At 41.7% G+C, this 144,179-nt stretch overlaps 1 protein-coding gene across 6 annotated transcripts; it reads left to right on the top strand.

The window, feature by feature from the left end:
• Positions 1–55,374: 55,374 nt before the first annotated feature.
• Positions 55,375–138,256, top strand: LOC307219492 (uncharacterized protein). 6 transcript variants are annotated; one of them, XR_013840423.1, is made up of 6 exons: positions 55,375–55,594; positions 70,631–70,724; positions 103,080–103,177; positions 104,224–104,329; positions 124,290–124,327; positions 125,316–125,705. XR_013840423.1 is itself a non-coding variant. In XM_079982778.1 (4 exons), exons 1-4 carry the CDS (start codon positions 55,583–55,585, stop codon positions 104,476–104,478), a joined length of 243 nt encoding a protein of 80 aa, XP_079838904.1. In that variant the 5' UTR covers positions 55,375–55,582; the 3' UTR covers positions 104,479–105,912. The 6 variants fall into 6 exon arrangements, 2 of the variants coding, with proteins under 2 accessions (XP_079838904.1, XP_079838903.1); XR_013840424.1 differs by having other exon boundaries at positions 124,290–124,343; XR_013840422.1 differs by lacking the exons at positions 104,224–104,329; positions 124,290–124,327; positions 125,316–125,705 and adding an exon at positions 138,003–138,256.
• Positions 138,257–144,179: the final 5,923 nt, after the last annotated feature.

Below are 144,179 nucleotides of genomic sequence, written 5' to 3'. Positions count from 1 at the left end.
TGCCTGCCCTTAAACAATGTCGGCCAGCCAGTTAGACTTGAGAAAATAGTGCTGATAGCCCTGATCTTCTAGTGATGTATTTCCCTGGGACTATGTGATTGTCAGAAGAAATTACTCATCCAGGTTGCCACACCCTCTAGTCAGAGGGTAGACAAGGTGTCTCTGAGTGTAAGAAAACAGACTGCATTTTCAGACAGAAAATGAGGCAAACAGAATGGGCTTTGGGTTCTGTAAGCATTTTGAGGAGCAGGGTATCTCCCTAGAACTCAGAGGTAGCATCACTGGATTTAGGCTGTCTATTGGAGTGCACCTTGACCTATGCTTAACCTGTATTTTTGTAAATAAATGCTTGAATTTGAATGCTACAAAGCACCAATGAGGAAGGAAACCAAACCTGGGTAATAAGCTTTGTACCTCTGGAATGCCTTACCTTGCAGAGCAGTGAGGTAAATGAAAGAGAATCATTAGAAAGGGTTGTAGGCAACCTACAGGCTCAGCTAAACCAGGTCTTGGAAAGATTTGATGAAAGCTTAAACTTAAATCTTTTTCCAGAATGGGGAATAACAGGATCCAACCTACAGTAGGAACAGGTTCAAGCAAGTTAGATTTGGTTCAGCATGGTGGTAATGGGATCTAAGAAGTGAGAAAAAGCATTATCAACTTTGTAGAATGCAAAATTGGTAGGCAGCCAGAGCATGTGGTCCCAGGGCCAGCAGAAAACTAGTTGTGGCTGTGCCTCGTAGTTCCAACAGAACAGACAGGAAAACAACAAGGGAAGATTAGGATAAGTGTTGAGCTGCGGGGGAAAGCTTCCTCCATGCGAGGCTCAGTTAGGGTAGAATCAGATGGTGGTTAACTATTTTTTTAAAAATTGCTATGTAACCTCAGAGTAAGGAAGACAACTTTTCAGCTGGCTATTACAGCAGTGCCTTTAACAACATCTCAGTGTGTAGGCATTACAAGGCGATCAACTTTACATCCATACTGTGAAATTCTTTAGCTACTAATTTTGCATTGTTGCTAACCATCTGTTTATAACCTTGTTTGCGCTTGCCTGTCAGAAGCTTCTAATTGTTTCATAGGAAGCTGCCTTATACTGAATAAAGCAGTGAGTCCTCCTAGCTCAGTATGGCCTACATGGAGTGATAGTGGCTCTCTAGGATTTCAGACTTTCCAACTGTTAGCCAGAAATGCCAGGGATTAAACCTGGGGTCTTTTGCAAGGGATGCTGGGAAATCAGTCCAAGCAGGGCATAGTTTGGACTGTGTTGGCTACCTTTCTCATTGTCAGCCGCCCTGAGATCTTTTGATAAAGGGTGGTATATAAATCAAATAAATACAACAAATTACCAGTGCAATTTGGTACCTTGTGGCACCAGAGCTTCTTCTCCATTGGGGAATGTTACCAATTATTTACTCACCATGGAAAGTCTTCTATGAGAGAAAAGCAATCATGCTAGATTCTTCTAATTTATTTTCCCCTTGTTATAATAATTCTAAGATCTCAAATATAGAATAGTTAAAGGTAAAGGGACCCCTGACCATTAGGTCCAGTCATGACTGACTCTGGGGTTGCGGCGCTCATCTCGCTTTATTGGCCAAGGGAGCCAGTGTACAGCTTCCGGGTCATGTGGCCAGCATGACTAAGTCACTTCTGGCAAACAAGAGCAGCGCACAGAAACACCATTTACTTTCCCGCCGGAGCGGTACTGTCAGGGAACTGCCATCAGAGCAGGTGGTGGAAGGGCTCAAGGAGGTTAGGAGAGACTTAACAGCAGAGGAAGGAACCAGCAGGGGGAGAGAAGGAGCTCCGAGGGAAAGGGAGTCGGAAGAAGGGCTCTGGGACACTTCCAGCGAAAACAGTGAGGAGGTTTCAGGACCTCCTATAGGGACACCCACACCTCGCCGGAAACTCACGCCGAGAGTCCAGAAGACGCGTTTCCGTTAAGGAGCTTTTATGTTGGAAGAGATTCCGCAAACGCCCACTGTCGGATTCTGCCAGCGACTAAGGGAGCCATGCTGAAGGGCTCCGCTAAAGACAGAGTTTTGCTAAGCTGAGCAAACCCTGAGGGACTAAGCTTTTACGCACAAGCAGCTCATCATCCCATCACAGGTACCTATTTATCTACTTGCACTTTGATGCTAGGTTGGCAGGAGCAGGGACCGAGCAATGGGAGCACACCCCATCGCAGGGATTCGAACTGCCAACCTTCTGATCAGCAAGTCCTAGGCTCTGTGGTTTAACCCACAGCGCCACCCACGTCCCGTCAAATATAGAATAAATGTCCATAAATGTACAAGGCAAACACATAGGTAAGTATATAAACCATGTGTTTGAAATAGTACAGGAGAGCAATCCAGAAGCTGAAATAGTACAGGTGAGCAATCCAGAAGCCATCCCAAATTGACCTCAAATATTTCTCTGCAAGGAGGAAGGAAATGGGAAAAGCTTGGACTGTAGGGGATTACACCTTCCTGCAAATACAGTCTGGCAAGTATCTGTTAAGCTGAGCAAACTATCAATATGTGTAAGAGATTCAGGAACTAAAGTATTTACCATCTCAAAGGAATGGCCAGGCTACCCAGAAAATGCAATCAAGTAAGGCATTATCAGGTATCCTGGAAGACAGGAGAGAAGCAACACTCTCAATATTCTGCTGGAGACCACCTCCTTCTGTGATGTATGTATGATGTTTTGGGGGCTGGTCTTGGGTTACAGGGTGGGCAATATCAAAAGTCTTTATAGGGGATTGCGCACCATTGTTCTGGGTCTCTACTACCTCCTTGCAAAGTGGGGAGGGAACTCTATTGCAACAGAAAAATAAAGATCTGTCTTGTTTTCTATGGATCTTGCCTCCATCCATTCACCTCTGACCGATCATGGACTTAGGGGACTCAGTCTCTTGGAGAGTTGGGCAGCAAAAACCAAACCCCCTTACACTTTCTGGTCTTTAGAAGTGCTAAAGGGTTCCCTTCATTTCTATAACTTCATGCTCTTTTTGTTTTATTTGCTTACATTTATATATTGTCTTTCTTTCATCATGGAAGCCAAGGTGGTGTAGAAGTGGTTCCCAGGCACTGCTTAACTTCAGCTAGGTGTTAGCCTCAGGTGCCTTCAGACCATGCCCTGGGACCCACAGTCTTGCTCACGATCCTCAGAGAAATAATGTTTAACATGCATGTGAAGCTGGAATCACTAAACCTAAATTATAATCTATGCACTCAGCATTCAATTGACAGCAATTCTTTGGTATGACACCATAGTCATGGTATGGTAAAACAGGGAAAATGCAGTGTTTTCACAGGAAGCAATTCCACTGTCTCACTGAAAAGCCCCTCAAAAGTATGGATCTGGGAGAATGATTCCTCTCTCTCTTTGGTTATTTAGAGTCCCTTATCTGTCTCACAGCTTGCAGATTCCAATTAACTCTTCAGCACACCTTTGATTAAAATAGTAAGCAGCAAGGTGGATTCTCCAGGAAAATGTACATTTAAGGGCCTGAAAGGTAAAGAGAGATAAAGAAAAATGGAAGGAGGGAAAAAATGCATACAAATCTAAATTTTGCCATCCCCAGAAGTGCTGCAAAATATTCCTCCTTAGAGAAAGTGGCATTAAGCTCAGTATTTTTAGTCCTCCCCTGAAAGATTAGTTTCCTGTATAGAAACATATTGCTTCCCTGATTTCATTGTGGTTCCTGCAGCTCGTCAGACATGAGGATGGAACTGACACTGACCTGTGTAGCAGTGTGGATGTGCTTCAGAACATGACACAACACTGGTTACAGGCAGCTGTTCTGGGTGAGATAATATGCAGGAACAAGCTGCTAATTCTAATTGAGAAATTAACATGGATTTCCACACACCCTCGCCCCCTGTAATAATTAACAACATTTCATCCAAAAGTAGAACTTGGGCAGCAGCAACCAAAATCAGTATGCTCCATTAGAAGCACACACCATCACTCGCTGTTCCGTTCCCTGAACTCCCAAGTACAGCAAATACTCTAATTCAAAGTCATTTTGAAGCCTGCATGTTTTCTGTTTAGAATAATCTTAGGTAAGCCAATGGGGCTTTGAAGTGAACTTTGGTTCAATGCTAATGCAGCCGTTTACATGCAGTTTTTGAGTTCTGTTAGTACAACATTTGCTTTATCATTATCTCTACAATTAGTGATGTGCTCCTTGGAGATGACTGTGATATGTATATGAATGAAAATGAGTTTTAAGGCATTAGGAAAGCATAAATAAAATTATCCAAGACACTAAAGCCAAATGCGGTGGGGAGCTGAAGGCCACTTTGTTCTACTGTGAACTTAACTTACTATAATATTGGCATCCTTATCTGAATAGTAATATATTAATACGAATATGCATCATTATTATGATTGCCTGAGATGTCAGCATGCAGTCTCCAGTCTCACACAGTTGTCTCTTTATTAAGTGGTTGCAGATGTCAGGACTTTGCACTAGGGCGCTGGGATACCAACCCTGGAGATTCACGGACCATTTCACCTGGCTTGAAACTAGCACTGCATGTGTTTTGCTTCCTGCTAAACTTTATGTGAATCTTACAGCTACTTTCTGGAAAATACTACAGATGTGGAAATTGACTTGCATGGAAGTTAATAGGCCATGATGATGTCTCATCCAAACCAAACATGCCACATAATAAAACTTTGCCACTTATAATTAAATGTAGGCATAGCAAGTTTTGGAAAACATAAATGTGGCTAAGAGAGGAAGTTTGTGGTGTTATTCTAGACTTGCACAACTTCTCACCCCATCTTCCCAAACACAGCCCAGCAGGAGCAACCCACACTGCAGACCGCTTCATTTCAGCATTGATTTGATTTGCACCGGTCAAATCTGAAGAGTTTGCTGGAAATCGCAAACCCTATGAACTTTGACAGCATAAGCATTTCTTCACTACAGGAAAGATCACTAGCACACTGCCTTGATATGATGTTCCACTGTCTGGATATATGAATAAAATCTACAATAATCTTAACTAATTTAATTTATCTACATCAAGCGGGAATGGGGTCATTTTTCAAGTATTAATGTCCTGTGTGAAGAGCTTAACATTTAACAACTGGGATGTCAAAATATATATTAGTGCTTTATGTCTCCCATCAAATGGACAATTTAAGAAGTTTAACAGCTATTCTTTTGTAAGAACAACTCTGCCCAGTGAATAACCTTCCAGAATTCAAAATGGACCATCCCTTCTAATCAGCACCTTATGTGATCACTGAGATGTCATTCGCAAGGGACAATTTGCAGAGGGCTTCTCCTTAGGAATGCATGGAAGATGTCTTTGAGGTCTTTTTAAAGGAGTAGCATTCACCAGCTATCAAAGCAGAAAGCATTATCAAATGAGGCTGTACTGTACAGACGGGAAGCTTTCAAAAACTTAGAGATGGCACTGTAGAGCTGCCTCTGGGGATGGGGAGATTTGGTTCAGTTGGCATTTAAATGAGAACTTATCTAATTCACTCTTTCCAAAGCAATATGCAAACTGAAGCACAGCCAACTTCTGAAATTGACACTTCTCAGAATTTTGGATATTTAATTTTTATACTGCTTATTTAATTTTTATAGCACTTAATATATTAAAAATATACCTAAGCAGAGTACAAAAAAGTGGAGCAACAACAGGCAACTTAAAATATTACAAAAATACACCATTACATATAAAAATGTTGCATTAATACAAAGTTACCAATATATATACATCAATATCAACTCATTTTCCTTCTGATACACCCTCCCTCTCAGGCTCTGGGTTCTTGCCCAGGGTCCAAACAAACTCTCAGCTCACCCACAAAAGTCTCACAACAAGAAGCATTCCTGGAAACTGCAGGCATCACCCTAGTCTCTCACTCTAGATTTGCTTTTAATGGGCAGGTCCAAGGTGGGCGGTACTTCTTCAGGGTGCCCCCAGCTGTGTCTCATTCAGCTGCACTCTCCACACCCAGTTCAGGTACAGCAGGTTTGTTTAGTTTCCTACGGGGTCCAGAGGATGGGGAAAGGGCCCCCCTCCACTCACACCTCTTTCTTCACCCTCTATCCTCCCCTCTGCCTCCAGTTGCTTTGCAGTGCAGTTCCTCAACTAAATGTGTATAAGAATGCATATTGCAGGGTAAAGTATGCATAAAAATACATATATTACTAAGGATAACATACAAAAATGCACTGGTATCAGAGGAAATTCATTTGCAAACATGTGCACGTTGGGCAAAATTGCATTCAAAAATCTGTATATTAGGATAAATTTGTGCTAAAGTTGTGTGGTGAATTTTTATAAGCATTTTATGACAAAAAAACCTACCACCTAGTGACAAAGAGATTTTTTTAATGAAAAGTTTTTCTTTTTCTTTTTCAAAAGTGGAGAACTGAACTTAAGACTTGAAAAATGAGAAACTGAGAGACCAAATCTAGCAGATTTGGCCATCCTTAGCTGCCTTAACCCAGTGTTACCTGGGAGGGTTTCAGACTGTCTGACACCCTAATGGGGGATGCCAGGGATTTAACCTGGTGCTTCGGTCGTGCAAAACATGTGTTCTACAACCAAGATACAGTCTCTCCTTCCAATCACCTTCCTCCTCTCCCAAAGGTCTCTCAATGAACTGGAATACAGTGCAATTCTCTGCATGTTTACTTAAAGGTGAATCCCACTTTGATCAATAGTATTTACTCTTGGGGGGGGGGGCATTTATGTAGCATCACAGTGTGCTGGTCCCGGGGGGAAGGTACCGTGATCGTAGTCAGAGTTCACAAGATGAGAGGCGAGGTCCGAAACTGGGAGCCGGGCGGGAACATGAACGCTGGAAGGTCAGAAGCAGGAGGCCGGGCAGGGAACAGGAACGCTGGAAGGTCAGGAGCAGGAGGCCGGGCAGGGAACAGGAACGCTGGAAGGTCAGGAACAGGAGGCCGAGCAGGGAACAGGAACACTGGAAGGTCTGAAGCCAACAACGACGTTGCTCCCGCAACCTGGGACCGGGCTGACTGACCTTTATCTTATTCTAAGGCCAGGGGCGGTCCCGGCCCCCAGGAGCCCTGCCTCCTCTGGCCTTAAGGCGAGCACTCCTCCTGGGAGCAACCAGTTCCCTTCGCCTCTCTGCCCTAAGCCTCTGTAGTTCAGGAGAGGCCGAAGGGTTACTGGGCCCCGGAGGAGGCTCACCTGTAGCCACTGAGTCCTCAAGCACCTCTGGGGCCAGAAGGGTTTCACCTGGTGCCTGCTCTTGAGGATCTGACACAGGTGCAGGCTCCTCAGAATCTAGGCCTTGCCCCAGTTCAGCCGGCCCTGGAGGCGGGGACTCCTGTGCAGGCTGGGATTCCTCTGGTTCAGCCTCTGAATCAGAATCCCAGGCCATCACACACAGCCTGAGAATTTTGGGGGCACTCCACACATTCCCAGGGAAAAGAGGAAACTAATCCAGCAGCCTTTATTGTGGTATATATACTTCAGTGACATGGACCAATTAAACTGTGCCTTTGACAGTAATTATGACGGGTAACGAATTTGTCTGCCCTTCTCTCTTCCCTTCACCCTCCTACCATGCTCAGGGTAGTTTAAAAGATAATGAAAAGTATGATAGATGGATAAATAGCCGTTTATTCATGTGAACATTCATTAAGTCCTTTAAAAGAAAAAGAAAACGGTACAAGGCTCCTCACTCCCCCACAATCAATTCTCCCATTTCAAGAGCAGTTTATTACTTTTAAAAGAAATTGCTCCCCTCCCACAACACAATCAGAAACATTTTCTCTCCCCTCCCCATTTTTTTCAAGTTTCCACTCTGAATAAAATGGAATTACACCAGAAGCTGCTGACAATCTGCTGGTGATTGAATTGCATGGGATTAATAGGAGTCATGGCAATTAGAACTTCCTCTATGCAGAGGGGGGCCAAACGCAGCCCCCAAGTCTCTGTTTGGTTCTGGGTTAGTTGCTGAGTTTGATTGACTTGCCTAAGATCCCGGACAAAGCGCCACCTTTCAGAAATTCTCCCCAGATGTCAATTCCGCCTTTGAAATTTGGACGTATGGCAACCCTGTTCTAGGCACTCTTTCCAGGCCACCCCCCTTTCCCAGCCACAACCCTCATGGGCCCTGTTTATTACCCTTCTTGTGAGTTTTTGCCTGGCTGAAATGTATCCCTGCCTGGATGAAGGGCAGGGAGGTGTGTGTATAGAAGCTAACCTTTTTTTACTCTTGCCTCTTGCCCCACCCAGCCCTGGCATGTCGTCCCCGAAAGGTGGCCTAGATGGGAATACAGCTTTGAAAAGTGTTCTCCATCTCTGATCTAGATCTCTGTGCATGTAAGCTTTCCTGTGAGTTAATGCTATCCTGATTGTGCAGGATCTGAGTTCCTGGAATCTACCTCTGCATACAGGTTTTTACCCTGCAGATGTCAGCACCTAACAAACGGATGTTGTGGGTGGGGCTGGCAGAAACCATGTGAATTCAGGAGTGGGGCCAGCACCAGAGGCCTTCTCCCTGGTGATCACATGCAAACCCCTTTATTCATTGGTCATAGGGTTGCCATGTTTAAGAATTGTGATTTTAAGTTTCTGGAGCTTTTTCCACTGCTTTTTCCATAAGGAGCCATACAGCCGGGTTTCCCCTGACATTTGCACCTGAAAACCAGGGGCATGTCAGGAATTTCCCTGATCTATGGCAATCTTACTGAACATATGAAGGGGGCTAGAGAGTGTAGGTCGTCTTTCATTGCCACCACCCGGTCCCCTCTCCTCATCACTGCTTCTCTTATTCTGCAGAAACTATTGTGCGTCAAGGTGGCAGGTTGTGTATCTACACCACTGACTTCAGCTGGCTTAAGAGAGACCAGGGTTCTCCAACAGTGAATTCTCAGCACCCTCATCAAGTTGAAATTCCTTAACCCTCTGCTTGGCTTAAAATTGATTTAATTTCACGGCGTAGTGGAGAAATATACCCTAGTGCAACTTCAATGGCAGCATTTGGACTTTCATAAAGGAAAGGCAGAGAGAGAGAAATGTTCCTACCTCCCTACTGCTAAAGAAACAGAAACTGAAGAGCAGTCAGTTAAATGGATGGCATCAAAATTGGGCTTGGAAGTTTCTGTGATTCGGTTTTATTTTGTTTTTGAAAAATAGCTCAGTTTCCTGAGCCTGATTCAGAATCCAATGGGGTGGGAGGAATTGATCCATCCCTAGATAACATAGTTCTCCTCAAACTATTTGATTCTGAAATTAATTTCCTAAGGGGAGGTGATTTGCTAGGAGGTTTGTACCTGTCATGTTTTGGAAGGAACCATGTTGAACCATTTCAAATAACCTCCTCTTCCATTCTGGTGCTGATGAACATGGATGGATTTTATGTCCCATGAAAAGTTTTTTTTTTAAAAAAAAAAAAAAAACCCAAACCAGTGGACTATACAAGGCTCTGGCCTTCAAGTTAACATTAGTCAGCAACACAAAGTATATGATTAAAGAGCAACAGAGTCAAAAGGGGTATGGTGGCATCTCATGTGTATTTTAAACCTGGACCTGACCAAAACACATATAAAGCAGGGGGTGGGGGGCAGGGTTCCAATTTAAGACACAAACAAGTTCATGGGTGAACAGTTCGAATCCTTTCACCCCATCTTCAAATCACCTCTTTACAGCCTTTTACAACACCGCCCCCCAGCCAGGATCTCTTCCATTCACAGAACCTGGTGGATGGGAAGATTGAATTTGGAGGTAAGTTGTGGGTATTTGGGGTGGGAATTCTACACTCTTCACTCTTCCTTTTGCTCTTAAAAGAAGATTCCCCTGCCCTGTACTTTTTGCAGAAAGTACGTTTTGCAGAGCAGAACCAGTTAAAATCTACAAGTCTGTTACCATCATATCTAGCCTGGACTACAAAAAAGAGTTTATGAGGATCATTACAGTCATAAACAGCCCAAGGGGTGTGTGTGGGTGTGTGAGGAAAGAGAGATTGTTCTATATCTAGATCTATGTTCTATCTATCTATCATCTATCTATCTAAGGATTAGAATATTAAAATGATTATATAAATCCTATTTTAAGAATTAGTTGATGTTTTCCATTGTTGATTCATTTTTGGAGCAAAAGAAAATTTAGCACACCCCCCCCCCCCCTGTAATTTCACTGTCATCTTTAATGGCATAAAAATCAATAAAGAAATCACATATAATAACAAATGGAATTGCCTCTTGCAAACCTGTCATGGATGAGGAATGCAGAAATACTCGATCATAAATCCATAGAACATAAATACAATTTTCTTCCATCAAAACTTGCAGGGTGATTAGATTATACCATATCATGAGCTAATTATTAGCCCAGTCCTCCATGATTAAAATAAGACTTAAAATATATTTTTACTGTTAAAGAAAACAAAAACAGAATAAAATCATCTTTTCCTCTTGAAACACACCGCCACACTGGAATGCAATGAAATATAATATAATAAGCTGCTTGCAGACGTTATGACTGCTTGAACATTATACATGTTCAGTTGGAGGAAACAGGACAGGAGTGATGGGACCATTGGTTAAGTTCAGTGAAAGGCAGCTTTTATTTGCCCATTTAAGCTTGCCTAAATCAAAGGAGACCAAACAAGTGGCTTCCCGCTTCCATTCTTAGTGTTTGTTGAACAGTACGGAGTTAATTTATACAGTAGTTCACTATTTGTATTAACTAAGCCAAATATTGTGAAATAGACTATGACACCTGTCTAACTGAATGAAGATAAGGCTAGATAGGTTTTTAATTAATCCAGTTAGGAAAATTATGTGTAAAGTCTTTGAAAAGGGCTCTGTGATCAACATGGATTAAGAGTCTTGCCGCTGTCTCAGAAGTAAAAGTCATTGTTCAGCACTAAGATATGCTGCAAGGCCAATGGCCGCTTAGGCTTGGGTGTATTTACCTCTGTGTTAATGCAGTGTTGAAAACTAAGACTGGCAACAAAAAAAATATATCTCAACAAGTGTCTAGAGGGACACTTGTTGAGATATATTTCAGAGGGACGACCTGTGGCCCATAATCACTTGTGGATGGTGAGATGCTTCAGAGATGATGCATTGGTTTTCTTTGGAACAAGGTCACTGAAGGCTTATTGGTGCTTTTTAATATTTGTTTTCATTTACAAATATGCAGGTTGAGCACTGGTGAGACCCTCAAAATCCCCTGCTCCCACATCCAGTGAGCCAGCTAAACCATAACTCAGATCTCTATGTTTCTTCATCATCTCCTTCATACTGCAGCCAGTGCTTTACATTAGAGATCACTAACCTCTTTGGCTCGGGGGGGGGGGCTACTTAAATAAAATATTGGTAGGGAAGCCCTGTCCCACATAACTGATCACATGACACAGCACACACACACACACACACACACACACACCCCATTTGAATGGCAATGCCCATTTGGGGGCATTAATATTTGGCGCAATAATATTTTATTTTGGGGGGGTGCAAGGGGACCTCACCCCCTAGGAGTTGGCACCTATGCATGGGGACATTTGTGTTTTTGAGCAGGTGCTGTGAGCCCCACCTCTTCTGGCTCTCTCCTGAATTGTCCTTATATGTTAGCTTTCGTCCCAGTCATGCTTTGTTATTTCTTAAGTTGGCTATTTAACCATTTTCAAATAGCCTTAAAAGAGACTGAGAAAAAGAAAATAACCTTCTTTAACTTTTGAATTGACCATCCTCTACTCAACATACATGAAGTGGGGTGAAAAACACTGTAACACCCAAATTTGAAAGGGCTTTAATTGCATCCTGGTTTTCTGTTTAATGCTCTCAACTTTACACTCTCTCTCTCTCTCTCTCTCTCTCTCTCTCTGTGTGTGTGTGTGTGTGTGTGTTTAGAATAGCAAATATAAAGGCAACTATAGAATATGTCTTACTCTCTTCAAGAGATACAAGATAAAACTCTTCTTCAAAGTTTTTGAAATTGGGTATTACCTTCCTTCTTACTTTTGCACAATAGCAGGGGTTTTATACTGACAGATAAGCAGAGAAAACCTGAGGAGCGCTTTATCTGGGAGCGGGGAAATAAAAGTCTCTGAGAATAGCGGGTACATTCATGTGAAATGGGGAGGGGTGTGTAATTACACTTCCACTAATGTTAAAAAAGCTTTCTGCAAATCTTTTACACACAAAAAGTAGTTAGATAAACATAGCTTCTGTCACCACCCCCGCCACCCCCTGTTTAATCGGAGATGCTTTCTAATGCACCAACGATTAGCTTCCAAGAAAGAAGATGCTTTCTTTTACATTTAATGTTAATGACAAACCCACAGTTGTGAACATTTGGAGCTGATATCCTGCTGTGTCAGTGACAGCCCAGAGTGATAAGTGTGCAAATGAGAAAGGGGAAATGTTGGTGACCAAGCAAGAAGTATGTTTGATCCTGACAATTACAAAATAAACTAATGCCAGATTATTCTAATTTGCATTGCATAGTCATGATCAGGATTAGGGAACCATGTTCAACAATCCTGGGGCCCACATGCTATTGGTGGGCAGCATCAAAGGAAAAATGGGTGAAGCAACAAGCATACATTTTATCTTTGTACAATAGAATAGGTCAGTTTCTACCCACGCTCACCCACCTCTCTCTATCCTCCATCCAGGAAACCAAGAGACAATATTACATTTCAAGGACACATTCCTTCCAGCAAAAAAAAATAAGATTAAGGAGGGTGTGAAGTAGTGCTAGAGGAAGGATATGATCTAGGGAGAGTTCTAAGTAGAGATGGACTAATTGGTCAATTTTGGTTTCTCTCACTCTTTCATTTTTCCCACTCATAAGTTCCTAAGTTCATTTCCACATTAGTTTGTGACTTTTTAAATAAATAAATAAATAAATAAATAAAGTCAGGTTTTCGTGAAAATCCACCAGCATTTTAGTGCAATTTCCCTCTAAAATATACATTTCTGCATGCAGTTTTTGCTTAATATACACATTTTTGCAAAGGAATTTTTCCTTTCAGAACACATTTTTGTATGCTGCTTTCACTAATATATACATTTTACCCACTTTAACATAATATATGCATTTTTGTATACATTACTTGGCTTATGAGCTACACTGAAAAATCCAGTGTGAATTTCAATGGGTTTGGTTTGCATATTGTTTTGAAAAGAATAGATTGGGTAAGTTCACCTATAAATGCAAAGGGAATTTCTCTTCCATCCCAAGTTCTGAGGACCTCTGAACCTAAGGTTTCCCACCCTTGGTCAGGACCAACCACTGCCAACAACCCAATTACCTTGAATCAAGATGAAGAGCTCTCATCCCCAGTGAATTCAAAACTAACCTGCCCTGCCCAATGCTGGAATGGAAACAGCTATGGAAGCAGTACAGATGAACACATTCTCACAATAGAAGAAGGTGTTATTTCTGCTGTGCCAAAACTCAACTTGCCATTAAATGGGGGTGAGGTTTAAAGGTTAAGATGCTGGTGGATTAGAACAATGATAAAACCAGTACAAGCATGTTTACTTTTATAATCCTGCTTCATCAATAGAATTTCTGTAGAGCAGAACTAATAACAGTCATAGGATGGTAAATGCTGTGCAGTCTTTACAGTGCCAAACCACATCCAGGTCCAAATTTGTAATAAGCCCTCACTAGGTGATCATCGCTCTGTCTAATTTGCCTCACATCATGGTTGTGAGGGAGGAGGGAGAACCATGTACACTGCTCTGACCTCCTTGGAAGATGAGAAGGATAGAATAGTAAGCATGGAAACATTAGCCTGGCCTGAACATACCTCAGGGATTGCTTCTTGTTATGCAAGTCCGTCCTCTCTCAAAATGTACACTAATATCAGCTCAGAAGACCCTGCTCAGAGTTCCCTGTGCTCAGGGTTATAGATAGGTCACCAACTGAGGCTGCTGTACCTTTTCTCCAAAAACTTCCCCAGCCACAACCTAATTAACCAAAGCTACAGTTCATCCATTAGTCTCTTGACTTGGTATTACTGGCAACATGAGGAAACATTTCCAAATTTATTTTGGGTTTTGTTTATGTTCAGAGTTTAATGTTCTGAGCACACACCATACTTCACAATGTGTTGACCCTTTGGAGGACAACAGGACAGTAGAGGTGGTCCAATGATGGTCCAATGCAAGCACCCCAGCATGGTGGGGCTAATGCCAGGGTCCATTAGTCCAAGAAGTCCTATCACTGATGATACCTGCCTCTTTTTCTTTTAATTTACTTTTTTTCAAAAATGGTCTGGCACCTTGAAGAGACATGTCAGGAGAGGCGACTCCAGTCACCATTGAAATTTTGCCAGAATGCCTCCTGGTTCCAAAATAGGGCTCAGAGGCACACTGGGAAAATTAAGGTTGGGGTGGTTCTCTTTTCAGCACCAAGCTGCCTACTGCCACCGCTTCCCTCTTCTGTCCACAGTTGCTCAGCCTGCGGCACCTTGGTATGCTCATGGAGGAGCTAAGAGGGCATTAATGAGGGGGTGCACGCAGCTCCAACCCATAGCCCAAGATAAACACTTATTTGCAGAAGTATGAAGTCACAATGAGAGACATATGAGGAATTAGTAGTCATTAACTACAAGTTGAAGTCTTGTGTTCATAGATCACTATTGTCTATGGGGAAAAATGTCTTTCTGGTTCCAAAGTTCTCAAAAGCTCACTTCACAGTAACTCAGAGCAGGGCCTTTAGTGTGGCTGCCCTGTTCAGTGGAACAGACGTCCTGTCAAGACACAACAGCTGACCATGATCTATACGTTCTGGAAACAACTGATAGTGTTTTTGTTCCAACAAGCTTTCATAGCTGGTCTCTGCCATGGGTGTCTGCCTGGTATTGTTTTCTTTGCTGTTTTCATTTTTGTTTTGTTTTTTTACATGTTTTATTGCATTTTGCACATCATCTTGAGATATATATGTGGAAGGCAATAAATAGATAGATAGATGATAGATAATGTTTTATTTATCCTCACTGATCTTTTTTTGGAATGATTTTAAATGCATGTGTGTGTTTTTGTTTTAAATAACCCTTCTTAATATTTAATTTGACTTGCTTACTGAGTTGAGCCTTTCAAAAGGTGCAGCCTCCTGTTTAGGGCTTTCCCTGACCGGGGCCCCCCATTGCATACATAACAAAGAACAGTACACACCTGAACATCATACAATTTCCAGATAATTGTGTAGGTTTCTCAAAATCAGCAGGAGGCAGCCCAGTCAATCATGTTTAATCTCTGGGCTTTCTCAGCAGTTCTTTGCATCTGGCATCTCTGGCTCTGTTCCCAGGCAGGTGTAATTTCAAACACTGGGACCAGTGACAGCTTTTCTATGGATACAAATGTCACCGCTTACAGTTCAATACCTCATGCAAGCCTACAAATAGGAATTTATTCCATTAGGAAGGGGACGCTCCCTCTATCCCAGTGAGGGCCAACAGCTACATATGCCTTCCCGAGGTAGATATGAACTAAGATAGGACTTGCATTCTGATCAGGAACAACAAATACTTTTGGGAGTTTTGATGGCTTCCTTAGCTTGTCTTTCATGGCTGAGCTGATAGGTATGTGTGCAAGATTTGTAGGAACACTAGGCTTTCCTACATTTTCAACCTAGCAGTTCCCAGATAACCCAACAAATGCTGAGGCCCACCCCAAGACATTTTGCTGATGGAGCTGAAGGACAAGGTGGCTCCTTTTTCAGTCTATGCAGAGAACTCAAGCATATTGGCTGTTGAGTTTTACTTTAACACAGGTGATGGAACAGTGTTCTCCACTAAACCTGAGGGAAGTCAACCAATATAGGGGGTTCAAGGCAGATGGTGGCACACACAATTTTGTCCACCAACAGAAGGAAATGGCCAGGGGACAGCCACCAATACTCTCCCACTTCCCACAGTAGCTGCTAGTGCCACCTGAAGCAGCTTTCTCACTCTGCCTAATGGCAGCACCGACCCTGGACTTGTGCTTAGCACTAGAGGCTGCCACAGGAAGAAAACTTCCCAAGAAATTCCTGTTTCCCCTTTGCATGCTCTCTCTTGTATGTGCTTTTGTGGCTCCTATCTAGAGAAGAGTGGATTTCCTTCCCTCCATTCTTGTATTGTCCCCTGAGTTCATTTTGTTCTCCTTTCCACCTCTCCCAAATTCACTTTTAACCAGGAAACTTTCTAAGATTGATGCCAGATTTGGAAGAAGCACCATCTTGGATGGAAACGTCCATCCAAGTAGGACTGGAACCATTGCAAAGTGGTGCCACCCACCGTTAACTCAGACAGCCGTTCCAGTAGAATACCATGGTCAGTGGTATTGAAAGCCACTGAGAGGCTGAGGACATTTAACAAGGACACATTTCTCATGTCTCTCTTCTGACAGAGATCACCATACAGAGCAACCAAAGCACAAATCCCAATTGAAATGGATCCAGAATATCAGTTTTCTCCAAAAGCGCCTTGATCTAGAACAGATATGTCTAACTGGTTGACTGTGATCTACAGGTAGATTCCTGGATGTTAGCAGTCAATCGCAGGAGACTTATCTATAGCTGGATTAACTGAAGTGGGCAATGACTTTGGGGAAATGCTCCTCCTCCCTTCAATGAGAATGGGTAGATCACTGCCAGTTTTTATATACTGGGAGTAGATTTCAGTCTCTTGGGAGTTGGATGTGCCTGATCTAAAAGGGGTCTGACGAAGTACACAGCAGTTTCCTATTTCCCTATCAGGACTACAGTGATTAAGGCAGCAAGAATACAACCTTTAAAACTGTTTAAATCTCTCAAGCATTCCTAAACATCATTCTCGTGTTATATGAAGTACAGGGACAAAAAATGGTTACATAGCTCTACAAAGATGTCAAATATTCAAGTTTCTTATAGAATGCATAGCTGTCAACTTACAGATTTGAAAATAAGGGACCAGCAGCCTCAAAAATAAGGGATCAGCAGCCAAAATAAGGGATTTTCCAAACACAGATATGTTCAACTTCTGAGCCCCTCTGAGCCAAAGGCAGAAAAACCAGCCAGCAGCCAAACGAAGCCTCAAGCGGTAGTTCCCACAGCGCAGCAACCCGGCAAAGGGAATGCAGCAAGGAAAACCACCATCACCTCTCCGCTGGGAAGCGCTGAGCAAAGGTGAGTCCCCAGGCAATGCGGCCGATTTCATCGGCACAAGGCATGCAGGCTCCACCCCCCAGTCGTTCTTAGACTCCTTATTGGGTGAGCAACGCAGCCAAGCAACACAGTTGGAGCCTCTCTCCTCCCTGGCCGGCAGGGAGGGAGGGAGAGGAGCTGCTTCCTTTGAAACCCAGGAAATTTAAGGGATATCATCAATAAGGGACAGCAGCGGGACACAGCACTGGGATAAGGGACTTTCCCACCAAATAAGGGACAATTGAAAGCTATCAGAATGATCTCCGAGCGATCCACTCTGAGGATCTAAAAAAAGACCCACCTGATATCCAAGATGCTGTAAGCCATTTGACCACTTTGTCACAAACCTATTGTAAGTAAACAGCTGGAGAAACCGAACAGCATGCTGTAATTGACAACGACCATTTCCCACCTTGGCTTAACTTCCCTGCTCATTTTAGTCATCTGTTAAATGTTAATGTTTGTAAAGCACTTCAGAGGTTAAAAGTGGTGCATAATTGCTGTGTATTATTATTCTCATGCTCCCTTTGATCTTTATAAGGTTATCCAAACTCAGAGCAATTAAGCTTTCGATAAAAATGGCAGGAGCTTTTTCTTTGTAGAAAATGTCAAATCCGTAGTTTTCAATTTCCCATAATCTCTACTGGAAGAGTGAATGCAAAACGAAAAGCAATTGATCCAAAAGCCTTGACACAAAGAACACCTCGTCAATGTAAATGAAACCCAGCTTGTTAAAATATATATATCGAAAGGAGAAGATTTGTATACATTTTTCCCGTGAAAAAAGACTCTCCTGTCTCTGATTTGAGAAGGGAATTGGAAGATGTATTTTTATGGTGTCGGGTAATTGCTGTTTTGAAAACAGCAGTGTTTTTCACGGAGAACTAAGGGGAGGTTGGTAGACCTTTGTTCTTTATTTGGAAGATTTATGTTGCTAACCTTCAGCCAAAGCATGATCTATGAGCATAGAACTTCACTGGAAGAAGAGGGAAAATATGCCTTCCTGAATTCTAAAAGATGGAATGCTGGTATAATAGTATATGCAGGTTATTTAAATGATTCCTAAGAATGAGGCCAAGCTGAATAAAAGAAAAGGATATCAAATGATGGACCGTCATGACCTCTGTAGTTAGCTTAGGTTCTACTTCAAGGTGGGAAATGAGTGCAACAAGGCATGATGATTACTTGGAAGTAGGAATGGAGAAGAAATTCAATTATTATTTTTTTTGCCTTTCAAAAGAAACTACCTAATTTGCACTGAAGTTATCGCTCACATCAATTTTGTATTGGCAAAATCCTAGATATTTACAGATGTCCATGTGCATTTGAACTATATCTTAGCAGCATAAGTATTAACAGATGAACACAGATGGTGGCATAGAGATTCAAACTTTGACACTGGAAGGCATCTATTACCTAATGGTCTGAGGACCTCACTGCCTTGCCTACTTTCATACCTATTTCATATAAGCAACAATTTCATGTGGATGCCTAGTTGGACATCTGGAGATCTTACATTAACTTTTATGTTTAAGATTCATGTACTGATAGTCACTGTATCCTCAGCGTGAACTCATGGTGGTCTACTGTTATTATTCTTTCTTTCTTTCTTTCTTTCTTTCTTTCTTTCTTTCTTTCTTCTCTTCTCCCCCCCCCTTTTCCTTTTCTTGTTAAATTAGCAAATAAAAAAAATTAGAGAAAATTACACACTGGAATTTATGTATTCCGTATCAGAGTATTGATGCCAAGGTTGTGTTTCTGGTCCAATTTTGGGAGCGTGGTCACAGGAAGATTTGGAGGTATAATGCCAGGTGTACCTGCCAGACAAGGTATCCAAAACTATCAAAAGAAATAAGTGTTAGGGTCCTGCTTTCTGATAAGCCAGACTAGTAGAATGTTCTTTGAACTAAACTAAATCAATGTGCATTCTGTAGAACAATGCAACAAATGATTAATAATAATAACAACAACAATAATAATAATTTTTATTTATACCCAGCCAAGTCCGGGCTTAGAGCAGCTTAGGTAAAGGTAAAGGTACCCCTGCCCGTACGGGCCAGTCTTGACAGACTCTGGGGTTGTGCGCCCATCTCACTTAAGAGGCCAGGGGCCAGCGCTGTCCGGAGACACTTCCGGGTCACGTGGCCAGCGTGACGAAGCGGCTCTGGCCAGAGCCAGAGCCAGAGCCGCACACGGAAACGCCGTTTACCTTCCCGCTGGTAAGCGGTCCCTATTTATCTACTTGCACCCGGAGGTGCTTTCGAACTGCTAGGTTGGCAGGCGCTGGGACCGAGCAGCGGGAGCGCACCCCGCCGCAGGGATTCGAACCGCCGACCTTTCGATCGGCAAGCCCTAGGCGCTGAGGCTTTAACCCACAGCGCCACCTGCGTCCCTTAGAGCAGCTTACAAGCAATAATAAAAACAAGTTGAATGATTACAACTTAAAAACAAAATTAAAATACAACATTAAAATATTGAAATATAAAAATATTAAAATGTAGCCTCATCCCAGGAGGAGAAGGAAAGGAAAAAAGAAAGAGAGGGAGGGAATTAAACTGGCTCCAAGCCAAAGGCCAGGCGGAACAACTCTGTCTTACAGGCCCTGCGGAAAGAAATCAGATCCTGCAGGGCCCTGGTCTCATGAGGCAGAGCATTCCACCAGGCCGGAGCCAGAGTTGAAAAGGCCCTGGCTCTGGTTGAAGCCAATCTAACTTCCTTAGGGCCCGGGACCACTAGGGTGTTGCTATTTATGGACCTTGAGGCTTTCCGTGGGGCATACCAGGAGAGGCGGTCCCATAGGTACGAGGTCAAAAAGCAGCACCTTAAATCTGACCCTGTACTCTACCGGGAGCCAGCACTGGGTGAATATGCGCCCATGGCAGAGACCCTGTGAGGAGCCTCGCTGCAGCATTCTGCACCCTCTGGAGTTTCTGGGTCAGCTTCAAGGGCAGCCCCGCGTAGAGCAAATTACAGTAGTCAAGCCTGGAGATGACCGTCGCATGGATCACTGTGGCCAGGTTGGGGCGGGAAAGGTAAGGGACCAACTGCTTGATGCGGCGAAGGTAGAAAAATGTCACCTTGGCTGTTGCTGTAACTTGCGCCTCCATGGAAAGGGAGGCGTCAAGGATTACACCCAAACTCTTAACGGAAGGCAATGGCATTAATTGGGCCCCCGCAAGAGAAGGGAGTTGGTCCCTCATCCCCATTCCATCCCGACCCAGCCATAGGACCTCTGTCTTCAAAGGATTTAGTTTCAATTGGCTCCCACGAAACCATCCAGCCACAGCTTCCAAGCATCTGGTCAGTGTGTTCGGGGCCGAGTCGGTGTGGCCATCCATCAGCAGATAGAGCTGAGTGTCATCAGCATATTGGTGACAGCCCAGCCCAAAGCTCCAGATAATCTGGGCAAGGGAGCGCATAAAGATGTTAAAAAGCATCGGGGAGAGAATTGCGCCCTGCGGCACTCCACACACCAAGGAATGGTGTGACAACATTTCCCTCACTAGTGCCACCCTCTGTCCCCGACCAGAGATAAAAGAGCACAGCCAGTTACGGGCTATGCCCTGTATCCCCATGTCTGCGAGGCGGTGGTCCAGAAGATCATGATCGACCATGTCAAAGGCTGCTGACAAATCTAAAAGGATCAGCAGTCCTGACTTGCCTCGATCCAGTTGTCTGCGGAGATCATCTATTAGGGCAACCAGAGCCGTCTTGGTCCCAAAACCAGGACGGAAACCGGACTGAAATGGATCTAAAGCCGATGTTTCCTCCAGAAACCTACCAAGCTGTTCAGCAACCACTCTCTCAATTACCTTACCCAGATATGGAAGATTTGAAACTGGGCGGTAATTGGATAGGTCTAAGGGATCTAATGAAGTTTTCTTTAAGAGTGGACACACTATTGCTTCCTTCAGTTCCCCTGGGAATGTCCCCGTGTCAAGGGATAAAATGATAATTTCAACCAGGGGGGTCCGTGCAACATCTGGACACTCCCTAATCAGCCAAGATGGGCACAGATCAAGGAGGCAGGTGGTGGGTCTACCAACTTGGAGGAACCTATCCACATCAGCAGGGAGTATCCGATCAAAATGGTCCAACACTGGACCTGAAGTCAGTCGAGGGGCCTCCAGTTCAGTCACTGTATCTAAATTGGCAGGGAGGTTACGGCGGAGCAACAAGACTTTCTCCGCAAAAAAACTCGCGAATGCCTCACAGCTGTGGGTCGAATTTGTGCTTAAATTTGGTTGTCCTCCTAAGGACGTTATTGACCTAATTATTGTAAAAAGTTGTGCCGGGCGAGAGCTAGCGGATGCAATGGAAGCTGCAAAGTAAGATTTCTTAGCAGCTTTCATAGCCATCTCATAGGCTTTCATAAGCATCCTATAAGATGTTCTTGAGGCTCCGTCACAAGTCCTTCGCCATACTTGCTCTAGCCATCTGAGATCCCGCTTCATTTCCCAGAGCTCCTCAGTAAACCAAGGGGCCCGATTTCAACGGGGTCGCAGAGGGCGCTTAGGCGCGATCTCATCAATGGCTGCCAAGAGCCGGTTATTCCAGTCCTCAACAAGGTCATCTAATGAGTCACCAGGAGGAGCAGGGTCCCATAAGGCTTGTCGGAATCTATCAGGATCCATCTGTTTTCGCGGACGAGCCCAAATAGGTTCGCCATCCGAGCAGGGGAGGAGCGGGAAGTCAATCTTGGCTTTCAGAGCGAAGTGATCAGATCATGGCACTTCCACAGGGGGGAGCATGATCACATCTATGCCAGCCCCAAAGATCAGATCCATGTATGGCCTGCTTGATGAGTGGGGCCCAAAACAAACTGGGAGAGCCCTAGTGTTGCCATGGAAGTCGATAGGTCCAGAGCCTGTGAGGAGGGAGCGGCATTGGCATGGACGTTGAAGTCTCCCAAAACCAGTATGTTTGGGAACTCCAAGGCCCAGCCCGCCACCACCTCCAGCAGGTCTGACAGGGTGGCTGCCGGTGTGCTGGGTGGTCGGTACACCAGACAGACAGCCAAGCTCTCCTTGGTGCCCCACACGAGACCAACACATTCAATGCCGAAGATCGCCAGTGATGGCAGAGCTCTGAAAGAGAAATCCTCCCAGATTAACAACGCTACTCCTCCCCCCCGACCCACAGTCCGCGATTAATGGAGGACAGAGAAACCTGGGGGTGTTATCTCATGTAGGGAGACTACTTCGCCTTCCCGTACCCAGGTCTCCGTCATGCAAGCCAGGTCAATCCCCTGCGAGACAAAAAAGTCACGCATGGTGGCGGTTTTGTTGCCTATGGACCTGGCATTGCACAGCACCAATGACGGAGGTTGGTAATCCTTGCTCTCCCTACCCTCATCCCTTGGGATGGGGCGTAGATTGGAAGGGGTTCGAGGATCACTGCATCTCGAAACCCTTTGCCGATAGAGATATCTAGCCCCACCGCCACTCCTCCCTAGCCCTTCAATAGTGGAAATCCCAGACCCCATACTAGCCTCCCCAATAGAGGGGTAACATCCCCTCAATAACAAGTCATCCTTGGGCCAGGACTCCTGGGTCAAAATGGTATGGGGAAGAGGTGGAGGTTTGATAGGGTAAGTATCCCTAGAAGATAAAACCCAACCAACCGCACCCCAAGCGGGGAGAACAGTCCCATGGTGTTTCGTTAACTGTCAATCCCCCTCTCCCTCCTGGGTTGATTGGAGGATTGTTGGTTCTATTGTGACAAGTGTGCTGCAGATGTGCATGACTTTCAAAACGCATAGCAAAACATACTTATTTTGTTAAGTAGAACTAAAAGCACATTAAAGTTAAAGGTAAAGGTAAAGGACCCCTGGATGGTTAAGTCCAGTCAAAGGTAACTATGGGGTGCTGCGCTCAGCTCACTTCAGGACGAGGGAGCCAGTGTTTGTCCATAGACAGCTTTCTGGGTCATGTGTCTAACAAGGACTAAACCGCTACTGGCACATGGAAACACCAATTTATCCACCACAGTGGTACCTATTTATCTACTTGCACTGGTGTGCTTTCAAACTGCTAGGTTGGCAGAAGCTGGGACAGAGCAACAGGAACTCACCCTATTGCATGGATTCAAACTGTCAACCTTCTGATCAGCAAGCCCAAGAAGCTCAGTGGTTTAGACCACAGCACCACCCACATCCCCTAAAAATGGCATTTGTCTTCAATCATGATCATTCCACATTAATTCATTTTACTAGCTTTTAAAAAACTTCTGTCGAGCTTCATGACTCATACTTATCCGTCCTGTTCTTATTCTTGTTTACTATTGACATACGATTGCCCTATGGCTCATGGAGATTTCACATCTTGTTCTTGCACCTTCTGCTGTATAGACTGACTCAACCCAGAGGCATATGGCTTGTGAGATTTAATGTGTGAAATGCATCTGACCTTGGGGTGGGTGGAAGGGAAACCCTGTACAAATGGGTGCTAATAGACCAGCTTTAGCAATTGGAAGTGAGATCACAGCTCATCAACCTGCATTAGAAATACACAGCATACACAAGTTAAGAGAACAAGAAGTATAATTGTAGGGAGTATGAAACATAAACTTCTCAAGAGACTTTCATATGAGAAGCACGTCATCCAGAAAAAATATTCTACCACTGTGCAAAATTTCATCCAAACATACCAAGGGGGATGAAGATAGGAGCAGGAGAAAAGTGTTTGGCTAAGGAAGAGGAATTAAAAATTGCAGTGTGCAGCAGTTCTTGGAGCAGGGGAAATCAAGTTTGCAACAACAGTCTTCAAAAGAATACTAATCCTATCATTACATTTTACTATGCTGGACATCCTTCCCCACCCCACTTCTGCAAGGACATCATCAAAAACACAGCTCCACTGCATTAATGGCAATTTTTTAGCTCAAGACTTTCAACGCATAAAATTGCGACATGGCTTATTAGTATTTTTAGCATTTGGTCTGAACCACTGTGGCTATATAATGTTGGCGTGTGTCAGCTATCATTAGCATCAGTTTGTTGACTGACACCTAACAAATCAATTTCAAGCACTCCTAATGGTAGTCAAAATTACACATGATGATGTAATAAACAGCCCATCACCTTTGTGTCGCTTCTAGGCTAATTTTGGTAGTCAAATTGACCAGTGTTTGCAAGTAATGCACAACATTATAAGAAACGTGGGATTGTCAGGACTCTCTCTCTCCTCTCTCTCTTGTAATATCTATTACAAAACCATGCATGATACCACATCATGATATTGTGAATCTTCCCTGATGTCAGAAATAAAGAAGAGAATGGGAGAGATAGAGACACGGAACAATGAAATCACCTTTCCATTTTTGCTTCCGATTTTTTTACAGTCTTAAATTCAATTCACCACATTTCCACATCAGATTGCAAATTTTTATTTTACAAGGCTCCCCCCCCCCTCAAAAATCAGAGTGCTGCTAGTGCCCACATCCTCTCCACATTTATTCCCTCATGCATTATCTGAACATCATACTACATCTTTTGTAACTAGGGCTTAAATGTGAACAAATAGAGCAAGCAAAGAGAGAACAAATTGTGGTAGATGCCTGTAGCTTTTAATATTGTGTGGTCCTCAGACAGCTATCTTTAATCTGGTGCTGTTGAGACTAAAACTCCCATCAGTCCCAGCTAGCATGCCCAAAGATGATGTGAGTTATGATACAGAACATCTGGAGGGGATCAGGATGGGGAAGGCTGCACTAAAGTAAGTACACTGATTCACATTTTTTGGCAGGTTTACTATTGGCAGGTTTGCTTAGCCTCCCCAGGTAAGTAATAATCTGCAATGCAATAAAAATACCTAATACAAAATAACATCTCTATCACACATACACATTACCTTCTTTACTTCTTTAAGAGTTTCATCTGTTTGTTTCATCTGTCTTTTTGATACTATCTGCTTTCAATGGATACCCTTAACTTCAGCAGCTTTACCGCCCTGCCCCCCTCACACACAAATAAAATCTATAAAATAATGTGTCCAGGAGGATCAACAGGCTGCTAAATGGTTCACTTATAACCCATAGACCAAAAACCTTGGTATGAGATCTATTGGCTGATATAATTCCAACAGAGGCACCGAAAGAGTGATCAACTAGGGAGCAATTCTGAAGCAACAGGAAGAATTCTAAAAAAATGTTGTTTTAAGGGCCGGGGCTATTTAAACAGATGCTCGATTGTAAAATCAGCACCACTGCAGTAAAACATACAGCACAAAATGTTGTTTGCAGGCATGTTTGTTAAGACTGCTCTCTCTTACCTCTGGCCATATGGCATTGTTTGCTCAGGTGGCTCTGCTTCCCTGTAACATCGGCAGACAGTGCTGGAGGCCTCCTGGTTGCCATTCCTCTTCCCGATTCCTCTGGGTACAGAATCCTTCAGGAAATTGTCCTGCACAAGGCAACCTGAAAGGCAAAGGAAACTTGGCACAACTTCTGATCAGTTCAATGGGGTTTGCATAGAAGAACTTCCTTGTGGAAGATGACTATTGCATTTTATGTATTGTCAAAGTATATATATCAAAAGCCTCTAAACACCCTTTTCTGCTTCAAAAAAACATGCAAACTGTGCTATTTTCTTTATCATTTCCCCATCGCATTAGAATATGTGATTTTATTATTTTGAAAGTCATGAAAACACACAGATGTGCTTGCAGTTCCTGATTTATATGGGAAAAAACCCATATGTCTTCTCTTCATAGAGATTATCTCTTCCTAAAGTAGCTCCATTTCACAGGTTACAACAACATGAGTAGAAGGCAAAAGTGCAAGTATTCCTATCTCTGGTCTGTACTACATACCCTCCAACATTTCTCTGATGAAAATAGGGATGTCCCATTCCATAATGAAAATTTTGCTATTTCTACCTCAGACATCTTCTTGGGTTACCTCAGCCCCCGGGCAACATATATAAAATAATAATAATAATAATAATAATAATAATAATAATAAATATATTTTTTAAAAAAACCTTTCCTATACAAGATTGCCTTCAGATGGCTCAGGAGTTAGCTAACTCCATACCCTTCAACATTTCTCCAATGAAAATAGGGATATCCTAAGGAACAGCGGGACATTCCAGGATGAAATCAGAAACCAGGATGGCTTCTCTAAATCAGGGACATCGCTGGAAAACAGGGACACCTGGAGGTGCTGGTACTACTTTCACATGTATCACCTATGACAAGTCCATTCTGTTCTTTCCTCCTCACACCTCAAAATATGTATTTTCTGTTAAAATATGTATTCACAGGCATATTTTGGTATGTTTAAACAGCAGAGAGCTGAGTCACAACATATGGAGAAGTGTGAACTCTAGGTGGAAAATCCAAGGGGCAGTGTTCCAATCATTTCACAAAAGCAGGGATGGGGAACCTCAAGCCAGGAGGCCAAATAATCATGATAATGATGATGATGTTTATACCCTGCCCATCTGGCATAGTTGCCCCAGCCACTCTGAGTGGCTTCCAACACAGATTAAAAAAACACAATAAAACATCAAACATTTGAAACTTCCCGATATAGGGCTGCCTTCAGATGTATTCTAAAAGTTGTATAGTTCTTTATCTCCTTGACATCTCCTTCTAGGCCTCTGTATCTGACCCTAGACTCTCCCCAGGCTGCACACCCCTCACCAGCCCTTCTTTGCACCCTTCTTGAACATTTTTGCCTGACTAGAATGTGCCCTTGTACATTTTGCTTGAATGTGTTTTGCTTATCCAGATGGAGAACAAAAGGGGGTTCATAAGTGTGTAGAACTGGAGCGTGACCCTAGGAAGGTTTCCCAGAAAGAGAATGTGACCTTTGGGCTGACAATGTTTCCCCACCCCTGTCATATAGGAATTAGTAGATATTAACATTTCTCAGGCATCCCTATGTGAAACACACACATTTACTGACTTCTTGCTGCTTCCAGGTATCGGTATCCTGAAAAGCATAATCACACAACTCTTACCCAAGGGACCAATTGGGTTGGGTAAATGTGTGACTTCCTTTCTACACATCCATCTCCTGTCCCTCCTGTTCCTTTCACTCCACAATCAAAATTGAGGTTGTAAGCTCCTTTGGGACACAAGCCAGTTTTTTTCCGGTAGTCAAACTTGGTAAAATGATGCATGCCTTTATGGTGCCAAATATCAAGAACAGTAAATGAGGCTGACAATATTTGGAGAGGTTGTTTATGCTTGCAGTCTTCCCTGATCCACAGGACTGAACCTCTCTAAAGTCTGCAGTGTTGGCTTCCTTGTGTGAAATTGGAGATGTTCTCTGGGAAACCATATTTGCCTTTTCTGAAGATGCTGTTATCTACTTCCTGCTTCCCCAAGTAATTGTGACATTCCAATGGGCAACACTAAATGATTATTAAATACTTACTTTAATTACAAACACACCAGGAGGGCATACTGGAAGAAAGGGAACACATCTTCAGCAGAACTCAACTTTAGATACATCTGACCTATGGACCACTTACGTTTAAATTAGGACAGTCACTGATGGATTATTATTATTATTTATTAAATGTCTATGCTGCCCGTCATCCGAAGATCTCAGGGGGGTTTACAATATAAAAAGGCAAAAAGATATAATAACAAACAAAAACAATAGTCCATCCTAATGTAAGCTGGTGCTGTTTATTTTTTCTTTATTTAAACATACATCCTAAAGACTCACTGGATAAACCAGGGGTCAGCAAACCTTTTCAACAGGGGACCTGTCCACTGTCCCTCAGACCTTGTGGGAGGCTGGACTATATTTGGGGGGGGGGGATGAAAAAATTCCTATGCCCCACAAATAACCCAGAGATGCATTTTAAATAAAAGCACACATTCTACTCATGTAAGACACACTGGTTCCCAGACCGTCCTCTGGCCGGTTTTAGAAGGCGATAGGGCCAGATCTGGCCCCCAGGCCTTAGTTTGCCTACCCATGGGATGAACTCTATTAGGCTATATCCCAGCTACAGCTAACTGCAGGGCAAACCTTTTAGCTGCTCTCTCCAAATTCAAACAGCTTTCCCTTCTTTTAGACACACACAGGTTTGCAGAGCACTGGTCTCAGATCTCACTCCCTGCTGATAGATTGCCCATTCAGGAGAACATCCATGGCCATTAATGGAACATTAAGGCTCCTTTGTTAAATCTTGGACTACCCATAGAGGAAATATCAGCCAGTCATTTTTGACCATTAGCAAGCAATCAACTTAGCAAAGGGTGGCCAGTCAGCATTTGAGCAAACCTTTTCTTGTTCTCATGTAAGACTGTTGCAAGTTGCAAACTGTATGTCCCTGAAGTCCTTTTCCCAAGCTTGTCCTTGTCTGAGTCTCCTGTTCATTCAGTGATCTTAAGTTTATTAAGTTTATTAGAATTATTAACAACAGCATTTTGTGGGGTCTCTGCTTTCGTCCCCCACCCCTGCATAACTGTGTTGGGATGGTTAATGAAGCTTAACATACTTTCTCAGGAATTCATTTCCTTTGCAACTGTAGACTTTAGCTGTACTCTGTTGTATCTAGAGAAAGGGTAAGCAAAACATTCAATGTCCAATAAAAAATACCGCAGAAGCAAAATGAGACAGATAAGCTTCTGAACAGTATATTTGCAGCTTAGCCCAGCATGACCATTCATAATGCTTTCTCTTATAATCAAGTTGAATGGCCACTATTCCTTTATTTTAAAAAAGCGTTTGAGCTATAAGTCTGTATCTGTACTACAAAAACTTTTAGCACTTTTTTTTTTACACTTTCTCATCACCTGAGAGCAAACATGCATTACAAAGGCCATTTTCCTGCATAAAAGCCAATAGTAGGTTTCATGAATTTTATCTTATTCCTAACAAAACTTCACAAAGAGCCTATTTCCAATAGCTTAAATTTCTGGGCTCTAAGATTAGAGGGCACCACATTGTCTATCCCTGTGTTAGATAAGGGGAAATATAACATATTCTGGGCTAGTCCTCACATGATAGAATAAACTCCATCTTCCCCATGCCTAAACACACAGACAGAAATTTAAAACAGCTGACTGCCACCTTCCAGTTTTTAATAAAGAAAGCTATTTTTTTGTAAAATGCCCATATTGAAATCTGCACCACTCCAAAGCTGAGTTAGATGTTGACAGCTGACATAATGTAAGTCAACGTGATCTCATATGCCATTAAACAGCATAATGTTAGCGTGATCCTAAACAGAAGGAGGCCACACACCATTAGGAAAATAATACAGCATTAGCAAAGCACAGCGTCGCAAGTCATGACATCTATTTGGCAGGGGATAGTTTTGCACTCAAAAAGACGGTCGTGCTTTGTGTTCAGTGAACTTGTCTGGAAGTGCAAAACACCTAATGGTGAGATTAACCAGTAGCAGCACAGCAGCAGTCTGTTTTAATTTAGGTTTGCAGCTAGCTACTGCTATGCAAATTAACAACTCTTAAATGTGTTAAACAATCTTCAGGCTCCTGCAATAAATGAGCAGGCTGGAAGAAGCCATACAGCTTGTGCAATACTGTTGTTGTGAGACACCAGCCAACTATTCCCCACCCCCTTTGAGAGCTTGATCTGATAAATAAACATAGACATGCATAGACTCTCAGAGCTAGCTGGGCATTAACTAGCCTTGGGCTATATTATCACCCATTGGGCATTTCATTTTAGGATCCGGCATAAATGAAAACTGCAGCCTTTAGATTATTTTAAACATAAATGTAAGTAATTGTCTACTCCTAAGCACAATTAATCACAACCCACTTGCTGTTGAAGTTATTATTATTATTATTATTATTATTATTATTATTATTTATACACCACCCATCTGGCTGAGTTTCCCCAGCCACTCTGGGTGGCTCCCAATCGAGTGTTAAAAACAATACAGAATTAAATCACTCAGTCACTCAGTGGATTTGTAACTGGCTGACTGACCGAACCCAAAGGGTGCTCATCAATGGTTCCTCTTCATCCTGGAGAAGAGTGACTAGTGGGGTGCCACAGGGTTCTGTCTTGGGCCCGGTCTTATTCAACATCTTTATCAACGACTTGGATGATGGACTCAAGGGCATCCTGATCAAATTTGCAGATGACACCAAACTGGGAGGGGTGGCTAACACCCCAGAGGACAGGATCACACCTCAAAACAACCTTGACAGATTAGAGAACTGGGCCAAAACAAACAAGATGAATTTTAATAGGGAGAAATGTAAAGTATTGCACTTGGGCAAAAAAAATGAGAGGCACAAATACAAGATGGGTGACACCTGGCTTGAGAGCAGTACATGTGAAAAGGATCTAGGAGTCTTGGTTAACCACAAACTTGACATGAGCCAACAGTGTGACGCGGCAGCTAAAAAAGCCAATGCAATTCTGGGCTGCATCAATAGGAGTATTGCATCTAGATCAAGGGAAGTAATAGTGCCACTGTATTCTGCTCTGGTCAGACCTCACCTGGAGTACTGTGTCCAGTTCTGGGCACCACAGTTCAAGAAGGACACGGACAAACTGGAACGTGTCCAGAGGAGGGCAACCAAAATGGTCAAAGGCCTGGAAATGATACCTTATGAAGAACGGCTAAGGGAGCTGGGCATGTTTAGCCTGGAGAAGAGAAGGTTAAGGGGTGATATGATAGCCATGTTCAAATATATAAAAGGATGTCACATAGAGGAGGGAGAAAGGTTGTTTTCTGCTGCTCCAGAGAAGCGGATACAGAGCAATGGTTCCAAACTACAAGAAAAAAGATTCCACCTAAACATTAGGAAGAACTTCCTGACAGTAAGAGCTGTTCGACAGTGGAATTTGCTGCCAAGGAGTGTGGTGGAGTCTCCTTCTTTGGAGGTCTTTAAGCAGAGGCTTGACAACCATATGTCAGGAGTGCTCTGATGGTGTTTCCTGCTTGGCAGGGGGTTGGACTTGATGGCCCTTGTGGTCTCTTCCAACTCTATGATTCTATGATTCTATGAAATATTAAAAACTTCCCTAAACAGGGCTGCCTTCAGATGTCTTTTAAAAATAAGATATCGGCTTATTTCCTTGACATCTGATGGGAGGGCGTTCCACAGGGCAGGCGCCACTACCGAGAAGGCCCTCTGTCTGGTTCCCTGTAACCTCACTTCTTGCAATGAGGGAACCGCCAGAAGGCCCTCGGCTGAACAGTCTACATAGGCTATAGCCTCAAGATGGAAGGAAGATAGAAGTGGCATTGAGGGGACACTGTTCCAACCACTAGGAAGTGCTACCACTTGGCTTCCACTGGCTTTTTAATCTAGTGCATGGATTATTAACCATGGTAGAAATACTTACTGAATACACACACCTGCATGCTGAGGCAACATATATTGCACACAATCTGCCTGCCTTGAGCGACAATCAAGTGCACCAGTCAGTTGAAACCTTATTCCGGGGTATGGCTGCTGTCGCCTGCTGACAGCTCCTAGGAGCCACAGGTGAGAACTGAGTGCAGGGTGGGGACCAAAGGTGGGCAAACTACCCCTGAAGGTGCATGATGTTCTCACACCAAAGGTACAACCCCTCTCCTTACCCCCCCTATGGATATGGATATAACTACATAGAGGGGAAAACAAAGTAAGGGTAGATGAAATATTCTGGGTGAAATCCAAATGTAGTGTCCGGCTTGCACAATGGACTACTGCTTGTGTAAGCAGGACTTAGTCTTTTCCTCATTCCCTCTGTGAACCTGCAACATCTACTCTGAGGGGTGGGTACCCTTAGAGCAGATGGGGAGGCTGCTGGGGAGCCTGTAGGAAGGGAACTTTGCTGGTGCAACAACGTATCCTGTGCATTATTTTTTATTAAGCAACTTATCATTTCCCCCCTAAATAAATAAACTAATAACAGAAACACAGAATCATAGAGCTGGAAAGTGCAGTTCTAAACACATTCCCTAAGGGGTATCAGGCCTCTCAGAGGATCTACAGTTCATTAGAACCCATGGATCCAAAGTTTCTAGTGCTTCAGCTCTGTCCCACAATTCTCTGTTTTAAGGATATATGACATCTACTAGGAGAATGGCTGGCAGGGTATTACTATCTGCCCAGGTACAGCTGCAGCCTTAGCCATGGCAGAGCCCTGCAGCAGCACCAGCAGTGCTGTTCATAGACTCATAGAATCACCATGTTGGAATGGATCTCACAGGTCATCTAGTGTAACCCCCTGCAATGCAGGAGTCTCAACCAGATCATAAATCACAGATGGCCATCCAACCTATGCTTAAAAATCTCCAAGGAAGGCATGTCCACCACCTTTTGGGGGAGTCTATTCCACTGTCAAACAACTCTTACTGGCAGGAAGTTCTTCCTTTCTTCCGGAGAAGGCCAGCAGAGAGGTGAATGTGCATCATTCTAACCTCCAATCAACAACAATGGGGAATTAGAATTGCAGCCTTTATCAGAGCGAAGATTCTTCCCCAATGAAATCAGTGGACCTGAATGAGTCCATATACCTTCCTATGCTCTGCGGGTCAGGTAATAGCAGGGGTCAGTTTAATTAAGCAGATAAATGGATAGGTTGAAGAATGGCCACCTTGATATCTGTGTGGAAGAGTGACATAAAGGCTTGGGAGCAGGGGAGCCTGTAATATAATATTCATACAACTGAGCTTATGCAGCAAGTACAGTTTCCCACCCTGCACTAATTGAAATAACATAACTTCTGCTAATTTCTCCCGAACAGCTGATATTAGCTACCGTGCACTTACTCTTAAGCAGGCATTTGCTATACCCACAAGCTTCTCCTTCTGAATATTTACACTTGGTTCTTCAGCATCTAGGAACCTAACATACATTTCAGCTCCTCCTTTGTGGTCATCAAGCTGCCCCAAAGTTGCAACTGAGATAAAGTTAGATTGCAGGTGCCACATTTTGATGGTCTTGTTTGTAATTTTCTTAGAAAAAAGTAGACCTCTTGTCTGAAAAAAGGTTCTTTTTTATTCATGTTACACATTCCTCATGTTATTCAGATCAAGATAATTTGCACATTTACATCACTTTTAATTACAGCACTTTATGAACGTTTACTAATTAAGCTTCAAAAGACCCCTAAGCCTCACAAATGAGGAATATATAGTCATCATGTCACTCACCATTGAAATGAAAGCCTCTCTGGAGTAGAGTGGAGCACAACAGCTGTTTTGAAGCGTACACCAATGCTGCACAACTGTTGAGATGAATTCCATTTCCAGCCAAAACTGTTGGGGAACGTTGGGTAAATAAAATGTAATTACTTGATTTGGAATGTATCCAGGACACCAAGATTAACATCCTGAGACTCACAACTGTTTTCGGAAGTTGGGTTTTACAGGGACTGGGTTTTGCATTTCACATGGAAAACAGCAGGCCTAAATCTGTTCTGTGCTATGTCAGTATAAATCAGGCTGGATTTCTTCTAAGATGAGATGATGAGAAGTTCTGTCACCCTCTCTGTACACACACACACACACACACACACACACACACACACACACACACTTATACACACAGGTTCTGTGTGGAGGCTGAATAGCAAGGCAAATCAGTTTGATCTAGAGGATTCTCCCTTTCCCGAGCTGAAGTGAAATGCTAATAAACTCCCCAATGACCCCTTGCATAGAATTTGCTTTTTTCATAGTGCTGCACATTCTGTTGACATTTGCATTGAAATGTCCACCATGATGCCCATTTCCATTTTCTGTTTAGTCACTGCCAGCTCTGTATACATGTGAAGTTCAGATCTGTTGCCCCAACATGTCCCACTTGAAAATAAATTAAAAAGCACTGACCCAAATTCAAATCCTTGGGGGAGCTTCATTGTAAGAACTGTCCATTTATTCCTACTCTGCTTCCTGTTCATTGACCAGATGCCAATTCATAACAGATCTTTTGATTGTAAGCCCTGTGACAAGTTCAAAGTGAGTTTAAATGTGAATAGAACTTACATCTTCGGACTTATAGCCAGATTTTATTTCCCAGTTTGGGCCGCTCAAACATTTGACTGTTGTTCTTTTAATTTATTGTAATAATCTCCGTAAGATAAATCATTTTTACAGAAGACCTTTTTTCACAAAGTTACTAGTACTTTGGGGATTTAAAATATGTTTCCACATAAGGTTACTCAAGCTATTTTCACTTGTTTTCCAGCACTTATTTAGCACTTTCAGTTGAACATCAAAGGCACCCAAAATGTGTCACATAGCATGTTACATATTTTCTCTTTTCAGTTATCAAATTCCTGCATGTTACTTTATCAGTATGCTTTTAATTTAAATATGGCATTAAAATTCACAGCTGTTTCAAGTGGAACATAAAGTCAATTGAGAGGACAGATTTGTGGAATTTTGCAGAGAATTTCAAACACTCAGCTGTCATCGTGCCATCCTTTGCACTTGATATAAATAACTTGCCTTTGGTACATAAGCCATTTTTAAAAAAGAAAGAAAGAAAATGAAGATGATTGCACCGAAGAAAGCACTGTGTGCTCTTCAGAGTTATATGGGATGTTTTCCAATTGACAATATGGGAATGCTCTGACTCGGGCCAAGGAGTTTGTTGCTATGGGGAAATAAGAAAAGCGTCATTTGATGTTGTTACACTTGGCAGACAAACTCAGGAACAGGGAGTGTGGGGTGCCTTCAAGCGGGTTTCGCTATCAATGGGAAAAGAAAAGTTCCTTCCTTGTTATCTTTCAGTCTTCTATTTGCTTATCAATTTTTCACAAGCACTTCCATAGCTATGAAAGAAATTTCACACGTTCATATCTCACAGTCAGTATTGCCCATTGGAATCTACATGGACTATGCAGCCCAGTGTTGCTGTGATTTCTCACTCATATGTGCCTGCACATTTGCATGCCACCCAACTTTTTCAGATCCAAAACAGGGACACATGATCTTGCCTCAAAAAAGTGCTTTTTCGGGATGAGATCTTGTGCAGCACCAAAATATGTGTGTTTTGGGGCACCGTGTGAGATCATGGCCCCCAAAAAAGCACTTTTTTGGGGGGTGAGAGCATGGCATGACAGCACATCACCCAAAATGGCTACTGCAATCTCATGCCAAACCCCCCCCCCAGATGTCCCTTTTTTCCAGAAGACTTGGTAGGTATGCATTTGTGTCTTGTTAAAGACCTTAGTTTCAGTGGAAATATATATATATAATAAAAGTGTTAGTAGGCCACTCCATGAAAATGGAAAGAAGGCACAGTGGTCTGAAATCAAGGAAAGGTCAGGAGCAGCTCACCTGGCGGAGCTACAATATCAACTTTCCTGCTACTGTGTCACTGCTGCTTATCCAGAGAGAGAGAGAGATGTAAACCAGCAGAGAGGTACAACGTGGGTTCACCAGCAGGAGCTTTGCTGGTGTGCCTGCACCACACTGACCACCTCGCCCCTCCCAGTAAGCAGCAGCAACACTCCTGTCAGGAAGCTAGCAATCACAGGTCCATCCCACTGAGGAAGTGACTTTCAGGAAATTGGCCCAAATGAAGAATTTCCAACACAAGTTCTGGATGCCACACAGAGCCTACAAAAGCTTTCCTACTGTTGATAGTGGCACCCTATCTGGGGGGTAGTGAGTTGGGGTGAATCCAAACCAGAGAAAATAGTACAATGAGCCACAAAATAGCAAAAAAAATGGCAGTGCTGTGATGAGCCAAAAGATGTGTAAATCGAATTGGGGACTGAAAATAGGGAAATTAAGGAAGGCCAACATGGGATGGGAGGGAGTAAGCAATATGTATAAAGTGTGACCTAAATATTTCCTGTAGTTTATGTAGTGATATAGTCCTGTTGAATTAATACACTTGCAGAACTGCCGATTGGAGTTTTCAAAGTTATGCTTGTATAACATATTTATTATAAATATGCACAGACACAGACAGACAGACAGAAAGAAAGAAAGACACGGGGGGGGGGGGAAAGGGAGAGAGAGAGAGAAGGTCTATCCTGGTCACCATAACTGTAAAATCTCTTGGACAGCAAGACAACGTGAGCTCCAGGTGTGAAGCACATTTGAAAACAAGTCTGTATATAAATCAGTGAAGAAAAATAGCATATGGGCTTCACAGGTAACAGACCACAAGAGAGCCCTCTACATAAGGCCTGAATTATTGCCGCTACATGGCTTACGAAGCAGCCCAACTCACAGCCACCAAGCTATCACACCTCAGGGGGAAAGGGATATTGAGGGTTATTGAACATTGCCAATTTTTGCCGTGGATCAGCTTGAAGTTATTTAGCACAGATGTTTCCGTAATTGTGACACACTGGGAAAATCCACATGCTCAATAGCCCTCAAACTCACACTTCCATCTGTGCAGCGTGAAGGTCTACAGTTACTACACTCAGTGGCAATATAAAACATCCAGGAATACTGGCTCAAGATCTAGGGAAAGGTTTTTCTTTTCTTTTTTTCCTCTAGCACCATCTGCTCTCTTATATTTACCTGCATTTTTGTGCTCTTGCATTCATATTCAGCACAAGGAGGCAATGTGTTTTGTGAATGTTGGTAAATATGTGCAGTTAAGGAACCATAACCATTTATTAAGCTCTTGTGGCTGAAGTGTAATATATACAGAAGAGCTGGAACCAATTTCACAAGAGATGTTTAAATCAGATTTAGAAATCCCCACCTCTGTGCCATGAAATTACACTGAGTCACACAAGGCAAGTTCAAATGTTATCATTTTTGTTTTATACCATGGGTAGACAAACTAAGGCTTGGGGGCCGGATGCGGCCCAATCACCTCAATCTGGCCCGCGGATGGTCCGGGAATCAGCATGTTTTTACATGAGTAGAATGTGTGCTTTTATTTAAATGCATCTCTGGGTTATTTGTGGGGCACAGGAATTCATTCATATATGTTTTTCAAAATATAGTCTGGCCCCCCACAAGGTCTGAAAGACAGTGGACTGGCCCCCTGCTGAAAAAGTTTGCTGAGCCCTGTTTTATACAGCTGCACCCCGATAAGTTTTTCTTGCAGACTGGTATTGATATTCATGTAAGGCAACCCTCGCCAACGTGGTGCCCTCCAAATATTTGGGGTTACAGTTCCCATCAGCTATGCTAGCTGGGGCTGATGGGAGTTGTATTCCAAGTCATAGAATCATAGAGTTGGAAGAGACCATGAGAGGCATCTAGTCCAAGAACCTGCAATGCAGGAATATTTTGCCTGATGTAGGGCTTGAATCCATGACCCTGAGATTAAGAGTCTCATTCTCTACCAACTGACTCATGACAGGAGCATCTGGAGGTCAGCAAATTGGCAAAGGCTGATGTAAAGGGATGCAGAAACAACACAGTCTTCAACTTTTCCTCTTCCTGGCTATGGGCATTCCCATTTCCAACCACATGGTGGTAACCATATAGTTTGCAAACTGAAGTCTTCACATGCACTCTACAGTTATTTTTAATTCAGGCATTTCGAACACAAACCAGTTATTCTGCACCTATTTTCACCAAGAATTAATGGAACGAATTATCTCTAAATCGCTTGAATGCAATGCTGGCAGAAAAGGAGTATTGATTCCCACTTGTCTTGCACTAGGGAAAGGGGTTCATGGAGAAAGAAGAATTTGGCTGTAGACGTGGCTCTTGTATTGCCACGGAAAAACTAAAAAAGAAGAACCAATCTCAAATATGCTGAAGAGTCTAAATACCTGGCACACTTTTAGCCAGAACAGGGGCTTTCCTATAAGAAATGGGACAAACCATGCTTATTTTTTTATAAACCTTTCTAAAAATGTATAAAAACCTTAAAATACAATCTCAAAAGTCACCAATTTATAAAACTATTTTTACCATAATTCTCACAGAATATCCATTATCCCGCTAAACAATTTGTCTTTTTCCAGGCAAAAAATATTGTTTGTGTACGTGCTTTGCCACAAAACATGACATGCCACCAATGCCTAACATTACAATACTGTTCACCTTTACTTGGAAATCTCTCCCCTTGAACACAAAGGCATTTGCTTCTAGGTGAAGACACATTGGATCAGGCTGTAAATTACAAATGGCTGTTCCAACACAAGTTGGAATTATTACAATCAGTCTCTTTGTTCAATGACAACACCATTGACTTTGTTTTAGAGTCAGTGAACATTGTGGTATTCCCAAACTGGTATTTCTAATCAAAGGAACCAGCAGCCCTTTCATCAGATACAGCAGTAAATTCTGATGGTAATAGATGAAATCCTTTAATTTCTCTGTTTGAGAGAGAAAAAACATAGCAAAATGGACAATGTGCCAGCCCAACGTGCCAGCCCAACATGCCCAAATGAGCAACATGGAGTGCACAGGGAGTAAGCGAATCTAAAAGTCAACCCAAAGTGTCCAAAATCTGCAGTCAATAGGTTTTTTCCCCCTCCTCAGGCATTGTCACTCTCCCTAAGTAGCCATCGATTCGTGAAACACAAAGAAGAAGAAATCAACTGAGTGACAGCTTTATGCTCTGCCACAGTAAATTCATGCTGAGATGTTGGGGAGGGGGATCTGCCCTAAAAATATCAATCAAGAGACAGAAGGGAAATGGACACAAGGACACCAGTGTTGACATGCCATTTAGAACAGGGAATTTGCCTTTAAGAGCCGTGAAAACAAAACAAGGCCCATGCAGCCAAGGGAAGCATAAAATCTAGGCTAACACACAGCAGGGAAAAGGAAGGAAAGAAAAGAAAACATTTATTGTTCGGGTTGTGGGGGGGACACAAGGGATCTCCTTACACCAAGAATTGCTTTGATGATATTAGGGCTCGTCATGAGAACCGGGGTTTATGTTAGAGTAAAGGAGTTAAGACACAACATGGCTTGTATGCCTTATTCCACCCTTCTGAAATCAGCGAAAGTGAGTGAGCCAGCATTAAGTTACTGTTCAGAAAAGTCAAGGAGTAAGGACTCACCAGGGGTTCCATCTAAGGTTTAAGGACAAAATGGACAAAGATTACAGATATAGATACAGGTGGGGTAGAGAAGCAGGTTTCACGGGCCTGCTTGTGAAACTGCCCCAAACATGTTTAAATTCATTTGCTATGGTGACTTTTTATTCCTTACAATAATCAGATACATAAGTTTTCATAAGGGATAATCATGCATTGCTAAAATGGATGGGGCTATCCTTTCCCTAAATGCTACATTTGGATGTTTGAATAACTAAGCTGCAAAACTAAGAAGTGATGCTGCACTGCAAATCATCCAATGCATTATGACATTCTTACATTTTTATTATATGTGAGGCATTAAGTACGTAATGGTTTTGTAAGTATCATATTATATCAAAAGAAGCTACATCAATAGGGCCTGATGGCATCTGCCATCCAATCATTTAAAATTTAAAATAGATGTGCCATAAAACCCAGAAACTACATAAGCTTTGTTTGCATGTATTGACTGTCACACATCTAAATCTTTAAATATCTTCTCGATTACAAAATTCAATGCATTCCAGCAAAGCTAAAGTAATTGTTACACCTTAACCCCTGCTCCTTAACTTATAAGTGTTAGGTGAAAATTTAGTGGTCATAAGCAATTGATACTCAAATATGTACCGCAGCTGTTAAACAGGTACAAGCGGAGGGAACAATAACATCAGGTTTGTGGGATGGTTGCTTGTCTTTCCATTTCTGGGTATTATTTCCATGTTGTATTTATCTTGTCTTCTTGTAAAACACAGCTAAAAGTAATGAACACAAAATTTTAATGATAGCCACTTTCTACTTAAGATGCTGCAACCTCAGAAGATGTTCACTGTAATTATATTATTCAGGCACTTAACTCCTGGTCTATATGCTTAGACCAATGGGAAATATTTGAGAATGAAAAATATGAGATGGTAACTTGGAATGTAGATCAATGAAAGACTGAGGGCAAGGGATGAAATATTGGCACAGACTTAATTCATTAGGAAACTCTCCAATCTTAACCAACTGATATAGCCTAAGTGGATTGATCCACTAACTGAACCATTTAAGAATGGAATCAATCATTCCTCAAAATAGTACAACAGTGTATGTGTGTGTTTTGTTTGTGTGGGTACAGGTGCAGAAGAAATAATTTCAATCTTTCTCTCAATATCTCTATCTGGTTATTGTCTAATATTTTCCTGGCAGAGGACTCTGCACTTGAGGGGTGTAGAGATTTTACCTGTAGTGGAATTTCAAGGTTAATTGGATAGTAGAGAATAATTAAGAAGTATTCATATATTCTGCTTACTATGTGAAAAGCTCAGTAACAGTGATGTAGTCATGGATCTGGTTGGATCGCACATCAGATAATTTTGCCAGTGATTGAACAAATGAATCAAAATGTACTGAATGTGTCATACTGTTATGTTGCCACATTGGGAAAACTGCTACATAGTTATCACCCCAACCTTTATGAGACGTGAATCTAGACAAGCAGAATTAATCACTGGTACATTCTGAAGGACCACAATGTAAATCCAAAATATTAGTCAAAGGATTTCGGATATAAATATTGTTCACAAACTAAAAATGCCCTTGGTTACCCACATCTATCAAAATATTGCTTGATGTAGAAAACATGTATAAAATATCCATGTTGTTTATTTTTAAAAAAAAATTAAGCAAGACATCTGCTCGTTTAATCATGTGGGGTTTTTTGTGTGTTTTTTAAAAAGCCAGAAATGAGAGCTCACAATGAACTACAGCACACAACCTGAGGTACAGGACATGTCAACACATTTAAGGTCCAGCAAAATAGCATAGGAAAATTTTGTGACTATACCAGACTGCAACCTTTCTTCTTCAAGTGTACCTTTTTATTAAATATGGTGGAGCATTAAAAATGTGGTAATATTTGAAGTTAACTCTGTGCTTAGACACTCACTTACTGTGGCACGAATGTTTGGCAAATTGTTAGTACTGCTATTCAATATGCTGGACATTTATTATGAATGCTGTCCATTTCTGTGAAACTTGGGCATTATGAACTTGGCTTATGTCTAAGTTGCATTCTGTATGCCAGGATAATATTCTATAAAGATTTAATAAGACATAATGAGCAAGTGAAATTTATGAAGCAGGCTTGTTCCTCTCTACCCAACACTGGGATTTTTATTCCTGCCGGCTCAAAACGCTAACTAAATGGTGATTCATTTTACAATGTCAGAGGTATCTAAGCAAGAGTCATTTATTTAAATCTTTCTGCTCCTGGGGTGACTGTACATGGAAAGCAATGCTTTCTGGTATTTAGTATTTATGAACCTTTGAGAACCATAGCAGTACTAATTTGGCACATCATCTTCTTGTAGTAATTCTTAGAAGACAAGCTGGGAATCCCAACAGGATTCTCTAACACAGGGTCCTTTCTTTGGGTTGGTGAAAAACAGCATCTATGACCCACATTCAGCTAATATGGAATACAACATTAGTGAGAATTCATGTATGTAAATCAGGAGTGTGCCAGCGTAATTAGGGTTGAATGCACTTCAGTGCTAACAACCTGTGTTCTGGGAGAACCAAAAACCAACCATTCCAACGCTCCATTACCTGTCTTAGTATATTCACATTGTCAACCAAGGCTGTTTCCCTTCCCAAACCAGCATGGGACCCAAATTGGTATGCATCCAAACAACCAGGGATGACATCACAAAGCTAAAGGAGGCCTAGGGTTGAGATACCATTAATGAGCAAGGTATTGAAGAGGATGAGAGTAAATTAGACACTGGCTTAAAGCTGTTCAGAACTGTAGAGTCCAGACTAGATTCTACCCCACTTCCAGAAAGTCTGCACTATTTCCTCCTTAAGGGAAACAAGAAAAGCTTCCCTCCCTCAGAGCAGCATTCACGATCTCAGTGGTCCAAGTTGGAAACCCAGCCTGGTTGATTTCCCTAGCTAGAAAAGGCAAGTACAAGTATGGGACTAAAACCTCCAAGCACCTTGCTTACATTCTCAGGCTATACAAGAGCCTGTGACAACATACCTAGACAGTGCTCTAGCCATGTCCACCTCTGATTTTGTAATAACTATGGCATCCAACTCTTCAAAATTATCTAAAAATGCAAATTGGTCACAGTGAACATCCAAGTGTTCCACAATTGTTCCATTGGGCCTGCATAAAAAGGCCTTCGGCCACTTCAAAAATCTCCACTGGCCAACATTCAGATGCAATGGTGGAAACTTTTTCTGTGAGCCATCTCAGCCACAGCAGGCCCTACAACAGAACTTCATCAGTATTTGGTTGCATTTGGCAAAAGTCTTGTGCTATCAGTTGGTCATCCATTTCACTCCCCTCAGCTCCTCAGAATATGAAGCAGCTAACATGATGCTCTGGTTCACCAGAAGCGGCTTAGTCATGCTGGCCACATGACCCAGAAGCTGTACGCTGGCTCCCTCGGCCAATAAAGCGAGATGAGTGCTGCCAGCGGCGTAGCGTGGGTTGTCAGCACCCGGGGCAAGGCAAGTAATTTGCGCCCCTAACCCCTAACCTGCCGCCGCTGCCAGCTTCTTCTTGCTGCTGCCTGGGCGGGGGTATTTACGGTAAGGTAGCCACGGCGGTGGCAGCGGGTCCGTGTCAGGTGATCTGAGGCGAGTTGCCGCTGGCGCTGCCACCCAAACGACGCCGCTTGCCCGGAGGAGGAGGGCAGAGAGGCGAAGAAAATGCAACATGGCCCAGCAGCTGCAGCAGCAGCGGCAGCAGTGGGGCTGTGAGGAGGGGCTGCCTGGCACGCCCTCCGCGGCCCTGACGTGCGGGGACTGTGGCGAGCACTGAGAGCCGCTGCCTGCCGGACGCCTTCAGCCCGGACGCGCGCACAGCTCGTCAGTTCCGCGAGACATGGGGCTCTGCTACAGCCTGCGCCCGAGGCTCTTCGGCGACTCCGGAGGCGGCGAGCGTGCCCCCCCCCCCAGATGTTGCGCCCAGTGCGGCCAGCCCCCCCTGCACCCCCCACGCTACGCCACTGAGTGCCGCAACCCCAGAGTTGGTCATGACTGGACCTAATGGTCAGGGGTCCCTTTACCTCTTTACCTTTAACATGATGAAGTGGTTAAATCATGACCATTTGGGAGTGGCTATCTGAATGGCCAAAATCACCCCCATATTCTAAGCAGAGATCTGGACCTTGGCAGGGTCATTGGCCAAATCTACAAGAAAACCCTCTGAATCCATCAGCCTCTGGTAGTGTACCACTAAAAATGGTGTATTCAGAGCCACCAGTCCACCATCTGCACATGTAATTATCTTCTGGAATCCATTGGAACATGTTTTGATGTCACCTACCTTAAATAACTCTCCTCAAGGGCACAAGGGAGTAAAGAAACACTGCATGTAAGGAAGATTGCAGTTATTACTTCCATATGGGGGAATTGTTAAAAGATTGTGGTTCACCATTCAGGGAATTTACAGCTGAGTTGAAGCTTGATCTAGGCAATTCCTCTTCATACCGCAAGTTCAGCACACACTACACTACAGCTCTTGGGGAACATCTCAGGACTATCCATTTAGGGCTGAGTGAGTGAGTGAGCAAGTGAATGATTTATTAGGGATCAATGGAATGGAAGGATGGTGCAGTTTGCGGGAACAGTATATCACACATAAAATCTCCCCCTTTTGGTGACAATCTGAGAGACTTAAAAACATGATGCAACAATTATCCTGTTCAATGTGGGAGCAGAAACCACTGCCCTAAATTCACTTTAGCTTTGTGATGATGCCACATAGGTGGGGATTTGACCTTTACACTAGCGACATGATCCCTGATTGGTTGGATCATGCAGCCAACATAAGGAGGAATTCACCAGAATAGCAGCTTAAAAAAAGCAGTGAGCAAGAATGAAAAGGAGCAAAAGGATATCTCCCCCCCCCAAAAAAAGGAGAAAGGTATGAGGGGGAGAGATATATTTCAGACAATATTTGGTGTTTGTGTGGAGAATCCTTTTTTTCCCTTTTCTGAACTGAAAATGTTCACCCACCTAAATGCAGCTCAGCCCTAGAATTTATTTTTGATGGAAGAGTGGAAGAGAAGTGAGATAATCATGCAAATGTTGGCTCCATAACTTTATTATACCAGACCTCTGCATTGCATTTTAGAAACTTTTCCAGGGCAAATTATTAACCTTTCTGGCTATCTGAAAAATGAGTTTAATAGCATTTTTCTACCTCAAAGGGATATTGTGTCGCTAAATTAATTAGACTCAGCCAGGATCTTATTTTGCATCTGTAGTAAGAACAGTGCATCAGCTCTAGGGGGTTTCCCTCCTACAAAACACCCCACACACCCCAATAAGAAGAATGGAAGAAGAAGAAAAAATAGCCTCCAAATGCCATGTCCAAATGACCACAATATGGAAACATCCCCTACAAATTATAATATTAGAAATGAAATGAATCCTGTTTGGTTTGTCTGCAGAAATGCAACCATCCTCATGCGAATTACATTTTTAAAAGTTACAATTACATCTGTAAGGCACATAAACATTTTTTTAAAGCTCTTTAGAGGAAGACCATTAGATAAGTATTGATTTATGACCCCAACTATATGTGTTTTGTGTGTGAGAGAGAATGGTTTATATATGAGATTTTATGGGTCATTGTAAATAGCTGTCTCCACCAGTGTGGAAAGATAATAAAAAATGAAAAATGATTTTTAAAATACCTAATTCCACGGAGACTGTAAAAAGGAGTGAAACCTCTTCACCTGTTTGACCTTTAAACTATGTAGATGTTTCATCCTGTGGCATAAAAGCTCTTTGTAATTTAAAAACAGGAAAAGGACGAATGGAGCAAGCTCAGACTTTCTCTCTTCTCTCTCTGCTTCTTTTCTTTCAACTCATTGTGGGCAGTTAAAATGAGGTTGCTGGTTTAGTTCAAAATACACCCACTGAGATCAAGACTCTGTCCTGCTGCTAGACTATGAGCAAAAGCAAAATAGGATTAAACTGGATAAAGCACCTTTCTAATTTATTAGCCTCAGACTTCAGGTCTGAGAGTTTAGGTGAGAGACCAATGGAACATTGCTCTTATTCTCCCCATTGGTTGCTAGCTTCTTCCACTGTTCCATTGCAGAATATGATCCATTCCCTCCCTTGCAGAGGTTCATTTCACCTGAATGCTTTCATAACAGCACAGCAAGAAACTGCTGTATCACTCCAGTGGCCTATCCTGTTCTCAGCATCCTGGGCATTTAGAGGGGGGATAAACAAATAAATAGTAATGCATCATTCCATGTTTCTTTTTATCACCATAACAGAATAATGAACTATGGGTTGTAGCCAATGTTACTTCTACTCTGAGTAGACCCATTGAAAATAAAGGGTCATAGTCCATACGTCCATTCATTTCAATGGCTCTGCAACTAACATTGGATAAAACACTACATCCCAACTTTAATCTAGCAGTTTTGTACTGAAGGCACTGCAAAATATATGAACTTAATGCATTGTGCTTCCCCTAAAACATGTGTAGCTTGCACTTGCACAGAAATTGTAAGAATCCAAATTTTCAATCAAGCAGAAATATCTTCTGTGTGTTCCTTTTGAAATTTGTTAAAAGCTGTGACCTCAGGTGATACTAGTAAATAAAGTACCAAAACAAAACAAAAAAAACAACCCAGCAAAAGACAAAGGCATCATTTTCAAACCTGAATAATATTTTCCATTCCATTGTTTTATTTTAGGTTACATCTGACATGTCACATTTGCATCATGGCGTCTCTGAAGACTACAACCAAAGATCTCCTGGCAGAGGCTATGAAGAAATGTGTTTTAATTACTGAATCCCTTCTCTGCTGTTAGGAGACAGCAACCCACTCAGTTGTGTGGGTAACAAGGGCCATGATGAGGTTACTCAGGACTTCTGACTCAATGGCAATTGACCCTGTGACTGAAACCAATTTGAGTTTATTGCTCATTTACAGCGTTTTCGTCTGGTCCCAGATGGGCAATTTTCACATTCTGTGATCAGTGGCTGCCCCACTGTAGGTCATGCATGACAGGCGGCACACAGACAGAGTCCACTTTGCATCCTCCTGCTAAGAATTCCACTGTAGCTGCATAGTGCTTAATGCCTGACTCACAGCGTGGGACCATGGCTTGGCAACTTCAAGTGCTATTATCTCGCTTTTTCTCAACAAAACAGAAGCACACTTCTCCTGAGATACAATGGGAACAAAGCAAATCTCCTGCTGCTTTGTTCTGATACTGGTAAGATTGCCAAACTATTGCTGCAGGTAAAAAACCCCCCAGCAAACCTTTATCTGGAATGAAGTCCGAATTAGCTAGGTTACCCATTAACTTCATTCATAATGGTATTCCAATAATCTTCTCACAACCATCACCACTAAAAACAAAGATTACAAGCCGAAGGTCCAACTAAGATGACCACAGCAATGCCAGGGCTTACACCAGTATATTTAGTTGATATGCTATGCTCAGCAGAGAGTTGTAGCATCTTTGAGGATGAACAGAAGCATGGGGCTCCTTTTATCGGGGGGGGGGGGACAGTTTGAAGAGGAATGGGTTGACCTTTTCCTGTGCTGCAGTTCTAGTTTAGGCCCCTGCAACCGTGTAGAGTTGTATAAAGTTCCATCTTTCTGCTGTGCAGATTCATGTGGCAGCAAACTAGTTAAATAACACTTCCAGATCCACTGTTTCCAACTCATGTTCCGGCAATCTGAAAAAAGGGGTGAGCATAATTCCTTGCATAGAGTGTGATAATATCTTGAATTTTGTCTGAAACTGCCATTCAGAAATATTGTATATTTGGACAAGACACAAATGAATGCACAAAGTATCCCTGTTTCTGAAAACAGAGAAAACAAAGCATGTCCAAGAACTCTGACAAATGCACGACAAGGAACCCCTGCTTCTGAGTTCTGTTGAATGAGTGGGGTTGATGGCTAGTGCCAAGTAGCCCTGAGGGGTTAGCATTCTCTGTAGGTCAGGTGCCAAGAACACTTGGCCATCCAGATGTTGTTGGGCTCCCACTCCCATCAGCCTCTAATGGGCAGGGAAGGTTAGTGTTGTGGTTCAGCAACATCTGGAGACCCTGCTCATTTCCTCAATGTCCTTTTGAGTGCATTCTATCATTTTGTATCTGTTTCCTTAAAATAAGAGAAAAGCGAATCATGGGGAAGGATGGTGCTAGATGGGAGCATGGCTGAAATATGAGAGGGCAGCCTACAGAAAGAAGGTCATGAAGATATGTAAGATGTGTCTCTTTCATCCCAGATTACAGTGCTATGTCACCAAGCAACTCAAGGGGTGGATAAATCATTTTCTTTACCTGACCACTGGAAGACAGAGGTCAGGTAAATTAGAATAACCAATGCTATTTTGTTATTTAGGCAAAATCATTTATTCAGAGAAAGAGGCTCACCCTGGTTGTCCTGTTTGATGGAGGTACACAAAGCCGATTCAGGTAATTCTTATTGACAGCAGAGGGTCATAGCACTTGGAGCTGAGGTGAAGCTGACCAGCTGCAGAGGTGCTGCTGACTGATTTAACTCAGCCAACAGGCCACATGAGAGTCCACTTGAGCACTGACTCTGTTATTTTGTTGTTGGGATGAGGGAGGAAAAGGAGTCTTTCTTTCCTTCCTTCTCCATAAAACACTATGTCCAACTTTCTTCTTATGTGATAGTGGATGTTTCTATGAAGAATGAACTCTAGATGGAATCATTGGGGTTGTGTCTTTTTTAAAACAAAGCACGACAACACTGTTGTTGTTTTTAATGGGAAAGCTGTCAAATATTTATCAAGGAAAGAAATCCAGAGGTGAATTTAAACCAATTCAAATACATCAAATAAATGGGCAGACTTTACCTTGCATTATTGGGATCATTTGTTTCAATAGCAATCGGTTTCAGTCTTGTAAACAAGCTATCTGTAATGGAATGACCTCTGGGAAGCAAAACACACACACACACTTCATTCTTTAGTTTCATTCTTTTTCATTCCAGAATCTAGCTCTCTTTCATGATACAAAGTGTTCCCATCCTGTTTGATATCTTTAAAAATGATACCGGGTACCAGATTAAAGAACAAGGAATGTTGTACTCAGAGCTTGGAGAGTTCGTTTTAAACAGAAATCAGTTCCTACCTTAAGCTCAGTATGTCCAAATAGGAACTAATTCCAGTTCATGTTCGTTTCTTTACAAAACAAACTAGTTTGGATCATGTTCAATTCAAGTTCATCTATATAGATCCTCAGCAATTTCCCCCCAGCATCTGAATATTACAAACTGTTGTGCTAAAGTATAAAATATAGTTAAGAAGACAAAGGAAACATCAAAATACACTCAGTGGAATTTGAATTGTTTAATTTATTTCCCCCAGCAATTATGATATTTAAGTTTAAATTTCTGAAGCATATAAAGAGTTTTAAAAAGTGTGTAACAGAATAAACTTGAAGATGAACTAAAAATCATTAAGAGTTCTAGCTTACCATTCAGCAAACCCGACAACTCTGGGAACTGCTTTCAGGTGTAGCTCAGAGATTTTTGAACTTTATTCCATGATCTTCATTAAACTGAAAAGCCAGGGTAAAGAGGTGTAGCTTCTATTCAGGCTTTTATAGTAGCTCCATTGTAACGGTTTTGACCATTATATTGTAATTATTTTTCTATAATTTACTGTTTATTTTGTATCATTCTTTCATGGTTGTGAATGAAAATTTCCATTTTTTCACCGTTTATCACTTATTTTTAATGCAGTTTAAATTGAATTTCTTTTTGGTGCAGTTCTGGCTGTCTACACATATGCTCACTGTACAATGTATATAGATTGAATTGAGAACCCTTCCCCACCCCCAACAGAGAACACAGTGCATGAGGAGGGGAGATTTAACCCATATGTCTCAAGTTATGAAGACAATTGCAATATTTGATGTGACTTCAAGGAAAGGTATAGATAGTTTTTGAGAATTGTGCAACAGTAATCATTAAGTGGGTTAAACCACAGAGCCTAGGACTTGCCAATCAGAAGGTTGGCGGTTCGAATCCCTGTGATGGGGTGAGCTCTCGTTGCTCGGTCCCTGCTCCTGCCAACCTAGCAGTTTGAAAGCATGTCAAAGTGCAAGTAGATAAATAGGTACCGCTTTGGCGGGAAGGTAAATGGTGTTTCCGTGCGCTGCTCTTGTTCACCGGCTCCCTTGGCCAATAAAGCGAGATGAGCGCCGCAACCCCAGAGTCATCCGCAACTGGACCTAATGGTCAGGAGTCCCTTTACCTTTACCTTTACCTTTACCTTTAATCATTAAGTGAGGGGCAGAGTGTGCTTGCTAGGCAAAAGGGTGCTTCTGAAAGCACATAACTGAGGTCTTGTCGTGACTGTGGAGATATTTTTTCCAATATGTTTATTTAAACATTTACATTCCACTTCTCTATGTGAACAACAAACAGATCCCTAAGCATCCAGATTCAGCAAACACTATTATACATTAAAAACAATTTTAAAATGAACTATTTTTTTAAAAAAATAACTATAAAAGTATGAATAAATTGATAGCCTTAATTAAATACCCAAACATCTTTTGATCATATTTCCAGAAATCATGCACTATCCACGTGCAGAACACATCTAGACATATTGAGCCTATTTGGATGTCTGAACCTTGGCTCTAGAAGAGTTATATTGTTCTTATGATGTTTAAGTTGATATATGAACTTTTCACCAAAGTATCATTTTTAGAAAGATGATGCATTTACAGAATACAATGCAATATTGATGTTATCAGCCATGTATTAAAACTTGTGATAGTCTGTACTTATATCATGATGAAATACGTTCAAATACCATACCTTTTCAAGGCAGCTTGGAAAAACAAAATATAATCTTAGCAATCCTCTGCCAAAGTGGATTGAGAAGTGAATGTTAATAGGTGCTGCTTAATTCTGGGCTATCCAAAACAAGTTTTAAATCATTTGTTAAAGATAAATTGGAGTTTTCGGTGTTCAAAAAATTGATCATGCAAATAAAGGCACCGAAGCCTTTAAAGACAACCTCTTTTGTGATCTCGACAAGAGATACTCTAACAGTCATAAATTCATCAGGGAGACTGCATCTCTAGCATAAGCTATTTGGTTTTTATAGGGAGCTCATTGTAGGCACATTGTTGGCCCATCAATTTTATTTGCTGTGAGTAAAGGAAAGTCTAAACAGAACAAACTAAAGGGAGACTGTGCTTCTGAAAACAGCCTTTACACTGTTTAAATGAAAACATTACTTTACTTCTTGTGGCACAAAACAAATAAAGAAGAACAAAAGTAAACCCAAGAGGGACATCAAGAGATTTTAGAAGTGACCTCTATGGTGACATCTTTTATTTTCAAGGATCAACATATGGTACTTGAATACTTCATGGAATGCTAAGTGAAGGGAAAGGGAGATAGTATATACAGAGGAATGATAAGGAAATAACTCAAGCAAAATACTGACAGTTGTATATCTAGATGAAACCAATTAAAACAAGCATTCATCACTTCGGTCACAAGAATGTGCAGTTTAGATTTAATGCTTGCAGAAGCCACTGATATTTCAACAGATAATAAACAAATCTAAAGGGTGAGCATAATTTTCTGTTTACATTTCAGCACCATGAACAATCACACATGTGATTCTCAATTAAATCTGTCCCACAAAACTATGCATACAGATTCAAACTCTCTCTCATCAAATAAAACAGTCCAAATAAAAATGTTCTGTGCTGCATGATCACAAAAGCTTTCATGATAGTCAGGAAGTGTGAGTTAGGCAAAGTAAGAATACTTCATTGGCCTTCTTTTCACTGATGGATGAGAATGTAAACTTTGGAGGATCTTAATGTCTATGAAGGTTCATATGGCAGCAGCTGGCCCTTCAGCTACACAAGTTACAGGCTATTTAGTGATTGGACCTTTCTAATAGTGACAAGAGACAGCACTGCAATAGTAATACAGCACTATATTAGTTAATGAACACTAGCATCCAGGACAAGATGACAGCCTTATGGGGTCAAATCATGTCATTGGTTCAGGAGCTCAGGCATATTATTTTTTATGTTGTTCATTGTCTTTCTGAGATGCTTCTCCTAATATAACTATTATAAATGTGCTGAGGAAGGCATTGCTCCCCTGAGTCATAACATCCTCTCTCAGCATCTTAATGGAAGATAACCTCAGCATAAACTTCCTTGGCAGATAAGGAATCATGTGTAATTATTTCCTCTAAACCTTCCCAGGCATATTTTGAGGACTGGGTTCAGAGCCTTGCCATTCAATTAAAAACCACAACTGGAGACTCTAGTAGGTTTGTAAATTTAATTGTAAACAATGAAGAACATCTAATTAACCCGATTCAGTTTTTGTGCAATAATGGCTACATACGTTGAACTGGACAGTTAACTCAGTTGGTTAGAGCCATGCCAAGGTTGAAGATTTGATTCCCATATGGGACAGCTGCATGTTTCTGCATTGCAGGGGATTGGACCAGATGATCCGCAGGGTCCCTTCCAACTCTACAATTCTATGATTCTATCACTTTTACCTTTCTTTTACCTTTCCCCCCTCCTGAATACAGAATCTACTGTAAAACTGGGAACCCACTGAAGCTAAAGCTGTCGAAAAGAGTGTTTTTCACTCAGGGGACTGAAAAGCTTATTCTTATTTCCAGAATATTGTCATTGTTATTATTTATATACTGCTTATCTACCCAAAGGCCACCGAAGAGAAGAAGAAGAAGAGTTTGGATTTGATATCCCACCTTTCACTCCCTTTAAGGAGTCTCAAAGCGGCTAACAATCTCCTTTCCCTTCCTCCCCCACAACAAACACTCTGTGAGGTGAGTGGGGCTGAGAGACTTCAAAGAAGTGTGACTGGCCCAAGGTCACCCAGCAGCTGCATGTGGAGGAGCAGGGAAGCGAAGAGGTGAGGAACTTATTTATATGACAGAAGATGCAGTAAAAATATGACAAAATCCAATGAAGAATCAACCAAACAAACGTTACAAGACATCAACACTGCAATATAGGAAGATACGAATAAAAGGAAGCCTCCCCAAGCATTTGTGGTGTTGTAAGAGATGCTGCTGCTTAGGCTTTTGCCAACTGTGGCAGCTGCTTCATCTTGCCTCATGGGTGGGCCGGCCCTGGCTTTTAGAACAAGCATTTACCACACAAAAGTCCCACAATAGTTAGAAGTCCCACTATGGTGACTTTACAAGGTCAAAATCAATGCAAGAATTATTCCTAAGGTTTATAGATGCTGAAGCAAGATATAGTGATATCAACACAACATAGTTTTGCTAGTATGGGGATGGAGTTAAATCTTCCCATTTGTTTGGCATACAGTGTTTATGTGATTGTTCAAAATGGCTGTATAACAATAGAAAAGCTGTTTCAAATTGGTTCATGGCCAAACCAAGCTACAACCCTATTTAAAAGTTCATAAACCAAAATGGCTTTCAGGGTCAAGTAGGCTTGACTTTTCCTAATCTTTTGGGTGAATGATTAACTAAAGATCAATTCTGTTTCTTTGTTAGAAGCAGCTTGCTCACAAATGCTGCTTTCCCACAGCTATTTCTTCCATTTTCACCTTTCCTTACCTGGTTATTTTTGTGTTTTACATGATCTTCCACATGATGTAAAAGCCATTCCTGGAAATCTAGTGGGAGTCTGGTGTTCATTTTCACATTAACTGCTTCCTGGGAGGGGGGACGCTTTGCAACCCTGTTAACCCAGAAGAGCTTAGGGCAAAATTTGGGGTAGCATCCTGGCATACGGTTCCCTGCCCCTTAATTTTAGCAGAATATGCAAGTATATTGATCAAGAATCTACAATTTCATAACGACAATATGACAAAAGTGCCAGAATTATAATCAGGAAAACTAATGCAATAAGATCCAAGTCTGGATGCACCCAGGAGGCTTTGATGCACAATACTGTTATTCAAAAGTCAAATGCGGAATTCAGCATAGTACTAAGCAGATAACTCCATCAGCAGAAGGATTTCTGCTTGCCTGGTGGAAGAATCTGCTCTCTCCTCCCCCTACATGTTGTTCTAGAAGTTCTCCCACCCCAACCTCCTGAGTTAGAATGGCAAGAGGGTGCAAAAACAAGGGGGGGGAAGCATTCTGAATGCACTTTAAACCTTTTTACCATATGAAAACCCAAGGGGTATTATTTAATATGCTTGAATGTATGGTGCATTTTCTTACCATTCAGAACAGATGCCAAGGGTAGCAGGCCTGCTTAGCACAACATTGTGAAAAAGATTCTGTTACTTGGTTACTCAAGTTTATCATTCGAATGAGTCATGCTGCCATTTACAATGGTTTGAATATTTCTTGTAAAATGTATAAGAAGTAATTTGCTTGAAATTTCAAAGAAGCACACACTGATGTTCACAGAGATTCAACAAACTACGCTGATGAAAGAAATCCTGTTTTCTTACATAAAAAGAACCCTATGGGAGAAAGAGAGGCAGTTTATTTGCACAAAAATCAAAGCAATTTTGGCATGCACTGAGGCTGAATATATAGCTCTTGGCGAACTAAAAAAGAGGACTCTGGATTTCTAGATGGAAAAAAATAAAGCAGAATAAGCATAAATTCATTTGACCAGCAGGCCTTTTAGAAAGTATATTTATATTAGTGTATGTGGATCAGGTCACCATTTTACAGGAATGAGTACTACCTGCTCTAGACATGGTTGCCTTCTCCCTTAAAAAAAATTTGGAAGCATTCCTACAGCTAGCTTTGTCTCTAGAGGTTCAAGTGGTCTCAATGGCTTGGTGAACTTTTGGCCAACTTTCTTGGTCCATCATGTACCATGTGTCACTAGTAGTCATGTGAATATTATGGAAATTGTTAATACTATTTTTCTGAAGACAGAGGTGCCAGAACTCACCATGAACACCTCACTTGTTCTGTTATAATGGCAATGGCGTCCACCTGAGAAGTGCCAGAACTGAATTTCGGAGTGTTCTGGCTGAAAAAAGGCCCTGGGTGTTGTAAATAGAAGGTGTTGGTGGGAGAATTGACCCTTTCTTCCTTCACAAAAATCCACAGTCCCTCGAAACTGCTATGAGCCTCAGGAGGGAAGTTTCTGTTGTCAACAATGGAAGCTTTCCTCCCAAGCAGTAGCAGCCAGTAGGAGGGGTGCAGGTGGGGCTGCTTTGCTGACCTGCCTCCCCAGTGCTGCACATCACTGTTGCTTACCATAAGGGGGAGAGGAAAGGCAGCAGGAGCCTATCATGGTCCTTGTCCAGAAGGAGCCAATCTGATGTGCGCTCACTGTGCCCACACTATGTCCACACCACACTGGCTTTCCACTGACTTACCCCCTCCTTCTCCTTCTCAGGAAGTGGCAGCACTGCACAGCGCTGGCAAAGCAGGTCAGTTTACACAGACTCACCCACACTGCCCAACTGGCTGCTACTACTCCCAAAGCTAAGAACACTCGGTGTATGATATTTGACAGGAACATAGTGTAGGGGACTATGTGCCACAGTCTTGATTCCACCACTTCCCTCATGGTGCTTTGTAAGTTTGAGAAGGCTCACACATCTACAAGTTTAGCATTTTGTAAACTGCGACTCAGCTGCCTTGCTCTCCTAAGAAACTCCATCTGTTCTCCCTCGCTTGCCCTGCATGCCTGGAATAGCTCGAGGAGCCACCTTGCTTCACCTTCAAATCCTAGCTCAAAAACTGCCTTTTACAGCAAAGCCTTTGGCTTAACCTCTTCATCCTCATCTCCAGCTGAAGCAAAGCCTGAGTACACCAGACTGCACTTGCTCTTTTACATCCCTGGTTCCAGCTGACTCTCCTTTCCTCACCATTTCTCTGTTTCCTTGTTGAAATAGAAATTGTATGGTCTTGGGGGCTGGGACCTACCTTTATGAAATTCTGATAAAAAGAACCATATATACTGATGACACCATAATGATAAAAATTATTAATACTGGGCCCACTGAAAGGAGGAACACATTGCAGATGTGTCTTTGCTACTCTAATGGTGCACTCGCTCGTACACTCTGTTGGGTGTTTCTCTCTTTCTTACAGAGTGTTCGCCTGACAAGAAAAATATACCTTAAACTTGTTGTTCTGTAGCTCACAGGTGAAGATGAAATCAACTTGAAATATATAGAAGATGCTCTGAAAAGAAAACAAATTCACCAGCACAGGGAAGGGAAAGAATGTTAATAGTCCCTAGAAACATTTGGAACGATAAATAGAAGAGGAGAACAGATAAGGGTAGCTGGGAAAGTGTTTCTATTTTAGAAAAAAAGTTGCACATTCTTATCAACCACCCACCACATACTATAATTTAAAAGTTGTTGACTACACAGTATTTCTTTTACAGGCTTAAAACACTGTTGTGTGTTGTCCCAAAATACCTTGATTAGCAGTTGGCAGTTGAGCCAGGGGAGGGACCCCTGCATTTAGACAGGCAATTTACAAACTCCCCAAAGTCACTCCAAAGAGACAAGGACAAGAGGATTAACAGAGCAATTTTGTCTACTCAGAAGTAGGTGCCACTGAGTTCGATGGATATCCAGGTAAGTGGATATGGGATTGCATCTTTAGCAAAAGAAAGGGAGGATTAACCTTCAGGGGAAAAGGCTGTTGAAACAGTGAATGTAGTCTTCATCGCCACTGATCTCCTCCGCCCCTTTTAGGTTTTTGATACGGTGTGTCAAATTTAGCCATTTAGGTGGCAGGAGATTTCTCAAGACACTTGTGTCGTGCGTTCTGCCAGTGTACTTCAGTGAGAAAGTGACAGCTACAGCTGGAGAGAAGATGATGGCTTAATATTGCGTGTGTGCAACAGACTTCCCCTTCCCTAATTTGAAAACATATTGTATAAAAAGAAAAAGAAGGTGCATGCTTGTACTGTGTAGCTGCACCAGGCAACACCCATCCATCTGGAGCCACACAATCTGATTTGATATAATTAAGAAAAGAAGATCTGGGGACATGCCTGCAAAATATGCACAGAGTTATTTTAGAATAGTGACTAAAAGACAGAGCTTAAAAATAGGGAGCTTCTCTGGCCAAATCTTGCCTCTGCAACTAGGGATGGGCAAATCTGTCATTTTCTGTTTCTCCCCCCCCCCCATTCTTAAATTCACTTCTTGCACACACACACACACCCACACCCACGTAGAAATAGAGCTTGCTGGAACAAGTGCAGAAAAGGAGAAGGAACATGAGCATGGAGTTGGATCAACTTCTCTACGAGAAAAAGTTATAGCATTTGGGGTTTTTCAGTTTAAAAAGGCAAATAAAGGGGAACGTTTTTTGGCAGAATGAGTTTTTGGTGGAAGGAGAAGTTCAGCAGAATGGAAAGAGTGCTGCTTGCAACAGACACAGAGCAGGGCAGGAAATGAGTCCCTAACACACACACACACACCCCAGTATCTCATGCAACTTTGCGAACGAAATGCTACACTAGAGAGGGCTTTCAGCTGATCCACCAGGGCTCTTATTATGTTCTTATTTGGGATTGTCCTACCTCACTGCTCATGATTTTCGTTCTGCTTTTGAATATTAATTAAAAAGAGAAAGGCAGGAAGTGAGCTTTCCCACTCTCTCCATTTCTTTCTTTGTTTTGTCTGTCTGTCGTCTCTTTTGATTTGTCTGTTCATGTGCAGAATTTTAAGAAGTCATAATATATTATCACTGATTAGACAAAGAAGTTGCAGTGAATGTAGGTCTGTTTGATCAAGCATCTGTACTTTGATCGCCTAGTTAAACATAAAAGAAATCTAGCCTACAATTTACATAACATCATTATAAAAAAAAAGACACAATCATTGGATGCAACTAAGGAACAAACATTGCCTCTTGTATGAATCTGGCATCTGAAGGTGGTATTAATGGATTATTTCCACCCATGCATGACTTTCTTTAACCCCTTTGTCAATGGTCAGTTGTACCAGGAGCTTCCTTCTGCAATATTGCTCTTATTAAAGTACTGCCAGAGAAAGGGACCAATGGGGCTTAGGGATGACAGAGAATTCAGATGAAAATGAAAAGGGTAGCAAAAATTGCTGTGGTTTGCATGTTTGTCTGTGGTCAGGATCAGAAACAGAAACAAGTCAAGTGGATATGATTGGTGTTCATTCACATTGTTGTGGTTTTTTAAAAAAACTCCACAAATGATATGTAATCAATGACCTTTTTACATTGCTTTGATATTTCCTTTATATTGAAATGAGTATTATGTAACTTGCGTAAATAGTTATGTAATATATGTATGGATGCAAGGTAAAAGGTAAAGGTAAAGGACCCGTGGGCGGTTAAGTCCAAGCAAAGGCAACTGTGGAGTGCGGTGCTCATCTCAATTTTCAGGCTGAGGGAGTCAGCGTTTGTCCACAGACAGCTTTCCAGGTCATGTGGCCAGCATGACGAAACCGCTTCTGGTGCAATGGAAATGTTCTGTACGTAGCTTAAGCTAAATAATAGGGAGATAGTATTTGATGAACTACAGACTGCAATGGAAATCACTGCCTTCTTACATCCTTAGAGAAGTCATATGCTGTGAACAATTTTTAAAAGATACCAGAGATATAAAATGAAGTAACTATGTCCTGGAGGTATCAGAAATTCATATTGGAAAAGTAAAATTGCTGGATTTTTTCCTGGCCTGGCACCTTTAATAGTTATATGTCAAGCTGAAATTCAGCAGGTGTCTCCCTATGTTTGGCAAGCATCACCTCAGTTTTGGGCTGTCAAGCAGTGAGGAGAGCCCCCTCCCTCTTAGCTTCAGATTGGTCCCCTTGTCCTCGCTTGAATAGTTGGAGAGAGTTTTGGATTCACAACAATGGAGATTCTTGGGTGACTGTGGGCCCATCACAATCTCTTTGTCAAATCTGCCTCATAAGACTGTTGTTGTGAGGATAAAGGAAGGGGGAGAACCATGTATACCATACCAATCTCCTTGGATGAAGGGTGATATATAAATGTAATAAATGAATCAACAAACAGTCTTTGCATTTACCTCTCTTGATATATCTCTGACAGCAAAAGGGGTTCAGTTGGTGAGCAAGAAGGGCCTTTTCTGTAGCAGCATCCTGGTTGTGGAATTCTTTCCAAAAGATGAGACTAGCCCATCCCTGATGATGTTGGTAACCAATTGAAACATATTTATTCCACATAGCTTTTAAAATATATAAATAAAAGATTTAACTCTGTTCCTTTTGAATTTAAGGTTTTAGTTGCTGTTTTTAATTTGAGGGTAATTTTCTTGGTTTTGCTCTTATATGTAAACCTCTTTGAGCTAAGGCTGTTAACAAGCTATAATAATTTATAAAATATAAATAATACAAACTGTCTTTCACTCGTGGTATTCCTTTTGCAGTCAGACAATGGCCTTTTACAGTGGAAACTCAAGGAATGCAAAAGTGGAAACTCATTGATACAAAAGAATAAGAACACATTGAAATCTGGGATGGGAACAACCATTTGCCTACAATAAAACTTTTTCGAAATGACTAACATTTCATTTTCATGTATTTTCCCCACCACCTCCCCTTTTAGTTTTTACAAAGAGTTTTACAGGAAAGGTCCTAATGAAAATGCAATAAAGAAGAGGCCACTGCTATCTAAAAGATTTCATATGGGGCCAGCTTGCGAGATTAATGTACCCGCCTGCAGCTAATGCATTACTCTCACTAGCTTGCCAGAGATGAAACGTCATGTACGGCAACTCGTATTTTATTGCTTTTAATTTGTATCCCATTTTTGGAGCGAACAGTGAATCAATGTCCCTACTTTAGGCCCTTATGGTTGTGATTCTTCACTAGCATAGTTCCATCTTCAACAGACAAGCCCAATTACATCTCTGAGGGTGAAGGCATGGCTGCTGCAGGAAGGAGTGATGAAAGGTATGCCTTAATGTAAAGAAACCCCCAATTTCCTTGGCCTATTGTAAGTGGGCTTTTGACCCAGAATTCTGGGTACAGGTTACAGTGAAGGGGAAAGTCCCATTAACTGGTTTCATCTTTCCACCTGGTAGTGTCTGAGGCAAAATGGCATCATAGCCATGATGACTGTGCATAAGTTAAATGAATGGCTACATGGTCAACCAGCATCGTTCTAGTGCTGTGAAGCAGGCCCCTATGTCCTGTTTGTCTAAGCTATGTCTGCCCTTCTGTATCCAGGCCTTTTGGGGTAAAAATGGTCCTTGTCTTTTGTCTGATAGCCCCTACTTTGATGGAGATTGTGGATGCAGTGTGCTGGTATTAGTATTAGTATTAGTAGTCGTAGTAGTAGTAGTAGTAGTAATTTAGATACTGCTCTTTACCCAAAGATCCCAGGGTGGTATGCAAGACCAAAAACAACAACAACAACAACAACAACAACAACAACAACAACAACAACAACAACAACAACAAAACAAACATAATTTGCATAGCATAATAATAAAAGACAATAAAAAAATCACGGGGCGGGGATTATAATAGCAGGCTCCTCGCATTTAAAAGGCCATAGTTTGTTTAATGGTTGAAGGCCATTTTTGGAGTGAACAGTGAATCAGTGTGTTAGTGTATTAATGGGGGAGGAAATTATTGGGGTCCATGAGTCTAGTGGTGCAGCAATAAAACTGCTAGCACCTTTGCAAAGGTAAGCAGAGTCTGGCATGGTTTCAAATTGGATGAGAAACAGTGTATTGTGATTCCTGCATTGGACTAGACACTCAGAGTATCTCCCAACTCTACAATTCTATGATTTTTTTTAATTAGGAGGAGGCAAGGTGTAGAATGATTTCCGCAAAGAAATGGTTCATCAACCCCTTAGCATTTTTCAGTGCCATTAGGATATTGGGAGCAAATGAGCTCCTGTCTTCCTTAACTCATGAGTTTTGGTGATGCCATTTACTATTTGGTTGGACAGGTGGTTTGTTGGCAAGATTTCGACTCAATTTTACAACCATCTTTACAGTATGCTTTACAAAAGAAAATAACACTGGATTTTTTTTTTTACATTTATACTTCTTCTATAATGGAATTCAAGGCAGCATATGCAGAGTTCCCAAACAGCCACCCTAATGCTCTAAACCTGCTTAGCTTCAGCACTGTGTGGGCCTCAGACCAAACCCCAGGACCCCATTTATTCTAATATGCAAATTACAAAGAGCTTCCAAATGAAAACTGTCCAGGAGAAAGCTATAATACAGATAAGTAAGGAAGCTCCTCTTTTGTTCTAGTGTGGATTATTAATTTTCAGTAAGCTCTGAATTAGGAGTCGTTCCCCAGTGCCTTCCCTGCTATTTCTCAGAGTGATACTTATTAGGAAAGGCAATTTATCAGATGCTTTCAAAATCTGCTGCTCTTGGATTCTGTCTGAAGTAAGGATAATTTGTGAAAAGTACTGCATGGCTCCGACTCTAGGTATGCTGTGTGTATGTGCACACTGAATTGGTCCCACTGGTTGTATTTGAATTTATTCAGAATAGAACTCATCATTATTTCCTTTCTCTGCAACATCGTTTCTGAGCCCAAAAAGTGTGACAATTGTTTCTTATGCTTAAGTGTGTGTGGTGTGTGTGGAATTCAGTTTTATAATTCTTATTCATGTATTTCCATTCCTGGAAATGAACCTTTGCAGTGGAAGTGAGAACTACTGGTAAATATTAGGTGTATATTTAGTTCCATTGGTAAATCTTATCTTGCAACATGAAATGAAATGTCTGCAACTCTGCAATAAGTCTCATATGCCTTCACTGGCACTCTTCTATCTAGCTCAGCATCATCTACAGTGTAGATTCTACATTAACTGGCAGCAGCTATCCAGGGTTTCAAGCAGAAGTTTCTCCCAGCCCTAGGTGGAGATGCTGGTAACTGAACCAGGGACCTTCTACATGCAAAGCAGATGTTCTGCCACTGAGCTATGGTCCTTCACTACAAAGGTACAAGGCATGTTTTGTTGATTTATCAGTATTTTTTCTATTGTTATTACTATGTTGTTGTTGTTGCTGCTGCTGCTGTTGCCATTGCCCTCCCTTCACAATAATGCCCCAGAGCAGGTTAAAACAATTTAAAAATAGAATAGTAAAACAGTAAAAGTGGATTACTATCAAGAGAATGAGGTGTTTCCTAAAACATGTGTTTCCGATGTCAAAGGGCAGGCAGGGTAAAGCCATGAGTCTTCAGCATATGGTGAAAAGTACAAATCCAGCCCGTAAGATGACTGCTGCACTTTCTGAGCCATCTTCAAAGGCAGGTGTGTTGCAATAATACAGTCTGGAAACCAGCAGGTCTTGGAGTACAGCGGCCAAGTCTTCTATGTTCAAAAAAGGCCATAGCTGATCAGTGCTGAGTTGAAGCCCCATTGAGATTGGCTACAGTCTTCCTTTGCAGCACAGTTTGAGTTCAAGCCCTGCAAGAGGGTGAAAGGAGCCAAGGCCTTAAAAGCCCTCACTTTGGGGTCATTTTGCCCCACTCGCCTATCCTTGGATTAGAGCTTCACTGAGATATTAGGGTTGCTGAGTGACAGGACCAAAAATGTTTTTTTCTTCTTCTTATCAGCCTTAATTGGTACCTTGGTTGGTGATTTTTTTTTTTTGCTTTTCCGTCTGTGAACTTATGTCAGGCATTGACAGGCTTTCTAAACTGTGAGTGGAAATGGCACAGGACAGGATCAGCATAGCAAAGGAGGGCTCCCTAAAAGGGGCCTGGGAGGAGAATTGGCCCAAAGTTCGGGTTAGGGACTCTGTTTAGCTGAAGTCTCTTATTGTGGTCGCTCAGTTAAACCCTGGATGCTTGGCTTGCAGCACACCAAAATTAAGCTACTCCCAGGGAAGGGATTGGGCAGTTCCCAATGGTGACAAAATGTAATTATGTCAGCAGGGGCTGAATGAAATGAGAAAAATGATCCTTGCCCTTTTGCCATGCCAACCCCACTTATATGCTGCTGGCCAATAAAGATATGGCCTGATTATACCCATCACCTGGTCTTGGTTATTTCACCATTCTTGGGTGAAATGCATGTACTTGGACAAAATGCATGTACTTGGACAATTTGCCAGGACCTACTTCCCATTGAAATCAATGGGACATGTTAGCCATGCCGTCTGACTAATTTCAGTGGAATGTAAGTACAGTGATGTTTCTGTGGATATGGGTCAACATATTTGGTGTTCAACAACTAACACAAAACATTTGTGAAGATAATGCTAAACTTCAGATATGAACAGATGGCTTAAAGTGTGATGATTTGATCCTTACATCAAATTTAGGAGGCAGAAAGACTGTCCTGGGTTCTCTCCATAGATTCAGAGCTCCTATGCCAGATGTTTTAATAACATCCTCTAAATAAAGCCTTTTAAATGGGTCTGGATGAAAGAAATTGATTCATCAAGGTTTAAAAGGTTGAAGACAAAAAAAAGTTAAAGCCTTTTAAAGCAAGAGGATTAAGAAGGCTGCTTGTTGACTCTTTGGAAGATGATGGGGAAAATGATTTTGCACCGTGCTTCATCTGGAATTGCAGAGAAAATATAATGAAGCTTTATCAATGCAATGCAGATTCTAAGAATGAATTGAGAACTTTAAGAAGTAGCTTGTTGACATTAGCAGGAAAAACTAAGAAAGAGCTTTTAGGTGAACAAAACACATTTTGTATGCTGAAGTCTATAGCAGTCTTCACTAACCTAGTGTCCCTCAAATATTTTGGTCTACAACTCCCACCCAGCCAAAGCTACTGCAAGGAGTTTGACTCAAGGCCCCAATGCTTACATTCTGCTCTTGGGTGAATTAATTATTAAAGCATGTCATAAAGCAATGACTTACAAACTGTGGTCTAAGAAACTCTTGTCTTTTGTTGGTGGCTTCTCAGAGGTTCCTCAGTGAGAACATTTCCTGAAAAATAGCCAGCCCACCACTAGTGATTTTTCCCTACAATGTATAGCCACAAGAGAAGTGCTGTCCACCCATAGACCAGTTTCTAATGCTGTCTGCCTCCCAAACAGCTATCTTGTTGCTTGACCCCTTTTCCTCTGGCCTTGTGTTGCTGGTCAGCTTCTTCACAGAGCCTTCCCAGCTCTGATGGACTACTCTACTTCTCAGCCAGAAGACTGGGAATGAGGCACCACAGAGCATGGAGAACCAATGTGGTATCTACCAGAGGCCACTGAACTACACCTCCTAGCATCCCTTAGCCATGTCATTAGTGGCTTATGGGAGTTGTATTCTAACAGTCTCTGGAGGGCACTATGTTGGCTACTCCTGCCCTATTATCTTTATGTTTCTGGTTGTATGTGGGTTTCTGACAGACTTTGTTTGTCACTGATAGGTGGGAAGAATAGTAATCGACAATGATACTTAATATTTACATAGCACTTTTCCAATAAATTATTGAATAAATCCTTAACAACAAAAGTTTTCTGGGGGGTGACAGAGAACCAGATGCAAGTCAGATGTACATGTGACTTGACATGTGCAGTAGCAACATCCATATTCATGCCTAAGTGTTGTTGATGTATCATCTAAAGATCATGGAACTCAAAAATGTGTGTCACTAAAATGCAGTGCTAGGAACAGCCCAGAGAGCATATCTGTGTGACAGTAATTGTGTTCCTATCTTGCTTCTTATGCTGGACTGTATTAAAATTCCCCACAGCTTCAAACATGGTGTCTGTTCTCTTATCATAGTGTCAAGGGAGAAGGGACCCTGTTACTATATCTGGAGAAAAATAGAATATTAGCAACCTTCCCAGCAAGGAGAGGGAAAAGAAGTGAAATTAACAAGACTGAAGAGTGGTGCTAGCTGCTGGGTATCAATATGGCTGCTTAAGCATCCCTTTGAGGCTCTTGGCAAAGCAGATCATGAGGCACGTGGGGTATAGCTATATGGGTACTCAGAATAAGCATCATTCCATATATATTAATATATTGATTGTGTTGCATAGCCCTGCTTCAAAATGGTGCCTGTTAATTCCTTAGTAGGTACTGTTCGCAAACTGGGTAGTCTTGAAGTGAATATGCCCTGTTCAGGAAAAATATGCTTTTAAAAATCTAAGCCAAGATTGCTTTGAATTTAGTCTCTGCTCCTAAATAAGCTCAGGCCATTCCAAGATGTCCCTCCTACCTTTCTTTTCCCTTTCTTTTCCCTAGAAACTACTTTCAAGCCGCAGTGGTGAGTAGGTGGCAAGGAGGCAAGCTATTTATTTTGTTTTCATTGGGTCTGAAAACCATACCAGCCATAGGCCTTGTGCAGAAAGATTAATGGAAAATATAATTTGCTAGCATTTAAGACTGGGGATGCAAACATGACAAGCTACAGTGTGCCTGCAGAAGATCTCAGCATATACCCCCTCAAAAACCCATAATGAATTGCTCTTCCTACCCAATTCGTATTCAATTCCTCTTTGCACTGGCTTGACTTCTCTTACACTGAACATGCCCCCTCAGGAATGCCTCAGTTTCATTGGATAGCAGGATTTAACACCCATGCTTCTTCACATTTTGAACAGAGGAAAGGCACAATGGTGACTCTGCTCTGGCCAAATCCCGGGTGTACCCATATTGGCCTGATTTGGTTTGGCGTTTGGGATTTGGTGGGCCAGTCCTGGTTAGTAGACTTCCTCTCAGTCCTCAGAAGTTTCAACCACCAATCAGCTGTAGAATCTCTGGGATACTACATGTTTCCTCAGAAATAATTCCAGCCCTGACTTGGCTGCCCAAGCAGCTGTATTATTAAGGATACTATCAGTGTGATTCAGAGTCCTCTTTGCTAGGCATGCATGATTTAAATGGATGCCCCTTTCAAACTGTAGGGAGCACATGGAGGACAGCTAACTCACTGCCCAGCTGCTGCTCTTGCATGTCATTTGAGGTAGGAAGAACAGTCCTGCCCTTGCCAGAAGAGTTATCACTTGGTGCTGGCAGGGGCACAGATAGACTGGGGTTGCACCTTGCTGCATACTACAGCCTCTGACACCAGGATGTGCATTCAGCCTCCATGCACCCCCCTCCCCATTATGTGTGGAATACCCTCCCTGGTGAGATGTGTCTGTCTCAGCTTTTAATTTCGAAACATTCCTGCACACCCAGGCATTTGCAGACTGAAAGGCTGTTGCTAGCAACCTTGAAATTATTATATTACTTTCTTGTTTGCTGCCCTGGGCTCCTTAGGGAGAAAAGGCAGGATAGAAATTTAATTAATAATAGTTTTAATAATACTGTTATTTCAAGCCACCTCATTATTTGGGTGCAGGGATTTTTTTTTTCCAATTTGAAGACACCACCTCCAAATTAGGCAGTGGCATTCAAACCAAAATACATTATACATACCAAGGTATTAATAGCTTCCAAAAGATGATGATATTCAAATACATTGATAGCTACTGTGTTGATGATGAGAGGCCTGCAGCCAATGCTTAAGTTTCATCCTGCCTCTCTATGAGCATATGCCAGAAGGCTAGCTTGAAGCTTGATCCTGTGCATATTTGCAGTCATTCTACTGAGACAAGTGGGGTTTTCTTCCATGTGCCCAGGAACACAGCATTACTCATTCATCACCACAACTCTCCTGGGAAGGGGAAAGGAAACATCACAGAAGAACCCTACCCCCACATCCCATCCTTGGCATTGTGGCTAGCTTTGCAAATAAGACCATGTCTCATTTCATTTTCATTTACATATTGATTTCACAATGGGGGGCAAGGCACTTTGGACCCCCCAAAGTTCTTAAAGGAGTGGTAACATCATATGCAATGTCACACATGCCATGCCAGCACGTCATGTGGCTCCAGCCCCCTCAAAAGCAGGGGCTAGCCAGTGCCTCTGTTTTGCATCTATATAATGATTATTGCAATCAATAAAACTTCAATGTGGTTTCCAAAAAAAAAAAAAAAATTAAAACAATAAAAAGTCTAAAAGCAAATATGTAAAACATTCAAAAATAAATAAAACCAACAGCAAGCTAAAACCAGGTAAAAACACATGACAGCTTCTGCATGTCTCGATACGCTTGCCTATGCAAAAGTATTTTTAGTAGGCACCCGAAAATATACCACTTTAACAGTGATGGGACCCCTCCAAAAAGAACCCTGGGAATGGTAGTTTGTCCCAGAGCTACAATTCCCTGCACCCTTAACAAGCTACAGTTTCCAGGATTCATTGGGTGGGGGGGGGGACACAAGACTGTTTTAAGTGCTACAACAGTCCTTTCAGTATATGGTGAAGGTGTGACCTAAGTTGTTTGTCATTTACTTTAGTAGCAGCTGCTCTCAAGTGTTAGCAAACCATGAAGTCTTGATGAATAAGAGTGTGCAACAAAGCTTCTTCTCCCTTTGCTTTCTGGAGAGAGCATGAGGTGTGCAAAGGTTGCCATCATGGGTGCAGGCAGGCCTTACTAAACTGAATGTGTCCTGCTTCTCTGTAAAGAATCAGGCTGAAATCAAGACTTGCTCTTTTTGGCTCTTGCACATATGCACATATCACACTCCCATTTCAAGTTGTCTCCTAGGGAATGAGATGTGCACTGTTCACAGCAAAGTTTCTCCACTACAAGCACAATGCAACATAAGAGTGCTGTCTGCTCTTGGGCATTTACTTCTGCTTGTACAGCAGCAAACAAATGGTTAACATTCTGAGTGGAAAAACACTGAAGTTATTAAAAGATTTTCTTATAAGAATTATTCAAAAATGAGATCTATTGTAAAATGTAAGGATTAATTTATTAATCAGAGCTTTCTGAACTCTCGCATTAAGCAGCTTTGTTATGCTAATTCCCTTATAAATGAATAATGGACTTATCCTCCCATTATTGCCTATCATTTAAAAAGACCCCATTTAGAAAATGAAGATGTCCTTTTCGCTTGCAAATTATTATACGTTTTAGGGCACAAGTTTGTTTTAAAATGAATACTAGAAAATACTCCCTGCCTGCCTTCCCCATCATTCATATTCATCAATCATTGTTCTAATCAGATTTGTCTGATCTTGAGCATTTATCAGAGACAAACCTTCTATGCTAATTAAACACAAGAGAAGGAAGAACTGTGTCTTAGCCAATTTCTTTCTGATAAATTCCCTTCAAGTAAAAGGTTGCCTAGGCAGACATGCAACGGTGGGAAAAGATTGACAGCCTGCTCTGTTCCAAAGACTAGCTGTACCAGCATGCAAGAGTATACGATGGTGCATGCTGAAAGCTTCACCACATCATGATTTGACATTTATATTAATTAATTAATTCGGTGTTGTTGCTTTTTTGTTCTGTTTTTTTAAGCCATGCTTCATCTTGACAGATTCAAGTGTGCTGTCCAATAATGCAATGCTATGGCCCCATCTGCACTATACATTTGAAGTACTATTATAACACTTTAAATAGTCATGGCTTTCCTCAAAGGATCCTGAGAAAGGTTTGTTGTTAAGGGTGCTGGGACTTTTCTAGGAACCCCTGTATTTCCTAAATTCCCAGCATTCCCTGGCACTGAGGGATTGATCATTAAACCAACCTGGAAATTGTAGCTCTGTGATTAGCTGTTAAGTACCCTTAACAGGCTGTGGTTGCCAGAATTCTTTGAGGGAGCCATGACTGGACTTCTTGTAAGTAGGAAGGCATGTTAAGTATAATTTTTTACTTGACAGTGAAATGGAGACTGACAGTGTATATTGCTGAAAAGGTTTAACAAGGTGAAATTCCACTGTATATTACATGGTCTTTGAGCTCCTTGATGGGTTGATAATTGTTATTGTTCTCTGCCAGCTAACATGTGAGTGTTTAACCTTAGATCACATGGGAGGCTATTGAAGTACAAATTTGCCATCTTGGAAGTGTGGTGGCTTGGGTCCTTTGTTCCCAGGCTCTGTGTGAGTAAGGATGTAATGAAGCTCTCCAGGAGCACATAACTTCAGGCTTTAAGGAGAGAGAGAGAAATGTCTTTTCTTATAGGTCTGTTTGGAATTATATTTTATTTCTAAAATGCTGAGCCTATGCTGGGCAGCACAAAATCTTGTATGGAATTATTTGGATGTATCTTTAACGTTTTTGTCCTGTTTTGAAGGAAGTTCTGCAAGTCAAGTTTTGAACAATCTTATGGGTCTAATGGACAATATAGTGGACAATGTTTCATTTCAGAAAGGAGTCAGTTTTTCTGCATCTTGTCACTTCAAACTGCACGATATTAATATCTGCAGTAAGGCAGGCAGGTCGGGGCTGGCTGAGGATAGTGGAACAAGACTCCATTTGTCCTAATGAACCAGCTTCCACTACAGCGACACCTGTAAAAGTACCTATGGGCTTGTAACTTGGCTGTTCTACCAGGCACAACATTTTTGTCAGCCAGCAGTTCAGTGGGGGAGCAATATATATGGTTGGTGTGATTTGTGCAATTTTGACTGCTTCAAAAAGTGCTATCCCACTGTGGGGCATTGCAGCAGCTAAGCATACAACCCCTACATGGCAGTTCCAGTTCATGCAGATGACATCTCTGCAAGGCTGTAGCTCAGTTGTCATTAGCACCCTACTTGTGGTCCTGAAATACACCTATGGGAGCCACTGGTAAGGATAAACCACCACCCTGCGTAATTGACAGTGGTTTTTCTTAAGCTGAGCATTAAATTCTGAACCATTCCCAGTGGATATTGTTCCAGCATGTAAAAATAACAAACAAAAACCCTGCAAGAAACAATGTCCCAAAGCATATTGATTCTCTTTCCTATTTCCCCCCCAATTCTGTATATCTAAAGATACGTGTGGCTTTATTTATGCATTTTCTGAGTGACAGTTTTGTTTGATTTTGCTTTCCACCTAGCTGTATTTCCACCTGCAGGACGCAGAGCGTTGGCACTGTTTGAATGTCTGACCTCTTTCTGGCTGATGCAGCAGAAAACTGATTTAAGCTGGCAAAGCAATAAAGGCAAACAAAATAAACTCGCATTCTTGGCCTGTTTTGCAAGAATTCAAACTTAACTAGTATTTTAAACGGGCTGTTCTTTTTTTAAAAAACAACAACCAAACTCTGTCTTCTTCTGAAAAATGAAGCAGTAGCAGTTGTCACTGCTTTTCATGATTTCTGTCTTGCAATACTTTAAGCTTAACTGGTATTTTACACTGACCCTTCTTTTAAAAAGCAAAGCAAAACTCTGGCTTCTTCTGATAAATGAAACCAGCAGCAGTTGTCGCCACTTTTCATGACTTTTGTCAGAAGAAGTAAAACTGCACTGTGCTTTAATACTACCAATATTCTCCCCCCCCCCCGCCCCACCATTACAAACGATGCCTGACCTGCATTGTATTTCAAGCCTTTCACTCACATAGTTCATCTCATTTTTATTTCTCTCAGTGGAGTGAAATCACAGTATTTTAGGGGAGACAAGACAGCATAATTATCATGCTATGAAAACAGTTCATTTGTCGAGACAGAGATGAAAGATGAGATGGACAAACCCGAGGAAAGATTCTTTGCACACATTAGTGGTGTCAGCTGCTAACTGCTATTCCACTCATAAATGAATTTTCAATGGCACTGAGGTTTTTTTTATTAAGTAATGCTGTCAAAGGTTTTTTTCAGAGTGTGAAAGGTGCTTTTTAAATAAATGTGTTCATTTTGGCCTATCTTTGGGTTGTAAATCAAACACTCTATTAAATTTTACTCACTACCTGCTGAAGAGCACCAACTGAAGATGAATCTTCACTTCCAATATGTTTTGTCTACTATCACACTCAACATTTTTAATAAGCAAATCATGCACTGCAACCTATTGGGGAGGCTGCTGTCTGAAAATACATCCTAATGCCAAGCATTAGACTTCAAAACTAAAAATGCTTGGGTTCTTAATGCACTTTAAAAAAAAAAGTTATTAGCTTGTTTTTCCAAGAGAATATAAGGATTTAAAAAGCATAAGAAGAACCCTAATGGATCAGACTAAATGTCCCCCTAGACCAGGGAGGAAGAACCTGTGGCCCTACAGATGTCATTGGATTACAATTCCCATTGGCCCCAGCCATCAGGGGCAGTGTTCAGGGATGAAGGGAGTTGTTGTCCAACAACATCTAGAGGATTACAGGTTGTCTTCCTTGTCCAAGAGGGCAGCCACATACCTCTGGAAAACCTAGAAGCAGGATATAAAGGCAATAGATCTCCATCACTGTTTATCTTATACCAGCTTGGTAAACTTATCCTCCATGAATTTGCCTAATCCTCTTTTAAAGCCACTGTGCCATCACAGCAACCTCAGAGGAAATTCCATATTTTAAAGCTGAATGCACATTGCACACTTAAAGAGCATGCCCATCATTCTTTTACACAATTTGGATTGAAGAATGGGGTGAATGTATCAAAACACAATATTTCATAATAAACTATGGGATAAATATGGACAGCGGCTAACGCTGTGTCTTCAACAGGCCAACTAAACCAGGTAATAGTAACCGATGGGCCTAGAACCCTCTGTGAGTTAAGGACTTTCCCTGCATGTGAAGACAGGTTCTGAGCGGATTAGACTAATAGTGGGTCCAATGGCGAAGAAGGTGTTTTCTGCACATGGTGTAGAGGGAAGTGAAGGGCAGATGGGGCTCATCAACCTGAGATGGTAGCTCATCCAGGAGAAGGAAAACTTTGATCCTAAACCTCTTGTGCTTTGTAGGATATCTTCAGAAGGAGAAAAGACTAAGGAGTAAACCCTACACAAGTCTGGAGCGGAGTCACTAAGATGATTGGATGGCAACTCCTGCAGCCAAGTCGGTGCCAAACATATTGCTCTGCTTTCCTTTGGGCCACATCAGCAAAGCCGAGAGTGGGGTCTTGTCATCTGGACAGCCCAGGACCTTCACACATACAGAGCTCAGGCTTGCGCCCCATGGAGGTCACTTCAGTCCAGTTTGACTTCAACCCTGGAGACACATTCCATTGTCTTTTCGTGAGAGAGAGATATGTCAGCAGCACGACTACCCTCACTTGCAGTTGGAGTAGACTGGATGCAGAGTAAACAGAAGTGTGTATGCAGCTCTAGACTGTGTTCTCTGAAAGTGTTTGTCCATTTTCCTGCCTTGAATTTCATTGGAAGAAACAAAATTCACGGAATATGGGAGACAGGAAGAGAAATTTGCCCCTTTTACTGGCATCACATACTGAGAGCATGCACAGAAAACCATTCAATTCATTCTGTTTCCTGGTACAGTGGTACCTCTGGTTATGGATGTAATTCATTTCGGGGTGCCGTACACACCCCGAAAAATCCGTAACTAGAGGCACCGCTTCTGCGCGCACACACGGCGTGATAGAGTTCTTCTGCGCATGCACGTAGCACACAGATCCCTTCTGTGCATGTGTGAACAGTGAAACATGGAAGTATACACTTCTGGGTTTGCCGCAGCTGTAACCCCAAGATTCCCTAACCCAGAGATTATGCAACACGAGATACCACTGTACATGATCCTGGAGCTGCATTTTATTTTATTTTACAGCAAGAAACTCTGCTCTTCCAAATTCTTACAAACTGTCTCTGCCTGTTGTAGACTTGTTGTGTACCTTTCTCCCTCTTGATGGTTAGAAAGCTTGTCAAAATCTTTCTGTTCTGCCAGGTTTTTATCTGCTGCTGGTTTTTAAACTGATGCCCTGATGCTGTTTTTACAGCTAGTGTACTGTTATGTTGTTTAGTTAACAAAAGCTGGGGAATCTAGTATGTGTTTTTTATCTTGATTCCTGACTGCTAGATTGAGCCACTTTGATTGTCTAGTTATATGCACACTGTGTGTGTGTGTGTGTGAGAGAGAGAGAGAGAGAGAGAGAGAGAGAGATTATTTACTATATTGCTTGATATTCTTGATGCCATTCAAAGCCCTCAGAGTACACCTTGCTTAAAAGGTAAGGGACCCCTGACCATTAGGTCCAGTCGTGACCGACTCTGGGGTTGCGGCGCTCATCTCGCTTTATTGGCCAAGGGAGCTGGCGTAAAGCTTCCGGGTCATGTGGCCAGCATGACTAAGCCGCTTCTGGCGAACCAGAGCAGCCCATGGAAACACTGTTTACCTTTCCGCCGGAGCGGTACCTATTTATCTACTTGCACTTTGACGTGCTTTCGAACTGCTAGGTTGGCAGGAGCTGGGACCGAGCAACGGGAGCTCACCCCGTCACAGGGATTCAACCACCAACCTTCTGATCGGCAAGTCCTAGGCTCTGTGGTTTAACCCACAGCGTCACCCGTGTCCAACACCTTGCTTAGGGGGTTAGAATACATGATACAGAGGCAGCCACTATGGTGCCTACCTGTCAGGTGCAGGCTGGATGATGAAGAATGGTGGGAGGCTCCTGCCCAAGAGAAGAAAAAGACACAGAAGAAGAAGACTTAGATCCTAAGTCATGGTGGTGGGATACCAAAGAGCAGTCTGGGATGAGCAGGGAGGTGCTAGAAGCAGGAGGTTTGAGCAATCAAGTGGGGATGGGGGGACATCTGCAGAAGGAAGGCCTTCCAGGACAGGGTTAGAGGCTGAGAGTCACAGTGTGAGTGCAGATGAGGACAGAGAGGAGTCAGCAGTTGCCCTTGCTACCCAGCAGCAGGACAGTTTCTGTCCTGCTGGCTCTCCCCCCTCTGTCCTGACACCCCGCTCAAGGAGAGTCCTGCACATTGCTTGCCTAGAAAGGCCCAGAGGAGGAGCCCAGCCTCTTAACACAGCCTTTGCCTGCTTGGGAGTGATTCAGAGTGAGAGACTAGAGAGGAAAGGACAAACCAGAGGGCTCTACTATGTCATGATTTCCTGTTAATAAAAAGCTAATTGCATTCCATTCCTCCATGCTTCCCTGTCCTGTTGTTGACCTGGACATGCTTCACAGCTCCTTGACTCTTCCAGAGGTTTGCTGAACTACAGCTCCCATCACCCCCAACTATGGACTATGCTGGCTAGGGCTGATGAGAGTTGCAGTCCAGCAATATCTGCAGGACACTGCCTTGGTTACCCCTGAGTTCACACTTATGGTAGACCCTTTCTGAGTATCTCAGGAGTGAGCATGGGCTGCTACTATCCTTGCAATGGGGTACTACTCTTCTGGAGATACTGTTTTAGAAGATGTTCTTCTGCATGGGGCTTGTCTACATGGTGCAATCTGAAACCTCACAAATCATGACTGCTGTGCATATACACCTCACAAGGAGGTACCGCTATCCACATGGAACCTTCACATGAGCACTGGCCATAAATGTGAACCTCTTCATAGTATTGTCAGGATGTTACCTGTTAAGAGAAGCAGGATGTTACTCACTCTCAGTTCCTTTATTTTTGCGGGATCCATGTGATAGCATTGAAAGTCCAGCCAAGAAAAAAATGTCTTCAACTAGCCAATAAAACTGAGATGCTAGTTCCTTCTATTCATTCTGCTGAATAGCAAGCTTTTGATTTTCAGTTTCAAGCTGTTACTCCTTGCTGTTAAAATGTTAGGTATTTTGTCTTCACGAACACTAAAATTAGGGTATGCCGTGTAGAATCTGCAGAGAAACCATCAGATGTATTTGTAAATACTTCAAATGAAATTCAGTGTTGCAAATATTTTGAAATGGATTCAAACAGATCACCACTAGGTTATGTTACGGCAGATGAAATTCTTTTAATTACATGGTCTACTGTTGGGATTTGAAAAGTATTAGGAATATCAAGCTTGCCGTAAATAATCCATTGCATGTCTATAGTGTCTCACACCTTTTAAGTGCTGAACAAATTAGCTAATTAATACAACAGCCCCTCTAACTCTAGTTTGGTGTGAAAGGCCACAATGAAAGACTCTGCCAACACATAGGCTAAATCTATCAGGCATATGCTTTGTACTGGTGTTAACTAGATGCTAGACAACAGATACCAAGGAAATGAGTGGGAAATTTGCAAGTGAGTGTGGATAAGAGAAGCAGCTTAAGCAATAAATGGGTTAGAAAGCAAAATTTCTGCAAAATGTTCATTATTGCTTACTGTTCTAGTCTAAACACTCCACTAGCTGGTTAAACTGTATGGGCACTCTCAGTGGTTATTGTTTTATCTACTACGACCATTGGACTCACTATTGGTCTCATCCACTCAATCTGCTGGAACCTGTCTTTGTACACAGGGGAAGACCCTAACTCACTAAGGCTTTGAGACCCTTGGCTTGCCAATCAAAGTCATTCCTGGAGTGTGGCTGCTGTCACATACTGGCAGCTTCTAGGAGCCTTTGGTGAAGAAGAAGAAGAGGAGGAGGAGGAGGAGGAGGAGGAGGAGGAGCTTGGATTTGATATCCCGCTTTATCACTAATGCAGGTGGTGCTGTGGTCTAAACCACTGAGCCTAGGGCTTGCTGATCGGAAGGTTGGCGGTTCGAATCCCCTCAACGGGGTGAGCTCCCATTGCTCAGTCCCTGCTCCTGCCAACATAGCAGTTCAAAAGCACATCAAAGTGCAAGTAGATAAATAGGTACTGCTCCAGCAGAAAGGTAAACGGTGTTTCTGTGCCCTGCTCTAGTTTCGCCAGAAGCAGCTTAGCCATGCTGGCCACATGACCCAGAAAAACTGTCTGTGGACAAACGTCAGCTCCCTTGGCCAGTAAAACGAGATGAGCGCTGCAACCTCAGAGTCATTTGCGATTGGGCTTAACTGTCAGGGGTCCTTTACCTTTACCTTTACCTTTACCTTTACCTTTACCTTTACCTTTACCTTTACCTATCACTACCCTAAGGAGTCTCAAAGCGGCTAACAATCTCCTTTCCCTTCCTCCCCCACAACAAACACTCTGTGAAGTGAGTGATGCTGAGAGAAATGTGACTAGCCCAAGGTCACCCAGCAGCAGCTGCATGTGGAGGAGCGGGGCCACAAACCTGGTCCACCAGATTACGAGTCTACCGCTCTTAACCACCACACCACACTGGTTCTGAGAACTGAGTGCAGGGTGGGGACCAAAGGTGGACAAAAAGAAGGAGCATAACACATCCCCCACCAATTACTGCCCTTCTCCTAACACCCCATGCACCTCATGTATGTCTTTCATTTGTACTTAAAAATAGGAGGGTAGGTTGCGTAAGGCTGACTAAAAATAATTGCTAGATATTTTGTTCACAATCTACAGAAAAAGGTACTCTATAACCAAAATAAGAAAAAAGTTTATTTTGTTTTATTTTTAAAAGAACTAAATGGAATAGCAAACATTTATTTGTCCTGCTGAAATCACATGCAGCTGAAGACTGCAAGTTATGCTAATAGAATATTCCTTGTAGCTGGAAAAAAGAAAGTGCACTTACCTGACCCCTGGATTTTTACATTTTTCCATTATGTAGATTGACTGTTTTGATGGGCTCAGGTAAATGTTGATATCTGGGTCTCAAGGTGGGAATGAATCTGATTGTCTGTGAATTGGTAGAGAAATGAATATGAGCAATTGCCGGTTACAGTATTGGCACTACATTAGCTGCAGATCAAATAAAGCTTTGAAGCAGCTAATCATTTTCGGAGTGGCCATCGAATGACAATATTGACAAAGCCGAAATGCTCAAGAGCCAAAAGGAGAAAAAGTGAGATAGAAAAGCAATAATAAAAAAGGTCTCTCTGATCAGTATCATTTTTTATTGTTCTGCTCAGAGATGAAATGAAATAAACTGTGCAGCAGAACAGACAAAAGGAAGAGCCACTCACACATCATCAGCAAACTCAGGTTCCTTGAAAGGTAAACTGTGTCCAATTTTATAAGATCTTCCACATTCTTATTATTACCAGCACCAATGACTACAACTAATTATTACCAGCACCAATGACTACAACTAATCCAGAATGCGGCAGCTAGACTGGTGACTGGGAGCGGCCGCCGAGACCATATAACACCGGTCTTGAAAGACCTACATTGGCTCCCAGTACGTTTCCGAGCACAATTCAAAGTGTTGGTGCTGACCTTTAAAGCCCTAAATGGCCTCGGTCCAGTATATCTGAAGGAGCGTCTCCTCCCCCATCGGTCTGCCCGGACACTGAGGTCCAGCTCCGAGGGCCTTCTGGCGGTTCCCTCACTGCGAGAGGCCAAGTTGCAGGGAACCAGGCAGAGGGCCTTCTCGGTGGTGGCGCCCGCCCTATGGAATGCCCTCCCATCGGATGTCAAGGCGATGGACAACTACCTGACATTCAGAAAACATCTGAAGGCAGCCCTGTTCAGGGAAGTTTTTAATATGTGACATTTTAGTGTATTTTTCATCTCTGTTGGAAGCCGCCCAGAGTGGCTGGGGAAACCCAGCCAGATGGGCGGGGTACAAATAATAAATTATTATTATTATTATTATTATATAGGAAGCTTTGATTTTAACAACCTATGTTTCTATGGTCTCTCACACAGCGCTGGATTGGGCACAAGGGTCCTTGCTCAAGGGGCTGTTACCTCAGTGAACTGTAGAAATGGGGCCACTTAAGCTTGGTTTGAGGAATTTAAATGGATGAAACTGCCAGTCTATAAGTGTGCCGGAAAAGTACAGTGCATGCACAATTCTTCGCTGCAGCAAATTACGGCTGCATCTCTGGCTTCATGTGTGTGCTTGACACATGTCCACTTAAAGCAAAGCTGGAGAGCTCCAAACTGAGGTAAGATTGAAGTGTGTAGGAGACTAATAGACAGAAACAGTCTGCAGCTGGCTGCCCAACAGGTTCCAGTGACAAGATAAGCTATGGGGTGCCAGGAGGGCTCTTCACAGGATTGTCTGGAGGAATGGACTTTACAGGATCCATTCTAGAGGGCAACAGCTGTGTTTCATCTGGGATATAAGGTTTCAGGTGGTCCTGAAGGTACCCTGAGCCTAAGTCATTCAGGACTTAGTAAATTAGGACAAGGACCTTCAGCCTGGCTCAGAAGTAGATAGGCAACAAGTGCAAATGTTTTAAACAGTGGTGCCACATGCTGTTTATATTGTAATTATTTGTATGGTTTAAATAGATTTTATATGTACAGTGGTACCTCGGGTTAAGAACTTAATTCGTTCCGGAGGTCCGTTCTTAACCTGAAACTGTTCTTAACCTGAAGCACCACTTTAGCTAATGGGGCCTCCTGCTGCCACTGCGCCGCCAGAGCCCAATTTCTGTTCTTATCCTGAAGCAAAGTTCTTAACCTAAAGCACTATTTCTGGGTTAGCGGAGTGTGTAACCTGAAGCATATGTAACCTGAGGTACGACTGTATATAGTTTTACTTCTAACAATGTTTAACTGTTTTAAAATTATTGTTTTTTTCTATGTTTTTAGCAGTTCTGCATAAGCCACCTTGAGTCACCTTGTGGTGTGTGTGTGTGTGTGTGTGTATCACAATAATGTGCCCTCATCAGCAATCTGGCTGCACCAGTTGGAGCTTCTGAACCAGGCCCAAGGGCAACTCCACATAGAACAGATTGGTTTTTAAATGTTTCCTCATCCCCCTTACCTGTTTTATGTAACAACTTGCCTGATAAGGAGTTCTGGAAGATCACATCATTGTGAGATTTTGGTTGCTCCCAGTAAAGGTATCACCAAGCTATGGATTTTTTAAAAATTATTTTTAATGTGTCTCAGATTTTATCAAGGAGGAAAAGTGTGTCGACTACCCTAAGTCTGGGAAATACTGACATATTTCCTGAATATGGAATAATGTAATGTAATGGTAATGAATTGCTGTGTGCTGGAGCACCTTCCAAGCTTTGTATCTTTCATCACATCCCTTTCTGTGCTCAGTAATCCCTAAACTTACACAATGCAGAGAAAATGGCATTCAAAGTGGTCTTTATGAACGTTTTTTGTGTTTCATGGCTTGAAGATAAGAGTTTCTGTCTGCTGTAGAAAATCTCTGTCAACAGAATCTGCTTGATCAAAGCATCCGTTGTCAGTTATTAGTAGAAGGAGTGAAAATCCACGATACTGTGATGATCTTCAGCATTTTTCAGCTTGCCATTTTATTTTATTCCCCCCACCCCATTTTTATGCTTTCCAAATTGTAACAATAGTTTAACATTTCAGCTCATGATTTTGTCATATATCTGGAGGAGAGCAGGGAAAGGAAATGTTTTTCTTTCTCGCCTTTGGAGAATAATTGAGTCTTTTCTCCTGCAACTCATTTTGACTTGCTTGCACAGTTCTTCATCAGTCCTGGTCTCCTAACTCTGATTTGTATGAATCATTAGCCATTATAGTTAAATGGGCTTCCATTGAGCCTCTCTGGTGAGTAAAACCACTGTCGTGTGCAGGACAATAGCTAATACATGATAAGGAAAGCTTCCCAATCTACTAAAAAGAGGAAACTAATCCACACTTAAATTGTATAAGGAAATAGCTCCTTGAAGGTATAATTGACAGTATGCAGTGGAATAGCCTTGCATTTTCCTTCCCTTCAGCTAATCCCCAACAGTGTTTCTTATATCCTTCATGAATTCTCTCATTTTAGAGTGAACTGTGTGATGCTTCCCCTTTGGCCAGAGTTGGAGATGCCCCAAAGGCGTGTTAACTTGGAGTGAGGTGCCATGGCCATATCCAAAGGATTGTGGGACAAGCACTCCGTTGAACTTCCAATATGTGGAAGCCCCTCCCTCCTGTGCCAAAAGCAGCAGCAGCAGGAGCTCAACAACAACAACAACAACTGACCTTTTCACTCCACTTTGGTCATTTTCAGGTGCAGTTTCTGTTTTCACTGATAAATGGAGACTGGTCATGAAATTTTCAGCACAGCACTAGTCTGATCTATTAGCAAAGCCATGTTTTGCTCATGCATTTCTTCTTTCCTTACCTTCTACAATTTCGGGTGTTACAACAACATGCTCATGTACAACAATCTTTCTTTCTCCCTCCCCCCTCCAGATTCCACAGCTGTATAAGCTTTGCCAGAACCAACTATTCCCTAGACACACTGATGCAGGAACCAAGGATGTCTGTTTGTCCCTGTCAACATGGCTCTTATGGCTCCAAAAGAAATGTGTGGCCTTCTCCAAGTGCTCTGGCTGGGCTGAAACAGGCACCCATGCTCAGTCTGTGATGCTGCCGGCAAGTATCTATGCCCTCATGTCTGGCAGTGGCACTTTGATGAGTGTCAATGCTTTGAAGTTCTTCATTTTAGAAATGGCTGCTGTTATTGTTGCTCCTAGTCCTGTTCTCCACTCTATGCAGATGCTACAATTGAACAGAACAGGCCTCAGAGGCCAGTTGCCCTTAGGATATGATACACTGACTGTAACACAAGCAGGAGGGATGGGGTGAGATGAGAAATGTGAAACTAATGGTGACATAGTAAGCTCCTGTCAGATCAAAGTTGGCGGGTGGTTGCCCTTAGGAAAAGGATGCATGCTAGCAAATGGTGCGTTTTGCAAAAGTGTTGGTTGAAAAATAGTGTGAAGCAAGCAAGTGTAAAACAGTGTATTTTGCAAATGTGTTGAGTACAAAAAAAAATAGCATGAAGCAAAGAAATAGCAAAATTAGGGATGCTGGATAATTGATACAGGAGCTTTGCTTAAAGGGAAATCAGTTATCTTTGCTTTCAGCCTTTTCCAGGTGAATGGAAACATAAACATTAACAACCTAATTCATAGCCATAAATATAGTGCACTTTACATTAGTATACATTTCTTTTTTTCCCTTTCCCTTTCCCCCTTTTTGCATATTACCTGGTTGGAGAACTGCATTACAAAATTCAAATAATGTGGTGTTTGAGGGAATAGCTGTGTTTCGGTTCACATTCATGCGAATTATGTAAGTTCATCTTCAGATGTGAACTGACTCAAATTTATCCCCCATTCCTATTCTCGCCATTTCCCCTCTTCCGGGGAGTAACATTCAAGGAAGGTGTGAGCATGCAAATCATCTGGTAAACATTAGGGGCACATGGACCAGCATGGCCCCACCCTGCATGTTCCACTCCTGACCTTCCAAAGTTGAGAGGGCAAGTGTGAAGGGGATTTTTTAACTGCATTCAGCTGAATGGGCTGAGAAGGTCCTGCAATCCTTTACACTCAACCAGGAAAGTCAGGGGTGGCACAGACAGGCCGATGGATGTGCACCCCTACACACTTTGTGCCATTGTGCCTTTCTTTAAAAAATGCCTGAACAGGGTTGTTGCCTTCCTTAATGTTCTAACTAAATAATGATTTTGACTAAACATCAGGAAGAACTTTCTGACACTAAGAGCTGTTCGACAGTGGAACAGACTTCCATGAGAAGTGGTGGCCTATCCTTCCTTGGACGTTTTTAAGCAGACAGTGGATGGCCATCTATCATGGATGCTTTAGTTGGGATTCCAACATTGCATTGGGTTGGACTCAGGGTTACTTCCAACTGTACAATTCTATGATTCTAGGAATGGTTTGTGGATTGTTGGTTTTTTTTTGTGTGTGTGTGGTGACTTCCCAGTAGCTGAAATGTCTTTGACTGATATGTCCAATAAAATAAAATAAAATAAAATAAAATAAAATAAAATAAAATAAAATAAAATAAAATAAAATAAAATAAAATGAAGACTAGTCATTGCCTGTGGGGCTTTATCAGCTGCTTGCAAACATAATCAAAATTAGGCAGCAGGGAAGACTCCCACACCCTCCCCTCTAATATAATCTATGAGTTGAATAAACAGCCAGTGTGCTGACAAAACCTGTTTCTTTCTAACCTTTAAATGCTGATAAGTATTTTATATTCTGAAAAGTATAGAACTACCAAAAGAGATTAAATCAGAAAGAATATAAATAAATGTTCTGTACAGTGTTTTCAGTGTGCTGGGAAATTGGCAAATATACTCGGAGAAATGGTTGCATCAAATGAAAAATGGCATTTGTTAAAAAGGTTCGTGCCACAAAATAAAAGAGGGGAAATGCTGACAACATTAGTCTGAAGCTAAATTTATTATTTCCACAGATATAAGATATACTTCTAGCCCCTTGAGTCTGACCAGTGCTGAACCTTATCAGACATACTAGAGATAGATGAATTACCCCATAAACACACCAGCATTTGTAATCGAAATAAAAATTCCAGACATCTGAACTTTTCTGTATTTACTGGATAGGCTTAACATTAATACATTGCTTCTCACTTCTACCACAAATCTCCAGAGCAAATCAGCTTGAAATTAATGGAACTTGTACAAATACCAAAGTTGCTTCAACCCCTTAGCACCCCAATTAATTCTGGCACAGTTTCACCTGCCTTCTACCACTGACCCTCTAGCTTCTTGGCTGGGCCAGCTGTTTTCTACCTCCCAGTCTTGTCCCACAGGTTCCTGTTTTGTTCTATTATGTGGAGCTATTTGATTTCACCTTTTCCACAGAGCAGCTTGGTTCCCAGTAGCCCATCAACTTGAGGTGGTGGCTCACTTCAAATAGTAGTTTCAGTAATGAAGCAATTTGCTGGTCCTTTACTATCCATTATGTGCAGTTGGATTATTATTCTTCCCATCCCCAACATATTTCCGCACCATTTTGCACTTTCCCCCCTAGTATTGCTTCTCTAGAAAATTGGTAGCTAATTTCTCTTAAGAGATGGTGGAGTCTTGAATTCACATTTTACTAGTCACTGGTCATTATGGTCTTCTATTTTGGGCAATATAATTGCTGTGCCTCTGACCGTAATCCTATACCCAGTTTCTGAAGAATCAGCCCCATGGAAATCAGTGGTGCTTCCCTCTGAAAGTGAAGGAATGCACTGCACATTTATGTATACAAACACTGTAAAAACAGGAACTGTGAGTATACTAAACTTTAAGGAGAGGGGCTCTGAAATGACCCCTCTGCTCAGGAGAAATGACTCAAGGCTTCTCAAAGAGGTGTGTGTGTGGCAAACTCACCCCACCCCCAAGAGGGACAGCAGCAATTGGGAAAGGGGGGGAGGAGCACAGGCAGAGATAAAAATGTGTTTAACAATGACCAATAATGCAGAGCTCAAGCAACACATATAGCGTGATAAAAATCCACTTCGCTAATTCAGTCCACAAGTGATAGAATGGAACCTCTTGGTATAATGTATCTGATGAAGTAGACCACATTTCACAAAGACTTATTAAATTTGTTCGTCTTTAAGATGTCATAAGACTGTTGTTTTCGCTGCTGGAGACTAGCATGACTACCCCTGTGGAAATTAATGAGATAGTAGCAATTAATATTCATTTTAAAATGAAACTGGGTTTTACATCATCTACCTCTATAAATATATGATGGGATGTCGGTATGAGTTGCTAATGCAGTCTGCTATGTATCTTATAGACCTTTTCAATAACAGCCTATGGATATTAACCAAGTCCTCTACATCTATTGATTGAGATGTTTATAAAATGCTAAATCATTATGTTACCTAACTAACATCAGCATAAATTTATTGGCCTGGCCAGACAATGTTTCTTCATTAAATAAATGTGCATTTTAACTACCACTAGGACCATATTGACATATTTACTGGACTTGAAACACCTATCTTAGATCCAGCATTCTCACTCTTTTTCCATAGCACAATGCATTTGTTTTTGTGAGTAAGAAGGCTTTTGGGAGGAGAGCCACAATTCCTTCCACTGCATTAAATTCACTCCTACTATGTAAAGATATTCATTCCCAAGACTGCCAGTAGCCAGGGGATTTACTTATGCAATCAAATGGCTATTTTTTTGGGCGGGGGGGTTACAATCATATTTCCATGAACTACAGTATTCAAAATGTCTGAAAAGTTTCCATCTCTCAGTAAAATGTTGCCTTGAGAGATGGTGAGCGCCATTTGCCAGATCTGATTATACTCATTAGGCATCTAGGGTGGTTGGGAAAATATATTTGCAAAGATGGTGCTTCCCAAGTTTAAACCTGCAAGGGAACAGCTGGTTTTTATGTGATGACTTCCTTTGCCCTGCTGTGCTGCAGATTTTCCTGCTATGACAGGGCTTGTTATGGCCTGTAAATGAGATGCAACTTGCAGCAGGTTTCTGTTAATATGATATCTGCAGGAGCAGTGGGGAAGTCCTGGGATTTTGAATTTAGAGACCGTTAAGTGTTGCAAGGATCTGGAATGAGCCATCCTGTTTTGAATTACAGTCTGAAATTCAACAGTGGTAGGTTTTGAGTTGTTAGCACTGTGCCATTTCCTCAACAGTAGCTGGCTTTGAATTTATTTATTTTTGAAACAAATGCTGCTCTATTTCCCAGCCCTTGAATCCCATCTTCCATGCGACTGGTGTCTAATATTTATTTATTTAAAAGATTTCTCAGCTGCCCTTCACCAGAGGATTCCAAGGAGGTGTACAAAAGTGTCAATTAAGCTATTAACTCAAAGTATACATACTTACTCAGGCTCGCTTGCTTACCAAGCCCACCTACTGCTGAAAAGCCACCCTCTCCCTTTGCTTCTTGCCAAAACCACTCTACCCCTTCACTTCATCCAAAGCTACACACACCTCCACACACATTACGGCTCACAAACCCCCTTCTCCTTACATCTCAACAAACCTCCTTGACCACCCTGAGGGAAGGCCAAGAAAGAATTCAGGCTTCTTCCTTGAAAAATTCAGTAGCAGCAGTGGATGTGTGTGAGAGAGAAAGGGAGAGGTTTTCTCCCATTCATTCTCTTTCCATCAGCAGAAACATTCTGACAGTAAGAGTTGTTTGACAGGGAGGTTTTTTAAGCAGGAGTTGGATGGCCGTCTGCCATGGATGCTTTAGCTGAGATTCCTGCATTGCAGGAGTTTGGACTAGATGACCCTTGGGATCCCTTCCAACTTACGATTCTATGATTCCATGATTCTATGTACTTGATAGTCTTGTGGTTCACAAAGCAGGCAGGTCTTAGCGATGTTAGAAGCAAATCTCAGTCTGGTAATGTTGGGTACCACAAAGAAAAGAGCAGTCAACATTTCCCAATTTTGTTGTTGCTGCTGCTGATTGTATCCATTGCATAAGCTTCCCCCCATCCCACCACTTCCATTATGGATTTATCTGTATAATATGCATTGCCAAGTATATCCCTTTCCATTTGGACTGAGTGGTATTTGGCTGCTGAATAGAAATGTTTCATGTTAGATAAATGGTTTTCACAAATTGATATTTTTATTTGTGATACATATCATTTTCAGTGCTATTGTTTCAGCCAGACATTATTTCCATCAACCACTCAGGACTTTGAAAAATGAATCTGTCAGTGCTAGCATCAATGTCAACTGATTCCTTACGAAGATGCATAAATATGCAGCAATAATCAATGTGTGCTGCTGTGGCAGCAAACACTCTAACTGGAAAGAAGGTTGCTAATTATGGACATTAACCTTTGGCACTAGTAAAGGTTATAGCTGAGCTGAATCACCAGGGAAGGTTTTCTCTAATGCAGAGTAGAATGATCCTTGGAGCCTTGAAAGGAACATTCACAAAACCACTAAATTTAGATTCGTTACCCTGTGACACATTGTAACTAACCTTTTTTTCGCATAAGGTCCAAACAGCTGAAATGTAATCAAAAGAATAGATTTCCCACCACATACACTTTAGGAAGAAAATCAGGCTGCAAGCCTGCATGTGCTCACTAGCGAATAAGACCCTCTGAATACTATGGGAATTCTTTCTGAGTAAGCATGCACAGGATTTCACCGTTAACCAGTAAAGTGTTCCTAAGAAAGGAAAGCATTGTGGGTTGCGGATGGCGTTGTGGTCTAAACCAGTGTTTCCCAACCTTGGGCCTCCAGCTGTTTTTGGACTACAATTCCCATCATCCCTTGCCACTGGTCTTGCTAGTCAGGGATGATGGGAGTTGTAGTTCAAAAACAGCTGGAGGCCCAAGGTTGGGAAACACTGGTCTAAACCACTGAGCCCAGGGCTTTTGCCGATCAGGAGGTCGGCAGTTCGAATCCCCGCGACAGGGTGAGCTCCTGTTGCTCGGTCCCTGCTCCTGCCAACATAGCAGTTCAAAAGCATGTCAAAATGCAGGTAGATAAATAGGTACCGCTCCGGAGGGAAGATAAATGGCATTTACGTGCGCTGCTCTGGTTTCGCCAGAAGCAGCTTAGTCGTGCTGACCACATGACCTGGAAAAACTGTCTGCGGTCAAACATTGGCTCCTTCAGCCAGTAAAGCGAGATGAGCACCTCAACCCCAGAGTCGTTCACGACTGGACTTAACTGTCAGGGGTCCTTTACCAAACCTTTTCAAGAAAGGAAAGCATTTTGGCCTCAAACATGGATCACTGTGGTTGACTTGCATTTGATAGTCCAATGCTCTGTTCTCACATTGGCTAAGCAGATAACTATGGGAAGCCCAGAAGCAGAAGCTGGATGCAATAGTACTCTCCCTACTTTCAGTTCCCAGCAATTCCAACAGTGGAGGTAGAGCATAACTTTAGTCTCCATCAATTTGTCTGGTTATCTTTTAAAGCCAAGTTGGTTGCCATCACTATCTCTTCTTGGATTCAGATTTCATGATGCTCATGGGCTCACTGAGTAACCTCTGTGGCAGGTCTCTGTCTCTCACCCTCCCATCTGTAATATCAAACTAATAGTGGCATACTTCATTTGGTGGTGATATGGATCAATTAGATAAGAAAATATTCATCCTGAAGAGCAGAGACAGCATGAGCTTTAAATCTAAACAAGAAGTAATTGGTTGTAAAACCAGAGTTAATTCATGCCTTATTATTATTATTATTATTATTATTATTATTATTTGAGCTTAATATTAGGTCTTAATAACATTTTTAGAAAATAGGATTTAGTATTTAAATAGGGTCTTAATATTCTCTTCACAATCCTCATAAATGCTCTAGAATTGACTAACCTTTATAAAGTTTGAGCAAATTACCATGACCAAACAGCCATTACATTTGTGAATTGACTTGGGACATTTGGCATGCTTGTAGGTGTCTTGAACCATTGTTTTAGCAACATGGCAAGACTCCATCTGTTTTTGAAAGCTTGGCAGTGATTGGACAACTGTGGGTTGAACTGCAAGGGAGATGGGTGTCAACTATTCCAAAGAAAGTGATCCACTCAAGCAACATTCTTAGTACATCAGTCTGATTGACCACCAGAATAGTTAAATGCACTTTAGTTTCATAAATTGGGCCTTAGGAAATTTGTGGACTTGCTCTTTGGTTTAGAAATGAGGTTTTGAGATGACTTTTCATGGTTCAGCTATCTACAGGTTCTTCTTATGTGCAATAAAGGTAGAAAGGGATAGCTTTGCTTGTAAACAACATGTTATTTTTCAAGTTCTCAGATGAAAACATGTAACGAGTTCAGCCAAATGATTTATATCTCCATAATGAAGCCAAAACAATTCTTTCAAATTACCAACAGAAAATAATATACTTGGTTACATGATAAGTGTTGCTTGAAGGTCCATACACTGAATTCTTAAAATTGTTGAACTTTTTGCAGGATCAGAAAGAATGGGCCAGCAAGTGTACATAAGAAACTGTCTGTGATGCAGAGATTATAGCCGCAATTCTTTGTTGTCTTGCAGAACAAATGAAATGCATTATCCTGCTGTCTGTTTTAGATTATACACACATTTGTTTATTTTGGAACATTCAGAATTTTTTCTCCAAGCATTGACAAATGACTGTTTTTAGGAGACACTCCATTCTCCATGCACATGCAGTTCCTTGGTATCTATAAACTAATTTATGAGAATGAGTGTGTACATTAAAATTTCACTTGCTTTTAGCTGGTAGCCAACCTAGGTCTTTGGGTTCATTTCACCAGGACATGTGAACTTAAGTGACAATCTCACCAGGAAATGATGTGTAGACACAACTCTCAGCCGCAGTGCCTTATCAAGTATGTGTTTGCTATTTAATCTTTACGGAAAATGTGTGTGATAGGTTGGCTGTGGAAACAGGGAGTCATCTTTCATTATAAGATGTGATATGGCCCTAATTTCATGAAGTTCTACTGTACAGCTAGCAAGTCCAGATTGTGAGGTCCTATCTGAATTACTGAACTAATATTTTAGATTCACATATTCATTATCTTGCACTGCAATGTGTCTGAAAGCTTGGTGTTGCCCTTTGTTCTTGTGGCACCTCTATTGTTGTGAAGAAAATCATAGGGCCTAATCATAGGGCCTGAGCTGTCCAGAAATCCCATGTTCCCCTATGCTGAATAGGAAAGATTCATTTTTTGATCCCCATAACTGTGTTTGGCTTTAAAATGGGAACTTCTGACTTTGTTAAGGTTTGCCAAGAAGAGGCTGAACTGTCATGAATTGTGCTCTGGGTTTTTGGTAATGAACTTTTCCTGCAGCTTTGCTAAATAGCTCTGCTCCTGTCACAGTGGGCAAAACTCTGTGGGTGAGAACATGGTTTTTGTGATTCACATGAAAGGTGGATACTGTAGTGAGTATGCTTTTGTCTCTGACAAAAAAGTGAAATGTCAGATTCCTCTTGATTTTTGCTCTTTCTCACAAAGAAAATGAATATAAACATGTTCCCCTGACTCACAGCGTATGAATCAATGTCTTACATGTTCTCTCCATAATTGACACCACTCTAGCTTTCCAGTGCCCAGAAATTAGCATAGGGACTTGGGAGCAAAAGGGAAGAGAAGTCTACAATAAGCAACGTTCTATGGTAAAGGTCACTGGTGTTAAAATGGCTCTGAGTAATACAAATTGACTTGCTATTAGCAACCAAGGAAATAAAGGTGGTCTAATAAATAAATGTGCTAGAGTAGCCTGGTTTACAAACATCGTTCTAGTGACATGATGAAGCAAGGACTCCTTGGTTGTATCGCCAATATAGATCATTCTTAAATAAAGTGCAGCAGTTGGTTCTTGGAGCATATATTTAGATATGTCATCCCCATCAAAAATCACAGTAGCTCAGAGCAAGACTATCCCCATTTCAATTTGATAGCAAGAGTCCATTAATACAGTGTGTCACTCTATTCATTCCTAATAGTTCCCCTGTGAACTACTTGCTCTGCCAGGCTACAATACAGAACATCTTGATTCAGGCAATTGCAGCTTTTGAATGGACATTTGACAGATGCTCATGAAAGCATTTGTGACCAGAGTCTATCTTTTAAAAGACTGGCATCAGCAACATCAGCCTTCCCCATCCAGGTGCCCTCCAGATCCAGACCCAGTGTGGTGTAGTGGTTAAGAGCAGTAGTCTCCTAATCTGGGGAACCGGGTTCGCGTCTCCGCTCCTCCACATGCAGCTGCTGGGTGACCTTGGGCCAGTCACACTCCTCTGAAGCCTCTCAGCCCCACTCACCTCACAGAGTGTTTGTTGTGGGGGAGGAAGGGAAAGGAGAATGTTAGCCACTTTGAGACTCCTTAAAGGGAGTGAAAGGCGGGATATCAAATCCAAACTCTTCTTCCTCTTCTTCTTCTTCTTTTGAACTGCAACTCCCAAGAGCTGGCTGGGGCTGATGGGAGTTGTAGTCATCAGAACATAGGAAGTTGCCTTATACTGATTTAGATCCTGGGTCTACCTAGCTCAGTGTTGTCTAAACCATGGGTAGGCAAACTAAGGCCCGGGGGCCAGATCCAGCCAAATCGCCTTCTAAATCTGGCCCATGGATGGTCCAGGAATCAGCGTGTTTTTACATGAGTAGAATGTGTCCATTTATTTAAAATGCATCTCTGGGTTATTTGTGAGGCACAGGAATTCATACCGTCTAGCCCCCCACAAGGTCTGAGGAACAGTGGACCGGCCCCCTGCTGGAAAAAATTGCTGACCCCTAGTAAACTGACCACTAGGGCCTCATCCTAGCCTTACCTGGAAGTGTCAGGGATTAAACCTGGGACCTGTATCTAATGCAGTTGCCCTGCCACTGTGACGGCCTCTCGTCAAAACAGCTGGAGGGAAGCAGGTTGAGAACAGCTGTCCAAGAGCTTGTGCACAGCAGACACCCTAATTCCATGTCACAGCAGAATGCTTTAAAATCTCATTTGTGTCCATGCATGTGTGTCTATATACATGCACCTGCTCTTCCCCCTTGTTTAATTTGATAAGTTCAAAAAACAAGTTGCCAGTAACACATTTGTTACATCTCAACAACAAATTTACAATATGCCCTCACCTAGAAGCACTCATTATCCTCCTAAAAAGTGGTCATCTGCAGCTGAGTGAGAATTTGTACCCATAGGTAAAGGTAAAGGTACCCCTGCCCATACGGGCCAGTCGTGTCCGACTCTAGGGTTGTGCGCTCATCTCACTTAAGAGGCCGGGAGCCAGCGCTGTCCGGAGACACTTCCGGGTCACGTGGCCAGCGTGACGAAGCTGGCATTTAATCTACTGCGCCACATTGGCTCTCCGGGAAACAAGGTTAGGTGATCAGTGTTCTGCAGACCCACCCAGAAATCAAGGTTAAATCCAAACACTTTTATTGCAATATATCACCATAGCAAATAATGGGAGCTTTCCTAGATGGCTGCACAATGAAATGCTACAATATAAACAAAGCACTCCCAAAGTGCCTATAATACCTGAGAAATATGTTGTTTCACTATAAATCCAGCCTGTTGCCTAGAGCAAAAGTTTATGTGGATGCACTCTCAGTTCCTCTGCAAAGGGCTTTGACTTTTGGATCTGCATTGTTCTCCTAACCAGGCTTGCAGTTTGGGGGAGCCCCTGGACCTGGCTTTGCTCCTAGATTTTCAGACAGGACTGTAACCAGGTGCTCCCTTCCCTAGCCAAGCACACCCATTTTGCAGAGGGCAGATCTGGTCATATTAGTTGCCGTGAGATTTGGCTGTTTGATAAAGGATAAACACAGCAGAAAGAGAGGGGTAGTATTGTTCGCTATTTGCAGTATGGTAGCGCTGCAGAGAGCTTGCTGGGGAGACCATGCATTAAAAAGGGACTCAAAAATAACTTAAACAAGGTTTTAATTACAAAAACAAAAACTCCATTTACACTAAATACATCAACAACCAAACCAGACCCAACCACCAACCCATCCCCCAGGGTAATGGGAGAGCTAGGTGCTACTCCTTATATGTTGTTGTTTAGTCGTTTAGTCGTGTCCGACTCTTCGTGACCCCATGGACCAGAGAACGCCAGGCACTCCTGTCCTCCACTGCCCCCCGCAGCTTGGTCAGACTCATGCTGGTAACCTCAAAAACACTATCCAACCATCTCGTCCTCTGTCGCCCCCTTCTCCTTGTGCCCTCCATCTTTCCCAACATCAGGGTCTTCTCCAGGGAGTCTTCTCTTCTCATGAGGTGGCCAAAGTACTGGAGCCTCAGCTTCACAATCTGTCCTTCCAGTGAGCACTCAGGGCTGATTTCCTTCAGAATGGAGAGGTTTGATCTTCTTGCAGTCCATGGGACTCTCAAGAGTCTCCTCCAGCACCATAATTCAAAAGCATCAATTCTTCGGCGATCAGCCTTCTTTATGGTCCAGCTCTCACTTCCATACATCACTACTGGGAAAACCATAGCTTTAACTATACGGACCTTTGTTGGCAAGGTGATGTCTCTACTTCTCAAGATGCTGTCTAGGCCTGTCATTGCCCTTCTCCCAAGAAGCAGGCGTCTTTTAATTTCGTGGCTGCTGTCACCATCTGCAGTGATCATGGAGCCCAAGAAAGTAAAATCTCTCACTGCCTCCATTTCTTCCCCTTCTATTTGCCAGGAGGTGATGGGACCAGTAGCCATGATCTTCGTTTTTTTGATGTTGAGCTTCAGACCATATTTTGCACTCTCCTCTTTCACCCTCAATAAAAGGTTCTTTAATTCCTCCTCACTTTCTGCCATCAAGGTTGTGTCATCTGCATATCTAAGGTTGTTGATATTTCTTCCGGCAATCTTAATTCCGGCTAGGGATTCATCCAGCCCAGCCTTTCGCATGATGAATTCTGCATATAAGTTAAATAAGCAGGGAGACAAAATGCAGCCTTGTCGTACTCCTTTCCCAATTTTGAACCAGTCAGTTGTTCCATATCCAGTTCTAACTGTAGCTTCTTGTCCCACATAGAGATTTCTCAGGAGACATATGAGGTGATCAGGCACTCCCATTTCTTTAAGAACTTGCCATAGTTTGCCATGGTCGACACAGTCAAAGGCTTTTGCATAGTCAATGAAGCAGAAGTAAATGTCTTTCTGGAACTCTCTAGCTTTCTCCATAATCCAGCGCATGTTTGCAATTTGGTCTCTGGTTCCTCTGCCTCTTCTAAATCCAGCTTGCACTTCTGGGAGTTCTCGGTCCACATACTGCTTGAGCCTTCCTTGTAGAATTTTAAGCATAACCTTGCTAGCGTGAGAAATTAGTGCAATTGTGCGATAGTTGGAGCATTCTTTGGCACTGCCCTTCTTTGGGATTGGGATGTAGACTGATCTTCTCCAATCTTCTGGCCACTGCTGAGTTTTCCAAACTTGCTGGCATATTGAGTGTAGCACCTTAACAGCATCATCTTTTAAAATTTTAAATAGTTCAGCTGGAATACCATCACTTCCACTGGCCTTGTTATTTGCAGTGCTTTCTAAGGCCCATTTGACTTCACTCTCCAGGATGTCTGGCTCAAGGTCAGCAACCACACTACCTGGGGTATATGAGACATCCGTTTCTTTCTGGTATAATTCCTCTGTGTATTCTTGCCACCTCTTCTTGATGTCTTCTGCTTCTGTTAGGTCCTTTCCACTTTTGTCCTTTATTATGGAAATCTTTGTACGAAATGTTCCTTTCATATCTCCAATTTTCTTGAACAGATCTCTGGTTCTTCCCATTCTATTGCTTTCCTCTATTTCTTTGCATTGCTTGTTTAAGAAGGTCTTCTTGTCTCTCCTTGCTATTCTTTGGAAATCTGCATTCAATTTCCTGTATGTTTCACGATCTCCCTTGCATTTTGCTTGCCTTCTCTCCCCCGCTATTTGTAAGGCCTCATTGGACAGCCACTTTGCTTTCTTGCATTTCCTTTTCATTGGGATGGTTTTCGTTGCTGCCTCCTGTATAATGTTACGAGCCTCCATCCATAGTTCTTCAGGCACTCTGTCCACCAAATCTAAATCCTTAAACCTGTTCCTCACTTCCACTGTGTATTCATAAGGGATTTGACTTAGATTGTATCTTACCGGCCCAGTGGTTTTTCCTACTTTCTTCAGTTTAAGCTTGAATTTTGCTATAAGAAGCTGATGATCTGAGCCACAGTCAGCTCCAGGTCTTGTTTTTGCTGACTGTATAGAGCTTCTCCATCTTTGGCTGCAGAGAATATAATCAATCTGATTTCGATGCTGCCCATCTGGTGATGTCCATGTGTAGAGTCGTCTCTTGTGTTGTTGGAAAAGCGTGTTTGTGATGACCAGCTTGTTCTCTTGACAGAACTCTATTAGCCTTTGCCCTGCTTCGTTTTGATCTCCAAGGCCAAACTTGCCAGTTGTTCCTTTTATCTCTTGACTCCCTACTTTAGCATTCCAATCCCCTATAATGAGAAGAACATCCTTCTTTGGTGTCACTTCTATAAGGTGTTGTAAGTCTTCATAGAATTGGTCAATTTCAGTTTCTTCAGCACCAGTAGTTGGTGCATAAACTTGGATTACTGTGATGTTAAAAGGTCTGCCTTGGATTCGTATCGAGATCATTCTATCATTTTTGAGATTGCATCCCAGTACAGCTTTTGCCACTCTTTTGTTGACTATGATGGCCACTCCATTTCTTTTACGGGTTTCTTGCCCACAGTAGTAGATATGATGGTCATCCGAACTGAATTCACCCATTCCCGTCCATTTTAGTTCACTGATGCCCAGGATGTCAATATTTATTCTTGCCATCGCTCCTTATATACTCTACCCAATTGCTGACACAGCTTAATCAATACAACTCAGCAGCACCTGCTATGTTTCTTTTTTTAAAAAAAATAATATTTATTACTTTTAAACCTTACAAAAAAGAAGAAAAAGAAAAAAGAAGCAAAAGAAAGAAAATACAATACAATACAATACAATATATAAACAATACACAACACAACATTAACACATTAGACTAAACAAAACAGAGCAAAAACAATTTAAAAACATACATCATACCATTTCAATGCCTTATCTTCCATTCCCTTGTTTCACCGACCTCCTCTCACCTCCCTTTTTGTATTCCACTTCTATTAATTGTTTCAGCAATTCCTTTCCATCTTTCTCTATTTTCTGTCATATAATTATCTTAACTTATTTTAACCTTATTTTCCATTAATACTATAATACTTATTTATGCTTAACTCCTTATAACATTTCTACTAAAGCCATATAATTTCATTCCAACATTTTTCTGACACTCATTAATTTTACAGTATTTCTATAAATAGATTTTAAACTTTTTCCAATCTTCTTCCACCGTCTCTTCAACCTGGTCTCGGATTCTTCCAGTCATTTCCGTCAATTCCATATAGTCCATCAACCTGGTCATCTTCTGTCCGAGGCTCTTAACTCTTTTCCAAGTCCCTTCTGCAGATCTTCTTCATATTTATACATACACTTTACTTTGTCTTCTGCTGATCTTGTTCTTAATTTCCTTCCTTTGATACTGAAGAGTAGATCTCGCAGAAGCTCCGACCTAGCAATGTTTTTATTCCTTCTCAACAGGTCAGCCAAATCTCCGTAGTTAAAACTAAAATCCAAAAGATATTTCAGGACGTGTTTCAAAATCCCACCAAATCTGAAAGTCCCCACAGCTCCAATCTCCTCCTGACCCAGGTCCAGGTCCCAAAGGTCAGTAAATCCCTGCATGAGGTGATCTATCCAACTTTCCTTCTCCAGTCCAAGCAGGGCTCCAATCCTCAAAAATCTGACTTTCTCTGAATTCAGTCATAGAAGGCAACAACTTATAGTCATCAGATTGCCTCTGTAAGGCTGGGGCTCTCTCCCTCTCCACTTGTATTACTTTAGGTTCAACAACAACAACTTTCTCCCTCGTCTTCTCCCCAGTTTGCCATGTCAAAGTAGATTCCTGTATCGATTCCTGAATAGTTTCTGTATAAATGTTCACTTTTTGTCCCAAGTTATCAATTTTGATAGTCATCAGATCCGTCTTCTTGTGGAGCTGTTCCAATGAATCACTTATCTTACATAATGCAATCACTAAGGCTTCTTCTGTCGACATTCTTAACCGATCCAAGGTCAATCCCTGGTTCTCACGGTTTTTTTATCTTGCAGCTGGAGATTCCACCAGCTCAACTCTTGTAACAGTTTCAAAGGCTCCCTCTAGAGGAAAACAATTTCTATTTTTATCAATCCTTTTAAGCACAGTTCAAACAATAAAATTAGTTTCAATTTTCAGTTACTTTTACTCCTTTTTAAACGCAGAAGGAGACAATGGAAACAATGTATTTCTCTTATTTAACTAGCTGTCAACAAACGTTTTATTCACAGTCAGTCTTACTAGCAGCCCGTTTCCAGGTTCAGAGCAGTGGTAACTTAACTTTCTTCACTCTCTCCTGCAGGCTTACGCGATTCAAAATTTCCCCCCTCTTCTCCTGCTTCCAAGGGGGGTTTAATGATTTTGGCCGATGGAAGTTTAATCCTTTACAGAGGACTTTCCAAGACTTTAGCTTGCAAGCTCTTTGCTTCAATCTATTTACAAAAGGGGAAGGCGGACTTCCTGTTTGAAACCTCCCCGTTTCTGTGCCAAATTAAGACATTTAAAAATCCAATTTTCCGTTCTACTCACGGGTAGTTGTTTAGGATCAAATTGTCCACAGGAAAAAGTCAGCGCTCTCCGGCAACAGCAGTGCAGCTTCACTCCGTGAAAGAAGCAGTCAATTCGAACCACCGCACCGCTCACCCCACGTCGCTCTGGATCCCTGAAACCGGGTCTCCCCACGAGTAGGGGAGGCACAAAAGGTGCCAGCCGAATCCCACATTCACAGGCTTCTCCCGTCTGTGATTTTTAGTGGGTCTCCGCCTTCGCCGTGGCGGCCAGACCCTGATTTCCACAAAGCAAATTCCTCCCGATCAGAGGAATTCCACCATTGTCGGAGGCGCCAACCCGGAAGTCAGCACCTGCTATGTTTCACAGCTGTAAAGCTGGGTTTCGTTATTTTGCTCTGGCCCCTTAAAGACATACACATCGGGTGGAACAATGATGAACCTTTACATTTAAATAAACCATTCAACAAGTATTACATGTAAAGAATGTGTACATACCTGCACAGGATCAGAAAATAGAAGTTCTATTGGAAGCACCTATGTGAGGATAGGAGACAAGAAAAAGTAATGATATTGTGGCAGTAGGCTACAGATCTGAAACTGCTGAGAAGTGGAATCAGAGGGCACTGATGTACAGTGGTACCTTGGGTTAAGAATTTAATTCATTCTGGAGGTGCATTCTTAACCTGAAACTGTTCTTAACCTGAGGTACCACTTTAGCTAATGGGGCCTCCCACTGAAACCGCCGCGCGATTTCTGTTCTCATCCTGAAGCAAAGTTCTTAACCCGAGGTACTATTTCTGGGTTAGCAGAGTCTGTAACCTGAAGTGTCTGTAACCTGAAGCATCTGTAATCCGAGGTACCACTGTACTGGACTAAGAGCCAAGAAAGTGCCCAGATTCTGAGCTTTCATTTTCAAATAAGATATACCTCTGTCACTCCTAGAAAGAAAGTTATGAAACAAAATGTGTGATTTACATGGAATGATCCACATTGGTTGCTCCCTCCTTTTAGGATTTTTAGCCAGTGAGAGCAGTCAGAGTTTTGATTGACGAATGAATTATTTGGACACTAGGCAAACTCTAGGATCCCAAAGAACTGATTCTTTCCCTTCTTTACTGCTCTTTTTTTCCTACTTCGGTCTCATTTTCTTGTCCTTGAAATCACCATAGTTTCTCTTCTCTTTTTCTTAGCAACTAGGACATACCTTTACTGTGGTGGGTTTGTCTGAGATCAGTAATCCTATGCAGAGTGTATTACAATAGTCCAGTCTTGAGCTTACACGTGCATAACTCACAATGGCAAGGCTATCCCTTGTCCACAGGCAGATGCAGCTAGCATACACGTCCAAATGGGTAAAAGTCACCCCTAAGCACTTAGGCTTCCAGTGACAATGTGAGATTGAGAAGCACCCCCAAATTGCATGCTTGCTCCTTTCACTATAGTCAGATTGCCCAACTCAGAGTCCTGGGAATCCTTCACCCACTTGCCATGTATAGTTGGCAGGGGAACATGAAAGGGCATTTTCCATTGCAGAACCTATGTTATATAACCGCCTGCCCTGGGAGATTGGTCTGTCATTCCCTCATTCCTTGAAGACATTTTATTCCAGCAGGCATTTATCCTAGTTGATCACTCCTGACAATCCTTTGTGGATGGTTGTAATTTTTTCTTCTGCCCCATTTGTTGTTTTTGCACTGTTTTTAACATTTTTTTTTACTATGTGTAATTTTCACATTAACCATCATGGGCATTTTTCCTAAACTTTAAAAGCAGAATAAGTATCTTCCTTTAAATAAATTTTTTTAAAATCCAAATTGTGAGTTCAGATTACTCCACAATAGGCTAATTCCCATATAAACCAGGAAGCCAGGCTTTCCATGAGGAGTAATCTAGCTATGTTGGTGTACTAATCTGATCTATAGATTTAGTATTCTGTATTTGTTCAGTTTTATCAATATAATTGTATTGTTGACTTTTATAGTCTTCATTGCTATGATTTTTTTTTAATGTTGGCAATACAGTGTTGTTGTTTTTTGTGCAAATAAATAAATAAACTTCCATCCAATCCATTTACTAGGAGAGGTGAAATCATAGTTTTAGCTGGCACCTCTTTTAAGAAGGCTTAAGTTAATCAAAAACTTTGTCCCAGAAGCCATCTATGGTAGGGTTGCCATATTTCAAAAAGTGAAACTTTTTGGCCAAAGTTGTTGAGGTTTTTTTTTTTTAAAAAAAAAAAAGTGAAGAGATTTTTAAGGGAAATTGCCAAATATGACACTGCCAACGGGCGTTGCCGTACATCTAATACAGTGGTACCTCAGGTTTCAGACGCTTCAGGTCTGAAATAGTACCTAAACTCAGAAATACTACCTTGGGTTAAGAACCTTGCTTCAGGATGAGAACAGAAATCACGCGGCAGCAGTGTTGTGGCAGTGGGAGGCCCCATTAGCTAAAGTGGTACCTCAGGTTAAGAACAGTTTCAGGTTAAGAACAGACCTCCAGAACGAATTAAGTTCTTAACCCGAGGTACCACTGTACATGGCAAATTTAAATAACATGGATAAAACTCATGATTGTGGCATTTAAGAACAGGAGTTGGGGAGTATTCAACCCAGAAAACCTCTGCCCAAACATTTTCCTTTCTTTAGGTGAATGTCTGGAGTTCCCCCACTTCTCTTTTCGAAACTACATATAGGTATGTTAGCTTCTCCGATTTACTTTGGTTTATGCAAATAACTACTTTCGTAATTAAATGTATGCTTATCTCCTCCTTGTTACATCAGTTTACAGGATTCTATAAGACCCAGGTTTGCATTGATTCATAGCTTTGGTTATACCATCACCCCCAACACACACACACACACACACCCCTATGAAATCAATGTGAGATGACAGAATGTGGGCTTTGGGAGAAAGATGAGTTGGTTGTGGGAGGCAGCATTCTAGGGAGCTGTGCATTACGTAGAGTGATTCTGATCTGACCTTTTTTGCCTTATTCTCAAGTGTCAAATGCAATACAGGGCTGTCAAGCAGTCCTTCCCACAGTTATTAAAGAGGTGGACCATTTCTATCTCTGTCCAAATGTGAGTCCCTCTTGCAATTCTTGTGACAGGCTGTCTCCCTTTCCCCCAGTCTACACAGATACATAGTTAAAAGTTAGTCATGCAGCGACTGCAGTGCTTAACTGTCCACAGAAATGACTTTATCCAAACTTCTGCAGTCTCTTCTTAGCATTTTATGAGTTTAGGGGTGAGGGCATAGCAATTATATTTTAGTTATTTATGTTCATGGATAAAAACAGAGTTATTTATTCTCATCCTCACTGGTCTGCAGCTGTGGTAGTAGAAAATGGGTGTAGGCTGTTTGTGGCGGCAATTTCCTCCACTTTGAAGGCATGCAGGTATGCTTCAGTGATTTTCAAAGGTGTTCTGGGAAAGATCTATTTCTTAGACTGTTTTCTTTTTTTAATGCTCCTTAGTGGTTCCAGTGTTTAGAAACGACACACAAGCAGTATTCTCTTAATGCTGTGGAAAAGAGCCATGAGCACAGAGCATGGAGGAAGCTTTTATAGGACTCTATTACAGGAACAGGTTTCAAACCTGCACTGCAAAAGTGAGGTAGAAATGTGCTCAAACACACCATTTCCCCAACCGCTAATGCAATAGGATAGTGAGTGAGACGCATCAGGTTCAATGGGGAAGGCATTACCAAATGAGAGCCAGATTAGCTTGGTCAACTCTTTTCATCAGAGCCCTAAAAGGAAACTGCAATAAAACTCTTTGAATCAAATGATGAGTCAGGGAAAATGTGCGGAGGAAACAAAGGCAGACTCTTCAGTTGTAGGTGACATATCTCTCTATACTATATTTTTGCAAGAAAAATCGTCATCATGCTGTAGTTTGCATAGCTGCCAGTAGGTGGCCACTCCAACTGCAGTATGACGACAGAACAACAAGCAGGTGAGCAAGCAAGTGTCATAGGTGGCAGGCAGTGCAGGTGAGCTGATGAGGAAGGAGTGATGCTCAAAGGAGAATAGAAAGTGTTTCAGACAGCGGATTGGCAAACCACTCTCTGAGAAACATACCCCCCACACAATTAAATGTTGCTGGAGCATATTTTAAGGAGGGTGGGAGGCACTTCAGAGATAGGTTTGGCACTCTCTGAAGCATCCCTCACATTAAAAATTGCTGGAGCAGTTTGTGCTCACCCCTCCATTGAACATATTAACATGCTGTGAGGGATGGGGTGCCATATTTGGGGTGAGATTCACAGGGGAGGGGTAGAAGGCAAGCTAAATGAGGTGGGGTGAGCTGTGGGGGACAGGGTAGTAAGGAGTGCAGGTTTGGTCAGGTGTAAAGGGAGGGATGCCCAGGGATGTGTGAGTGAGTGGGGTTGGTGAGTGGAGCAAGCAGGGGTGGGAACACTTAGTTGTATATAAAATCTTAAACATGACAGATATTGGCAGCTGGCTAATTATCTTATACAGTGGTACCTTGGTACTCAAATGCCTTGGTTCCCAAATGCCAAAAACCTGAAAGTAAATGTTCTTGTTTTCAAATGTTTTCTGGAAGCTGAACGTCTGATGCGGTTGTCAGCAATTGTTTCTGGGGTGCCTATACCAATCAGAAGCTACACCTTGGTTTTCGAACATTTCAGAAGTCAAATGGACTTCCGGAATGGATTAAGTTTGGTGCTTTTGTTTTTGCTATTCATTTTGCATTTTTGTTTTTGTGGCTTTTTCGGTTAATTTGTTTTTGTGACTGTGTGGAACCCAGTTCAGCTACTGATTGACTGATTGTGTGACTGCAGAAATGGATAAAAGCCCCCCATCCAAACAATGACTATCATCAGTGCAGGTAAGGAAAAAAAATTTTTTTTATTTTTATCATCTACAATAATGTCTTGTTTATTTTATAATATGGTACATTGATTATTGCTTTCATTTTATGGATCAATGGTCTCGTTAGATAGTATAATTCATGTTAAATTGCTGTTTTGGGGTTTGTTTTTAAAAGTCTGGAATGGATTAATCCCTTTTGCATTACTTTCTATGGGAAAGCGCGTCTTGGTTTTGGAACACTTTGGTTTTGGAATGGACTTCTGGAATGGATTAAGTTTGAGAACCAAGGTACACTGTACAAGGTTTCCTGCTTTATTGCACAATTACCCAAAAGAGATAATTGTGCAGTTGAATAGATGGCACCGTTCCTGTAAGAAACATGGAACCTACTTCCAAGGAAGGCTGCCCAAAGCATCCACCTCCAATGGGTTGTGCTTTTTCATTTGCCTGAGAAACCCAGTGCACAGTTTAAGCACCAACAAAATGTGCAAGGTCATTCACAGTGTCCACTTCTGCTGCCTCACCTACCCACTTTCCCTTCCCTCTGAGGGCCCAGCAACTTACTGGGAGAAGGAAGGAAAGGCAATGGGGCTGATATGGATGTTCCTCCTCCCCAGCAAAGCATATGTTCTCAACAAGGAGATGAGTAGGGCCCTGTCCCCAGAATCCCCTGGGGAATGAAATGGTGCTATTCACATCCATTTCTGCTTGGGAGAAAGCTCTCTTGTATCTTCTTTTTGTGCCCCATTCAAGGGTGGCAAAATGGGGAGACACTTTTCTTTGAGGGTCTTTTTTTTGGGGGGGACACAAATATAATGAACTTCTCGCTGCCAGCTTCAACAGCGGCCAGGGAAGAAAAGAGAGATAATTGTAGTGAACTACTGCTTTTATTTTCCTCTGTGTCCATGATGCTGTAGGAGACTCTTTCATTGCTGCCTCCACCGCAGGTTAAAGTGAAGAGAAAGCTCTTTGCTGCATCAATTACTGCTGTTATTCTCCCACTAGAACAGGGCTGGGCAACCTGTGGCTCTGCATATGTTGTTGGACTCCAGCTTCTTCTGGCCCCAGACAACATGGCCAATGGTCAGGGATGATGGGAGTTGGAGTACATCAACATAATGAGTGGGAGGGATTGGTTCCCCAACCCTTCCTTAGAGCATTACTATGTAAAGACATAGTGACATTCCAGGGGAGGATAATCAGAAGGGGTTCTCTTGCCACTACCGCTAAAGGTGGCAAAGTGTAAAAAATAACCAAAATGGAAAAGTAGCACCAAAATTGTTTGTTACATTCATGCACCCTCCTTTCCCCCTCAAAAGCTACCTCTCCAATTTGGGCAGGCCTTTCTGCACCCAGAAACATTCCACCCATGGACCAAAATTGTGCCTGCATACTTTTCACTTTGATCAAAATGCCACAGTTTATCAAAAAGCAGAAATAAACAAACATTCCTATGTTAGCAAAGCTTGGGAAGAACAGTTCTTCCATCGCTTCTCTGACATTTTTGCTTTCCATTTGTAGAAAAATTCCTCATGAACAGTAGGCATTCTGTACACAGAGAATCCAATAGCTTGAAGAATTTTGTTTGCATTTTCTTAAGGACAGGCTTTCACACACATACCTAGCAGGTTTTGAAAGGAAAGAAAACAGCACCCTGGAACCCATTTATTTAAAAGCAATTCACTTAGCTAGAAGTGTGCTTTATTTCAGCTGATGTTATTAAAGATGCTAGTTTTTGAAGAGCTTTTTCTTTGAAAACCTGCACTTGCTTTCTGCTGAGGGAAGTCATAACCCTCCTGTTTATGGCACATCATTCTAGTGCTGCAGAAATAATTGCATTGCCAACAATGCTGAAGGGATCAGGAAGAGGATGACCTTTTTAATGCACCGAATACCCATTTGTAGAACAAGGGCAGGCTGTCAAAGTAGAGACATTAGAAACTGCTCGTTGCACCAGTGTGCTTCATCCTGTTTTCTAATTCAGTGCACTCAAAGCTGCATTTTGGAAAGCCCACTTTGAGGCTCCCATGTGCCTGAGCTCTCAAAAGTATGAAAACAAAGCAATTATACTATTAGAATGGGGATGGAAATTTCAGATAAGCCCCCTTTAGTCTTTCATTTCATGAAGTTTCTCCATTTCAAAGACATTCAACACTAGCTGTGGATTGAAATCTTGGAACATCAGCCATCAAAGGATGAAGTGTATATATGAATTAACCACAAATCTCTATATTATATGTTGCTGCTGCTGCTGCTATTATTATTGTTATTGTGTATTCATCACCTTAATGGCCAGATAGCAACTCACAGCAAAAATATCAAACAGGTACAAAATATTCCATTAATATTAAAACAAACAAGCAAAACTTATTATATCTTTTTTTAAATAAAAAAAGTTCTAAAACCTCACCAACCCCATAGCATCACAGGATCATCTTAAAGCATACAGCCAGCAGATACCCCCAGAAAAATTAACAATGAAAGTACAAAGCATCTCAGTGCAAGAGAGATCTCCTTCAGAAGAGCATTCAGGGGGCTACTGAAAAGTCTCTCTCTCTTGTAGTCACCCTCTACACTTCTGCTAGAAGGGGGAATTTGACGAAGGGTCTTCAGGGGGGCATCCCATGAGGTTTTGGGGTCCCAATCTCCAAATTATTTTTACTGTAAACATATGCAACCCAGTACAGCTGAGTCAGAATGGGCATGATATGTTCAGCATGGCTGATGCCACTCATGAGTATGGCTGCTAACTCTTATACCAGCTGCAGTTTCAAGACCACATATAAAAGAAACCCAATGCTTAGTGCACTGCAGTAATCTAACCTCGAAGTCATCAGAGCATAGACAACATCCACATTCGGATAGAAAGTAGCTGTGCCACCAGCTGAAATTGGCAGATGACACTCTGTACCAAAAAGGTCACTTATGTCTCCAGTGACACTAATGGATCCAGGAGCACCCGCAAGCTATGAACCTGCTCCTTCATGAGTGTGATCCTAACTGGAATTGACTGAGCATCACCTTTCAAAAAAAAATCAAGCTGTGTCTGCACTCCAAATTCTTCCATTGCAGCTTAAGGTTGAATTTTCCCACACCTGCCTTTATATGACACCAGGCATGGGAAACATAAGCATAGTTGAATCCAAACAACCTGGCAGGCTTATGTGGTATAGGTTCCTCACCTCTGACATATCCAAGCAGAGGAAACATTCATCAACAGTTTCTCCATCCAGTCTGGGTTTACCTTTTGTTTATTGACCCTCATCCAGTCCATCACCATGGTTAGTTCATAGTTCAGCAGGTCCACTACCCCACTTGCTTGCAGTGCAAAGGACATGTTAGTACTATGCTGAACCCCTCCTACCATTCTCATTAAAGCTTTCCATTCCCAGTAGAAAGTCTTTGCTCTTGACAGAGTCAAGTGCCTGAATTTTTCCTGCATCTTTCACAAAGAAGGGGCTTCTATGCCTGCACAATTATTTCAATTCTGAAAAAAATGAAAAGTTATTGGTCGTTGATTTTCCATTACATTCAACTGGGAAAGCAATCCAAGACTTCAGAAAATGAACTCTAGTGAGGCTACACTTTCTTAGTCAGCTGCCTACTTTGTATCTATTTCTTAGCTCCTTATCTCTCAGCTTTCCTGTATCCCAGGTTGTCTCCACAGTTTCAGTAGTTCTGCATGAGTTTTTAACCCCAGCCAAACTGATAGCTTTCTCTTTCCTTACAGAATTTGAATGGCAAACAGTCTATGACCAGCAGAACATTTGGAGCCATCATGCGAGTCCCTGTCAGATACTTCACTCCCATAGGTACAATACAGTAAAGGTAGACAATCATTTGCTACTTCAGGATCTCTTTCTTTGTTTTTATTCACACACACACACACAATAATCACATTATCTATGTGAGGGAGAGGACACTGGACTACAGCTGTTTCCATCCTTGACTATTGGTCATGTTGGCTGGGGTTGATAAAAGCTAAAAGTCTAAGAACATTTGGAGGCCTACACCCTGATGTTTCCCACCCCTGATCTATCTACTAAACTATTTGTTGACCTCCAGCCCAAATGCACCTGGCCATTAGGTGTGGAGACGTGCATTAACCAAATCTGTGCAAAGAGGATTCTCCTCTGAACTTGTTTCAACAAACTGTTAGGATGTTACATCTCCTACAGTGCTCCACGTTGACTGCCTGCATCTCAAAATGGTGCTATTGTGCTTTGCATCCACTAATCACCGCTGGACAGCTGCTTCTCCCAGCATGTCAGCCACCTTTAGGCTGATCTGGCGCACGGATAAAGAAAGAGCACCACATGCTGGCCCCTGTAGTCTCCACAGGTAGCACCTCCACATTAAAGATGAATGTTCCTGCAATCTGCTCTGTTTTATGCTATGCTGATGTGGCAATGGAGGTGGGCAAATTGCCAAAATAGCTTCCATCAGAGCCCCAATTTGGAGGCAGCAAGTTGCTTGATTGACTTCCTTTTCTCTAGTACAATAAAGGAAAAGCCAATGAAACAGAATACCTTTGGCTATTTTCACCAGTTGGTTTTTGCATTTCCCACATCTGTAAATCGAATGAGAAAACTACAACGACTCGAAAGTACATTCAAGTTAAAAATAGCTCCGTTCTTCTTTCTGTCAGGCTTTAACAGCATTTAGAAGTGCTAGACAGGCACAAGACATCTGCAACGTATTCACATAGTATAACTTGAGAAAATGCCCTTAGATTTGGCCCCATATATTGAGAATCAAGCTAGATTCAGTCATTGTATTTTTTGAAAATGCAAGAGCAATTCGAAGGCTCATACACAAGGGTAAAACAAACTTAGGTTTGCCACTAAAGTCAATATATCTGGATATCTTTACAGTTCGACGTATTATTTATTATGTGGATGCTTGCATCAATAGAGGCCAATACAGCAAGACTGTCAGAGATGCAACCTTTGGGGGAAAGGAACTTACATTCCCTTCCAGGTAAAGAAAAGAAACTATCTTTCTCATCTTCAGCAATTGAAGATTCTTTTGCCAATATGATATCAATATTTTAAAATCATTTTTTTAACTGGTCATCTTGCAACAGGAGCAAATCTGTGGCCCATATGCTGGATCCTTACAACAAGTAGACTTCATGGGGCTTGTCATGTCTTGAAATCTAGAAATACAAGATCAGATGTTGGTCATGATCCAAAAGAAAAATAATCCATGCACTAGGTCCCTGAATGCATGCCTGATCACTCTCCACTATATACACCCTGGAACGAATGGATAAATACAATTACGTTTACCCACTGAATGACATCTATATTTGCAAAACATGATGCCTAAATAAGACCTCAATGTATTATTGAAAGTGGAAATTATTTGTAGGGTTGCCATAAGTCCAGATTTTCCTGGACATATCCGGAATACTGCAGTCAGCAGCAGTGTGTGGGCGAAATTCGGTTAAATGTCCAGGAAAATCCAGATATATGGCAGCCCATCAGCCCATGTCAAGCAACAGTTCTAGCATCCTTTGTTGGGAATTAACCCATTTATACTCTAGGAATAAGATGGAAACCTGGGAGAGTTTCCTTCTGAAAAATAATGGTGGAGGGGACAGAGTGCAGAACAAATGAATAAGCAGTGCCATTTTCACACGATGCTTAGTCTGGCTTCACAAAATGCCTCACTTTAAAAATAAGCCATAGGTTTCAGCCTTAGATATTGAACTTGAAGTTGTCCTCAGCAGCCTGCCTTAGGTCTTTTTTTAATACAACTTCTTAGCAGCTTCAAAACTTGCTGAAAAAGAACCACCAGCTATGTACATTCTATGTATGTCAATCATTGTGTGTGAAGAATGTGAGAGATTCTTTTGCATCCAGCAGACAGCCTTGCTATAACCATACTGGGAAACTGCAACAAATGCTCCAAACTCAAGTACAGTGGTACCTCAGTTTAAGAACAGCTTAGTTTATGAACAATTTGGATTAAGAACGCTGCAAACCCGGAAGTAAGTGTTTTGGTTTGTGAACTTTACCTTAGAAGCAGAACATGTTCCGCTTCCTGTTGAGTGTGTTCCATTTGTAAATTGAGTCCCCCGCTGTTTTGGGAAAGCATGCCTTGGTTTAAGAACGCTTTGGTTTAAGAACGGACTTTAGGAACGGATTAAGTTCGTAAACTAAGGTACCACTGTATCTGCTTCTTAGACAGCCTTCTCAGACAACATTCATCCTCAAGTAGAGAGAGCATCTGAATACAATTCACCAACTATCCCTTTAACATTTGCAGAAGTGTTGCCACAACACTTTCCAGAGCAATACTTCCGTTAATTTGAAAAGTAAAAGCAACCAACTTTCAAGGCCTTTGCCTTGTAAAGACTGAGTGATTGGAACTTGGAATAGGGACAGTGGCAACACCTGAACTGTGGAACCCTGTGGAACAGTATCTGAATGTGTAAGATTACTTTTATGTAATATGTTTGTGGTAACTTTACATGACTTACCCTGTGAGCATTTTATGGTGAAAGGCAGAATGTAACCCAATAAATCAATAAATTTGACCGGCTACACTTGTATTTTGTATGTTGGGGTCTAAACAGTAATCTGAAGAGAAATTGTTGCACAAGACCCATAAACTTCTAAGCACTGCTGCTCAAGGTGTAGCTTGAATTCAAGGTGTAGTTTGAATGGACACATATATAGTTGTTGTTTAGTCTTTTAGTCGTGTCTGACTCTTCGTGACCCCATGGACCAGAGCACGCCAGGCACTCCTGTCTTCCACTGCCTTCCGCAGTTTGGTCAAACTCATGCTGGATAGCTTCGAGAACACTGTCCAACTATCTCGTCCTCTGTTGTTCCCTTCTCCTTGTGCCCTCAATCTTTCCCAACATCAGGGTCTTTTCCAGGGAGTCTTCTCTTCTTATGAGGTGGCCAAAGTATTGGAGCTTCAGGTTCAGGATCTGTCCTTCCAGTGAGCACTCAGAGCGGATTTCCTTAAGAATGGATACGTTTGATCTTCTTGCAGTCTATGGGTTCTCAAGAGTCTCCTCCAGCACCATAATTCAAAAGCATCAATTCTTCAGCGATCAGCCTTCCTCATGGTCCAGCTCTCACTTCCATACATCACTACTGGGAAAACCATACCTTTAACTATACAGACCTTTGTTGGTAAGGTGATGTCTCTGCTTTTTAAGATGCTGTCTAGGTTTGTCATTGCTTTTCTCCCAAGAAGCAGGCGTCTTTTAATTTTGTGACTGCTGTCACCATTTGCAGTGATCATGGAGCCCAAGAAAGTAAAATCTCTCACTGCCTCCATTTCTTCCCCTTCCATTTGCCAGGAGGTGATGAGCCCAGTGGCCATGATCTTAGTTTTTTTTTATATTGAGCTTCAGACCATATTTTGCACTCTCCTCTTTCACCCTCATTAAAAGGTTCTTTAATTCCTCCTCACTTTCTGCCATCAGGGTTGTGTCATCTGCATATCTGAGGTTGTTGATATTTCTTCCGGCAATCTTAATTCCAGCTAGGGATTCATCCAGCCCAGCATTTCGTATGATGAATTCTACATATAAGTTAAATAAGCAGGGAGACAATATACAGCCTTGTCGTACTCCTTTCCCAATTTTGAACCAATCAGTTGTTCCATATCCAGTTCTAACTGTAGCTTCTTGTCCCACATAGAGATTTCTCAGGAAACAGATGAGGTGATCAGGCACTCCCATTTCTTTAAGAACTTGTCATAGTTTGCTGTGATCGACACAGTCAAAGGCTTTTGCATAGTCAATGAAGCAGAAGTAGATGTTTTTCTGGATCTCTAGCTTTCTCCATAATCCAGCGCATGTTTGCAATTTGGTCTCTGGTTCCTCTGCCCCTTCGAAATCCAGCTTTCACCTCTGGGACTTCTAGGTCCACATACTGCTTAAGCCTGCCCTGTAGAATTTTAAGCATAACCTTGCTAGCAGGCAATTGTGTGGTAGTTGGAGCATTCTTTGGCACTGCCCTTCTTTGGGATTGGGATGTAGACTGATCTTCTCCAATCTTCTGGCCACTGCTGAGTTTTCCAAACTTGCTGCCATATTGAGTGTAGCACCTTAACAGCATCATCTTTTAAAATTTTAAATAGTTCAGCTGGAATATAATCACTTCCACTGGCCTTGTTATTAGCAGTGCTTTCTAAGGCCCATTTGACTTCACTCTCCAGGATGTCTGGCTCAAGGTCAGCAACCACACTACCTGGGGTGTACGGCCCATCCATAGCTTTCTGGTATAATTCCTCTGTGTATTCTTGCCACCTCTTCTTGATGTCTTCTGCTTCTGTTAGGTCCTTACCACTTTTTGGACACATATATTAGGGTTTGTTATTGTATTGCTATTTAAACAATAACTTATGTATAACAAAAAAGTGAAGATTTGCAGAAATATGAATATAAAGAGAACTTCCCATGAAACAGTTATATCAGCTAGACAAGCATTCTCATAGTCACAATCAAATACATTTCAAGCATTTTGTGTTCAAGTGCTCAAAAAGAAAATTAAATCTCCAGATTATCTGTAGCATTTTCATGAAGGTAAGTGTTATTTTGGTATATAAAACAAAAACTTTAAGCATCTGAAGGTATCGAGACAAACATTTTGTATCACTTAAGTATTTCCCTCTCATATTATAAACCAAACACATTTTATTGTGAGGGAAGGATTAAATAAAACCTGAAAAGTGCAGCTACGTTATTAACTCAGTGTAATCCAAGCTACAGAGAACCAATTTGTTGGAATGACAAGTTAAACGTTTGGCAACAAATGGATTTGTATTTCAGCGTAGGGGAAATTAAGGAGATTTTGTTCCTTCAGAGTATGGGGCTAATGCAAGCAGGATAGCCATTCTTGTGAGACAGTGAAATGCCTTTGTGGTGACATGAAACCTCATATAGAAACATTGTATATGTATTTCTTATGCCCCAGGGTTCAATTTCTACTTTAGTGGGATCAAGATTTGAAATCACTAAAAACTGAAGTTTCAATTTTGTTTATCCAACCTGCAGGGTATAAAAGTGCTTACAAAGGAAACATATAGCCAAGATTTTGAGTTATGATTATTTCTTTCTTTTCTGCACGGACAACCTTTACTTTAAATAGGGCTTTAAAAATATACAGTAAACTCGGAGTCTTAAAAAAAAAAAATATTACAGCAGTAAGTGAGAATTTCACTTTCTTCACCCTTGTAAGGAGGATTAAAAATAATAATTCTGTGTAAAGATCTGTCCTTAGCCCTTCTGGCGATCTTATCTGAGTCTTCATCATCATTAACAGTCCTTGGAAAGAGGTGTTAAATTTGCTAAAACAGAGAAGTGTGCATGTGGAATGAAGGCAGCTCAACAACACTTCATATCTAGTGGCTTCATATATAGGCTAATAATGGGTAAATCCTTTTTAAAAAAAAACCCAGAATTTAGAAGGTAGACAGTTCCTTATGGCCGGGAAAGTGCGGCATGTCATGGACAATATCCAGTAGATGCCTGTGTAACTCATACAATCAAATTATACCAGATTCCGCTCACAGTCACAAGAAATGCTCAACTATGTGGGGGTCCAGCAACAAAGGATTGGTTGTTGAGGTATACATTGCCTTCACAACATAAGCCCTGCTCAGGCCTTATTGCTCATGGGAAAAGCCAACATTTGAGCTAGGCCACACCAATTAGCCTCAGCCCCAGGGCCACACAGACACCAGTCCTTCCACATAGCATCTGCATATAAAGCATGAATTTCTGCAGAGAGCAAGACTTTGTGTATTGTCTGTACATGTGAAATCCCATCCCTGCACACATTTGTGCTGTATGCACAAACTCCAGAGAATGAGACAAGTTGATATATGCTTTGTGGCAGGTGGGACTATTCAGTGAAGCCTAGCTCATGCTCTGATCTTACCTATGCCTAACACCTGAAGTGGTCTATTAATGTTCATGTGTGCATCTCCTGAAATAGTTAAATAGCTGTGTGTGTGTAATATTTTCAAATCATCTAACTAGGGTGAGCCAGACTCTGGCACCATCCGCAGCTTTTTCATCAGCAAAATTGCCAGTCTGTTGTTTCCAACCACTGCCAATTCAACTGTTCCCTTCCTTTTTCTCACAGCCATCATACTGCCCCCTGCACTTAGTTGCCCTCCATCCTTGGAGGCTGGGCTAAAGTGGCTTCAAGATGTGTCAGACATGAACACTACATGCAGACTTTCTAGTTCTAGACTTCTAGAAGACAATGTCACTTGGGAAAAATGGTCTGCCCTAGCCTAGAGCATCTACTTTAGAGGTCTATGGGCAATGCACAAACCCAGCAACATTTTAGAGGAGATTTGTGCTTTCATGGCTGCAGGAAGAGGCTAGAGATGAATAAATGCCTAGAGGAAGCATAGTTGCCATTCAAGATGGGCACTTCAGCCTACACTAAGATCAGGTTAACCTTGATTTTCATGAATTTAAGCAGTTTTAATACTTTGGCTTACATTTGTGGGTCTCAGGTTCTTAGCTTGAGGGATAAAGTTTGAATCCTACAGATCCTATTGCCATCTTTTTCACTTCAGTGTGTGATCTTCTACAAGTGACATTCATTGTTCAGAAGGGTTTTTCCCCCTCTCACTGATCTAAAAAAACACCTCTCTTATCCTTTGAAACCTGCAGTTTGACTTCCAATATGTAGCTGCAATGCACCTGAATACTTATATTTTCTGATTCTCAAATATGCTTTCCCTACAAATCCTGATTTCCCACAGTCCTTTAGATTGTGAACCCCACCAAAAAAATCAAACTTATGAGTTGCATCATCATCATTTTACATTGGTTACCCAATAACATAGTTTGCTAGATGGCTTATAAAGATAAATCAAATAAAATATAATTTAAAATTTTAAAGTCTCAAAACAATGGCAAAGGTATATGTGTGATTAACTAATCTGATAAGGTATGTTATAAAGCTACCACCATACATTATGGAGGTGACCATGTTGTACCATGAGAAACATGTCTGGGTATCACACCAATATCCCAAACCAATATAGAGTCCCAATCTGTGAGTTTGATTCAGGGTTATGTTGCCACCACCAACATGTGACTTTTATATACAGTTGACCCTTATGATCTGGTAATACTGCATTATTGATACCAGAAACTATGGACAACCCAGAGAACATGTACATTATCTACATAATTAATACTGTCTTGGAAGTCTGCACTCTAGTGTCTTAACCCTAACCCTAATGCTTGTCCATGACACAAGGGCAACTAAGCTGAAATTGCATTTGTAGAAGAAAGTAACATATAATATTTATATCAAATATGAGATATTCTCTAAAGTGAAGCCAGAGTAGGCAGATATTACATCTGAAGGACACAGGTAACTTGCATTTCTCATTGGGTTCCTCACAGTTCCTTTCAAGATTGTGTTCTTAATGTATGTTTCTTCCTAGGAGCACATTTCTTCCAGGCCAATGATTTGCTGTTAAGGATCAAACTCTGTACATTCCTTCACACTCTTGGTCCTATTGGTCCTTCAAAAGCACAGTAGCTCTCAAATTCCTCTAGTCTAAACCCAACTCAATTTGCTTTTCTCTAATAATGTCAAGCTCGATGGCTAGGATTTATCCCAGGATTCAGTTCATCACTTTGTTCAATGAATCAGATAATTATGTGCTTCTGGTAAACAGAGCAACAAACACACTTATAAAAGAATCCCCCCCCCCCGCCTTGACAGGGTTAAGGGATTAGATATTCCTCTTGGGGATCCTCTTAGAAAACTAATGAAATGAACAGGGGAAAGTATTGCATTGATTTGAAAACAAAAGGGCTGAGAGTGAGATGCACTTGGCTCTTATTATTCTAGCCATCTTCAATGAAATTCTGGACAACATCCCATGTAAGGAAGTGTACAAGCCACAGTGGGGGCTGTTATCTAACAAAATAAAACCTCCTTGCAAGTCTTCAGTTTGCACATTCTTAATTCCTAAGTAGTTATACTATGTATCACACCCAGTCTCCAATATTTTTAAAAAATGTTTTGGCTAACATTTGCTTTCAGCATAATGTGGCATTTGTTATCCCATCAGCTAGGAACTGGAGGTCTAATGTTTGTATGATTGTGACCTGCACAGGCACCATGGGAATGTAAAGTTTGACTGAAGCCTGGAAAATATGAGATCTGCATTATGCTTTAGAAGAATGAAAGAAAACACATACACAAATGAAAAAAGCTGAATTAAAAATTAAATATTGATGTATGACATACTTTATGAACGATCCCAAACCTGCCATCACTGTTTTAACTTGGCACACAAAGTCATCCTCCTAGAGTTATAATGCCCAATAACAGATAGGTAGCCGTGTTGGTCTACCATAGTCAAAACAAAATAAAAAAATTCCTTCCAGTAGCACCTTAAAGAACTAACTTAGTTGGTCTTTAAGGTGCTACTGGAAGGGATTTTTTTATAATGCCCAATAATATAGCAATGTTACACAGACAATACAATAACACTACTCTCCGATGCACAGGTGAAATAATGGGATGCGATGCATGGATGAAATAACACTACCCTTTAAAGACTTGGTCGTAATTTGTTTTTTGAATAATGTCATTTGCTTTGCTGGGCAATATTATTTCAAAGAGAGAATTCTAGATACCCAGGGGTGGGTGGGTATGAAATGATCCAGACTTTCTTTTGTAGGATGCCTTTCTCACTATAGGTACAGTGGTAGCTCGGGTTACATACGCTTCGGGTTACATACGCTCCAGGTTACAGACTCTGCTAACCCAGAAATAGTACCTCGGGTTAAGAACTTTGCTTCAGGATGAGAACAGAAATCGTGCTCCGGCGGCGCAGCAGCAGCAGGAGGCCCCATTAGCTAAAGTGGTGCTTCAGGTTAAGAACAGTTTCATGTTAAGAACGGATCTCTGGAACGAATTAAGTGCTTAAGCTGAGGTACCACTGTACTTCACTAGTTCACCAGCACCTGTCTTTTTTTAATTGACAGGTGGCTTTCATATTATTTATTTTACTACTTTTTAATTAATTAGTCATGTGCTCAATAGCCTATCTCTCTCTCACACACACACATTTGAATAACAGAGATGGAGAGGATTCTGAGAAAATACTGCACATATAAAATCTCTCGTAGGGAGGTGTCCTGTTTAGAGGCACAGGCACAAGCAGACACACACACAGCTCCATTCCCTCTGGCACCAATTAGCATCGCTTTTGATTTTCTGAGCTGAAAGGAAGTGGCTTAAATGAGTCATAGAGACTGAACTTCCCCATTACCCTTTGAGGTAGTCCCACAGGGTTGGAACATTGACTTGCATTTCTACAGTTCAGTGTATTTTTAGTGGACAAAAAGGGGATTTAGCTTTCTTGGACGTGAAATCAACCATTTGCTGTATGTGTGTGTCCTTGCAGGCCAAGAGAAAGGTATTATTAGCAAAACAGATAAATAAATAATCTAAATTAAGGTTGTAAATAAAATAGATTTCTAGGTTTAGCCCACTGGGTGTAGCTAATCCAGCTGGGCCCTGATTCACAGTGACAGAGGCTAATCCCAGCAGTGTGGAGAAATTGAATCAATATGAGCAGATGCCAAATATTGACTCTTTCCAAGCACAATTATGCTTCTCACCAAGTCTCCTGTGGGATGCATCCAAAACACCCAGGGACACCAGGTCTACTGGCATACCCTACCAGCCCATAGCTTTAATTGTATTCTCTCCTGCTGTCATAGCAGCATTTTAATTCCCAGTAATATAGCATACCTTCCAACATTTCTCCAATGGAAATAGGGACATCTTATTCCATAATAACAATTTTACTATTTATACTCTGCCCATCTGACTGTGTTGCCTCAGCCACTCTGGGCAGCTTCCAACATATATAAAAACATAATAAAATATTAAACATTTTTTTTTAAAAAAACCCTCCCCTATACAGGGCTGCCTTCAGATGGCTCGTGGGTCGGATAACTCCATACCCTCCAACATTTCTCTGATGAAAATAGGGGCATCCTAAGGAAAAGCAGAACATTTTGGGATAAAATCAGAAACTGGGATGACTTTGGTAAATCCAGGACTGTCCCTGGAAAATAGGGACACTTGGAGGGTCTGATATAGAAGCTACAAAACATGTTTGCTTATGGACATGTCACTGTTTGAAAACTAGCACACTGCGCAAATATTTACACTTGGGGTTGTCAACCTCCAGACTCTCAGCCTGTTTCCATCTGGGTGGTGAAGAGGAGGGAAAGGGGGAAAGCGGGTGGCAAAGGGGGTGATTTCCAACCCACTTTTGGCCCTGGCCCTACCCATTACAGGGTCCATCCTTACCCACAACCAGCATGTGGCCTCTTACAGATTACCCCTGAAGCATCCATTATCTTTCTGGCATCCAGAAATATAAATATGAAAACACGGCAAGCCATGTGAGGGACTTTCCGAGGCTGGCTTCAGGCTTGAAGCGGCCCTCATTTCCCCAGTCCCACCCCAGATGCAGCTTAACTGGTGGCACATAATTAGGAATTGGCCATTTTAAATTCTGCACAATGCTGTGGAGAGATGCTGCTTTTGAGACCCAGCCACCCAGCGTGAGGGGCCAAAGACAGGGGTCAGTGGATTCTGCCCAAGGGCATAGATACCAAGATTCAGGCAGCTGCCAAAGGTTTTTGGGTGCTGATGGTGGCCCTACAACTTATTCCTTCTTATCACAATATTCCATTGGGATTCAGGAAATTTTAGGTTCAGCCTAGAGCAGATGGATGCTTGTCCAGTGTGATGCTTGACTTTTTTCACTTCCTGATCACAAACTGCTTCTGGTAGTCTATTCAATTTTGACAGCAGTTTGCCTCATGGCATCGAAAGTTTGAGAATGGAAACCCAATGTCCCTTTATGGGCACAGACTTCAGTGTGCAGTCCCTGAAATCCCAGCCTAGGAAACTGTAGTGCCTCCATTTTTCCTTTCATTTGATCCCACCGGCGACCTAAATAAAGTGCATGACTCACTCTAATTGAAAGAGCCTAACGTATGCTAATTGGCTGAGACTGAAGATGAGTCCCCCCCCCCCCCCGGTTCTCAGAACTCTGAACATTTTCAATTTACAATGTTTAATAGAAGCTTTTCCTATTGTGAGGTGTTACAAATCACACTATCATCCACAATTAACTAAAGCGATGTTATTGGCTCAGTTTTTGGTCAAAACAGAAGAGTAAACGAATACATTCCAATTAAACCTCTATTTTATTAATGTCTCCCACTGACTAAGTGAGAGGTATGCACATTTCCAAACAGCATTTAATTTGGAAGGCAGGGTGTCTCTGATTCATTCTCTGGCAGTTATTCCATTATAAATGCCGCTCTCATTTTGGGCTCTTTTGTGGTTTTCCCATTATTTTTGTTGTGTGAGATTTCCTTCTCTTCACGGCTCCCCCCACCCCCACCTCTTCTATTTAAGGAAGAAAGTAGCCTTTGTTACCAAACCTACCCAAACCTTCAGGGTCAAAAACTGGGAGACGTGATTCAGCGGCTTAATCACAAGAGTTTTTACAAGGTTGAAATCCAAGTAAAAAGTGAGAGAGGCACTGTTCCAATCATAAATTAACATGAAGAGGGAATAAACCGTTCTCCCCCCCCTTCCCCACCTCTTTACTCTGAGGGGCTGGCTGTAATTTTTTTGCATTTCACATGAAAAGTATATGCCTCATTCAAGAAAAAAAGGGGGCTGTGTTTTATTTCATTGTTTTGCAACAGGGAAAGTGCTCTCATGGTTGGCCTCCAAATGATCTTAGTTCAGTCTAAATGTCAGTGCTCATGAATGTGCCTGTTTGGATTTTCTGTCATCCCTGCTAATTGTGCATAACAGGGTCAGTATTTGGCACCAGGATGAGAAAATGTGGCCAGCACCATTTTGTGCAGCTGTCAGATGTTCTTTAGCTGACTAGTATAAGGACTAGGGGAAAGAGGGTGGGGGTGGGGTGGGGATGGAAGCTCAGAGATCTGTGGAATTCCTAACAACATAATTTAACTACCTGTCAACTTCTTCTCACTATAGTAGAGATACTGCTGGAACCACTGAAATGGTTTTCACACACATAGCTCTTTCTGCACACGACAAAATAGGATTTGCAGGGAAAACAAGGAGCCTTGCTATACATTCCTCTTAATGCCATGATGAGCAATTGGCACCAATAAGACCTTTTCTTCTGAATACTAATTTACACTTGGGGATGGGCAATTTCCCCCCACCAATACCATAGCTACAGAGGGAAGGCTTAACACCTGCCCCCTCACATGCTGTGTAGCGGAAGACAATCACCACTTTCCCATGCTTGCTTTTTAATTTTTTTCATAACATGATTCCTAATCATGTGGTTAATGTAATGTATATTTAGCCCATCTTTCTGCCTTCTTCTTCTTCTTCTTCTTCTTCTTCTTCTTCTTCTTCTTCTTCTTCTCTGTGTGTATTTCAAAGCCCACCTGGAATTTGAATGAAACATTTTTCATGTGCATATATCCGTGAAGGAAATGACAGTATGTTGGAAAGAGTCCTACTGCCTGCTTTTGCCTGTGAAATGCTACAGATAATTAACTTCCAGATGGGTAGCTATCTTTGTCTGTTGCACCAAAACCAGCAAAGAGTCTCCTAGCACCTTAAAGACTAACACATGTCTTAGGCAAGCATTAGAGGCCACTTCATGATAGACAGGAAGCATTGTCCTCAGCTGGCAAGGGGTATAGAGGAGGAAAATGGTAAAAGGTAGGGTTAGATTTAACTCATATTCTCTAAATATCCCATAGGGTTGGGTGTGTTTGTGTGCGCTCCTTTCTCTGACTTCATTTCTAAGCCCCATGAAATCAGAGAAAAAAATATGTCATGGCCTAAAATTGCAAATCTCTGCTCACCTGGTGAGGCATCACTGTTCTACTCCCAGATCATTCAGGTCAGAGGATGTGGTCTTACTGACTCCCTCCAGCTTTCCCTGAATGAGTCTTAACAAACACTGTTTGCTGTGAGCTCTCCATGGTGCTGACAAAATGCTTTTTGCCCTGCCTTGATCTACCGGACATGACTGGACTAATGGACTTGCCTTGCCATGACTCTACTCTTCAGAATGCAACCTCCACCCCACCTGTAAATGCCCCAATATAAATCTAGCCTCCCCTGATACCCTAAAGTGGGAGAAGACAGAACACCATCCTATCAAAATCCCTACTCCAAATCCCCCCCAAATGTAATTCAGTGAATTCTTCTAATTCAGTGAAGTCTTCTCATTTAGCTCTGAAACAGATCTTTGTTAGGTTTCAAACTGCTCTTACTGGCAAGCAAAATTAATTCAGTGACAAAACTGTCTCTAGTGCTGGCTTTTATCAGGAAATAGCCCTCTTTTTGATTTACACCTTGTCTTTAAAAATCCTTTCAATATCATGTTCTGTTCGCTTTAAGGAGCTATCTGTGGATTCTGCTGAATTAAAATTGAATCCTCTTCCCCTTTGTGGTCTATTCATATCTGCCCTGAAAGCAGAGTAGGAAAGTTGCAACCAGCAATGTCAATAGGACCCTATAAAGATTAATGGGGTACCTGCCAAGCAACAAGGACTCTGAGTGATTCCAAGGATTCCAAAGACTCAAAAAATCAATTTTGCTGAAAACGTCCTTGCTTAATTTAATACCTGATAGTATTTGACATCCCTCTGGTCTAGTGTGAACAGCAAATGAGCATGAGGATGTGGTTTTTCTCTATGTTACTGCCATACTTACAAAGTAAAATAAATACACAGAGCAGTCAGGTGCTGAATTTCCATGTTTCAAAACAAAATTAAGATTTTCTTCATGACTATTTTTAAAAATGTTCCAAACAAATGGAGATAATCTAATTATTGAAGCTTATTGAAGATGAATAGAGAACTGAGTAGCTTAGTAAATCTTGCATATATTGTACTGGTTTGTCTACTGATCTTCTATAACATTCAAGAACTAATTGAAGTGGCTGAAAATTTGGATCTAATGAATTTGGGTGCTAGCTGACATGATTCTGTCTTTGTTACACTGTTGTTGTTTTTTACAATAAATTCTAGCTCATGCTTGAGGCTCAAATAGGATAAGACAAAATCTTTCTTCTGATGATGTCAGAGGTATTAAAATTCTGTTTTTAGTGAAGATTTCTGCATGTCCTAATTACAGGTTGGAAATAACTACTGCTACTTCTATCACCCTGAAAAGGCCATAATGATGGCATGCATGCTTGAATTGAATTTTTAAGCAGAGCTAATACAAAAAGAGACACAATTAAATAGATTTAAAGATTACTTGATCTAAGCACAGGGATTTAGTGATGCCTTTCCAAATATTTAAAAAACCTCTCTGACATGGAGCAAGAGAATGGAAACTTGGAAAAAGAAAAAGAGAAGAATGAGCATGGAATCTAAGTAGATTGGTGAATTGAACTAATGTTTTAATAAATAGATGGTTTTCTGTAGTTAGCAATCACTTAAGTGAAAGATAAAGTCTCTGAACTGCTGGGTAATGCACTGAGTATAGATCAGGAAACCCTGAGTTTCCTTCCAGCCAATGTCCTGGACAAAGAATCATAACGGCATTGATTCTAACTAGGCTGTTGTAAACTGAAGGGTTCCTCCCATTCACTGATGGGTTGAAGATCCAGTTGAGGACCCTGTTGGCAGAATGAGCAAGGCAATTTTTGGCAATTCCCACTCCCACTACAGTTTTCTCCACTGTTCCAAAGAATCTCCTAGTTCTCCAAATCAGATTTTCAGGAGGCAAAAGGTTCTGAAGGAAGGGAGGGGTGATCATTGAAAGTTGTCTCCTCCCTTCTCTTCACCCAATGTATTTTGTTGCCAGTGGAATCCCAGCTAATAAAAATTGTTGTGGAAGGGTTAGGCATTAGGATTATATAGTGAAGACAAATATTTTGATTACTCACTGGTCCTAACACTTCTTTCCACATAAAAAGTAAAGATTTATTGTGAACATTTTGCAACGTAACTTTTGGACAGCTGAATGAGGTAAGATTGCTGAATGGGCTAATGAAGACTGAATGCATTTGTACCAATCATCATCATCCTCAGAAGTACTGGTTTTGACTTAAGGAGGCAGGAATCCTGATTAATGGATTTTCCAAAACACATTATTTTGCTCCACAATACTTAGTCTGTGGCAGCAGAAATTACAATACATGTTAGTCTAAATAGTCAGAATGTATTCAATGTGGCCTTGAAGGCTTCGTCCCACTGCCTGCATATAAATAAGGTTATTTTTATTTTTATTTTTTCTGCTTTGTTTTATTCCTAGCATGCAGTCATTTGTCTCTTGGTAGAATTTTCACAGCTCCATGTCCAAAACAGATATCCTACAATGAAACATCACACCGACACACAAAATTAATTCGTGAAATTTTCACAGAAAGGTTACATCATCAAACACTATATATTTCTGGAAGAAGAAATAAAATGGCATATTTTGTCAAAGCCTGGTTTCTCTAAACTGGATTGTTTGGACTGTGTGAAAATGTACTTTGGTTTAATATGGTAAAGGGAAGATATTTTGTCTTTGCTTAAAAATTAATATGTCACCTTCCAAGACAAAACTCTCACAAAGCAGCTTATAAATATAATGTAAATATTTTTTACTAAAATGCTGTTGCACTCAGGTCCTGCTTTGGGGCTTTCCCTAGGCATCTGGTTGATCACTGTGAAAAAAGAATGCTAGATTTCATGGGCTATCAGTCTGATGAACCAGCCTCTTCTTATATTCTTAAGTACATTTAAGTTATTTGTATATTTGTACAACAAAATTATACAGTTTGCTCAAATGGAACCCCTTTCACAAAGCTTGCCATGCATTCACTAAATGAGGAGGAGCAGGACATTCATAGAAGCTTCTATCATGCACTCAAATCAACACATGGGTGCACCTGTCATATAACTTGCTTGTAAGAAGAAGTGCTCATTGTTGGTTCAAACTGGAATCTGACAAAGATCCACCCCCCCCAAAAAAAAAAAAATTAGAAGCCATCATTTTTTGTAGAAACTTTGTAGAAAGACTTTTTGTAAAGACAAACGTCTTATAGGTGATCTATTGTTGTTTGGAGTTTATAGTTGCATGTTGAAGTTCCCCAGAACAAGAAGCCTAGGAGCAGTGGTGGAGCTTCATGCTCCGGCACCAGGGGGTGGAGAGCAGGCAGGGGCCAGGGCTGGCATGTGTCCTGGGGGTGGGGCATGCTGCCCTCAGGGGCGTGGTGCCCATCACGGCTGCCCTCCACCCACGCTTCAAGTCTGCCCTGATGCTACACCCAGTACATAGGTGACCTACTCTGCTCACACATCCAGGTCATCCCCAGGTTGAATGAGGGGCTGGCACACAGAGCAGTTCCTAACTGCCTGTGCCATGTTCCTCTTACCCAGCTTGCCCATGCTGCATACCTCGTCTTGCCCAGAATCACTGCAATTGTAGTCCGTCCCCCCCTGCTCTCCCCAGCTCCTCTCTTTCCAGGCACATCATATATCCCTTAATTTATAAAACAATAAAAAAAACCAAATTTAAAATGCACAAGTTAAAAAGTTTTTTAAAAAAACATTTTAATCAATTAGAGCAATAATAACAGCAACAGAAGCCACCAACCTGCTCCTGCCAAAGAGTCTGTTCAGCCAGCATACATCCAGAATTTCCCGGACATTTCGTTTTTCAACAGCTTTTCTGTAAGGATTTTCACTTTTTGAAATATGGCAACCCATATTTCAACCGTAGCTGGAGTCAGTCCGGGTCTTGCCCTCCCCTCCAGGTCAGGTGTCATGGGAATGTCATGCAAGCCACACCTGAAGTGTCTTCTACTAATCAACTATTAGAGGTGCCTTATCCTCTTTTTCATCTGGCCCTATTTAAAGGAGCTTTGCAACTGGGATGAGAAACCTTTGGCTCTCCAGATGTTTTTGAACTACAACTCCCATCAGTCCCAGCCAACATAGTTAATGTTCAAGGATTATTGAAGTTGTAGTCCAACAATGTCTGAGAAGCCTCCTGCTGTTCATGGATACCAGAACCCTATTATACTCAGGGCCTGGCAAGCACAACCATTCCATGGATGTTTGAAATTTACCCTGGCCCATTCTCTTTACATAGGGTGAGGGGGTACTTGGCTTGAAAAGGGAAGCCATTAGTTTGAGCTCTATGCCACTTGGTGCCCTTCAAATTATTTTTGCTAATTTTTTATTTCTGTGTCACACAGGGATGAGCAAAATATGTGCAGACAACTGAAAGAATGAGAGGCAGCAGGGAGGGAAGATGACAGCTTTAAAAGGATTAGAAACAAAGCACTGCAAATATGGAAACATAAAGAGTCTGAAATGGGGGTGGGAGTACAGAGAGAACACACATTCCACATTAAATTTGAATCTGCTTTGCAGAAGGATTAAATGCTCACTGTGGACTAGGAGAGAATCCATTTCTAATGGTGAATTTATATCAGTCCACAGGGAACCCTATCAAGGCACAGCTGACTAATGAGTATCATTTTCAGTTGATTTCATTAGTATTTAAGTTATAGCATGAAGCACATTCCCTTGGGTGCCTGAAAGTTAGTGATTTACATATATTCAGTGAGAAGATTTTGGTTCTGCTAATGTAAAAGTGATTTGTTAGCTGAGTGAAGATTTTCTTTTCATCTGCCTCACCTAAGTCCACCGATTCAGAAAAATAAATATTAACTATTCATATATGTTCTATCCCATTATAGCTGTGAATTAAAGTTAAAGTCAAAATTATGCTACCAGACATGGCATTCCCTTGTGTATGATTCACAGCTTCTGTGCAAAGGGAGGTTTGCAACACTGTATTTATTGCAGAAAGCCTCAATGCAATAGATCTTTTTAAACAGAGTGTCCTTAAAGCACTATGTTATAAAACCACCTACAGAGGGAATTGTCAGTGTATAAAATAACCAAGGGAAAAACGGGGGTTGGACGCTGCAAATTAGCATTTGTGTTACAAAGAAAGAGTTTGGTATTCAGTTAGCACAGCTTTATTTTAAATCTGGCCAAGCCGATCAAAACCAACAATACAAGTGTCACATCAAATGCAAGCATATGTTGCCTACCCATCTTCTTCAATGCTAACCATCAAATTAAAACTGCTTTCTCTTTACCTGGAGGGTGTTTTTCCCTGTTACATTTTCAAGCCACAGAAATGCTCTTGGAAATCATTTCTCCCAAAGGGGGAGCCATGGATATGGCTGCTTCTAACGAAGACTTTGTATGCATGGTATATGTAGTGCTTCAGCTATGCCCACTTCTCGCTTGGAAACAAAAACATGTATATCTCTCTCTTTCTTTTGACTACTTGGTGTATTACTTACACAAAGGAGGCCTCAACCTCCCAGGGAGGTGAGACTGTAGAAGAGCAAGTTAAGAGCAAAAGGGTTTTGTTTTTTCCTCCTTCTGCACTCAAGCACCAGGGAAGGCTGCCAGACAGAAAACTGTTGGACTGTTTTACTGGGTACCAATGTGCTTTCGAGTGGGGCAACTGGCTGACTCTTCAGAGAGTGGTGGTCCTAAATCCTAATCTAGGGAAGCTGCCTTAACACTCAGGGAGATGTTTCTGTTGGGTGTTAGATGTTGTAGTCCTTAATCTCTAATAAAAGCTGTTAACTAAACATCCTAGTGATTGTGGCCATTTGTGCAAGACAAGAGGTAAGGTAAAGGGACCCCTGACCATTAGGTCCAGTCGTGGCCGACTCTGGGGTTGCGGTGATCATGTCGCTTTATTGGCCAAGGGAGCCGGCGTACAGCTTCCAGGTCATGTGGCCAGCATGACTAAGCCGCTTCTGGCAAACCAGAGCAGCGCGCGGAAACGCCGTTTACCTTCCCACCTATTTATCTACTTGCACTTTGACGTGCTTTCAAACTGCTAGGTTGGCAGCAGCAGGGACCGAGCAACGGGAGCTCACCCTGTCATGGGCATTCGAACTGCTGACCTTCTGATCAGCAAGTCCTAGGCTCTGTGGTTTAACCCACAGCGCCACCCACGTCCCATAGCAAGACAAGAAAGTTGTTGGAAATGGACACATGGCCCTGGCAGGCAGAAGGTGCCAGGTTCAATCCCTGTCATCTCTGGGTAGGGCTGGTAGACGGTGCCTAAAATCCTGGAACGTGACTGTCATTCAGTGCAGCTCATGATGAGATAGATGGACCAATGGTCAAACTTCATATAAGGAAGCTTCCCATGATGGAAAAGTATTGATGCATGTTAGGCCAACCCTGAAATAAGCATCTCTCCCCAACTTCATAGGTTTATTTCTTCTTTTCCGTACTCTTAGCTCCCTGCCGCTCAAAATGGTATGCATTCTGTTGACATTGGGCCACACAGAGAGAGAAATATTTTGTACATTACTAAATGAGTAACAGTGAAGCAAATAAGATTCATTTACACTGTAATTTACAATAAGCCTTTGCCTCCCCCCCCCCTTGAAGTGAACAAAAGCTTGATTGTCATTGTATGCACCACTCAGGTTTGTCATTGTTTGTTTTACTCCTTACTTCGAACCTTACAATGTCGTTCTCCTCGATGCTGGAGAAGTACATGTTGTGGTACATTTTACAGATAATTCTCTTTTATGAAGACCTTTGTTCGTTTATTGTTAAATGAATATGCAATAAAGGCCATTCAGCTTACAGCACAGTGAGTGGTTGGTCTTTGCACATGGAAAAATTATAACAAAGCTTATTTTTTCATCAAAAAACCCCCACAAAAAAACGTACTGTATATAACATAGCAGGTGCAGTTTGAGAAAATTTTGTTCAGCTTTCTACAGATTTTTTCCTTTTCATATAGGCAAACCACAATAATATTAGAGCAGCTTATTAATAGCTCCATCCAAACTAGCACACACATCCACTTTATGCCAGGAATTGAGAATTTCTAGCTCTCCATTTGTTGTAGGATTCAAACACACATCAGCCCCAGGCAACATGGTCAATGGCCACAGACAATGGGAGTTAATAGCCCAACAACATGTGTCTTGTATGCCTCTTTACAGCAATTCCTGCAGCCAAGCTGGTGCCAACCATCTTGCTCTGCTTTCCTTTGTACCACATCAGGGAGGCTGAGGGTCTTGTCATCTGGGCAGCCCAGGACCTCAATACACACTGCCCAGGCTTGCGCCCCAGGGAGGACACTTCAGTGTTGCTAATGCAGCAAAAACTACATGGGAGGGAGCAATTATGAGCAATTCTCCAGCAGTTTGACTACCCCCAGAGGCACACACCTTTGTCTCTGGAGACAATTGGATGCCAGCAACTAAGATTGGCCTGCCTCAGTCCTGTTACACAGGTATATAATGATCAAGGCTGCATTCAGGTGGCACTTTCCTGACATATAAATTTCCATATTTTCCAATGTAAAATCCACTTCTGGAAACCTAGTGGTATGTCAGGGAGAATTCGGAGGAGCAAGTGATAGAAGAGGTGGAGCAGGGGCTCAGGGATGCTGTGGAGCTCTTCAACCACCCAGAGACAGAGGAAGTGGAAGAGAGGGCAGAGATTAGCCAGGAGGAGGAAGGGCTCAGGGATTCTGCAGAGCCCTTCAACTGCCCAAAAGCTTGGGAAGGAAGGTCAGACTCTGGAAGAGAGGGGGCTTTCAAATCAGCACAGACAAGGAGAGAAATGAAACGTAAGGATCAAAGACATCTCACTTGATTCCCATGCCTACTTTGTTGGTGCAGGAATCGAAGGAAGCCACTCCCCGAATCTGACCCAACGGGTCTGGACGCGTAATCCTGTACTGTACCTGTTTCTTGTACATATGTAATAAAGACTGTAAATACAGAGCTGACTGTGCTGGGGTGTTAATGTGAAGGGGAGACACCACCTTTACACGGTATCTACTAGAAGTTTATAACTCATTTCCATGTTAACCATTTCCAGAAAATAATCCATTTCCAACCCTGGAAACCTGGAACATTGTGGGTGCTGTGTGTTGTAAGTTTCCTGCAGCTTATTTAATTATTTGATGTATTTATATCCCACCTTTCTTTCAAGTTGTCATAGATTGCACCTCCACTGCTCACATAGTTTTGGGTGGGATTTTGACATGTTACTGTGTGATCAACAGAAGAAGCATGCATGTGCAGAAAGGGTGGGGGAGTGGTGACATGTACAAACACATTTCTCATTGGGTCACACCACAGCCACTAGTGTGAATGAATTTTAGTGCAGCATGCTGCTATATAAATCAAAAGGCTAGAGTTCCATAATGCAAAGGGTAGTGCTATGTAAAACAAATGTTAGAAATTGACACAAAAGTGATAGCATTGTAAACAATAAAGTTAAAAGACGAAATTCTATGTATGTATGCAGTCCTGGGGATGCTTGAGGGATGCAATTTTTTGAGAATGCTAAAATGGATTGACCTGATCTGCAGCCCTGGGACTAATATGTGGCTTGAAAAGCAGTTGTCCACTGGCTTCTGCACTTCTGAATGTTCCAATGAAGTTCTTGGCTTTAAAAAAAAGATCATATTTTTGTTTTTAAATGTGTATGTGAAAGAAATTACATTTTGAAAAGTGCATTTTGAGAGAAAAGATATTTAAAATATGCGTTTAAATGAATCGTTAAATACAGTTTTCATTAAATCCGTCTTTGGAAAAATAGGTTAATTCAGAAACAGAATGTAATGAAGACATGTGATACTAATATAGACCAGAAATAGACTGATATGCCCACTCCTAAAATGACCACAGGAGATGAAGAAGAAGAAGTAATAGGCAGGTAGCTTTCATTCAGGTAATTGACATTAGGCAGGGAACACAGAATCTAGAACTCCTTAATTTTTTTTGGATAATGTAATCAATTCAAGACCAGTACATAGGATTTTTCTTATCATTCCAGTGGGATTCAAATTGCATCTAATGTGGGCAGAAGTTCTTTTCATGTGCTTTTCTCTTCATTTAGGTTTGTGGCATCTCTTGCTGAGAATGCAATCCAGACAACTAAGTGAGAAAAAAACATACTTTTTTCATTTTTTCTTTCTTTCTTATTTTAAGTGCTAGGGGATCTAATGGTAAGGCAAACAATTTGGCTGACAATATACATCACTGTCACATGCCTTTTGTTATCAACATTTTTGATAAATTCCAATTGGTGTGAATTCTTGCTTCTAAATATGAATAAATGGCTTGAATCCATTGTCTATAAGCCACTGCAAAAATAAGTTTTAAGTGTTACCAAAAAGGAAAGGTCCTTCTGAATTATCAAAGGCCTTTTCTGTATCCATAACTATCAACAGGGTCTCCTCTAAAATTCTGAATTTATAATTTGTGGTATGTAATACTTTTCTTCTACCATCTCTTTTTCTCCTTTATAATAAACCCATGTTTGATCTTGGTATATCTCTTTATACAAGACACTGTTTAACTTCCTTGTTAAGACAGTAGTAAATATATTGTAATGAGTATTTAAAAGTGATATGGGTCTATAAGAAGATGCTAATGTCGAATCTTCAGCAACTATTTTTCAGTCTGGATCTCACTAACTTTCATTGAAGGGAGTTACTAAAAAGTTTGAAGTTTTTATAGTGCATTGATGTTAAGCCATCAGGACTTGGTGCATAATTTTCCATTAAAGCCTAAATAGCTTCCAATATTCCATTGCCTAAAACAAGTTTTTCCAATAATTGCTTGTCTTCCTCAGTTTCAGAATTTTCATTTTATATAAATACTTTGTTATTTTTTCTATTTGTGGGTTGATTTATATAATTTAGAATAGGGTTTTTAAAAGTCTTCTGTAATCTCCTCAGGAAATTTAGAAATATCACACACACACACACACACACACCCCTCATTATCGGGGAATTTGCTTCATCTGTTCCGTTTCTTTAAGTGATATACAATTCAAATGTCCTTTGTCTATTTAAGTTAATTGACTGGCATAATTTGTGTGTTTCCAAAACTTCTAATTGTGGGTTTTTTTATTATCATTGATGTTACCTTGTTTTGTTGTATTTTATTAATTTCCAGGGTAAGTTCAGTTTTCTGTTTTTCCCATTATTATTTTTTGTGATGTTCTTATCAAGAGTTTACAGAGCTTACCCCTCTTTACACTTAAGACAAACATAGATTGATTTTCTTAGATACATTCATTTTAACATCTATTTTATACTCGTTATTTATTTTCTTGTAGTGTTTCTGAACAAGATTGTTTACAAATGGACTCAGGCAATCTTCAAATAATAATAAATTGCAATCTTCTAGCACCAGTTACCTCTCCCTTTTTTTATAACTATTGCAAGAAAGACAGATGAGTTCTGAGTGGCTTCATCAGCAAAAATCCACGCAAAATCACCACAGCAACCTCTAGATGTCTCATCCTTCAGTGGATCTCCACTGGACACATGAACCACACAGCTAGATGCAATCCCAGCAGTGGTGGTCATGTGAGGCATTTACAATGAACAGTAGTGAGCAGGGATGTCAGAGAACTCTGATGGAAATGAGAGCATAAATTGCCAATATTGGTTTATTTATCCAATATCCAGAACAGAAATCAATCCAGTAAATATGATCAGCATTCATTGCTGCCATTTTTAGTCCACAAACAATATATAATTGACGAACTTCCCATGCCATTAGAATTGCATTTCATCTGCGTTGAAATGAATGGTGTGGAATAACATAATAATTTATTTAATTATGTAAAATTCTGCCATAGCAGGCAGCAAGTCAAAGAACATAGTTTTTGATGCAGGCCAGAGTGCGGTGGAATGGACAGGGCTGCATGCAATGAACACAAACCAATGCCTTTCTACACCAATCGTAGCATGGCTGTGATGCAAAGGTGGCTGATATGATAATCAAACCACAGTGTAAAGTATTATAATATTTAACAGATTTGGGTAAAGAAATATTTACATGCTTTTATGCTCTTTCATTGAATGCATTCCACAGCTTGAACGAAATAGCAGATGTGCCTCCTTCACGGACCACTAGCAAATATTAGTAAATGATACTCAGTCTGAGGCTTTCACTTTAAATCATTGGTAATAGTGTTCTGCAGTCTTTTCTTCACAGTAGCAAGTGACTTTAAAAAAAAAGGTGCTATATTTTATATTGTGAAAGGAGGATTTGAAATGAAGAGCTCTTCTCTGTCTTCTGTGCTCAGAAACAGCCTTTTAAAGTGCTGGCCGCAGACATGATGGATTATTAGCTAAGTGCAAAGAAATGCCTTACTGTAGACTGTGGTGACCTTTGCCAGTGCTCTGGATTTGGTACCAATCATCTGCAATTAAAAAGAGCGTATGAGAAGAAAAGAAAGATTCACAGTTGTACAATGACCATTCTTTACTACCAAGAGGCTGTGGGAATCATTCATGTCAGAGCCAAAGCCAAAGAGCCTGCCTCTTCCCCCTACCCACAAAATATATAATATTTCCTAAAGATTTTTTTTATTTTTTTTGCAAAAACATTGAATGTGTTGACCCTAACCCTTCACCCCCAATCCATTCTGCAGGTGTTATAATGTAGGGCTCTGAGGGAAGCAGGACTGCCACTTCCCCCCCATTGTTGGTTAATGATTAGTGGCTGGAATATTTCCTGCCACAAGAACAGAAGAAAAGCCCTGTTGGATTAGACCAAAGGCATATCTCAGAATTCCCTGAGCCGATGCTCTCTGCATGTTGTGCACCACAGCTCACAGCAGCCCCAGAAAGCATGGCCACTGGTGAGGGTGGCTATGGTTCAAAACATCTGGAGGATACAGGTTGAGGAAGGTTGACTCATCTAGTCCAGCATTCTGTTCCCATAGTGGCCAACTGGATGCCTATGAGATGCCCCCAAATAGGACAAGAGCACAAGAGCACTCAAGTTCCTATGGGGTTGTAGGTAAGTTGCATGTAAGCAAAGAAACCCCAGAGATCTCTGGATCACAGATTTAAAGAAAAATAGCACTTGTCCTGCCTATAGGGATCCAAGTTTTTCACTCCAAAAGAACCACAGTTAGTGCACCAAACAAAATATACACATAGAGAAAAGATTGTAAGCAAAACAGATGCAAAAGAAATGAGTTCAGGAAAGAGCAGTGGAATGCTAATAGGAAAGTATTTTTTGTCAGTCATCCTTATTAGCTGAAATCTCTGTGTTTCTCTCGCATTTCATCATCTATTTCTATACTAAATATTAAATTTGAGCTGAAATTTGAAATGAAAAAGAGGGGAGAGGGTTTTTCCCATTATTTTCCCATCAGAGAGTTATTTGAAATGCCAATGTATGTGCATAAGTGATGTGTGAAGGTAGCCGCTAGGGAAAATGCCATCCAAGGAAACAGGTTTTCCCCCATAATATTCCTCCCACCCCCGCTGCATTTGAAAGTCAGAACAGTGGCTTGGCTTCAGCAATGTGTACTGGCACTCCCTCCCCACACCCAGCACATACCAGTGCTGATTCCACTGGCACAATTCTTATTATTATTTGGAGACTGATGAACAGTACAGCATGTCCTTAAAAAATTGGGAAGAAAGGCTATCTGTTTCTGCATAGCATGGGTTGTAAAGGCCTGGTGATTAACTGAGTAGAGTTATGTATTTATTTGCATGGTGAGATCTCTAAATGGGAAGCTCTCCCCCCAACTATAAAAATAAGTGGAGCTAAATTTTCCTATCCCTTCTCATACAAAGCAATGCATCTGTCTCTGACCTCCCAAAATTCATCACAGCCCGATGCAGCTAGGACTCTAGGCTACCTACACAAGGCCTGGCAATGTGAAGGGGGACTAAGAGACAGCAGCTTGCTCAAGGCTGTCCAGTATGCTCATGGCTGATGGCTATTTCAAAACTACCATCCTACCTGTGCAGCTGGGCTCAATTTTACTAAAATAGCATCTAGCTGTCAGTAGGTAAACTGCTTGTTTAATGAGGAGCACCACATTGATCTCCCAAGTGCCATCAGATATCCAGTTGCTGCCAAGAACAAATTCATGGATTTTAGCATCTATACAGCTATTGTTCAAAGAGACAAATATCCTTGGACTTTTGTCAGCTCCAACAATACCTCATAGTATACACATTTTGTGCAGTGCTTTATCTTGCCAGACACCAATAAGCATGCCCATTATATTGTAATTATAAGCTAATCGCTCATTGGCATCTAGTGAAGACATTTTTCATTTTAATGGTAATTCCAAGGATGACTACCATGTAATTTGTAGGCAAGAAACAACCACGCAATTACTCTGTTATTAACACAATAATTACCAAATGTGTCCAGGCTTTTTTTATTTTTGCATGCGTGTATCTTATGAAATTAAGACGCCCACACCTGCACACTGCATGGCAATTTGGTAGCTAGTCAGCCCATGTTTTTCAATACAATGACAGCCACTAATATTTCAGAGACAAGGTATCGTTCGGTACTCGGTACCAGAGAGCACAGAATCTAGCCGTATGTCTCAAACAATATCATGTTTTAAAAAGGGATTAGCAGCTGCAAAACCAGCATAAACTGAATGTAAATAGCGTAATGAAAGAAGCCAAATATGATTGTTCAGTTTGATTGATTTGATATACTTTATTGATGGGACTGTATCTCTGAAATTGCAAGATTAATTTCTTTGCAAAAACTTCTTTTACACTTATGGTCCCACACCATGTATATAAAAGTACAGAGCCAGTGCTTTTTGAGACTCAATTATTCTTCAAAAATTGGAGTATCTGCTCATGTGATGGCCAAGGAGCCAAACAGGGCATAGAACACCTTTATGGAACTTTGCTCTACATGAATTGCACCATAGAGGAGTGAAATAGCGACAACATTTGGAGGGAGGGGGGAGCTGCCATGTGATTCATCATATAGTCAAGTGAACTTTTGCTTTACTGCTCACCACCTACATCATTCAGAGAAAGAAGGGGGGAAGATACCAAGGCCTTGGATCTTCAAAATAAAAGCCTTGGGTGAAGTCATCTGTTCCAGGAATGAATTACTGCAGAGATGGGTGAGCTTTTTGAGACAGTTTCAAAGTCTCTAGCTGTCTTGCACTACAGATTTGTATCATATTGTGGCTGAGGCAAAGAATAATTGCTGTGCAAATATGACTCTCAGTTTCAGGTGTGGTATATACGTGTGTGTGTGTGTGTATCACACAAAAGAAAAGAAATCAGATGCTGTTATTTTCAGGGTCTACAAGCCGGAGTTCTACAAATTAAAATTGCACAGGCTGCATCTTCTGTCCAACACTGAGGATGCTGAGGGAATTGGATATTTGCAGATTCCAATATAAGTGGACCTGGTCTGCATCTTCTGGACTATCACGCAGATCTGTTCATAGCCGTCTGCCAGCTTTTGCAGTAACAGAATGTTCCAACACAGTTCTTGGCTGGAAAAAAACATATCACATATGTTTAGAAATGTTAATTTTGAGATTAAAAAAATACATTTAAGATATGTGTTTGAATACTATTGAAATTCAGTGGGCGATATCCAACAAAGTTGTTGCATTGGCTCGAGAATGGCTGCACAATGTAACTTTCCTTTCCTCTCATCTCCCTGTGCATATGTGTCCCTTAAAAAGGGTTTCTGCCAGCCCTCTGAAATCTGGGGCGGGCAGGGCAAATCAGCTACTGTAATGTTTAAAAGATTGCAGCCATGTGAGAGGAGCAATTTACTCAGGTCCTTACTATAAAATCAGTAGATGCTAAATTTTATGTTTTGAAGCACCAGGGCCTCCAAGACATATGGTGGGAATACAGAGCCAGCAGAGGGCTCTAACCCAGTAAAAAAAGAGTTATGAAGCAAAATGTGCAGGCATCCTTCTAGCCAATTTCATTGTAAGAAATGAGCCCACTTCCACTATTCTGTGTGTTTAGCTAATGAGTGAAGTCACAGCTACTGCTGAGGAGTGTACTAGAGAAAGCCGGAGTCACGTGTGGCCCCATTTTCTGCACCACACATTTAAAGCAGTATCATGCCACTTTAAACACTACCCCCCAAAGAATTCTGGGAAGTGTAGCTTGCTAAGGATACTGAAAAGTGTTAAGAAACCCATATTCCCCTCAGAGAGCTACAATTTGTAGAGTGGTTTAACAATCCAACCCCTCTTCCCAGGGAACTAGTTTAAATGGTGCCTTAGTAGCACCATAGTAGAAGAGAAAGTTACTTGGAACCATGAGAGATATTTAAAATATATGTCGGAGAGTCTTTAGAGCCAAGTCCCTTGCTGCTTCCCCATTTAAATTATATTCTAAGCCCAGACCCTTTCTATAGATATCTAGTGAGTCATAGACAGAGAGAACAGGCACAGCTTCACAAAATCCAGCCTCAAAATGCTATCTCAAATAGGAAGCACCAGTATCTCTGAATAAGTCCTTTTGGAAATGCAGCATAGTACTTCTGCATCTAAAAGCTGTCACCTACTTCCCTAATAGACTGCAAAACTCACATTTATTTGGAAGGGAAAGTATTAGGGATTCCCATAAAACTAATTTCCCTCTCAATTGGGTTTAAAAACTCATATTCAGTTCAAGGATGATTGGCTATTAGATTGTAGCTGAAGTTTCAAGGGAGAAATAGAATTTTAACTGTGCAGCTGGGTGGGTATTTGGAACTTTCACCTCTCCGTTTTTAATGCTCCCTTATTAGAAAGATGGGAAACGCTTTTCCATTGCTCTAATCTGGTAAACAGGAAGTGGCGGGAATAAATGGAAGAGAGAAGCCTGACTAGAAAGCTGACATAGGAGATGAGGGAAGTGTCACATTGTGCAAAGCAAATGACAAAAATGAACAGACCAACAACATTGCTGCTACAGCAGCAATCACAAACAAAAATTGGACCTTTCAAAGATTATTCACTAGAGAGGCAGAGTCCTCTGAAGTCTCCCAAGGCCACCCCAAACCATTTTGCTGTTGCAATTTACAGTTACTGACCCACACTTGCATGCATGAAAGGGTTAACCTGAGTTCGTTACCAATGTGGGTATGGCTTAGCAGGGACTCAGCAGCATCTTTTCCCACTTTCCCCACTTTTCCCCACTTTCTTTTTCATGCTTCCAGGAACAAGAAAAGGAAAGCATGTGCGTTAGCCAAAAATGGATGGGAAAATACATAATTACATACATGATTTTATTTGTATGCTGCCTTTCCATAGTTAAAACCATGCTCAAGGCAGCTTACAACATAAAAATACATAATTACAAGCACAGCAAAAGTAGTCACAAACAATAAATAAAGCATCAAAAAGCACACAACCAAATTAAACCATTTCCACATAAATCATAATAAGATATAAAATAAAGATACAAAAATGTAATATCAATAACAGTAGCGACCCCTGCCCCAACAAAGCCCCCTAAACAATACCCCAACCTAAGAGTTTGTTCTGCAGCCTCACCTTTTGATGCTGGAGTCAGTCAGGGCACCACCCTCTCAGGCCAGGTGGTAAAAGGGCTGCAGGGCAGAGAACAGATGTTTCCAGACTCTCAGCCAAGATAGTTATTAGGAGAAATTCATACTAAAATGCTGATGAATTTTGCAAATTGCTACAGAAATGGGAACTGAATTTAAGATTGGGGAAATGAGCAACTGGACCTAAATTGGCAGATCCTTCCAGCCACAGCGTTCTTTTTTTCTTTTTTCTTTTAAACATTTTTTTTATTAACGATCTCTTGGATTACAAAAGTACGTGCAATGTCTCTTTTTTCAAGTTACATTTTCTACAGATCAGTTTCATTTGTTGAGACATTAGTGTTACCTTAGGAAGAAAATGGGGAAAGAGGTGGAGGGGGGCATGGTGAGTGGGGGTGGGGTCGGGTGGCAATGCTTCTATTCTACTTAATGTATGTGTGGGGTTTTGTGTCAGCATCACTTCTGCGGGTTCTCTTTACTATTAGCTTGTGTTCCTTTGATGGTGAGAGAGGTTGGGGTTGGCCTAGGGTGTGGTTGTTTGTTTGTGATTGGCTGTGGTGAACTTTGTTTTCATGTGTGAGTGGGGTGTGGGTGTGTTTTTGAATCAGGTTAGCCATATTGATTTGTATGCTTTTGGTGGATTCTTGTCGTCGTCTTGTTGGGCTGTGTGTGTAATAAAGGGGAGAAGGCGTCTTGTTCTCTTTGTCCCTGTATTAGTTTCAGACACATTGAGAGATGCCAACCAGGCAAGAAATGAGTCAGGCTAGGTCAGAAATGAGGAGGAATTTCAGCTACCCTGGAACCAACTCAGGAAGATGGGAATGGGCAGTGGCAGGAGCCTCAAGGGGAATAGCCAGGGCAGGGAGATGCCTTTGGCCCCCACAGAATCTGCCATTTGAGCAGTCACCTCACTCTGCCCAGTAATATGGCTGGCACTGAGAAATTACTCCTCACCTCAAACTCTCTCCTGAAGAGATCCTTGCATAAGCTTTCCAGAAACTGAAATGCACCCCAAAAATTGGCTTTGGGGGTCAAGAGAACCCCCAGAACAGCACACAGGGGAAGGAGGGGGGAATTGTTCCATCTAGCAAGTGGCAATGCTCATACAGACATAACACTGAATTCCACCCATTTTTCCTACACAATGCACTCAACCATTTTTCCACATTCCCACAATTTCAGACAATTCTCTCCACCCAGCCAATTTCAACCATTTTGAATTTATGGAAATGGGTGGAAGGTTGTGTCCACTGGCAAGATTGATACCAACACCTCCTGCAGAAGATTGGATCCTATTAACTGGGACAGAATACTATTGATTAAATAGAAATGAGCTGGGGGAGTAAAGAGTATGAGGCCCCTCCTATTTCAGATCTGGGTCATTTAATAGTATCCTTTTGCAAGGGGGGAAAAATATTCCAGACGAACTGCTCCTTTCACATCACCTATAATTCAGAGTGGCATGGATAACAACAGGTCTGCTTGGTGGTTTTGCAGCTAGCAGATTGCCTACCCATATGTCCAGAATGAGATATTTCAGGGTGATTAATTGTTAGCTGGCAAATGTCAATACCCCCTGAAGCATATGTTGCAGACATACAGTCATTCCAAAGGTACCCATTAATTTCAGCTTAGTCGTGCTTAGAAAATTGCACAAATACTGGTGTTCATATTTTATAACATATCCAGAGGGTTTCACTGGAGCAGTAACTTAAATGCTAGCTGCTGGCAGCTTTTATTAAACATGTGAATTAGGAAAAGAGAGGAGACGGGTTGAATGCTCCACTGGAGGCTCTTGTTCACCAACAATCCAATGTACAAATCAGTTAAGGTGGAGTAGTTTGCTGAATTAGTCCCCAGTGGCCAACACTTAATTTCTAAATGGAGAAGCCTGCAAGTCATTGCCTGGTTCATGCTGCCCAATTTCTCTATGCAGTCATGGCCAGAGGCACACAGCCTCCTGGAAAAAGATTAGTATAAACGAGGCTGTCCATGTGGGGAGGCAGCAGCCATTTGCATGAACAGGGCTACACATTTGTCAGACATTGCAATCCCAGAGATGCACAGTAAGGATGAATAGATGTCCTTTCTTTTGTTGCTTTGTTCTGTGAATTTACTCTCCTCTGCGTTTTACCCTTCCTGAGTTCTGGTTGAACTAACAATTATTTAAAAAAAAAAAAAAACACAAGTTCTGGCATTGGAGCATGCAATGGATTGTCACAGCTTTCCCATTCTTTTGGTCCATGGTCATGTTTCCTCCCCCTCCCCACTCTGTATACTACCAATTCAAATGTGCACTTCTATGAAACACTGCAAAAAAGCAATCTTCATGTGATTGTGTGTGTGGTTGCATCAAATTCCTGTTGTGTAATGTTTTACAATGGGGGAATATGGTGTAGAAAGTGCGGAATTATGTGAGGAAAACATACTGTAAAAGCAAGTAACATAGAAACATAGGAAGTTGCCTTATACAGAGTCAGATCATTTGGTCCATCTAGCTCAATAATGTCTTCACTAGCTAACAAAGGCTTTCCAGGGTTTCAGGCAGAGATCATCACTGTACTTTTTTTGGTGCCTGCAAAAACATTTTTGTTTAAGTAAACCTACGAGGATATAGTGGTGTGCTTTAATCAGGTTATTAGCTTATTGTTGATTTTACTTCTTTTTTGTTTTTAACTGTTTTTACTAATAATTTCATTGCTTCGTTCTTTTTGTAAACTGCTTTGAGGTTATTGAAATAAAATAGAGAAAGTGGAGAAATGGAAGTTCTTTGTTTTTTCTTACAATCTTTCAATACTACAACTCAAGAAGTTCTGTGAAATTGGCTGACAGGAGATTCAGGAAAGAGAGAGAAAAGTACTTTTCCATACAACCAGTGCTTTTTTTCTGGGGGGACGCAGAGGTACTCATACCCCTAGACATTTTGTGAATCTAAGTTTGGCCTCATTGAGGGACAGTATTTCAATATAAGTAGGAGAATGAGAGTACTCCTAAACATTTTTTTTTAGAAAAAAATCACTGCATATAACACAAAATTAACTCTGCATCCTTATGCCCACTTCCCAGGAAAGCAATCCCAATGAACTCCGTAGGACTTACGTGTTCAGACCCAGATACCTCCCCCCTAAATAAATTCACACATGACTCAAATTTTAGTTTTGGTTTTTGACAAAATTTAGGCCACAACTTTATGGATTACAGAAGGTGAGTGGTTGCATAGGCTCTGGTTCGACTAGTTCCCTGCATTTTTGCAGGCAGTGCTGACCCAGGGCACCAGCATAGATCAGCCAAGGGTGAACACCCGAGAAGGTGAAAAGCCAGGAACAGACTATGTTCACCACCCAGATGCCCCCCTGGACTCAGGTACGAGCACAAACCCCTCTCAGGGGTTGACCAAACCAGATGAGTCCCTGGATTCCAGTAACGGAATACCCTTCACATAGGGATGGCAAGACCGCTCCCCCATCCCTATCACCTGAACCAGTGCCTATCCGCAACCTTACAAGTTGTGATGATTTGCTATGCAGCAGGCAAAACCCAAATGGCAACAGCCAATCAGCCAAGTGGGGAAATTCCTACCGTGCCCCTGTCCCAACAACAGACAACACACAACGGCATAGCAAGGTGAGGCGCACAAAGCCCTAAAATTAGGGAGAGGTGGGCAGGTGTTCCAATGCACAAGCCGAAAGAGGAAACTCTGGGTCATGTGCATGGGTAGAAATAGGTCCCTCGATCCGTTCGGACTGCAACCCAATGGTCAGATTGAACCCAACATCGAGGGACCTACCAATTAGGTGTTGTGGCAAACCAATCCAACCCACCCACAACACAGGAGGTCAGTCTCCAGGTCTCAATGCAACACGTGGCCTCTTTTAGGGAGGACATGATTTCTGAGTAAACTTGCATAGGATTGTGCTGCATGTTAATGAAGCTGGGGTTGATGGCTACTAGATTAGATGCCTTTAAAAGAAGAATAGAGTCACAGAGGATGCATCTATTAATATTTGCACACCATAATGGCTGGATGGAAACTCCAGATCAAACGCAGTTCACCACAGAAGGCCAGTTGGCAAAGTCAACAATAGGAGAGATGCCGCTTTCATGGCCTGTTTGTGGTGGTTGTTCTTTTGACTGGGGCTCACTCTTAGAAATAGGATGCTGGACTAGATTGACCTTTCCTTGTTGTGGTCCAGCTTCTGTTCTTAGTTGAGGGCAGCCTTGATGAAAGGCTGGCTGCAAAGAAGTAATTAAAGCTAGCTATTTACTGTCCAGGTAGCAATCTTTCAGAGTGTGATTTTATTTCTTTAACTGAAAAAGTTTTGCTTCTTAACAGTGACCTTTTGCATTTTACCTAGAGTGTATCATTCGCTCTTTATGGAAGGCTGATATCTCTGATATTTTTAAGGCTATTATTATTATTTTCGAAAATGCCAAGGCCTTTAGCTTTAAAAGGCACCTGCTGTGCATCTCCAGTAATAATGTTTCACATACTTTCTACTTGAATGCTGGAAATTCATGTTATGAGCTACAGGAAAATGGGAAACTACCAAATTTCTGTGAGTGGCCGTCGCTTGTCCTGTGATCATACCTGAGCTAGACTTCTGGAAGAACCCATTTACATTTGTCTCTCCCATTGAGCAAAGAGTTTGATCACTGTTGCTGCTTGCGCATGCTCTTATTGCTGATATGGCAGCCAGCCTTTACAGCATAAGTAAATAAAAGAACCTTGTGATGAAACAGACATTGTGATGCCTCTACTAAGCAACATGTGTAGAACAGACTGCCTCAGACTCTCCTTCATTGGAGGTTTTTAAACAGAGGTTAGATGGTCATCTCTCAAGGATTCTTTAGCTGTGACTCCTGCATTGCAGGGGATAGATTAGATGACCCTTGGGCTCCCTTCTAACCTTTCAATTCTATGATTCTATACATCTAGAAATGAACTCTGATGACTCAACTCGCTACTCAAATCCCTTTAAGTAGGATTTCGCAGCTTGTGATCCACTAAGCCAGATGCTGTGGCCTTCTAAGTTTTGGGCAAACTCTCCTCTCCATTTTGCTTTACTCATCAGGTAGCTAAACTCATGAGGACATTGAGTTGCCTGATAGTTTTTTACCACGCACTTGTGGCTAGATGTGTTCAGCTTGGCAGATCACAAGCTGTATAGGCTTGTCATATAGAAAGATATATTGATGGCTCCTTAATCACCGGGGTTAGAAACGTTTTCTTTTTCTTTTCTTTTCTTTTCTACAGCATTGATGGCTGCTAGGCCAACTGATAATAACATGACCGAGCTGCACGGAGTCCAGAATCTTATTTTAGAAACCATCCAACCATTTCAACCCACTTCCTTTAAACGGTCAGCGTGTCAGCAGAAACTGCACCCAAACCAGGAGACTTGGTCCAGATACCAAAATTGCTTATCCTTTCCTAGAAGGGCTGTGGTATTTCCTAAATGAATTTTTCCCCATTTCCTCCTTTAAACTTGTATTTACCAAATAATATTCAAGTCCGTTGTAATGGTTCTAGGGGGTTGCTCATGCGTAAGTTGCCGCCCCTCTTGGCTTGGTTGCCTGGTTGAACCCTTTCTGTCTGGACAGCCCTTCACTTCGTGGCTGTCTCAGTCGCTGGCAGAATCCGTCAGTGGGCGTTTCTTAAACTTCTTCCAGCAAAAAAGTTTTTTGAAGCCAAGTCTCCTCCTACTCTCCCTGTGCGGAGGTCTTCTGCACAGGGAGGGTGTGGGCAGCGGAGTACCCGTGCTCTCCCCACTAGTCTCCGGTGAAGAGTCCTGGAGCCTTTTCTCCGATTCTCCCATCTGCCCCCCTTCTCTCCTGGTGTTATGTTGATTTCCTTCCCCAGCAGATGGGCTGCCTCTCTCCCTGCTGGGAGGCTCTCCGGCATCGCTCTGGAGCCTTCCCTCCGCCTCTGGCTCTGATGGCAGTTCCCTGACACCCGTGTTTAAATATTTTCTTAACAATTTGCAAAAAAAAAAAAAAAAAGCATCTCAGAGGATTTGAGGACTCAGGGGTGGGGAATGATAAGTCCTGTTTAGTCTGACTGGCTTGGAAGGCTGCTTGATTTGGTGCTCTTTGGTCCTGGCATGGGCTACTTGCTGAACAGAAGGGTGTCTGGCACCATTCAGGTCACACACACACAGCTTCCCTTCATAGGAATGTGGTATTTGCCTTCCATCATGCCAACCTGGGTGATGGATTTGGTCTGGGGTGGCTTGGCCTATAGCAGCAGGCAAGAGATATTCTACCTGCCTGTGCAGGTTATACATGCCCACACTTGATATGTGAAACTGGTGCAAGTTCTTCCTTGTTATATTTTAATAAAATATAGTCTTTTACCAGTTCTATCTTGTGTCCATTCTGGGCAATGGGCCTAGTAAATACATGGTTTTTGTTGAGGGAAAATGTCATTGTACTCAGCAGCAAACAGGAGATGTGACCAAACTGTTCTCACAGGATCTTCTTACTAGGACACATTCTAAGGAATGTCAGCAGCTTTGACTGCAAGCTTTGTGTTGAACAGGGGTGGACAGAACCACCTGCTTCCCATCTGTGCCCATCTTGCATGTGTTCATATGTCAACGCCGTCCCATTGCTGCATGAATCTGCAATTGGTTTAAAGAACAGTATGAACATTTACATTTAAATATGTATATCATCTCAAAATACATATTGAAATACATTTTTTTTATCTCAATGTATCTCATTTTGGTACTTTTTTGTTTTGAGAACTGTGTTGCAAAATTTGGAGAAGTGCAAAACCTCAAGTATATTTGCATTCTGATTTGTATTTCAATCCAGGAGGTGCAAATTGGATCAGTTCACTTAAAACTGCAGACCGAACAAAACTGCCCCCCATCCTTAGTTGCACCATGACTGAGAAAACACATTTTATTGCACCTTTGAAAACGGTTTTTCAGCATACCACAGATATTCAGTACCCTGATACTACGATTTCAAAATTTTCAAGAATATTAACATATATTTTAGTCCTAGTATCAAATAATAGCTATGACATTGTACTTTGAATTACTATAAAGATGCTTTTTGATGGATGTCCACCAGTATTATTAGATGCAAATCCAGACACGTTTAATAAACCAAATATAGGTACTATGTCTATTAAAAAGTTACAGATGGAGAAAAAAGTCAAGTATGGCTTTAGTTCTTCATGTAATGCAGATTTCCTTTCTGTGTGCTAAAAGGCTTATCCCAAACTGGCTGTGCAATTGTCATCTACAATTACCTTAGCGAGCAGTCTAGAATAGATAGTGACATTGCTAGTAGGAGTACAATGCACCACAAAAAACTTAAGTTTCTCCCCGTTGTTCTAATTCATTTCTACCCAGTTATTGTTTGTGCGTTACAATAAAATGTAAATCACTTAATGCAATTAAAGCTATATCCCACATCAGCGTTCATGATGTAAAACGAAAGCAAACAGTCTATGAGTTAGTATAATCCATGTGTTGTTTTGAGGATTCATGGACATCTAGGATTATAATGAATACCCCTGGGGCCTCCGAGTGTTAATTTCCACATTTATCTCTGGTTTAGCTCACAAATATGCCATGTTGGGAGGAGGCAGAGAGTTATTTGCATCTTAATGTACCAATCATATTTATTTCAGAGTATGGAAGTCAGGAAATATACTGCACTTGTGCAGCATGGCTGACTTCATATATTCATCCCCTGATAATATCCAGGTTAGATTTTGTTGTCTATACAGAAATTTCAGCTGCTTCTGAATACAGCTGCTAGGCTTTTGGCTGGTACAAATGGGGTGGGGAAATGAGTATCTCATAAATCAGGGTTGCTGTGACTATAACATGATTGGAGCATTATCAGTGCATGCTAGGTCACATCACACTAACACTGTGGGCATTATCAGGACATGGTCAGAACATGAGCAAAAGCTGTTCCTTCACATCACACTAACTTAATGTTTCTGCACATGGTCTTCACTCTGAGATGTGCACCTATATCAGAATTGTTTAGCCTCCAATGTGTCTCTTTGGGAACTCTTCCTGAGAAAGTGATATCTTATCACACAACTTATAACTGAAGATCATTTGGAATATCCTGCTTTCAGAACCCTAGAGAACAACACTGCCAGTCAGCAAAGGCAACACAGAGCAAGTTGGAGAATGCTGCTGAACTCGTTTCCTGTTTGCAAGCTTCCCATAGGTATCTTGTTGGCCACTGTGAGAAGTCCACTTACCTTATTAGGTAGGCAGCGCTGAAGCCGGGCCCCGGGCCCTGCATGACCCGACCGAGGGTCAGAGACTGGTGCCCTCCCTGCCATCGCTTCCCTGTGGCATCAGCGCTGGGCGGGGCCCTGCTCAAGGGGCGGGCCTTGCTGACCAATCAGTGCCAATGGAATTTAAACCATGGGTTCAATTGGTGGTCAGGCATTGGGTAAGCTTTTATTTGGATGGAGGGGAGGTTGTAGCCTCCACCTGTGCCTCCTCATTAAGGGTATCCTATTAAAGGGATCTGGGGGTTTGGATTCTGTCTCATGCCCAGACATGGGCCAGGGCCATGCCCTACCTCAACGGGCACCCCTCAGGGTGCCCCTATTTGATGTAATTCATAGGGCTTCCCCTGTTGGTGGTTTACTCTTAGTTGGACTCACTACAGATGGACGGGAGTCAAGATGCCTAAGCCAAACTGCTCACATCTGTAACCAATAAAGTTGTGGCCTATTTGAACCCATAAACCAAAATCTGTTTGTTCATGTGCTTTATTTGTCCACTAGAGGACCACAGGTCATGGAGCCTTGGCACACAACATGGTCTAGATAGGCCTTTGGTCTACATTTATTTTTATGTAGGTAAGCAGTGTGTGTGTGTGTGTGTGTGTGTGTGTGTGTGTTATGTGTGTGTCTGTGTTATTCTTCTGATTGCAAATTGTTTTACATGATTTTAAGCTTGGATTCAATATTGTTGTAGCTTGCCATGGAACCTTATGGTGATAGGCAGGTAAGAAATCAAACAAGAAATCAAAGCAGGTCATTGGGATGCTGCAGCTGTCTGCTTTAAACTAAAGTTGAAGAAAGGGGAAAGTTAGCTCAAGCTGGTATCAGCGCCTGGATCTTTTTAAAAAACAACAGCAAGCTGACACTGATGTGCCACCACTATTGGGGACTTGAGCCGCTCGAGGCCTTTCTTTTGCAGTGTGGAGCAGAAGTGGGGGAAAAACCTGACAAAAGCAAGAAGAAAAACTGCATTAATGTTTACATCTCCTGCATTCCCATGAATTGCTCGGTTTGAAAGAATAACTCTTAAGGTGCTTGAAAATTATTATCATTACCATCATTATTTAGATTGTGCTGTCAAGGTACATGGTGCTTTAGAGGATATAAAACTACAAAAAGGCAGGTCTTTGCCCTTTAATTCAGCTGCATTTAGGTTTGATTTCAATGAGGGAGAGGATGGGGGAAATAAAACCTAAGGCTTCATAGAAAAGTCACAGGGGTTGAAGACAGATGAAGACAGGTTTTTCTTGATGCATTAAATCTGGACTAAAATAAATAGTGTACTTTGTGAACTGTTGCTTTATTTCATGACTCTAGAAGTGTAAAGAATGAAAAAAACCTGAATATTGCCCATTCCATTCCCTTTTCATTAATTAATTCCAAAATGTGCAACAAATGGAGGCTATTGTGGTTTCCCCACTTACATCTGTTCATTATTGGGGCGCAGGTGGCGTTGCGGTCTAAACCACTGAGCCTCTTGGGCTTGCTGATCAGAATGTCAGCAATTCGAATCCCCGCAATGGGGTGAGCTCCCATCGCTCTGTCCCAGCTCCTGCCAACCTAGCAGTTTGAAAGCACACCAGTGCAAGTAGATAAATAGGTACCGCTGTGAAGGGAAGGTGAGCAGCATTTCCATGCACTCTGGCACTCGTCACAGTCCTCCGTGCAGCAGTAGCAGTTTAGTCATGCTGGCCACATGACCCGGAAAACTGTCTGTGGACGAACAGTGGCTCCCTCGGCCTGAAAGCGAGATGAGCGCCCCAACCCCATAGTTGCCTTTGACTGGACTTAACTGTCCAGGGGTCCTTTACTTTACTTTTTTACTTTACTTTTACTATCTGTTCATTACTCTTTTAGGGGTGGGAGGACTTGCCTTTCTGCAGTGGCCGTGATGGTGGCTGCCCTGCAGTGAGCACTGACCTCAGAGGCAAAGCAAGGCAAGACTGTACTATGCAGGGCTAATGCTGGAAGCTATAAGAGGAGAGACCTCTGACGCACAGTCAGCCTCAGATTGGAGCAGCAGTTATGTCCCGATTACAAGCTTCACCTTCACAGAAAGGGTCCCACCCTCCCCCAGCAGCCTTTTACTCTGACAAAGTGGGGGGAATTTTGGCACCACTGAGGCTCCGTAAATGCCGTCCTGGGCTGAAGAAGAAGAAGCCATCACAATGAGGCGCAGGCAGTATGGCTGATTTATCTGCTTGTGGATCTGAGCTGGCTGCTCTTAGCGGGGCAGCAAAAGATTCTCTTGCGATGTAGATGCTGGAAACTCTCTCCATCTAGGCACAGGTTGTAAATATGTTCAAACAAACCATATTTCATAAATTTTCCAGAAGGAAACTTAATTATGGGACCCTCTGGAATCTTGCTACCACTCAGCAGAGATTGGGGGTGGTTTGTAACAATATGAAGGCCATGCCAACTGATAATGCCATAAATAAAGAATAAAAGCATGAGAATCAATACAGATTTTTTTTAAGCAAAGTTAGAATTAATATGCTACAAGTGGGGCTATTCCAAGCATCTGGTCACACTTCAGAATACAGGTATTGGCTGTTAGATAGTCTCAGGTTGCCTGCTATCATCCCAATGTAATGCAACCATTAATTGCAGAATACTGCCACATCTACACTCTCTCTTTAAAAACAAAATATCTGCATTTGGGAAGCTTTTACAAAACATAATAATCCTTTTTTATACCAGTGTGCCTTCTTTGTTTTTTAAAATTCTGGCGCCAGTCATTGCGATTTCAGATAAATGCAGAAGTTAAGACCCTACTGAGAACACTAGAAATAAGAAAGAGAAAGAATTAGATGAGCCAAAATAGGTTTTCATTGTTTGCTTCTTTTCATTTTGTGTTGCTACAGTGTTGGACTACTCCTCAAGAAAAATAATAATAAAATGCATTCCAAATCAAATGCACATTAATGATCCCTTAAAAATGTAGTGATCATAGGTGAAAAAATCCAATGTGAGAATAAAAATCTATTTCACAGATGTAAAAGGCAGCATCAAGGCAGCTGTTTGTCTTGGCTTATCCATCAGATAAATGAATGCAAAATTCTATTAGTCTACACTCGTACAGTGGATTCATTCCGGAGGTCCGTTCTTAACCTGAAACTGTTCTTAACTAGAGGCGTGCGTTCGCTAATGGGGCCT

The sequence above is a fragment of the Podarcis cretensis genome, assembly GCF_951804945.1.
Source record: "Podarcis cretensis genome assembly, chromosome: 7".
Taxonomy (NCBI): domain Eukaryota; kingdom Metazoa; phylum Chordata; class Lepidosauria; order Squamata; family Lacertidae; genus Podarcis; species Podarcis cretensis.
The sequence above is the reverse complement of the archived record's forward strand: the minus strand, read 5'-3'. Positions and strand labels throughout refer to the sequence as shown.

Bases quoted from the DNA above. Each gene is read 5' to 3' on its own strand.
- LOC307219492 (XM_079982777.1), top strand. The intron at 103,178-104,223 runs GTAGACAATCAT...ATATCTTTACAG, and splicing joins ATAGGTACAATACAGTAAAG to TTCGACGTATTATTTATTAT. The intron at 104,330-138,002 runs GTAAAGAAAAGA...TCTTTTCTACAG, and splicing joins GAACTTACATTCCCTTCCAG to CATTGATGGCTGCTAGGCCA.